General features: G+C 40.4%; 1 protein-coding gene across 3 annotated transcripts; it reads right to left on the bottom strand.

The window, feature by feature from the left end:
- Nucleotides 1-4115: 4115 nt before the first annotated feature.
- On the bottom strand, nt 4116-110313 carry ECPAS (Ecm29 proteasome adaptor and scaffold). 3 transcript variants are annotated; one of them, XM_070459296.1, is made up of 50 exons: nt 109305-109405; nt 100872-100975; nt 85265-85395; nt 76331-76447; nt 74709-74827; nt 73297-73446; nt 70412-70580; nt 67647-67786; nt 63043-63124; nt 60519-60638; nt 54699-54784; nt 54390-54468; nt 52499-52548; nt 51402-51468; nt 51185-51307; nt 48619-48722; nt 48107-48230; nt 46834-46914; nt 45617-45842; nt 45094-45185; nt 42258-42392; nt 41286-41448; nt 40670-40842; nt 39302-39403; nt 36179-36302; nt 34279-34424; nt 33796-33850; nt 32740-32854; nt 32125-32193; nt 31295-31412; nt 30885-31052; nt 26993-27072; nt 26201-26306; nt 25366-25413; nt 24141-24262; nt 22415-22565; nt 20623-20688; nt 19202-19291; nt 18375-18441; nt 17644-17735; nt 17498-17564; nt 17083-17274; nt 15996-16204; nt 15101-15144; nt 14811-15003; nt 13125-13263; nt 10423-10528; nt 10101-10189; nt 7722-7793; nt 4116-4402 (listed from the first exon to the last, which is right to left on the bottom strand). In XM_070459296.1, the coding sequence occupies exons 2-50, from the start codon at nt 100891-100893 to the stop codon at nt 4263-4265; spliced, it is 5523 nt and encodes a 1840-aa protein (XP_070315397.1). In that variant the 5' UTR covers nt 100894-100975; nt 109305-109405; the 3' UTR covers nt 4116-4262. The 3 variants fall into 3 exon arrangements, with proteins under 3 accessions (XP_070315397.1, XP_070315398.1, XP_070315396.1); XM_070459297.1 differs by lacking the exons at nt 100872-100975; nt 109305-109405 and adding an exon at nt 109950-110313; XM_070459295.1 differs by lacking the exon at nt 100872-100975 and having other exon boundaries at nt 109305-109831.
- Nucleotides 110314-117615: the final 7302 nt, after the last annotated feature.

Genomic DNA, 117615 nt, shown 5'->3' with positions numbered 1-117615 from the left:
ATTCCACTGCATAAATCACAATGGTTTATTCAGTTGATAGACATTTGGATTGTCTTCGTTTTGAGCTCTTATGAATATTTCAGCTATTCACTTACAAGTCTTGTTTTTGTATCCAGCCACTTTTATTGTCTTCTGACTGGAGCATTTAGTCCATTTAAAGTAATTATTGATGGGTATGTACTTACTGGTATTTTGTTGTTTTGTAGCTCGCTCTTGTCTCCTTTTTCTTTAGCTCTGTTTCCTTGTGATTTGATGACTATCTTTAGTACTGTTTGGATTTCTTTTTTCTGTATGGGTGTCTATTACTTTTTGGTTTGTGGTTATTATGTTTATATATAGCACTCTATACAAATATATGATTAAACTGCAGATCCCTTAAGTTTGAATGCATTTTAACAACTCTGCATTTTTACCTGTTCCACATTTACTACTTACATATTTTACATTTTGCTTTGTGTATCCCTTAACTACTTATTGTGGATTTAGATGTTACTACTTCTTTTAACCTTCCTACTAGCTTTACAAAGTGTTGCTTTACTACCTTCGCTGTATGTTTGCCTTTAACAATGAGATTTTTCCTTTAGTGATTTTTCATATCTCTAGTTGTGAACGGTCCACTTAAAAAAAAAAAAACCCAGTTGTTATTCTAATCAATTCATCTGGAACTACCTTGACTGGAAAAAGAAAGAAAAGCATAATGAAAAGGGAGCATCTAAAGCTTGTTATCTATGAGAGAAAGAGCAAGTTATCTCTCACCTTCAAGCCTATCTTCCACAGCCTAAAATTTTGGTGTCCGTTTACAATATTGGATGAAACTAGATCTCTGATATTTTATGTATATAGTCAGGTATGTTAACCTTGATCAAAAGCAGAACTGCATCAGGCATTACTTTTATCAAAAGATCCAATCTTTCAATGATTGCATTTCTCCAAGTATTTGACAGCAATTATTCAGGTGTCTTGCCTGTTTCTATTTTGCCTTGAAATTCCCAGACACCTAAGCCAACAATTTCTGCTTGATTAGAAGTAGCTCAGAATATGGCAGGCAGTAGGACCTTTTTTGGTCTTTAAAGAATAATTAAGTAATGTCTTGGAAGCTGAACTCTTTTCCAAGAGAACCAGTAAAAATTAATAGACCACTTCAAAGAACTGATCATGCAGCTTTTATTTACCACTTAATACCTCCTTGGGCATTGGAAAAGATTTTCCTTTCAAGACTATCACATGCTTTGCTAGCTCAGTACATATTGCAGAGGATTCTATGAAGACTTTGCATATAAAATACAAAAATCTGTTACATATACATCCATTAACAACAGTTTGTACATTACAATGGGTGCCAGTGTCGAAACAACTCCCTGTACTTCACAAGCAGCATGAATATATTGTGGCAGCAGCAGATGGGAACTTCCCCCAATGGGCAGACAGTGTTCACACAGCGCAATTGCTCCTAGAGCACAGACCGACAGTCACATCTTTTTTTCTTCGCTTTTCTCATCAGTGAATACACAAGTAAAAGGCGGGAGGGTAAAGCAGTGGGGATTTGGTGGCAATCAGCTTTTACTGTGCAGGTACACTGGATTACAGGCAGACACACTGGCAATTGTAAACTGGACACAAACATTAAAGAAATGGCTGCTCTTTATCACCAAAAAGAGAGTTTTATACTTTGTTTTGATTTCCAATTGCCAAATTTCAGGTACCTTCTTTTCACATTATCAATTAAATTTGTGATGATATGTATTCCAGGAATAAGGAATTCAGTAGGCCCTCTAAATCAGTTGCTTATGTGATGAGAAGCACTGAATATTCCTAGGGAAAAAACAATAAAGATGTTTCAGATAGCTTTGGAAAGTGAAGGCCAAAGATACAGATGTTCACAGGTCCTTTTGCCATTTGTTCACCAGTATCACCATTCCACAATTACAAACTTTCAGTTATTAACTCTTTTAAATAAGTTTGTGTGTGCATATGCACACCAACACAAGCTGCATCGGGAGACCACGAATAATGTTACTAGCTGTGCAAATGACTTGGCTGGTCAAGATGAAGGCAGTAAGTGTAAAACTTAGAAATGTGCTTAGAAAACTAAAACAAATTAATTCAATAGCACTAAGCACTAAGGTTCAAGTATCTTAGCACCTCTCTCAGCACCATGGGAAATTCCCATTATTGAGTAACAAAAAGTTTAAAAAGCATAAAATCTGATGAGGTTTTAAACTTGATACGAGCCAAGAGCACAGTTCTTGCCCTTACACTCTTACTTTCTCATAATACCTGATCTACACCGCATTCTTGCCTAGGAAGAATATCCCAGGTACTGAAAATTAAAGTCAGAGGGCACTTAGTGGAAGGGGAAATACTGATCTGAAAAACACCCAAGTCCCATGAGGACATAAGCTTTCTAAAAAACGGGGTTGATTTTTTTCTTCCCCAAACAAACACCACTCTCAAGCGGAAATCCATGATAGTTTACTTAAAATTCATGATGCTAAAACTCACAATTATATTTAGTATCAGCTAACAGGATATTTTGGTAATAAACACTTAAATTTTCATTTGTAAACTCTTTTTCCAATCAGAAGCAACCCCAGAACATAGCATATACAGTTAGGCTTAGGTACTATCTAGGGCAGTGTTTTTCAAACTATAAATAACAACCCACTTATGAGTCAGAAAATGAATTTAGTGGGTCTGAAGGGCATTCAGAATGGTGGCGGGGAGCTGGTAGGGAGAGATCAAAGCAGATCACGCTTACAGTGTATCATTTCACAAAACATTTTATTTAAATTAAAGATTTTCTATTCATCCTCTCTCTGTCTCTCTCTCACACACACAAACACACAGAGTTCTGGGTCATGATGTAAAAAGTTACTTTGACTATGGGTCACAGTCAAGAAAATTCATTTCCTACTCCAGGGGATCTTCCCAGCCCAGGGGGAAGATGTGTCTCTAGATGTGTCTCTAGCATCTCCTGCATTGGCAGATGGATTCTTTACCATAAGCACCACCCGAGAAGCTCCACTCTGGATAACAGAGGACACCAAAAATAACAACATGGAGTTTCCATCCTGCTGTTAACGTCAGTAAGGGGTCAGAATTGAATGAAAGTCAATTTTGTGCTTGGAATCCAAGGTGAGCTAGAGAGTTCTCCATTCACCCTGATAAACACTTATTTAAACTTTCCTTCCCCCTTATCTGACATCCCTGGGCAGGAGTATGAGCAGTACAAGGAAATAAAGAATCCCTAGCTGCAATTACTTACTTGGAATGATATCATGTTATTCCCAGATGGCTAATTAAAATGCTTCTCTTTCTGTCCCACAGTCATACTGTTAGCATAGAAGTGGGTAGAAAATTTTAATTTGCCTTTACTTTTGAGATTATAAATGATCTAAACCAAAGCACTTACGATATTATTGTTGGTTGGAGTTTTGCAAAATACACACCACAGACAGAATGAACAATCTTGTCCTAATCTACCTTCATTTGCTTGTAAAAGGAGGACGATTAGAATTATCACATAGAAACTGAATTTCCCCTCCCTCTCAATCTGTAAGGTTGGTAGATAACCACTAAAAGCCAACCATTTAAATAAATGATAAGACAGATGTTCAGCTTCTGAACTTCAAGAATCCAAGAGTGCTTACAAAACGGGTCAGTTCAGATCTGGTGCCAGGACTGCTGTACCTTCTCATCTTGGAATTTCTCAGGTAGGTGAAGATTAGCACTGATTGGCAGCAGGGTGTAAAAGAAAAGTATCCTGGGTAGGCCATCAAACATGCAGGTTCCAGCCTCGGCACAGGCCACCGAAAGGAAACTACATCATCTCACAGCCTATTTCTTCAGGCTACAGAAGGGGGTGTTAAACTAAGTGATTTACAGACCCCCTTCCTGAAAGGACTTTTTAAAATCTGGATACAGTTCTAAGACTTTTACGCAGGTTCCTTTGTAACTTGGTCTATTCCTTTAATGACAGCTCTAATTCTTTCAACAGCTATTTCTGTCAGTTTCACCTACAACCACCTCTCAAATATCATCCAAGCTTCCATTTACCTTATCCAGTCCAGATACTTTTAAAACATTGAGTAAAATAAAGCTAATAAGGAACAAAATTTAAGGCATTTTTTTTTTTTTATTTCAGCCAAGGAATGATGCATGCTACAGATTAATCTTTACTTTCCCCACTTGGTTTTTCAAAGAATACCACCGTTTCAAACCCCAATGAACATGGCACTTGTTTTGTTTCTTCCCCTTCTAATTTATTCCAGATTTTCAAGTGTTTTCTTCAGTAACGATGCTTTCTCCTGCAGCTCAGGTCTGCTGTCTGTCTCCATGGTTCCTAAAGACTCAATCAGGACCACTCTGCACTCAGGTGTCAAACTTTCCCACTGTTTCGATTCTGAATGGAAAGAAGAAACACAAAAGAATCCTTATAGAAGAAGAAGCAAGCAGAAAACCCAAAACTATTCTTTCTGCTTTTATGCCACACATCCTACCCCTGAAGTAAATGCAAGAACTGTTCTGCATATAATGATCACAGGTTTAATAGCTGTCTCAGAATCTAATTATTGACAATAACCTGCGGGCCTATCAGCAGGTTTCATCCTCTGCCTCCAGAGCTGCTGGGACAAAGAGAATGAAGGGACGCTGAAGCCACACAGGAGACAGGGCACACGTGACAAAAAGCCACTGCAGGGACTGAGCTGAATATATCTTCGTACAATAAGCTCAGTAAAAAAAAAAATCCTCAATACATCTGAAAATTGTAGAGACAGTTTGAACAGATGATACTTTATTACACTTTTAAGAGAGGCATAGGAGAACTACATGTATGCTCAAAGTTTTAGCAATTCAGAAGGTATGTCAGATCCTAAATCTTGTTTATGAGGTTCTGATACGTTCTGGTGATGGAGTTTCAAGCAAGACATTTCACTGTTTAGCCTCATTTTCCTCATCTAGAACGTACTCATACATATGTGGCAAACGTGAAAAGCCAGGGATATCTCTTAAGTTCCTAGCTTTCGTTTCAACAAGGAAAATGGGATTATGAGGTGTGCAATGCTACTGAATCTCAACAGCCTATTTTATGGAGCCTTGAGAGGTGTTTTAATTGCTAGGCAAGGACAGAGCCAGAATGAGAAACAGCAAATACATAAGGCTCTACAGAAAACTGTTTCATCTTCCTCATTCTTTATTCGTACGGCTAAAGTAATAAAAAACAGGAAACAGAAAAAAAAAGAAAAGAGGCCTCCTTTTGAAGTCAGTAGCAGATACACTACTGGAGAAATGCTACCAGTCTTCTGTTACCAGCAATAGAACAAACCATTAGATAAAATTGCGTCTGTATAAGACAGCTTTTAAAAAGGAAAATAGAAAAAAAAAATCAACTAAGAATCAAATTTGATGACTCAGGAAGTTAACTGTTAAATGTTTTCCTAACTTCACTTTTCAGGGAGTCATTCTGTTTACTGACATGTGTGCAGTGAGCTCTGCCCTGCCACTGTCAGCCGCATGCTGTAATTAACCAAGATTAACTAAAGATTCAGTATGGAAACTAAACTTTTTTTTAATTAACTTTAGTTCAGTTCAGTTCAGCAGCTCAGTCGTGTCCGACTCTTTGCGACCCCATGGACTGCAGCAGGCCAGGCTTCCCTGTCCATCACCAACTCCTGGAGTTTACTCAAACTCATGTCCATTGAGTCGGTGATGCCATCCAACCATCTCATCCTCTGTCATCCCTTTCTCCTCCCGTCTTCATCTTTCCCAGCATCAGGGTCTTTTCAAATGAGTCAGTTCTTCATATCACGTGGCCAAAGTACTGGAGTTTCAGCTTTAGCATCAGTCCTTCCAATGAATATTCAGGAGGAGGGTAATTACTTTACAATACTGTGGTGGTTTTTGCCATACATTGACATGAATCAGCCACAGGGGTAGTGTACATGTTTCCCCCCATCCCTCCCACCTCCCTCTCCACCCCATCCTTCTGAGTTGTCCCAGGGTACCAGCTTTGAGTGCCCTGCTTCATGCATTGAACTTGGACTGGTCATCTATTTCACATATGGTAATATACATGGTTCAATGCTATTCTCTCAAATCATCCCACCCTTGCCTTTTCCCACAGAGTCCAAAAGTCTGTTCTTTACATCTGTGTCTCTTTTGCTGTCTTGCATGTAGGGTCGTCATTACCATCTTTCTAAATTCCATACATATGCATTAATATACTGTACTGGTGTTTTTCTTTCTGACCTGCTTCACTCCAGTTTCATCCACCTCATTAGAACTAACTCAAATGTGTTTTTTTTTTTAATAGCTGAGTGATATTCCATTGTGTATATGTACCATGACTTTCTTATCCATTCATCTATCGATGGACATCTAGGTTGCTTCCATGTCCTGGCTATTGTAAACAGTGCTGCAAAGAATACTGGGATACACGTGTCTCTTTCAATTCTGGTTTCCTCGGTGTGTATGCCCAGCAGTAGGATTGTGGGGCATATGGCGGTTCTATTTCCAGTTTTTTAAGGAATCTCCACACTCTTCTCCATAGTGGCTGTACTAGTTTGCATTCCCACCAACAGTGTAAGAGGATTCCCTTTTCTCCACACCCTCTCCAGCATTTATTGTTTATAGACTTTTGGATAGCAGTCATTCTGACTGGTGTGAGATGGTTCCTCATTGTGGTTTTGATTTGCATTTCTCTGATAATGAGTGATGTTGAGCATCTTTTCATGTGTTTTTTGGCCATTTCTATGTCTTCTTAGGAGAGATGTCTGTTTAGTTCTCTGGCCCATTTTTTGATTGGGTCGTTTATCTTTCTGGTATTAAGCTGCATGAGCTGCTTGCATATTTTGGAGATTAATTCTTTGTCAGTTATTTCATTTGCTATTATTTTCTCCCATTCCAAAGGCTGCCTTTTCACCTTGCTTATAGTTTCCTTCGTTGTGCAAAAGCTTTTAGGTTTAATTAAGTCCCATTTGTTTATTTTTGCTTTTATTTCCATTACTCTGGGAGGTGGGTCATAGAGGATGTTGCTGTGATTTATGTCAGAGAGTGTTCTGCCTATGTTTTCCTCTAGGAGTTCTATAGTTTCTAATCTTACATTTACATCTTTAATCCATTTTGAGTTTATTTTTGTGTATGGTGTAAGAAAGTGTTCCAGTTTCACTCTTTTACAGGTGGTTGACCAGTTTTCCCAGCACCACTTGTGAAAGAGATTGTCTTTTCTCTACTGTATATTTTTGCCTCCTTTATCAAAGATAAGGTATCCATAGGTATGTGGATTTATCTCTTGGCTTTCTAGTTTGTTCCACTGACCTATATTTCTGTCTTTGTGCCAGTACCATACTGTCTTGGTGACTGTATCTTTGTAGTAGAATCTGAAGTCAGGCAGGTTGATTCCTCCAGTTCCATTCTTCTTTCTCAAGATTGCTTTGGCTATTTGAGGGTTTTTGTGTTGGAAAATAAAACTTTATTGAGATAATCATAGTTCATAGTGCATTAAAAGTATATAAAATAGAAGTGTACCGAATATAACACTTCATAAAGTTTGAAGGTTTTAGCTATGTATATTCAACTTTCATGTATGAATATATTAATTTACATTTTGGAGTATATGCTTCATTCAAAAGAAAAACAGAAAATAAAAAAAATTCCTAAAACATCTGCCATAAAGTCTCCTTGGCTTTCTGGTCCTCCAATCAGAAGAATCAAGAACTCACCTTCAAGTTTTTTAAGCAGCAATTCTATCACAGATAAAGCTTCTGTTCTCACAGATGAGTAGGTCTTATTTTCTAAGAAGGAAATCATATAGTTCACATTATGTTTTATATGCCTTACAAACAGTACTTTTAAGATTAAGTTAATGTTACCAAAAAAAAGACATTCAGAAATTATAAATTCAAGAAAAGATATACCTGTTCTTAAGTGTCCCTTTGACAATTATCATCAAATACTAGAAATGTGCTACAAGTCCATATTCCTTACTTCAAAAAAAAAAAAGTCATCAGTCAAATATACTAATCTCCACAACAAATGGCAATATTTAAAGGACCCATTTTAGAAGCTGGAAATCAAAACACACTATCTCAAACACACTGACTTCACAGGATACCTAAGAAAAGTCTTAAGGTTTTCACGACTCTTCATTTTAGCAAAGAACACGACACAACCCAGGGCTAAAGAGCCAACTCAGGGACACCTGGCCGGGACCAGACCTCAGGAAGACTAGTTTCTTAGCTGCCAGTTCTTTATCCAAAACCATGTGGCTACCTCCAAGGATCACCACTGAAATATGCTTCCCTGGTGTCTACTCTACACGAAGCATCTAGCTCACAGTAAAACTGTCTAGAGAAAAAAACTAACACATAACCAGACCTGAGTCAAAGAAAGAACAAAATGAGGTTATAACAGGTTGCTATGCTAAGAAGTACACAGGTGCTTAAAAAATGGTGGTGAGCTGACAACCAGACCAGGAGTCAGCTCAAAGGGGCTCCCACTGGCCAAATCTGGGACAATTTGAAAAACAAATTAATTCAGGAAAGTAATCATAAGCCAATAGGGAAATAAAGGAATGCATGAAACAATGTGGATAATAGATTAATCGAGTTCAGGAGAGGGACCTGGCTTATGAGAGGATACCTGCTGTCAAAGGGTAAATGTAGAGGATGTGCTAGAGTTGGAAAATTCTCTTAGTAAAATAAAAGCTGGCTCAGGAAAACCTATCAATGCATGCCGAATCTAGAGGAGCTATTTTGAAAACCAGCAGTACATGTACATGGTCTTAAAGTGTCTTTTCCCAGACTGGTTAGAAGATACAGTTCTGAGGAGGAGCAGGTTACTCAAATGGTCTTAAAATATGTTCTCCTGCAGGCTGCTTACCAGACAGAATGGGAAAAAACAGTAACCATACAGCAGAGAAAACTGAGTAATACCTTGGCCGGGTCATCACAATTAACCTCGCCAATGAGGGCAGATGGACACTGTGTGCCTCTTGATGGGAGAGGACACGACATCACTTACAGAGAAGCACAACTGTGAATTCATAACCCGGATCTGATCACAAGGAAACACCAGACAAGTGGCAAATGAGAAACATTCTAGTTTTAAAGCGGGGGAAGCCAAGGCCTCTGTTCAAAATTGTCAATGTCATATAAGATGGAAAAAGGCCAAGGAGACTAAAAAGATATGACAACTATCAATAAATTCACTAAATGACTCCGAGCCAGATTCCTTGAGGAGGAAAAAATTATATAAAAAACATTACTGAGTCAACTGAAAACCTAGAATATGAATGGTTAAAAATACTGCATCATTACACTATCTAAAGTTGGTAACTATGATTATGTAAAAGCAGGCACATGGAAGAACTTAGGAGAAAAGGGGCAGGATGTAAGCAATATACTTTCAAATGTTCAGGGAAAAGTATTATATGTGTACAGAAGGCAAGCCAAAGTAACTGGCACAAAATGTTAACAGGTAACCTTAGGTAAAGCGTATACAAGTATCATATGCACTATTACTGTACTTTTCTCTTAAGTTTGAAATTATTTCCAAATACAAGGTTTTAAAAAATACTGATCACAAAGGTTTTTCTAATCTAGGTGTTGAAATCCTAATTAGTTTCAGGTTAATACATTCCAGTTTGGGGGCACATATTGAGTCTATTAAATAGGAGAGTTCAGTAGTTGGTTCCATGAATTTAGTTCCCAGCACAAGGTAGGAAATATTTGAACTTTAACTCCTTGAACTTTAAAATGAAAACCCCCTTATCCATGTCAGTTTGAAAGTGAAAGTGAAAGCTGCTCAGTCATGTCCAACTCTTTGGGACCCCATGGACTATACAGTCCATGGAATTCTCCAGGCCAAGAATACTGGTGTGGGTAGCCTTTCCCTTCTCCAGGGGATCTTCCCAACCCAGGGATCAAACCTAGGTCTCCTGCATTGCAGGCGGATTCTTTACTAGCTGAGCCACAAGGGAAGCCCAAGAATACTGGAGTGGGCAGCCTATCCCTTCTCCAGGGGATCTTCCCGACCCAGGAATCAAACCAGGGTCACCTGCAGGGCAGGCAGACTCTTTACCATATCAGTTTACTACTCACCTAAAGAATATGTAATTGATTTACAAGTTTCAAGGAGAATTTCAGCCAGAGCCTCAGGATCTGCATGTTCTTCTTCTAAAAGCATTAATCTGTACAATCAGAAAGCAAGATCCAAATACTAGTTATTTCAGAAACATTAAAACCTTTCTGGCACAAATAATTCCTATCTGTATGTACTACTTTATGATGTCACTTTAGCTTTTAGTTTTTTTTTTTTTTTTTAACTTTTAGTTTTGAAATTTAAAAGAATTCCACTGATTATACATAAATGCTAAGGGGGAGGGGAAAGTAAAATAAATGACTGAACTATGAAGTGAATTACCGCTGAAAAAAGGCATTCATTGCCTGTAGGACTCCCAGCTGCACTTTCCACGTGCTGAGTTTCAGCCGTTCACACATCAGCTTGCACAGTTCCTGACGATAACAACCTGGGAAAACAGACAGATTGGGACAGAGCAGGACAGAGAGTATGAAGAAGCGAGAGAGAGAGCAAGTAAGAAAAACAAAGAACAGAGAGAGGGAGGGACAGACAGAGCGAGCCGGATTGGGGGGTGAGCGGAAGAGAGAGGGAGAGAGGAAAAAGTAAAAAAAATAAAGGCCTTTAATTAAAGCCACGAAATTTCAAAAACACTTCAGTGTGACTCTGCTCAATTCCCACAAACTTCCCTGATAAGAAATACGCCCCGCCCCCCCTCAAATCCTATGTAACTGTTCAAAAGTGATAATTATTCACTGTCAAGGCAATATCCTTCTCTACAGAACTGACGGAGAGTCAACCCCACTGGTTTCCCCTGTAAAATACCCCGGATGCCAGCCAAAGAAAGCGGGACTCTGGAGGCCTGGGGCTCCCTGCTGGACACTCACAAGCTTCTGCATGTTGCAGACTTAACTAGAGTCAATGGTGCTTTATCCCAAACCTGTTATGCCAACTGCACTCTTATTATAATTATGTAATTAATATTTTGCTAAGTGATGAAACAGGAGCATAAAACTCAACAAAGTAGTTATTTTTTAAATGCTTCAGAATTTAGTAAGGTTCACAAATGTAAAGATGAATAGGGGTTAAGAATCTAGATTCTGCATTTGAACTGCTTCCTAAGAAACTGATTTCTTTCTCCATTATAAATAAATAAAACCAAAAAAAAAGGGAAATAAAACCAGAAAATGAAGAAGCTACATTATGAGTAAGATGTATATGAGAAGCCAGTGTGGAACAAATTCTCAAAGGCCTTTGCCCTTCCCCTGTAACTGGTACATGAATGTACATCTCTTATTCCTCACACTAAGACTGCCGTGTATGTGTATCATCTTTTTATATAACTCCCTATTTGAATTTTTTCTACCTATCAAGCAAAAGCTAATGAAATCAAATAAGTGGGTTTCCACTGCAGTCTAAACATAACACCAAGAAATAAAACCTCTTACAAATCTGTATCTCTGGGAAAACCCATCCTATACATAGCAATATACTTTTTGAAGTTCACACAAAGGATGGCAAGTCTCAATGACACTCTTAAGTGTGATTTTAGATACATCCAAAATATTAAAAAACAGACATTACTTTGCCGACAAAGGTCTGTCTAGTCAAAGCTATGGTTTTTCCAGTGGTCATGTATGGATGTGAGAGTTGGACTAGAAAGAAAGCTGAGCGCAGAAGAATTGATGCTTTTGAACTGTGGTGTTGGAGAAGACTCTTGAGAGTCCCTTGGAGTTGGTGACAGACAGGGAAGCCTGGTGTGCTGCAGTCCATGGGGCTGCAAAGAGTCAGAACTGAGCGACTGAAGCAAACTGAATCACAGAAAGTCAACCATGCTTTTCATAAGATTCAGGAATATTCAGATGTAGGATGCACTGCAAGGACCAACACAAGGCAAACTCCCACTAACTACAACCTGACCCGCGAGTAAAGGTTTACTGTTTATTTAAACCGTGGGCTTCCCTGGTAGCTCAGCTGGTGAAGGATCCACCTGCAGTGTAGGAGACCCCAGCTCGATTCCTGGGTCAGGAAGATGCCCTGGAGAAGGGATCGGTTACCCACTCCAGTATTCTTGGGTTTCCCTCGTGGCTCAGCTAGTGAATAATCCGCCTGCAATGCAGGAGACCTGGGTTTGATCCCTGGGTTGGGAAGATCCCCTGGAGAAGGGAAAGGCTACCCACTCCAGTATTCTGGCCTGGAGAATTCCATGGTCTGTATAGTCTACGGGGTCACAAAGTCAGACATGATTGAGAAACTTTCACTTTCACTTTTCACTTGGAAAGATAATGCTCAATTCTGCAAATCTCTCAGAAAGTTATGAGTTTCTCAGGCAGACAGATTTCATTTGCTTATTGAAGGTTGAGCAACAATTCCATTAATTTTGAGACAAAGAGACCCCACTAGTAAGTTCCATGGATCTCTCAGAATACAGTGCCATAAACAAGACCAACAGAATTCTTTTTATAGTCAAATTATCTACATAAAATGTATCACAGTTGTTATGGTTGTTTAGTCACCAAGTCATGTCTGACAGGCTCCTCTGTCTATGGGATTCTCCAGGCCGGAACACTGGAGTGGCTTGCCATTTCCCACAAATTCACATGCTGAAGTCCTAACAACCCTAAGTATTTCAGAATGTGACTGTGCTGGGAGATGGTTTTCACAGAGACTATTAGGGCCCTAATCCAAGATGACTGGTATATAAGATATAAGAACATTAGGACATAGAGACATGGAATGCCATTTACAAGCCAAGGAAAAAGAGCCCAAAAGAAACCTCAACACTGTTGACACCTTGGTCTCAGACTTCTAGTCTCCAGCCTTTGAGAAAAGAAGCCGCCCAGTGTGCAGGACCACGTTACAGCACCCACACCAAACCAACGCGGCCGTCAGTGAGATCCTCTGCCAGCACAGGGCTTCTCTGGATAATGCTCTCCAGTCACCTACAGGAAACCGCAGCTGTGAATCAGCACACAGAACGCCTCTGCGCTCGTGAAGGGACTCCTGCCCACAGCGGCACTTCTCGAGACGCAGGTTCTGCCACTTACGCTGGGTCTCTGCACTTCGGGGCCAGGCTTTGCCCAGGCTCTCAAAGGCTCCCAGCAGAGATTCCAGCTGGAGCTCCTTTTCCTTCTCATTCTCATCTTCATTTTTGGTTGTCCGGACTCCAATGCTTTCAGGTGAGTTCTAGGACATGGCAAAGAAAAAGCAAGCAGATTAAAAAATTTTTTTTCTTTCAAGTTCCAAGTATACTATTAAAATATTCAGGGTAGCAGAGTATGAGATGTTCACCAGGAATTAAATGCTAAATTCTCTACCATGGGTCGTCCTATTCATTAAAAGAATTTCAAACAGGAAGACTACATCTCTCCAATAAACTTGGGCGATCCTGTAGAGGAACCTGTGGGCAAAGGTGAAAACACCTATCGCATATATGGTATTTTGAGCACAACACAGAAAGGGTGGCATTACAATCATGGAATTAAAGGAGAAAGAACTCTATAACGATCTAAATCCAAACTCCATCTTTTTAAGACAAGCAAATAAGCTGAGAAGTGACTTGTCCAGCTGGCTGGTGAAATAATCCATTTAAAATATAGGTCTCCCAAATCCATACACTACCATTATGTATGTAACAGAAATTAAACAATTTTTTTACAACTGCAAAATGGCATCAACACAAGAAACCGAATAAAAATGTTATTTAAAATATTTCGTGTTTCACCAAAAAAAACAAAACAAAACAAAACAAAAAACTGGTTAACCATACCCTTCTTTCTCTGAATCAGGGTTCAACCTTTAAAAACAAGAACTTCATTATCCAAAAGAAATCAAAGTCCATTTTTGATCAAAGTCCCCCGATTTGTTAGCAATGGCAGTCAACAGCAGCAAACTGCGCCCCCTGTCTTCACCCTGGGAGGCCTGGGCTGGCTGCTGCACAGACTTCAGCACAGAGCTCGTTACCACCCTAAGAGAGACTGTTCGTCCACTCCAACACCAGACTCAGGAACTCACTGGTCCCACAGCCCTAGTTTCCTGGCTCTCAGGATGAAATCCCTGCAGTAAACTCATCATTCTGCTTTGTTTTTTCTTTTTTTTTTTTTTTTTTTGGCCATGTCACATGGCATGTGGGATCTCAGTCCCCTGATCAGGGATCAAACCTGCACTCCCTGCAATGGAAGTGCAGAGTCTTAACCACTGGACTTCCAGAGAAGTCCTCTGCTTTGTTTTAAAAAAAAAAAAAAAAAATCCACCATTCTCCCATGGAGGGGAAATGGATACCTAAAATGAAGATTGCTGTTCACAGCCTCATTTGCAGCCAGGTATGGCCATCTGGCTAAGCAGTGACCAATGGGAGAAGTGAAAATGCCCTGCTGCAGTTTCCAGGACCTCCCCTTAAGAGAGATCTGATGTGCCGAGTTTGACCTTTCATTTTTTCTCCATTTCCCCTGCCATCACCTGCTTGGAACACAGACACACAGTGGACTGTGAAGACAGTGGCCACCCCCCAGGGATAGCAGAGCTGGGAGCTGTGAAGAGCCAGACTCCCAAAACTAGTACGTGAGAGACAAACATCTATCTTGCTTGAAGCCATGATGTTTTGGGATCTTCTGCAATTTGCAGCAACATGAATCCTAACAAAATGTGCAAAGAGGACACAGGAAAATCTTTTCTTTCTTTTAAAAATTTTTTTAAAGTATAAACAAGACCGGAAAGAAGATGGCAGTCATTACCTTCTTGATGAGAGGTATGACAATGTCGGCAAACTCCTGGAACCTATCTTCTTTGGTGGCCTGTAAGACATCCCCTGCACAACTGATTGCTACAATCTTGTACTTGGGGTTCTCTTTGCCACACTCCTTCAGAACAGCCTGGAGGATTTCATTTGTGCTGGGCTGACCGGGCACAGGCTTCTCCAGCTCTGCACTGTAAGACCCACACGAAAGCATCAAACGATTAATAAAGGCTGCGGCTTTCCGGCTCAGTTTAAGAAACGGCCTCTGATTCACTGAAGAACACTCACCTGCACGCTGTCACCACACAGGCAACGGCTTTCAGAAGTTCTTCCTGAAGGGTTGGAAGAGGAAAAGATAGGCACCCACGTGTCATTTACATTCTCTGCACGTGACTACAACTACCTCGGAATATCTAAAAAGTATGGCACCAAAAATGAACCAGTCACCACATCTTTAACACACTTTGCCATTTAACGAGCACATCCAGAGTTTTGCTCCAGACCATGGAAGCAGGATAACTGTCCTCATCTCCACTGCATGAAGCCTGGAGAACCGACTTGCCCAAGGGCATAGAGGCAGAAGCATCAACAATGGAATCAGAACTGGCTCTGCCTCTGAGGCCCCCACTTCATCTACAGCTCTGCACGGGACACCAAGGCATCTACCGTGTCAAGCAGACTATATATGATGCTACAGTCTCATGCTCCCCACTACACAGTCATTGTGCGTAACCTACCATCAACCGTCTATAAAAAATGACCAATTCACAGGCCCCAGAGACGTGCATCCTGAACTCGGGGGTTTAGACACACTGGCCTGGCCACTCAATTTCACATATGCCCAATCCTGATGGTCTGCTCATGAAGTCAACAGGGACAAAAAGATGATCACTTGGTTTAAGACTTGTCTTGGAAAGTTGAACAGGATAAATAAAAATCAACCCCCAGCATTACTGTGCACTATTCAAGGACACATGGGTTATACGCTGATGAAATATCACATTTAATCAAAGTTTACCCAAGGCTTCCCACTGCCTAGGAAATCTATCTGGTTCACAAAAACAATCCATCTTTTGACCCACAAAACAACATTTTAATTTTTATAGAAAATGAAAAGTGAAGGATGAAGTCATAACCCTTTAAGGATAACTTAAGATTAACTGGGCATGAGTGGCTCCTTTACCTTTCCTGCCCATGTCCTTCCAGTTAGGCCTTGGAGCAATGCGGTCAGTATCATTCCCAGATACGGAGGTGCCAGGGAGCTGGTCTGCTTTGCAAGTGACGCCATGGCAGCTGCACCCTGCGCTTTCATTTTCCAGGACTGAGACTGCAAAGCCTTCTGGGCAATGGTGATCAACTCCTGAAGGTACAGCCGAATGCCACCAAAGGAACCTAGATTATGAAAAGCAAAATTAAAGCAGCTTTTAAGTGACCAAAACAACCCCCAAAGCTAATGGATTTTTGTCCCCCTAGGTCTAGAATAAAAGTCAGTGACCATCATTGACTCTCAACAGTGACACTGCATCACATTGCTCTCTGAAAGGGAGAGAGACGGAGCAGGGGTGTGGGCAGTCTTCACAGCAGCAGGACTTTACGAACTTGGACACACACACAGCGGGGCGTCACCCGTGAATGTGTGTCCAGGTGAAAAGCAGAGTGGAGAAGCACTATCCCAAAATATTTCTCAGAGCAACAGAAAAATCACTGTTCACTCTCAACTGAAATAAGCCAAGTCCTGCTGCGTTAGGGCGGTTTCTGTTCTCACGCACGGGCAGCAATGAGAGAGGAAAGAAAAGCGCTCTGAGCGCCAGCCTGAGAACTCAGCAGTTTGGACAGGCTGAGAACCCAACGGGACACACGCTGTTAAGGTCCCGGGAAAAGTAACTACGGAAGTTTGTGAATAAAAAGTGAGCTAGGAATTCCAACAGTGGGATTCCAACAAACTTATGGTTACTGGAGGGATACGGCAGGAGGATTAATTGGGAGATTGGGACTGACATATATATACTGCTATATATAAACAAATGACTAATGAGAACCCACTGTATCGCTCAGAGAACTCTATTCAACACCCTGTAATGACCTATATGGGGAAAGAATATAAAATAGAGGGGGTACATGTATAACTGATTCACTTCACTGTACAGCAGAAATTAACACAATATTTTATTTCAACTATACTCCAGTAAAAGTTTTTTTTAAAAAGAGAAAAATAAATTTCAACGGTGGTTCTTAAGAACAGGTTTAACTCACAGGCACTGTTCACTCACCAGGGACATTCTCCTGCCACACTTCAGTCCATACGTTACATTCTTCTTTTTCTGCTTTCTCCTCATCAGCAATTTCATGCATGCCTAGGAATGCCAAAGGCAGAACTTCTTTGGCATGGTTCTTCAGTACATCGGGGCTGTATCGTCCAATAGCATGAATAGTCAGAGCACAAGAGGTCTTGTAGATGGGTTCTAAAGAGAAGCAGAAAAGCCCACAATCTTCATGACATGTACTGTCTGTAAGAGTAGCTGGCCGCTGCAGGACTTGCACCACAACGAAACAAATCACTAAAATCAATCAGCAATGTTCCTTGCAAAGCACATAAAATCAGAAAGGTTGAGACCTGATTTGTCCTGCTTCATTAGGCTGTTTACATCTACATTAACAGTAACTGAAACAGGAAAAGGAAGGTACCTTCTTTTTCCATATACCAGCCATTGAGCTTCTGCAGGAGTTTCTCAGTGCTGCTATCCCGTGAGGTCTGGAAGAGAAGCGATCCCAGTCATTTCTCTGTAATTATGCCACTATGCTTACTAAACTAAGTAAGAAATTCAACTCACCCGAACTAAATGGCCCATGGCAAATGCACAGGACTTCTGAATTACACTGTTCCGATCAGTCAGGCCAGTAAGCAAAGCACTCATGAGTTTACCTAGTGCAAACAAAGGAGGAGAATCTTGACACCTGTTGACCGAACGCTCTGCTCTGTTCCCAGGACCCAAACTGAAACCTGTAGTTAGGATCTGATTTATTCCATGGTAGCCTAGAGCCCTTGCACATTACGTTTGTACTATCCATTTGCTTCTCTTTGCTTGGTGTAAAATTAAACTACATCAGGACTTCCCTGGCAGTCCAGTGGTTAAGAATCTGTGCTTCCAATGCAGGGGGCACCAGGGGGAACCAAGATCCTGCATATGGCACAGTGTGTCCAAGAAATACATAAGTAAAAAAATAATAATCTGTGTCTAGAATACCAGGGGGAAAGCTGCAAAAATGAAAGCAACGTACTTATATAAAAGTACTTACATAAAATTACAAATCCTACAGAAGAGAAGATACTTTCACCTCCTTATACCAGCAAGAAATAAAATCTGTAAACCAGTGAAAACCTGCTAAACTTGGTCATCTTGTACCTCTTGCAAAAAGAGATAAAGGTAGGGGCAGGGGAGCTTGAGGGAAGAATACACAGTATCTCAAGCATGGTTCAATGACTTATTTTTCCTTTTAAAACCTTGTCACACAAGACATGGCCATACCAAAACATCACCCCACATGGTTTGGACAAACTCACCTGAGTAAGGTGTTAGGTCCTGGGGACACTGAGTAGTTAATGATACAATGACACTGGCACAGCCTCCCTACAGGGTTACAAAGGCAAAGGTCTAAATTTGATGGTCACAGTGTTCTATCAAACTTTGTTTTAGGAGTCAAAGATTTAAAGAAATACGCAAAGCCTAATAGCCCCTCCAAGAGACCATCTAGAAAAACTCTTATTTTAAATTACTAACATGAAGATTTTCTTCAAGACGTCCAGCAGGAACCTTTGCTGCACAAATGTACACTGCGCTCATACATTGCAAGTGAGAAGGAGACTCATACAATCTTTTGGGAGGGCAGCCTGCCATCCTGTCCATTCTTGTTTTAGAATTTCCAGTTCTAGGAATTTAACCAAAGGAAGTAGCTTCAGATGTGTCCAAGGACATTCATCACAGTGCTTTGTGGAGAATCAAAAGAACTGAAAACCAATCAGATGTTCCCTGATGGGTTAAAATAAGTGATGTTCCAGCCACACAAGAGTATAAGTAGCATGTGGCCATTAAAGAGGGCAGTGTGTAAGACACGCACAGAGAGACCAGAAGGCAACCCACTCCAGTATTCTTGCCTGGAGAAGTCCCACGGACGGAGGAGACAGTATTTACTGAGTAAGTCACACGCTTTATATCCTGAATGAGCTACATGTTTTAAGTTACTAATGCAGTCACAGAAACAAAATAGTTAATGTAAAATAGTATTAGGTTTTAAGAAAAAAAATGTATTTCACACATGACGTCTATTCTATGTTTGTGGCCCAAACTAATGAAGATGCAAATTTCTCTGGTAAAAAATACACTTGCTTACCTTGGTTCCAAGACCTACACCACTTCTGATCAGTTCACATAATCTAGGAACTAGCTCACCCAGCACTGACACATCAAGATATTGCAGGCACTTTGGGAAGAGAATAAATATAAAGTTAACTTAAGGAAATAATTAAGTAAGTCAGTACCACATCTTCAATTAAAAACTGCCACGGGAAAAAAAAAAAAAAATGCCCGGGACTTCCCTGGTGGTCCAGTGGTGAGGACTTTGAGCATCCACTGCAGAGGGAGCAGGTTTGATCCCCGGTTGGGGAACCAGCCACACTCCTCCCCCCCAGAAAACTGCCCATGTCAACTACGCACCCAACTGGTTTTGACATGAAATTGAAAAACTACTGGTTTGATTTTTGCTCTAATTTCAATTGTAAAACCACCATTATACTACACACAAGAAAGTCATTTATCAGTAGTTCAACATTAGAAACAAAAAATAATAAAAAGCACTAATTTATAAATGAGAAAATAAAAAATGAGCACCCAAGAAGAAAGGATCTCTCTGGGTCTACTTCCTTTTTATCAATCCAAATTAAAACTGACCTTCTTCAGGAGGCCTGCCCTACCAAGCCATCTTATTAAAGTTGACTTCTTAGGCTGAATTTGTGATACTGTTTTTTGAAAGTGTAACCACTATATTCTATTACTGATGAATATATCTATAAGAAGTTTGCTAACTATTTCTATTTCTTTAAGCTTTCTTCCCCCATCTTCCAACTAAAATATAACATCTTTAGACCAAATTTTGGTAATAATTCCCCAGTTAGCACTAGAAAAATTTCTTCTTCTCTTGTCTAATCTTGTGATCTGCCTAGCACAATTTCCAGTAGCTCATGAGTTCTCGTTAACCACTCCAGGGCAGCCACAGGAGAGTCGGCTTTTGTGACCTTAGAGACTCTTAATCTGCGACTCCACAAACACTGGAACTTTGAAACTTGTGCCAAGCAGCTCTTTTCTGCAAACCCCCTTCCTTTAACCGAACAACCTATCGACGGTGCGCAGTTCTCCCTCCCCACCTTTTCTGCTGTCTACTCTCTGAACTACTCCAGCTTACACCTTCCTAGGTCCCCAAGACCGTGCTCAGGTGGAGACAAACACCTGAGCCTTTCTTTAGACAGGCAGGCCAGAAGATATACAGATACGGATTTACAGGGAAATCTTTTAATATATTGTTTCCCTGCATAACACAAATCTGGACTGATGGAGTCTAGTATTGGGGAAAGTAAGTGTTCCTTTAGCAATACAGGAGAAGAAAAAAGAACTCTTAAGAAAAAGTGAGAGTCACAACAGATGCTTGAGTCGTCCTTTAAATCTCTAATTCATTTAATGCACTGTAACCTGAATACTTTGAACATTACACTCTGAAGTAAGCCAACAAATAAGGTTCTCATTACAGGACGCACTGACCATGTTGATTGTTTCCATCATGGGAGAGGATTTGGCAGCACTGAGTCGGGCGCTATCCATCGCAGCCTGAGAACACAAATGCAAGGACATTCGATCAATTAAGAAGAACCTCCGCAGACTCCCATTGGGTGAGACTGCCAAATTAAGAAATATTTTTAAAAAGAATATATAGATACAGCAAATTAAAACACAAGTCTAAATAATTTCCTCGGTCCTGCATTCAACCATAGATATGTAGAGGCAGCATCTCACCACAGGTTAGAAATGCAGATGACAGTTCAATATTAATGACAGCTAGAAAACACCCCAGTATGGCTCTGAGCAAGTTATCCAGCCTTCCGGAGCCTCGGGTTCTCCATCCAATAAATACACAGATTAAATAATTTTCCATCTAAGACATGATTTTTAATTTTCATACATGTTTCCCTTTAACTATGCAATGGACCCTCACATGGTATTTTAGTCCAAGAACTAGAGAGCAGGAGAGGCTGACACTATCCAGACATAATAAACAAGAAAAATTAGGCATAGAGAAGTGACTTGCCTACGGCTGCGAAGTTTGAGCTATAATTTACGTTTCTTCATTCTCAACACCTATTAGGTGGGAACACAGGAAAGGGAAAGATTACTGCTGAAAGAGGGAAGAATGACTGAAGAAGAAAGAGCAGTATCAGAGGCAAAGGGAATGAGAAGAGAACAGTGTAGGTGAATTAAAAAGCAAACACTGAACTGAGAGAAAGCTTCTACAATCACATGACAGTAGCGTGACAGTTCTAATAAAGACAGATGCAAAAATATAAACAAGTGAAGAATAAACATAGAAAAGAAACAGTACAACTCACAAAATAAATACAGATGGCTAACACAATATGAAAAGACAATGGACAACACTAATAACAGGAAACTGTAAATTAGAATGAGATTCTTATCAGACTGATATTCAGTGCTGGCACAGATGTGGAGGAAAACAGAACATTCATTAACTTTTGATATAAAATCTCTCACACAAAAGTTCAAAATAACCTCACTGCAGAATACTACACATGCACTAAAAAGAACGAACCAGATGGACATGCACACGTGGTATTTTGTTAAAAACACAAATCAAGTTGCAGAACAACATCCGTAGTTTGATTCTATTTCAAAATTAATGTGTTTGTTGATTTTGTAGCCTATGACTACAAAAGAACTTGAAAGAAGACACAGGAAACTGCTGATAGCATGTACTCCTCAGGAATGACACTGCGCTGCCAGAGAAGAGGGGACTCGTAGGGGAATACTTTCTACACTTCTCTGTTGTTTTAATTTTTCACAACAAATATATTTCATCTGTAATTTAAAGGAAAAAATAGAGCCCACAACTCTGATTAAGAGACTAGGGAACTACAGTATACTTAAAAAGCAAACTACTTTTGAACCATGCCGAAGTCTAGCTAGAAATCCTCTTGACTCGTAGGACAAGAATGGTTCATAGAAAAAAGACTCTGAGGGTGTAGACTTAACCCCTACAAAATAAAGAAACATATACCAAAAACTCTGTTAAACAAATGCACTGATACGTTTTTTTGGCTAGAAGTATCATTTTTCACTCACTTCACAGTGTATGAGTCCTCTCCCTGCCCACCCCACTACTAAAAAAAAACACCGCATGTGGTTATAGGAGTCAAGCTGTTTCGAGAGCGCTGAAAGTATCATTTGAGTCGTGGAGTTTGACCAAGGACCCTGGAGGACCTATTCAGTACCTTAACAAGGCTCGCAAAGAATTGTCAATACGCTTTTGCTGTCAACTCACCTTTTCTTGGTCTGTAGCCCGGAGGCTCAAATAATTGAGAACTTGGGGCTCCAATACACTCAGGGACTCCAGCAGGGCTGGGATGAGTTTTGGCGCATGTGGCTTCAACATGGCTCCTGCACTTTTGCTGATCTTCACCAGGGTGTTGATACTATAGACACGCAAAACACAACTCTTGAGTCCTTTTAACAAAAGGAAGCAGCCCTACAAGTCTAGTCATGAGGATATTCTGCAGTTTCCTGCATTAAGGAGCACACTCCCTTGGGTTCAGAGCCTGGTCTTAGCTCTGTGTTATTCTTCTGGGTTTTGCTTCTACTTTTGATTAAAGAAAATTTCACACATGTATGAAAGCAGAGAGGATCATAAATGAAATTCTATTATGTTCTCCACCCAGTTCAACAATTAGCAACCTTTGGCCAATTCTGTCTCACTTATACATCCACCACACATACAGATCATACATAATCTTTTTACCCCTGCCATCACAGTATTTTGAAGCATGATCCCTGACTTAACTTCAGTATGTGTCACCAAGAGAGCAGGACTCATCATCATCAAAATACCATTTCGCACTTAAAAAATATTAAGAATTCTTTTCATATCATCTAATATCCAAATATCCCTGATTGTTTCACAAACCAGCCTAAGAGCTGGTTTGATGGAATTCAACCCGCAGTCCATCCACACATTGCAATTTACTGCATTTCTTAAATCTTTTTTCACAGTGCCCTCCTCCCTCTTTTCTTCTTATAATTTATTTGTCCTCACTTATCATATTCCAGTGGTATCACTTAACATGTTCCTCTGTAGCTTATACAGATCTGCAGGCTAAATCAAGTTTAGTTCAAATCTTTTTTTAATAAGAATCTTTTATAGACGGTCTGTCATGTCCTATCCCATCACATCAGGATACTATCTTTTTCTGTGCCCTTAAGAGTGATCAGAGAGTTCAAGGTTGGTCAGCACAAACCAACCATCCACTGTACCTCTCCCCATCAGCCTTTCACCAGTGGACTTGGAGCCACTTACGATCATTACCTGGGTCATCTTACTGAGGACAGCAAAATGGTGGTATCCTAATTTTATCACGCCTCTGCATTTGTTAGCTGAATCCTTCTAAAAAGGACTTTCCCAAATCAACTACTTGATTACCACAAAATGGTGTTGATACTACTAATTTGATCTAATATAAAAAGTGAAATAAAAATGGAATTCATGAAGTTTCTAGATAGTATTCTAGTTTAAAAAAAAAAAATGAAACTAGAATCTCCCACTACTGACTTTAACTTAGAAGAGCCATACAGATCTAAATATGGGTTTCTTGGATATTTCACAGGTAGTAAACAGCTTATTTTAAATGTAATAATTGGTGAAATGTTACTAAGTAGTATAATCAACAAGCAAGCTTCCTAAGACCTTGCTTAACAGAGGCATAACAAGATGTGCCTGCTGGGGGCAGAGGGAATGACAAGAAAAGAAGACACTTCACTCATGGCTGAGGCAGAGCGGCAGAACGCTGGACAGAAGCAAGGTTCCCAAGAGAATGTCTCTGCAGCTATGTTCTGACTCGCCACTTTTCACACAGGCTCTTGGGTCACCCCAATGGATTCTCCTCAACTCCCTTCTCCACATGTTCCAGAATCTTAACCTTTGAAGAAATCCAATTTCTACTGGATGGCTAAGAACTAAATGAATCCAGCAATTCATCTCATGGGCTGATTCAAACCTGAGGGCTCGAACTTCTGTCACTGGACTCATCATCCCTTTGTCCAGAAGGCAGGGCAGGAGGACAGCAATGGTTCTCTGGCCAGCTGCTCCTTTGGCGGGGTCACACATTTTCACACAGACCTCACAGACAAAAGAGCACAGAAATTAGTGGACCTGACCCCTCATCCTATGAAGCGTTCATCTGACAAAACGCTTCCTACTTCCTACAGCCACAGAAAAGAGTAAGCGATGCTACACTGTCTACCATTCCACAGAGAGAAAAAGGAAGACCTTGTGATCTGGGGTTGAGTCCTCGGGCTGCCAATACCGAAACAGAAAATCTGGTAACACATTCTACTTTCTAAGCTTTGGTCTTCTAATTCGTCAAACAGGCAACAGCTGAAGATGAAATGAGTAACCATTTAAGAAAGCACTCTAAACAGGCTTAAGGTATTGTTACCATGATGATCACCAATAACTTTGGAGGGCAGCGTAGCACAGAGGTCAAGAACACAAATATGGAAAAAGAAACACCTGGGTTTAAAACCCAGTTTTACTACGTACTAATAATGTGACTTACAGCAAGGCGTATACAGCTAGAACACATTAGAAGGCCCTGATACACCACAAAACAAAATGCAAATGGGAAACTAGTTTCAAAAATGCTGCCAATCTCATAATTATGAAAGGCAAGTTAACACATAAACAGAGCAATAATGAAGAGAATAGATGTTGCTTGATCAAAATGTAATGTGTGCTTCAGAGTCAAGAGAAAATCTTATCTTACATAAAGGCCCAGAAGAGCCGACCATTTAAAGAGCCCAGAGATAAACTTTGTTAAAAATACTCATATTCTATCTAATATAATAGCACCCAGTTTCTCATTCACTGGGTTTCCCTTGTGTCTCAGATGGTAAAGAATCCGCCTGCAATGCGGGAGACCTGGGTTCGATCCCTGGGTTGGAAAGATCCCCTGGAGAAGGGAAAGGCTACCCCACTCCAGTATTCTGGCCTGGAGAATTCCATGGACTACAGTCCATGGGTTCGCAAAGAGTCAGGACATGACTGAGTGACTTTCACTTTCTTTCACTTCGCCATTCATTGTTAAGAACAGTAGGTTGTAATATGAAGTCAATTACAATGCAACTAAATGTCACTTTATATGACAGAAAATTGTTATTATTTTCATTGTCACATAGAATCCTGCCCCACTTCACCCCCAGTAAAAGATTAAGAGTTTTCACCTTGCTCAGCGTTTTCAGAGCTAGTTCTGCTGCTTTTCGTACAGATTCCTAAAAAAAAAAAAAGAGAAGTCTGATATCATACAAGTCAGAGTTTCCATCTCATCTACCCCCAAACATGCATTTAAAATGCCTCCAAATCTACACAAACTGATGAAAAACCCCACTTTCATTAACAAGTAAAAACAGTCTTTCACTAGGCTCTGTGCCCATCAAGGAGCATATTACCATGACGGACTATTATTTTTTAAATTAGATACAGCCTATCTTAACCATACAAAAATATGGATATTAAGTATAACAGCTTAGGAACTAAATTGATTATAAAAGCAACTGTGTGAAGATGTATGTGAAGATTCTCAAAGACCTAAAAAATCTCTGATGAATAAAGAAAAAAAAAGCATCTAATTTTAATTCTAAGATTGAAAAATCTAAAATTGAGATTGCCAAGGCAAAATTCAGAGAAAAACTGGACATTATTTGGGAATGACTGATCCAACTTATGAAACTGATCAAAGTAGAGTTATACTGGATTATTTCTAAACTATTATTTGTCCTTCATCAATAGCATCACAAGATCTCTACTGAAAGAAAATCAAGCATTAGCTACTCTTTATTTTAAAAAAAGGGGGGGGGGGTAATTAAATTTAGACCTAAAGATACTTAACCTTACCACTTCACAGACAGATCAAGACTGAAACTCTGGAGGAAAATGTGGAAAATTCTGGTCTTCTAAAAAGTTGTCTGGATACTGAATTTTGAAATATGTAACATACATATCTTAACAACTCCAATTTATGCTAGCCTACAAATAAATGCAGGTTTATTTATACAGTACCTTTATATCATCTTGTACTCTAAAGAGGGTTTCCCAAATTTCTGGAAGTTTATCAATGATGTCATCTAGGGGTCTTCCTCTTAATAAATCATTCAGAGCTAAGCAGCTGAAAATAAACAATTTGGTTTCGGATATATGATCAAAAAAGCTCAGTCTTTTACTATAAAATATTCATACCAGATAAGAATACGGTTCCTGCCTGTGCCTGTAGTCTTAACCCCTTTACTCCAAGATAGGTATGAGTACTCTCTCCTTGATGCCTGAGATACACCGCAGGCATACGGCATTTACAGCCATCAAATGTCTGTGTCCCACAACTATAATATAATCTCTTTCAGATGACACATCATCATTTTTTACTTAGCGATCTACTTCCAGGGCCTAGCACACTACGAAGCACATAGCAGACGCTGAGTAGACCTAAATTATTTATATATAAATAAATGCTACCCTACAAAGTTATGAGACTATATAAATGCATCCTGATGTCTAAGTTAACAAGTGAGCTGCTATTTTAATCAGGCTGGCCAAAAAGTTTGTTCAGGTTTTTTAGTGCGGTGGCATGGGAAAATCTGAACAAACTTTGGCCAACCCAATAAATCATACTTAGAAAAACTAAGACAACTTAGGAAAAACACTGGCTATAGCTTAAATGCTATTGATGGTCTAACCCAACCAGAAATATGCTTTTTAGTGGTTTTAACTCATTCTTTTTGCACAAGGTATAAAATTTGGAAATTTCAAGGGGAAAAAAAATGCAGTTTTGACTAGTTATATTTCCAAAAATGATACCTGGATTCTCGAACTCGCCACATATTGCTGGTTAGATTCTTAACCAAATCTTGAAGAATTTCCTTCAAATACTTATCCACCTAATGAGAGTAAAAGGATAAAATTAAAAATGCAAAATCCATCAATAATCAAATGATGCATCTCTACCGCACTGTGTTTCTATATGTAACAGCCTAAGTATCTCTCTAGGCCTTTCAGCCCACAACTCTCTCCCCACTTTGGTTGCTAAAAGCTGCCCAACCGATCACCTTAAAATGCAAGCATGACCTCTTATTTTCCTCAGTGTGTGATAACAAAGTCCAATCGCCCCAGTATGCATATGAAGACCTCCTCCAACTCTGTGGCTCCCACGGCCTCACGTCCTGTCTCGCCTCCACTCACCTCCGCTTCCTGGCACACGTTACCTCGAGGTCTTCTATCACGTACTTTCCTGGCTAACTTCTATTTGTCCGAGATTCAGATCAGGCATCACCTTCACAGACAAGAACCCTCTATCCTGCCCTGGTGCCCACGGCGCCTGCTTCAGTGCCTCATACCGGACGGCACAGTGACAGTCCTGCCCTCCACACTGAGACCTCAAGGGCAGGGGCAGCATCTCACTTGTCTTTGCCTCCCTGCTACCCTGCACAGTGTCTGGCACATGAAGAAGGATCTGACTGTTCAGAATGAAGATGAATTTAACCTTTCAGTTTTGCTATACACTTCTCCATTTGATGATAACAACACCCTGATAGCAGATTCACTCTGACTGATTCAAAACTGGGAATGGCATACAAGGCTGTATATCGTCACCCTGCCTGTTTAACTTACATGCAGAGGACATCATGCAAAACGCTGGGCTGGATGAATCACAAGCTGGAATCAAGACTGCTGGGAGAAATATCAATAACCTCAGATATGCAGATGACACCACCCTAATGGCAGTAAGTGAAGAGGAACTAAAGAGCCTCTTGATGAAAGTGAAGGAGGAGAGTGAAAACTCTGGCTTGAAACTCAACATTCAGAAAACTAAGATCATGGCAACCAGTCCTCTCACTTCACGGCAAAAAAGAAGAGGGAAAAAGCAGAAGCAATGACAGATTTTATTTTCCTAAACTCCAAAGTCACTGTGGAGGGTGAATGAGCCATGAAATTAAGACACTTGCTCCTTGGAAGGAAAGCTATGACAAATCTAGACAGCATACTAAAAAGCAGAGATATCACTTTGCAAACATCAGTCAGTATAGTCAAAGCTATGGTTTTTCCAGTAGTCATGTAGAGAAGTGAGAGTTGGACCATATAGAAGGCAAACCACCCAAGAATTGATGCTTTCAAATTGTGCTGCTGGAGAAGACTCTTGAGAGTCCCTGGGACAGCAAGGAAACCAAACCAGTCAATCCTAAAGGATATCAACCCTGAATATTCATTGGAACGACTGGTGAAGCTGAAGCTGAAGCTCCAGTACTTTGGCCACCTGATGTGAAGAGCTGATTCATTGAAAAAGACCCTGATGCTGGGAAAGCAGAAAGAGAAGGAGGACAGCAGAGGATGAGATGGTTAGACAGCATCACCGACTCAATGGACACAAATTTGAGCAAACTCTGGAAGATAGTAGAGGAGTGAGGAGCCTGGCATGCTGCAGTCCGTGGGGTCGCAAACAGTCGGGCAGGACTTAGCAACTAAACAACAATAACAGAACTTCAAAACTTATGGCTTTTCCACTTTTACTCTCCTAGGTAAGAGAGGTTTTGCTATCCTCACTGATATGCAAGAAAACCAAGAGAGGAAGGGAATAACTCATCTAAAATTAAAGAAACTGATGTCTTTCTAAGCCCATGTCTCCAGACAGTCTCCACAGTGGTCTCATCCACACCTGTGGCTTTACCTTCCATGCAGAGAGATGACACTCACATCTCAAGAGCCTAGGCCTGGGCCCTGAACTCAGCCAACGAGATCTCGGCTAACTCATTTGTACCAAGTACTCTCCTACAGCAAACAGAACTCATCGAACCCTCAAAGTGAAACCCTCCAATGCCTTCCGGCATCAGACTGGAGAGAGAGGAACGGGCCGCATCATGCCTAGGGATGGAAAGACACCGTAAGGGTCATGGGGTTTATTTATCTGAACTAGGATTTGCTGTGTGACACAGGGAGCTCAAGTCGGTGCTCCGTGACAACCTAGGGAGGTGGGATGGGAAGGGAGGGAGGAGGAAGCTCCAAGAGGGAGGGCACATATGTGTACCTATGGCTGATTTATGCTGCTGACAGGAGAAACTAATACAATCTTGTTACCCTCCAACTGAAAATAAATTTTTAAAAATTTTTAAAGAAATACAAAACAGAAAAAAAAAAAGTAGAACAACTAGACAGGAGATCAACACCATGATAAACTACCTAGATCCAAAAGACATTTATAAAACATATTTTTCAATAATAGCAGAATGCAAATTCTTCTAAAGGACACATGGAACATTCTCCAGGGTCACTATATGCAAGGTCATAAAATGTTTCAAAACATTTAAAAGGACTGAAATCATACAAAATGTGTTTGATCATAATGGAATAACAATAAATCATAATACATTAATAATAACAGAAGGAAACTATATCATTTAATCCATGATATTTTCATGTTTTTCACCATGGAAATGCTCCCTGACCTACTCCTTGGGAAAACAGCAGCTAAAATAAAATATTATCCACTTGAAAAGATAAATCAATAAAAAATAAAGTGATCTAGGAAGCCACCAAAGGATTTCAACCCAAAACACAATCCAATTTGCATTTTTAAAAATCACTTTTACTGCTGGTAAGTAAATGAAGGAGGGCAAATAGAAAAGAAAGATGACAATGTATTCATCATGGAAGAATTAGGAAAAAAAAGAGAGTAGATTCAAGAAACATTTTGCAGGGAATTCTATCCATGGCAGTCCAGTGGTTAAGACTCAGTGCTTTCACTGCCACGGGCTCAAGTTCGATTTCTGGTCAGGGAGCTAAGAGCCTGAAAACCACACCGTGCAGTCAAAAAGAAAAGGAAAGAAAGAAGTACCTTGGAAGAAGAATCAACAGAATTTGCTACTAGATTCAACTGAGGGTGGGATGAGACAGACAATAGTCAAGATGATGCCCAGTTTTGCAGCTTGGGTAAATGGATGGACATACAAGAAGAGAGCGGGAAGGCTGTGATGGTTTTTGTTTTTGGCCACATGACATGTGGGATCTTGGTTCCCAGAACAGGGATCAAACCTACATCTCCTACAGTGGAAGCACAGTGTCTTAACCACTGGACCTCCAGGGAAGTCCCAGGGGAAGGCTGTTTTTCTTAAGTACTGTTCTGAACGTGTTATGTCTAACACTATCTTGAAATGACATCCAAGTGACAATGTCAAGCAGGCAGTGAGATATATCAATACAAGTCAGGAACACAAGTCGTGCCTGGGTCAGAAGAATAAGACTGGGAACCATCACAATCAAGGTGACATTTACAAGCCCTGGGACTGAGAGCTCATCTCAAAGGAGAAAGTAGAGAGAGAAAAAGGTACTCAGAGGCAAGTCCTGAGAAATCCTAATCTAACAATGCGAGAGAATATGAGAAGCAGCCAAACATGGTAACTGCCTGCTTCCTCATCTACCTCCAGTTCTCCACTGCATCAGTGCTATTGACACAGTTTTCCACTGGTGTGGATAATACTGACATTTCCTTAACCATCTACCCACTAGACATTTCATTACTTCCATTTTTGAGGTTTCAGTAAATGATGCCATGAGCAACTATGGTACCTTGAAAGGAGGAAGAAAGCAAGAAGATAAAAGAAAGTTTATTTGTTTAAACAAACAGGTATACAGAGAAAGGAAGGTAAGCCTGGGTTTACATCCCGCCTGTGATCTGGGACAAGGGTTCACGGATACTTGCCATTGACTTGTCAGTGACCAGTGCATTCCAAATACTTGTCATGGCCTGTCGAATGCCAAGGTTGGGATCAAACTGGTAACGATAAAGACGTGGAACCAGCTGAGGCAGGAAAGGAGCCAACTGTTCTCCAGCTCTGGTAGCAATCACATTAAAACCAAATGCAGCGCCCTAAAAACAGTAACAAGATGAAGCGGCTCAGACACACCTACTGCAATAAAACATTAACACATTAAATACCACAAAATTTTCCCTCCTAACCTTGTCCCTGAAGACAGCCTCATTTACGGCATGTTCAGTATCAATACTATACCAGCTCTATCAGACTGCGTTACCAATTGTCACCGTCTGCCAATGAGGCAGGTTTGATTTGAAGGGAAGAAAAAAAAATAAAACTGGCAACAGCCACTTACCTTCCTAGAGTTCCACATTGCATGATGGTTAGCTAGATTCATAAATTTATACACCAGATCCGGCTGACTAAGATCACTTGCCAGAGAACAGAGCTCCTTGTAAGTAGAGAGGCCCTGGCTTGAAAACAAGAACCAAAAAGTATGCAGTAATGCATTTCTCTACTTCCAGACTAATAAAAAGTACACTACGAATATCATTAGGACATTTTAAAATTACGTTTTCACTAAATTTCCAATACTGAGTTATCTCATTACCATAGAGGCAGAGAACCAGAGTGAGGAGCATGTAAGAAGTCGCCTAATTCAGTTCTCAGCAATAGCTGGTGAATGACCTACGCACTTAACGATGCCCGAGAGTGGAGCCCTCGTCACCTCCAAGGCAGCGATAATTCTTCAGTACACTGTGCACCAAAGTCTGTGGACCCTGACAGAGCCATCTGAAGACAACTTCTGTCTTCCCTACGTCTTTGCTAAGCTAGAGTGATGAGAACTTTTTTGAATCACCCTCCCAGTCCAGTCCCGGGCTCCTTGATGGGTCAGGACCTCGTAAATGTGGCCAGCAGTTCAGCTCTTTCTTGGCTCCTGGCCGTGTCCTGCCCCCTCACTCCCCGGGTGAGGACCCTGGGGTCCCCTTCAATCAAATTCCAGTACATAGAGTTCCATCTCAGTCTGGTTTCCAGGAAACTGAATCTAAAAACCTATGCTTTTTCTTTGAAGGTTCTTCGTCCACTAACATACAACACTTCCCATGAGGCTGTAAATCAACTGGAGAGTGTTCTCCCCACCGGACGGAAGGCATCTCCAATGATGGCTGGATTTGGTGCACTTACCCATCGGGGGTTTTGCCAAGGCTTCCTCCCTGAAACACCACCGTCTCTCCGGAAACTTCATGTTTAGCTCTAAACAAAAACAACAGCAAGAATTTACATGAGCCTCAGAATTTTCATACTGCCATTCAACTAATGTATACATTTCAGCTGTAAACTGATAAAATCAAATTCCCTATTAAGTATCTACAGGGAGCAAGATGTAAAGCCAACTCGCCCCTCCCATTAGCCTGAGAATTTTGTAAAATGAAGTCTAGGAAGAACAAAAGGATTCTCTTCTCAGATCAGACTGTGCGGGACAGGCAAGTCCTCTCTCCTGTCTTCATTTCCATTTAGCCAATCCTAATCATGGTACTTCTGTAATCCAATGCTTTACCTGTCCCCAGATCATTCATTCAGTTCTCAAAGCCTGACTTATTGGCATTGTTTACTTTCTAAACAGTATACACTGGATAATTAAACTGCTGTCCACAGCATAGCAGTTGATGACTTGCAATTTAGAAAAGGCTTAATAAACAGGAAAATCAAAAGCTGAACTTTCCCTCTTTCACTGCATATTCCTGGTATCTGCAAAACTTGCCCTTCGTGTTCAATCTGAAGTTTTCAAGTTCACTGTACCTTTTGCCAGTCATCAGTGTTTCTACAAGAGTAGAAACCAATTCCTGTTGATCTTGTTCATTGCCCAATTCATACACCAACCCAAGGCCTTTCGAGGCAACATCCTGGCTCAGTTCTACACAAAAGTCAGACAAAACAATATTCTTTTAAGAAAAATTTGTTCTCTAGCCATCAAGTGAAAAAAACTTTAAACTTGTAACATTAACCAAAAATGATATCAAAGCAAAGATATGAAAACACCATCAACTTATTTTGTTTAAAAAAAATGTATTAAATCATCTGAGTGGACAGAACACCAGCCAAGTCCCTGTAAATGAGAACTGCATTCACACAATATCCACCTCGCACATCAAGCCAACACTGAGGGGCCTTAGTGTGCAGTGCACAGTGACAGGCGGTCAGTGGAGGCACGGCGCACACGTGAGAGCTAATCAATTTCAGGAGGACCCACGGGTAATTTTTAAATGGAAAGTCAATATTATATCACATGTTTAAAACAATTTATAAAACAAAGCTACTATTTAAATATCTAACACATAGACTTGCACCCTCTCCTAAGCTTAAATCACAAAGGGGAAAAACGAATCCTAAGTAGAAGAAAGCTATTATTTAGTAGAAGCTACAAATGTTAAAGATAGTCTCGGCTCCACTTTCAAATGCAAAACTGATCTAATGAATAAATGATTCATTAATGAATAAAATTAACGGGCTTCTCAGGTGGCGCTATAGTAAAGAACCCGCCTGCCAATGCAGGAGACATAAGAGATGCAAGCGATGTGGGTTTGATCCCTGGGTCAGGAAAATACGCTGGAGGAGGGCATAGCAACCCACTCCAGTATTCTTGCCTGGAGAATACCATAAGCAGGGGAGTTTGGCAGGCTACAATACATGGACTTGCAAAGACTGGACACAACGGAGCAATTAACACACACAATGAATAAGTACATAAGAATCAAGTTGCCTGTAGCCTTCTCTTATGGTCATAAACCAGATTTTTCAAAATTTAAGACACAAGTTTAAAGAAGTTTGGAAATCAAATATTTACCAATAACTTACCATCATTTTCTGACAGAACAGAAACAAATGCACTCTGGATTTCTTTAAGATGAGACTGAAATAAGAAAAAGGACATTCATAACAATGAAACTCTACCACCTTGGGAGACTGAGAATCTTGCTCTCGGGGTACACACCACCTGGGAAGTCTCACAATCTGAGGCAGTCACAAACCCTGCTGTATTCTCATCTCTGAAGGTGGCCAAGTTACCTGAAGGCTGTACCGCTAACGGGCAGTCCATTCACACAGTCCAAACCTCCCCATCCTCACCACTTCCTCTGACTTTATACCTTCAGGTTAAGAGTCATCCTCCAGTTCATATGTATCAGGTATCAGCCTTCATTCTGTCATGCGTAGCTTATTTTGAAGTATGTGTTGCTGGTTAATGGCCCTTACCCCCACACATTTTCCTTCCGACTGCCTATCATAAATATCTCATAAACAGACTGCAATAGAGATGGATCACATGTATAGATGGCCTACCTTCACTTCATTATGGGTACTCAGCTTCCTCACAAGAGAAAGGAGCCAGATGCACGCTGCTTGCCTCACATGTGGGTTGGGACTGACGATGTGTTTATTTAAAATCACATCCAGCACCCAGGGGACCACATCATTAACTTTGGCTCCTAGGGAAAAGCAAAGAATGACAAGAAGCAAATTAAAATAACTGAATAGAACTTCCTGAAAAAAAAATTAAATTTTAATCAACATTTACTCAACAGAACAATTCTACTACATATTAATATCTAAATGAATAAAGTATTTAAATAAATTGCTGAAGGAACTGATAATCATTCACTTCAGAGCCTAGCATAAACTAAGTAACCTTTCAAAGGTACTCAGACACCTTTAGTTTCCTAGAATGAAAAATTATCACCAACATGGGGAAAGTTAGACATGTGCAGTGGTGGTGGTTGTGGAAAACCTCGGCACCTTCCTCTTCATTTTGCTCTGAGCCTAAAACTTCTCTAAGACACTGTCTTAATTTTTTTAATATCCATATGATTAATGTAATTTTACTCATTTAAATCGTGACTGTAGGGGGAAAAAATTATTTCCCCTCCTTCATATTCCCTTTGAACCTTAAATGCACATGAACTTTTTAAAATAAATGATTTTCATTTGTTTTTAAATTTTTATTGGGGTACAGTTAATTTACAATGTGGTGCTAATTTTGTCTTAATTTTCATTATCCCCATCTTCTCTGGTGTCAGCGGTTTTTCTTTCTCTGCTGTACCTTTCCCATCTCCCATCTAAAAACTAACATGTAAACCAGCCTCTATTATTAACCTCCCTTTCCTCCTCCAGCTCCTACACCACCGTTCTCCTTCCTCTGCTCCTCCAGAGTTCCCCAACCTCAGCACGACTGAGGCCGGCAGGATTAGCCTCGGCAGGACACCCTGCTACGGAGAGCCATCCTGTGCCCTGGAGGTTGTTCACAGCATACGAGAGGGGTGAGGTCACTGTATCTCTAACGTGTAGTCAGAAAGTGCACGTTCCTTCACCCACACGGTCACTACAAGCCAGACACTTAGGTCACTACAGACGTCCCTGCAGCATGACTGGCACTGTGTGATAAAGAATCAGGGGTGGGCTTCCCTGGTGGTAAACAATCTGCCTGCCAATGAAGGAGACACAGGCTCGACCCCTGGTCTGAGAAGACTCCCCTCCTTGAGGAACACAAAGCCCAGGCGCCTTCTGTGCTCTAGAGCTCACGCCCCGACTCCTGAGCCCAAGTACCCTGGAGCCCGTGCTCCACAACTAGAGAAGCCGCCGCGCCCAGAAGCCCCACACTGCGACTGCAGAAGAGCCCACACGCAGCAACGAAGACCCGGCGCAGCCAAGAAGAAATAAACAAAATTACTGACGCAGGGGGCGGGGTGCGGGAGGGGAGTAAGGCTCCAGAGGGCGGGATGCATGTCTAATTACGGCTGATTCCCGTTGCTATATGGCAGAAACCAACACAACATCATAAAGCAGTTTTCATCCAATTAAAAAATGATTTAAAAAAAAAGGAAAATTACAAAGAACAAAAAAGAATCGGGGCACACAAAACTTGGGAGATTGCTAGACTTTGACCTCTGACACTGGCTAAACACCCCAAGGAATCCTCAGGGACAGAACACAGGTCTGAAGGGGATCGACAGCTGACTCCTCGGCCTCCTTGCCAGAGGACTAAAGGAACGGTTCCTGCCCATTTTGAGCTCCGTCTCCTTTAACCAGCTATCTTTCCTGATGAGCCAAACTCAGAAGACATATATAATTGTTGGAAAAAGACTCAAAATGGAATGTACATAGTTTTTCTTTGGCTTCAGAGGTGGTAGCAAGAACAGAAGAGGGTACACGGTGGGAATAAACCGATTAGTTGACTGTAAGGTACCGGCGGGGGGCGTATACTCCTCCTCGGTTACGAGCCAGGCATCCCGGGCGGCCACGGAACTAGTTCCTATCGCAGCACTGGTGATGGCCTCACCGATGGTGAACTGAAGTTCTATCTGCTTGGCCTGCAATGAAGGGGACAAGAGCCAGGGTCAGAGGGAACATTTTCCAAAAGCATGCATTTCCATACAAAGGCTCGTACTGGTCTTGGTTCTTGGCGTGCTGTTTCCACTCTTTTGCCGGGAATGCTCTAACAGGATGGTTGGAAAGTAGGCAGGGTGAGGGGACAGAGCGCCCAAGAATGACTTCAAGATCTTTCCCCAAGTCCGCGCTGCACTTTTCACCTAAGCAGAGAACCACTAAGCAGTGATTTTTAATCTTTGGAAGACTGGAATCATTCACTTGGGGAGAAGGGCACGGACTGTGAAGCCACACACATCTCAATGGAAATTCTGTCTCTCACCGGTTAAGTTTAATATCATTAAACTCTGAGCCTCGACGTCATTTTTAACATGAGCATAAATAATACCATCACCCACCTCGTTCAGGTCATAGGGATTAAACAAGGTTAACGTACAAACGGTGACTAGGAGACACCTGATTGGTAATAACTGCACAATAACATTGGCCTCTATCACTGACAGACATCTCCTCTCTGTATACCTAAGTTACATGACATCTGCAAGCTCCTCTCAAACGGTTGTAGGGCTTCCCTGGTAGCTCAGTCAGTAAAGAATCTGCCCGCAGTGCAGGGGACCTGGGTTAGACCCCTGGATCCAGAAGATCCCCTGGAGAAGGAAATGGCAAACCACTCCAGTATTCTTGCCTGGAAAATCCCACGGACAGAGTAACCTAGCAAGATATAATCCATGGGCTCGCAAGAGTCAGACACAACTTAGTGACTAAATCACCACTGCAAATGGTTTAGGAAAAAACCCAAAGAACCAAAAAGCAAATGTGGTAAAATATAATTTAGTGAATTTGGATGAAGGATATAGAGGAGTCCTTTAAATTATTCATGTAGCTTCACTTTAAATTTGAAATTATTTCAAAAATCAAAACTATGTATATTTTATACATATATCCAAATTTTTAAAATCAGATTTGGAAATTGACACATCTCACAATTGTGAATCACAACTGATATGGAATTGGGCCAGTCTTTGGCATTTCTCTCTCATGTTTGCTAGGAACTGGGAGAGACTTAAGGATAGGAGAATAAGAAGAGAATGAAGAACAGAGAGCATGAGGGCTATGAGAATACCGTCCTTTGGAAGAATTCTACAAAGGGAGACAGATGATAGTTTAGCTAATCCAAGCTCAATCTCTGATGGCGCAGATGGTAAAGAATCCCCCTGCAATGCAGGAGACCCGGGTTCGATCCCTGGGTCAGGAAGATCCCCTTGAGAAGGGAATGGCATCCCACTTCAGTATTTTTGCCTGCCATGGACAGAGGAGCCTCGTGGGCTACAGTCCTCGGGGCCGCGAAGAGTCGGAAACGGCTGAGAGACTAACACACACACACACCCTATCACACACAGACACAGACACAGACACACACACACACACACACAGACACAGACAGACACACCCTATCACACACAGACACACACGCACACACACATGCACACACATGCAGACACAGACACACAGACACACCCTATCACACACAGACACACACACACACACACACACACACACGTCCTATCAGCCAAGGGCTTTAGGCTTGCTGAGGCATCAAGTGCTAACACTTCACACCTCCTTCTCTGAGGAAAAATGATTCAAGGGCTCTGGTCCTTACAGCTTTCCTGGTCAAAAGCTGCTGTTGGCAACTCGAAACTGAGAAAAGCTATCTCAACACAGAGGATCTCATAATAAGGATTCATTTTACGTGCCTGTTTTTACACGGTCACATGTTAATAACAATGTAGTTGGCATTACAAACAAAACAAAACTCCCTAACTCCATCTGTGAAAATGATATCTAGACTTTAATGATTCTAGAAATAAAAGTGGCTGAATAGAGATCATTACATTATTATTCTCTCTACTTCTGTGCATGTCTGAAGTTTTCCATAATAAAAAGTCAAAAACAACAACAAAAACCTTTAGAACTCTGTCCTAGCTGACTGTGAAGAAATTTTGCTTCTGATTCTTGCTCTTTTTTTTAATATCTTTTAATCTCTGTAGCATGTTTCGAGCTCTTCATATTTCTAAATTTCTAAACTCTTATAATGTCTTCAGTAGCAAGTTAAGAATCGAGGCAAACCTTCATTTATTTATATAAAACTGGAAGAAACCCATGTCTATCACAGATTTAAAAAAAGAAAAAGGATGAGAAACCAGACATCACAAACTTTCCCCCAAGAGGTTACAACGTCAGTGACATCCAGGGAAAATCTGACATGAGTTTAATTCCTTGTCCAAAAATTTCACCTCAAAAATACTTCATTGAGACTCTAACAATCACACCGCCAGGCCCCAGTTTTATGGGCTGCAGGGTTACAAAACAAACTCTGCCTTCAGTCTAGTGGGCAATGAGAAGCTGTGATAAATGCTGTCAGGAAAAATACGGAGAGGACGAAAGCACAAAGAACAAACGAGTCTACCCTAAGGTAGATGCAACCACCTGAGAAAGAAGGAAGTAAATAAGGGTCTTTCAAAAGCCCAGAACAGAGATGGACAAAGAGGCTGGTGAAGAAAAACGTAAGTGAAAACAACCGAAGCCCAACTGGGGCCAGATCAGGCTGTGTTGAGTCACTGATCATGCTGGCGGGCAGCTGTCGACTTGGAGGTCTTCTCCACCACACTGGACGTTTATCGAGAGGACATCAGGCTCAAGAGCAGCCAGAACACCAGCATGTGCCCCCCGCAGCCAGCGGACAGGGTATATTTCCCTCCTACTCACCCCGCACCATACTTCACTGACAATCATGAGAGAGGACTTCTCCACACAGGCGCCTCAATCAATCCTATCATTAGCACAGCCCACAGCTTGTACTCAGTAAGCACTTGGTGAATGAACGAATGAAAGTTTCATTTTAAAACCTCACGACACGCAAAATTCCAACAACAAAAAAAGTCTTTTGTCCAAATGACCAACAATCAGATAGCAATATAAATACCTCCACAGAATCCATCAGACCTTGCAAGAGGAGCTTCTGGTGAGGAAAATCTCCATCCCCAACTGGAAAATACCCCAGTGTTTGGATAGCTCTTTCTTTCATCTGCAAGAACAGAGAATTTTTTTTTTTAATGAAGTATATAACAGCTTGGTCCCAGAGAAATGTTTTCTGGGAGAAAAATGAGAAGGCAGGGAGGAGGAATCTGTCTAACTAACTGCATCAGTACAAGTTTGTTTGTTTGTTTAAAGCATCCAGTTGTACAGAGTTACGTCTATAAGACACTGGAGGTTGAAAGACATGAAACTAAGTTTATTAAGGGTCCACCATTACAAAAGAAGGAAGCACAAAGTCTTTAACTAGCTCAGTACCCTACAAACCATAACAGTTATAAATGGAGATTCTGGGTCCAGAAGAACCTAAGATCGAGTCACAGCTAGACCATTTTTAGTAGCTTTTGTGGCTGTGTGACTTCAGACAAGTTACTTCACTTTGTTGTTATTTCCTCCTCTGGGAAAACAGAGATGACAAGCATACCTACTTCAACAGACCTTCTGAGAATTCAGTTAACTAAACCATGTGAAGCGCTCAGCATATGCTTGGATGGTAATAACTAGCTAATAACAGCTAATAAAAATTATACTGCCATCTTCTCGGTAAGTTTTAAAAAACAGCTAGATTGAGAGTAAGATTACATATTTATTAAACTTGCAGTAAACTGATTTTTTCTGTTCATTAAATCATCTTACATTTCAACACTGAGGTACTCTTATCCCAAAGAAAAATTTTAAAGTCTGTGAAGGTTTTTATCTAAAATTAAAATACTATAAAGGTCCTCTGAGCTTCCCTGGTAGCTCAGACAGTGAAGAAAGTGCCCGAAATGTAGGAGACCTGGGTTCGAGCCCTTGGCTGGGAAGATCCCCTGGAGAAGGCAATGGCACCCACTCCAGGACTCCTGCCTGGAGAATCCCATGGACAGAGGAGCCTGGCGGGCTCCAGTCCAGGGGGTTGCAGAGTCGGACACGACTGAGCGACTTTCACGTTCACATTCAAAGGTCCTTTCCCCAGAGGTGACTTATGCTGCTTACTAATGCCCGAACTTCTTAAAACCCACCTGGTTATAGGAGGTGAAGATTTACATCTGGCCTGAAATTATAAAAATCATATACATATTTAACACTTTATTACCTACCTCTTGCATGACAGAAGAATAAACTTGATGCATTTCATTTTTACCCAAATCTTAACAAGTTACGGGCCTTCATTAGAGTAACTGGGTCAAAAGGGCACACACACAAGACTATATACAAATCACCCACAACTCAAAATTAAACAGGTTTTAGAAGAGAAGGGTAAAAGGAAGGGACATGCCTTATTTGTTTCTTTACTGGAGGGTATTCTGTTTAGCAGGCTTTCCACAAGATGCAGCTTGGTGAAGCCCGATCCCTCACTGGGGATTGGGAGGGGACCATTTCTGCCAATTTCCCCCAGGGCTGTACAGGCAGCAATTGCCAGGAGAGGGGAGGTACTGTCCAGAAATGAGCCTGTGAACACATTTACACAAAAGAGGATTATACTTTACTACCCTTAGAATCCAAAGCAACCAGAAACGTAACTGAGATTTTCTTAAAGATAGCAAATGAAAATCAAAGTCTACAATTTACTTTCTAGTTGATCATTTGTTATCATTTCTTTAGTAATAAAACACCATGGAGTGGGGTCCTTTCTTAACATTTAAATTTTTTCCCATAATGGAATCTTCTCTGTTAAACAGAAACAAATAGAAAAAATATATAGAAAAACGAGAATACCTTCAGTGTTATTAAAAACAGAATTTACTTAGCATCAAGATTTTGTGAAAAAGCTTGTGTGTTTAGAGTGCAATGCTATAAAAAGAAATTAAAATGTTACAGTAGATTTTAACCTCATTCAAAATCTTGTAACCTATTTATGCTGACATCCATATCAGCATAAACACATTAATTACCAATAGTTTCTGTGGCACTCTGAATGAGTTCCTCTTGTTCGGGCAGGAAATCAGCATGTGTCTCCACGTTTGGCTGCTCTGCCATTTTCATCTTCTTCTTAGCCAAATATCTTCCTACTGTGAATCCCAGTGCAAGCAAGGATCCGTGCTGTATCTCGGGGCTCTGGATTTAACAACACAACAGCATATGTCTGCCTCCCTCTCACACATGTGTGAATGCGCTGCAATAACTGTTTATCATAGTCATCTCCCCCATAAAACACAAGGCCAAAGAATAAAGTGATCATGCGAGGCTCCACGGGATATTAATACATCAGCTAGCGAAAAAGAGAAACCTTGAGTTTCAAATACAGAGAATTCTGAGGAATTGAGTTGAGTGACATATTTGCATTCCCTAGCCCCATACCCACTCCAATTTCAGTGAGGTGACTCCCTCAATGCTCTGATAAGCACATATGCTTTCTTCTCACTTATAACACTTGTATAACTATACCATCATAATTTCCAAGCATGATTTTCCCCTACTGCCAACAAAATACAATGAACTAGAGCCAATTTCTAATTGCAAAAACCTCCAAACATGGGCAGGCAACAGAATATTTGAAAGCACATGACTTCAATAGTGTTTCCTGATGGGACAGGTACAAAGAGAAGTGGCAGGAGATGGGGAAGAAAAAAGGAACCAGCATTTCTGAGCACCAAACACTACTAGAGCGTCTCATGTATCTACTCCCCATTGTCGTCCCGGCACCTCAAACAGTGCCTGTGAGACACAGGGCACTCAAACTTGCTGACTGAACTGACTGAATCATGTGCTATCTATCTCATTTCATCTTTGCCATCACAAAAGCAAGCAATTTATGCGTTCATTTTACAAATGAGAACATAGAAAAAATATATTAGATGTTTTTGTAAAACTTCTATTTCACACACACACACGCACAAAAGATAAAGGCAAAACTGATAACATACATGATTGTCTTTTGTAGTCTTTATCAGCTGTTCTATCATTGACTTCAGCTCATTTCCCGACACTGTAGATACCACCACGGAATAAAACAAGGCTGCCAGTTCACGCATCTCTTCTTTACTGCTATTCATCAGACTCTGAGTGGTATAGAAAGAAATATGTGCATGATATAGGATCATCTCCCTGCTGACAACTTCTAACATTTAAAGTTAAAAAGAATACATAATACATTACAATTTATTCAATGTTCAAGTTATTGGTATTTTGGAGAAAAGAACACAATCTATTATTTCAAAACAAAGCCAAGCTACCCAAATGAGCATTTTAGCTTTGAGCCATCTGATGGACGCGGCCCACGGGAATGAACAGGTGGTCGCAGGTGGCACCTCTGGTCAGGTGGGGGCGCCCTTGCACTATCCCTGCCCTCTGGACCACAAGGACATTCTCTCTCCCTCCTGGCAGGGTCCTGCACTTCCCAGGTCCTTAGTACAGAGGACCACAACCCCCCCACCCCAATCTGTTTTTTGGGAACTTCTTCCTCTTCGGAGAAAGAAAGGGACCTGCACGTGCCCGAATGTCACTGCAGGATAAGGGCCAGCAGACTTCTGATGTCACCATTTCTGAATAACAGTGAGTCACTGCAGGCCTGAGCCAGGCACGTCCTGTTCTGAGAGGAGTGCCTTGCCTCAAAATGCACCTTCATCTTTGGAGAGCCTGTGCATGGGCCAGGAAGGGGCAGGAAGTGCCAGGATTTCCTTCCCAGGATTAAATGCTTTTTTTTCTTTTTTGGATGGAAGATGCTAGTGCTAAAGAACCTGCCTAGGCAGGAGACATAAGGGCTGTGGGTTTGATGCCGAGTCATGAAGACCTCCTGGAGTAGGGTATGACACCCCACTCCAGAGGGCTTCCCCGGAGAACCCCATGGACAGAGGAGCCTGGCGGGCGACAGTCCACAAAGTCACAAAGAGTCGGACACAACTGACCACACACTGAGTAGACCAAAATCTATGCGCATTTTCATCAAAGATACAAAATATAAAACAGGTGGAATTAATAAACAGCTGATCCAAAACAGAGGTTTACATGCTTTCTACAGAGAGCCAAATGATGCCGCAGTTCTACTCTGCCACCGTATTAATAAAAGCAATCACAAACAACACATGGGGGTGGCTGGATTCCAGTGCAATTTTATGGACGCTGTAATTTCCACACGTTAGGAAATTTTACTCATCTTTCGATTTTTTCTTCAACCCTTAAGAAACGTAAACACTAATCTTAGCTGGCAGGAGGCCTCAACGAACAGGAGGCAGGACGGATTTGGCACACAGACCACAGGTTAATGACCCCTGATCTACGAGACCAAGGTCTAAAACCATTTTAAAAGCAACAAATCTCCACAGAGTAAAAAATCTTTTTGAACTAGATGCAATTTCATGAGACTAGATTTTTTGGAAAAGGGCAAAACTCACTCCTCTTGGTAAATTACATTCATGCATTCACACTTAAAAGAATCTGTACATTTTACCATAATTCAAACTGTACCTTCCAAAAAGAACTGCATTATGTAGCACAAGAGGTACACAAAATTACATAAGCCAGACCTGCACTAAGAAAGATTATGCATTCTACTCATCTGAAATTCAAATTTAACTGAGTATCCCGCATTCCTATTTGCTAAACCTGGCAACTCTTTAGGTGTGACCATGGGAACAAAACACCCTCCAACATGGTTGGTGGAGTGTGAACTGGAACTACGCATGGCTCAGATGGTAAAGCGGTTGGGAAGATCTCCTGGAGAAGGAATTGGCAACCCATTCCAATACCCTTGCCTGGAAAATCCCATAGACAGAGGAGCCTGTAGCCCATGGACAGTAGGCTACAGTCCATGGCGTCGCAAAGAGTCAGACATGACTGAGCAAGACTTCACTTTCGCTTTCACTTTTTCATATGGAGGATGTGCACTATTAAAATTGCATCCGTGTGTCCTCAATTCCATTTCTGCAGAATCCAACTAAAAATACACCCACTCGTATTCAAAATAACAGACTGTTCATTGCGGTAGTCTGGAAGTATCCTAAATGACCATCAAAGGACCTAGGATAATTCCAACTCAATGGACATGAGTTTGAGCAAGCTCCAGGAGATGATGGACAAGGAAGCCTGGCGTGCTGCAGTCCATGGGGTTGCAGAGTTGGACACGACTGAGCGACTGAACAACAAGAATAATTCCACAGCCACAGAGTAGAAAATAAAGACGTTGTTAAAACAAAGAGGATGTTCTCTCTACAGTCATGCAGGAATAACTCCATGTTCTAAAGCTAAGTGAAAGAAGTACGGTACAAAACAGTGTGAAAAAGTATTGTGCAACACCTTCTGTGTGAAAAAAGGAAGAAAAATTAAAAATGCTGATTTCAACTGCGTGTATATGTGTAACTAAACTCTAGAAGGGACATCGTATACAAATTAAGCGATAACCTATATGTCTGTCAGGTGAGAGAGGAGAGGCAGGAAATTGAAGGAATCTGGGCAGGTGAGAGACAGAGAAAGATGTTTCACATAATGTTTTATTTAAACTATACAAAATGATTACTTTTTTACTTTTAAAGCAGAAAAACACTTCTTTATTTATATGACTCTCAATTCATCTCCCCCTCTCACCTAAATAGATCACTGCCGCACAATGATCTACAAGCTTCCTAGTAAATGTCTGATGATCAGAGTTTTCAAAGTGACCTAAAGGCAGAAAAGGTCATAGGAACCCTGATAGGAAGGCGAAATCACGACACTAAAGTTTAAAACACAGAGAATCAAAAAGAAAGACACAGGCAAAGGATATACCTTTATCCATTCAGCTTTGTCTACGAATTTGGTGGCCAACTTTTCTGGATACACTGATACAGCTTCTAACAGACAGTACATGACTGGCAAACCTAAATAAGAAGGAATTCAGAAGCATTTCAATTTCAAGAAAAGTGAGACACATACAGGGATCACTAAATTCCTTCAAAGCATAAGGTTACATCTTTAGGAGGCATTTCCCAGTTTTACGAAACAAACATTAACCTGAACACAGTATGTGACTCAATACAGCAAACTTACAGCCTTACTGTCTATAAAAAGATGCCCTGTTCTTCACACCCACTTTCAAAGCAAAAATATATTATCTATTGTTAGCATATCTTTCTGCAAAGAGAAATAGTATATCAAAGCTGAAATTAGACAAGTTTAGAAAAGAAAGATTCACGTTCGGTTATAGGTGAGAGGAGAGAAAATGATTTTGATGAAAACTGTCAGCTGAGTTTAAAATTAAGATTTGTGCTTAAGGGCTTTAGCACCCGCGCTCGGCATCATGGCCTCCTACCTCCAACACCCGCTAACAGCTGCTGAAGCAGGCCGATGTAGATCTGCACGGCGTTGGGTTCCCCACTCTTGGAAGATGACGAGGAGGGCGTCGCCTGGCTGCCTGACATTAAAGTCCGTATGTAGCGGCCAATGGCTGGGGCGTGGTCTTGCATATCAGCTAAACTCTGCGAGGTGGGCACCACCCCCGCGCTGTGAGCCAGGCACATGCGCAAGTACAGGACGATCTATGGGTGGAAGGAAGAAGGACAACAGGTAAGTAAGCTTCTCAAAAAAAAACCAAGGTGGGAGATGTTCTTCAAAGTGACAGTTCCCAGCTTTGATGCCCCCACCCTCCTTCACAAAGCTATTCAATAATCCTCACCTTAGCTGGAAAACATGACTCAATATGTGAACTGAAAAAACTATAATTTTACATAACCAGCTTTTATAATCCAAAGAGTGCTTTTTAGTAGAGTTTAATGGAGTTAAAATGCACACTCAACTTTTAAAGTCTAAAACAGGTATAACGAAAATCATTTTTTTTCTAGAGATGTGTGCGTGTATATGACAAAGAGACAGACAATAGACAGAAACCTAGGGCTGATGATCTATTCCTGTGGAACTCCAGTTGAATTTAATCTCCAGTGGCACAAGAATTTGAGAAAATGGGCTCAAATCATCTACAGAAGAGTAGCTACGATGTCACTAAAAATCTCTGACACAAATTAGCTACTCAGGAGTTCTCCGGAAGCGCTTTTCCTTGACAGCTAGAACAGGACTGGCAGCAATTGCATCATAAGTATTCTCACTCCCTGTGAACAAGATTATCTCTTGCTATTTAATTAGTGCAGGAAACAATAGAATTTTCCTTAGTAAATAAGGTAAATTAATCTAACCCTCCAACCTTCAAAGCTGGATAATCCAAATAACCTCAATATATAGTTGGCTTTAAAATTCAAATCTAATTTGCTGTGAATTCCCAATAGCAATCAATGTCAAGTACCTCGGTCTCTCATGAAGAGAATCTCACTGAGATAAATATATTTATTGACTTCGCTGTGAACTAAAACAATGATCAAGCACTGTTTTTCCTAATAAACAATCTGATATAAAACAATGACATCACTGTATGGGTTTTTACCTAGAACACAAAAAATTCATGGACATCTCTTTGACTGTGATATTATCTTTAAGAACGTTCTGCAAAAGCGAAATAGAAACACACGCCAGTCCTACCTCTCCAAAGGCTGCTGGGTTAAACGGAAGGACAGTGGTTCCAGTCATGTACTTGGCTGGCGTTTTCATTCGATGGGAAGCCTAATAAAAAGAAACCCCCCAAAATCAATTACTGAAAAACAAACAGATGTACCTTTTCTTGACTCAAAAATAACTATTTCTAGCTACGTTATTGACTGCTACTGTTTTTTTCTAGTCAAACATTTTTACGTTATTCATGCTTGATCGTGCACAGACCTCAAACCCTAACTGACAGGCGTGTTGCCTTTTGACCGGCTTCTTAAAAAAGAAGAAACCTACAAATTAACTACACTTTAGTAAAACGAAAGGAAAAAAGGAGAAAGTTCCAAAGAAGACACAGGAGGAAGTAACAAAAGAATAAACCTACTCCGGGCATCTACTGACACAGTCGCACCAGGGCACTGAATGCCAGTTATTTTCATTAATAATGGAGGTAGAAGAAAAATACTAGCATGAAAGCACCCTCTGCCCCCAATTATGACAGTGCTACAGAGAAGAGAACCATGGTTGCCACAAACTGCCCTCCGACACCTGTAAGATGTCTGTCCACGCAAAGAGCTAAGACCATCAGTAGAGATGAAAGCAGTAAGCTGTTCCCCAGCACACTTACAGAGACATTCATGTAAAAAGTAGGACAGGTCTGGACTGTGACTGCCAATCCTCTGTCTGATCTACCAGTAAAATAGGAGACTTGCAAAAAGCAGGTATGATGTTCTCTCATGAACACAGGGGGAAAAATCTGCACTGCTCCCTAAAGTGTTCTTAAATTTACCCTGCCCTAAATAATGCCCTTAAAAATAAAAAAATATATTTGGGGGAATTCCCTGGCAATCCAGTGCTTAGGATTCCATGCTCCCACTGTTGAGGGCCCAGGTTCAATCCCTGGTAGGGGAACCAAGATCCCACATCCCACAGGCTGCATGGCATGACTAAAAAAATAAACACAAAAATAATGAGTTAATATTTTTAAGCATGTCTTGCCAAAGGGAAAAATTTTAATAACAGCCAAAATGTTGAAGAGCATAAAAAAAACTGTAAGTAATTTAGATTTGGGCAGATTAATTACATTTGAGATTTATATTTTTCTCATTTTGTACCTCCCTCTTATTGTAAATATTAACATTGTTAGAAACTTTACTACTATTCAGCATTTAGTGATTAGCATTTTACACAGTGTCACCAAAAAAAGGTATGTTTATTTTCATCATTCACTATGCGACTCAAACTAATAATATGAAAGTAAATACCATACCTTTTCTTGGATATAGTATACCATTTCTGGGAAAGATGGCATCTGCTTAGAAGCACTGTCTTTCCTGTTCCTACCAGGAAGACACCTTAAAACTCGTTGTGCCTCTCCATGAACTTCTTCCCGCCTTACAGAAAGATAGGAAAGATAAATAAATTTCACTAACCAGAGAATGATCATATGAAGACTAAGAACAGCAATATTATCTGGCATCTGTCTTAAGCATATTCTTGGCTGCATGCAAAGAGTCATAAAATACATGAGAAGCAATCACTTCTTTTTCGAAATTTCATTAGTCATGGAGAGTCACAGGCTTGCATCTTCAAATGTTACTCGCAGGAAATAACAAGATGGTATGACTACAGGTCTGTATGCTGTCAAGGGGGCCATATTTTTAACTCTAATACATTGCTTCTAAATTCCACAGACTAATACTACAAACAACATAAATTATATCCAATTTTCAACTGAATTTGAAATAAACCCAAGTTCATATCAACACCTTTGAAACTTACGGGTCTCCTGCAGCTAACAGCAGCAAATATCTGGAAGGAATATGGTCTGAGGGAAACACGGTGCTGGCGAATTTCACAGCCACTTGTCGAACTTGAACTTCAGGCTATTTGACACATAAACACACACACACACAGACACATAACACACAGATTAAAAAAAAAAAAATTCAAGTAACAAGTCATTACAAGTCAAGGTAAGTCGTTTTAACTGCAAGCAATCAAAATTTAAGTTGATATTTCAATAAATATATCTAAATAAATAAAAATCTTTTTAGTCGAGATCCTTAACCATGTTGTTTAAAAGTCTCTGGACAAACGCATTATTTAAAAAGTGCTTTTATGACCTAAGGGAATCCTCCAAGTAAAGCAGGAAACCCCACCAAGACCGCTGTCAAGAGAATCTCTCTGTAGATGCCCATAGGCAGCCTGACCATGCGACCAAGGTCACGGGGCAGCTTCCGGCCCCCACCGCTGCTTCCTCAACTCTCAAGCTCTCAGTCACATGAGTGAAATTCATACAGTTCGCAGAGAACACAAACAGAGCCTACTTGGAGTCACTACAAATTTAAAGTAAAATACCATCAACACTTTCAGGTTAGCTCTAAAATTAAAAATGACTCCAAAGCAAAATCTCAGCTGCATACATATATCCAACTGGGGCTTCCCTGATAGCTCCATTGGTAAAGAATTCGCCTGCAATGCAGGAGAACCCGGTTCCATTCCTGGGTCGGGAAGACCCGCTGGAGAAGAGACAGGCTGCCCACTCCAGTGTTCGTGGGCTTCCCTGGTGGCTCAGCTGGTAGAGAATCCACCTGCAGTGCGGGAGACCTGGGTTCCATCCCTGGGTTGGGAAGATCCCCTGCAGAAGGGCAAGGCTACCCACTTCAGTATTCTGGCCTAAAGAATTTCATGAACTGTACAGTCCATGGGGTTGCAAACAGACACAACTGAGCAGCTTTTCCATATACCCAATTAACTTAAACAGACTGAGACTGCATCTATTAATACAAAGTTCGACAAGAAAAAGCAGCTGTAGAGTCTAACGATGCTGAAGCTTTATTCTCATGTACCTTCCCCTTGGGTCAATCCTCCAGTCACAACATATGTGAGATGAGAGGTGCTTAGAAACATGTGCTACCTCATTCATTCAGGTGTTCTTCCTCTTCAGCATTCCCTTTATAGGGCAATATACTAAGGACTAGTCTGTATGATTTAGTCCTCAGTCTGGCTGCTATACATGTAGTCTGAGAAAACAAACCAAATCACCTATGACTTGGTAATATTGTTACATGAGTATAACTAGTACCCATGTGCACTATACAAGCATTCCATTTTCTTATGAGGTTACCGATGAAGAGTTTTAAGTATTTGATTCTAATGAGCTTCTAAATAAGCCTATGCTACTTTGCTCATGTTATATGACCATGAACCAGGTACACTGGATGGCAAGAGCATCTGACAATGGGACTCTATGTATAATAAGATTTCTGAATGTTCATAATTATCCTCTTCTATTTCAACAGAAGCCAGACACGTTTCTAAAGCTTTAATAATTCCCTCAATATAAATATGGAAGCCAAATTCAATGAGACACAAATCATATTAATCTCACCAATATTTGCCATTGTTCCCTCTTTAATCTCCCCCTCTTTCTATTCCTAGAAATACAGGTAAAAAAACTCACTGAAGCAATACATATTATTTTATACTGTATATCATATATCATATATACACATGCATATATGTATATTGGGCTTCCCTGGTGGCTCAGAAGGCAAAAAGTCTGCCTGCGATGTGGGAGATCTGGGTTTGACCCCTGGGTCGGGAAGATCCTCGGAAGAAGGACACGGCAACCCACTCCATTATTCTTGCTTGGAGAATCCCATGGTCTGAGGAGCTTGATGGGCTACAGTCCGTGGGGTCACAAAGAGTTGGATACAACTAAGCAACTAACACTATGTGTGTATAACCATAAATATTAAAAATTCTCTTACAAACTTCCACAGTAGGCAGATGAAGAGGGCTAAAAGAAAGAAGAGTATGTATGACAGTACTGGCTTATTTCCTACAGGCTCATTTTGATACATAAAATGTGTCTTTCCTTCTGCTCTTCTCCCCAGTGTTACCTACAGAACTCCACTCCAAGGGACTGTAGGGCTCAGCTACCAGTTAAGCAAAACACTTCCAACCAGGAGAATGTGACATTAAGAACAGTTCTCCAACAAGGAAGGCTTTAATACAATAAGGCCTCTGCATATCACTACTCCTTCTCTAAAATCATATTTCCATAATGAAGAATTAAAAACACATCACATTAGAATTTTCCATTCAAACAGCTATTTTCTATGCCTAGTTTGTGCCTAGAAATCTTGGTTTGAAAGGCAAGACTGACAATAAAACACTTTACAGGGGCCAAAAAAAAAAAAAAACCCAAATCATAAATCACAGTCCAAGGGAAAGCAAATACTCCTCTTCATTATTAAGAAGAAAAGCAATTCAAATTTTGATCACAAAAATATAAAATGTGTACACTATCCGCCACTGTGGTTCACACAGTTGGACCCACCTTTATTAAATACGAGGCCACAAGTGCCTCCATGAGAGTCCGCTGTGCGCCTTCCAAAGCACTGTAAGCTCCAACCATCATGGATAATGCTTCTTGGATAGCGAGTCGCGTCTCGGGCTCTTCCTGTGAACGACGATAAAAATAGTGTTTCCTTCACCGCTGAGTTTCCGGCTGAGCACCCAAACAGAAAACACACACTTGCCAGGTGTTTCCCTACCTTACACAGGGCTTCAAAAAGCTGCTGCACGAGCGCTATATCCTTAGTGAATAAATGTGGCATTCGACTGCAAGAGAACGTGAGACCCTCATTACTATCAAAACTTTCCATAAGGCAGGAAAAAATGAAACTAAACACACCCTTCCCTAAACTTGCACTTTCACCTCTGGGTACCATGTGAGCATCACTGGGTCACCTCCCCAAAGAACCAAATATTTTTTAAAGTCAGTTTTTAATTCTACCATCTAATCCAAGTAACTCTAGATTAATATATGTGTTATCCAGATAGTCTCACTAGAATTTTCCATGCATTCAGTTAACATTTCTGATTTTGAAATAAAGAAAAGAGATGAGACTAAATGCTATTTAAACTAAAGACTATGGTGACAAGAAGCTCTGTCAACTGCATGCCAGCACACAAGGGACAAGGTCTGTTGACAATGCTGTGCTCTATCAGCTGATCTGAAATGACTGTCTTCTGAGCCCCCAAACTCCTTCCCTACACAGTACAGAAGAGCCCGACCTCATCTCCACAGGCCAACACAGAACCTGTGCAGGGGTGCAGGCAGCGGTTAGGGCCACTGAAGATGCTGCTCCTCTCACCCCCTGCTCTGAAATATGTGAAGAAAGAGGAACCCATGAAGAAGTGGCTGCAGGAAACCATACTAAACAGAGGAGAGGAAATAAAAAAATCCACCTTTGGAAACTCAAGAATCGTAGCACTATCAGAAAACAGAATCACTAGAAAAACTCTTGATTATTGATATTATAAACACTAGTAGAAAGTCGTAACAAGAACACTTAAAATCAATCAAATGTCTCTATGCAGGGTACAAGAAACCTAACACGTTAGGACACAATCCAGCTTAAAATCTCATTTCAAGACTGCCATTTAATACGGTAACATATCTTCAAGTGTAAATTAAGACATCTCACATCATTATCCTTCTACAAGGAAGACATTTCTAAACAACCTATGGCCATTAAATAATTTCCTTTCAGAATCATAACAAATTTATTATCCATCCATTATTAAATGCCACAATTTTTCTTAGTTTACCAACAAGGTATCTCTCACTGAAAAGGAGTTTACTCACCTGGAGAGTTTTCCAACAGCTGAATATGCCATAGACAGTAGCTTAGGGTCCTTGAAATTAAGGAAAAAAAAAAAAAGAACAAAAAAGCAGACAGAACAAAAACACAGTAAACGGCAAAACCTTTTTGCTGCAATGAAATGCATTAATTTACTCCTTGTTAAACCTAGGTCTCACTGTGCCTAACTACATGATACCAGAATCTGAACAAAACAAATAAAAATGTCCAAACCCAGGATGCATCAGACTACTAAAAGAAAAAACAAAACAAAACCTTCCATGCCCCACTCACTCCAAAAGGAAAATGCAGAGGTCATACAATAGAAAAGTTTCTCTCCACTAATGCTAACTTCAGGATCCTTTCAATACTATGTAACCTGCAAATACCAAAATTCACCACCAACATACTAAGAAGACAGCTTAACTTATTAGAAAATTCATCACTGCCCAACAGACTAGGATCCACCCTCTCTCACCCCAAATTTCAGGATGCAGGAGAGCAATTGTCTAAAAATCTGCACTATAGTAAACTGCTTCTTCTCATATCTTTCACCTTAAAAAGTTAAAGGGATCACAGTATTTGGGTGAGTTAGTGAGGGTTACACTGGAGATACTGATTGAATTTTACATTGCTTTATGAAAATCAGGAGTCTGACATTACTCAGCACACAGCAGCACTTCTGTGAGCTGAAGTTTATACACTTCACAAAGGATTCACACATCTACATGGCCACTCTTATGGGCTCATCTGTTGGGAAGACATGCAGGTGTCATCTGGAGGTTAAGATAATTACAGCCCTGTAGATTATCTGGCCACTCTAATCTAGTCTCAAATATATAGTTCCCCCCCCCCAAAACCCCAAAGCATCTTTATTTCTACCAGCCATCCAAAGCACTTATCTATGCCATAAAAATAATCTGAAAGGTTCCCAAGGCCTTAAGCACCATGCGAGCTCTGGTCACACAATAGAAGAAGACAGGAGAGTCAGGCTGAGGACTGCCCCAAAGCACAGCTGCACAGCAAGTGAACAGTTTTCAATAATAATAATAATATCTACTAACATGCCTTCACTGTGCTAAACCATCTCATTTAATCTTCACAATCATCTATAATCATTTAATCTTCACCATAATCCAATGAAATGATACTATTAGCCTCATTCTTCTAATAAAGAACAGAGGTCGGAAGAATTTAAGTTACTCACGAAGGAACCAAGCTAGGGTTCAACCTCAATTCTAACTCCAAATGGCAAAATACGGGTCACTATCCTACTGCAAACATGCATTCATATTTAGCTAAGACTTAGGAAAAGAATAGTAACTAGCATTCTTAAAACTTTACCTTTTTTTTTAGGAAATTCCCTTGAAATACTAGAAATGGTTAAGAGTGATACAGCAAGAAAAAACAGGATTTGAAAAACTACAATCCAAGGAATCCTCATCCCACTGAGCTTAACGAATCAAAAATTTACTGAATGCATGTTTTGACAGTTTTGAATCATATAAAATCTCAGTCTCTGAGAATTAACACTGTTTCTCAATATAAGCAAATCCAAATAGACCTACATGGAAATAAATCATAAAATAAAATCTAATTATTTTCATTCCATTTTTGCAGTTTCTAAAATAAAATGTACCAGTTTTTTAAAATGTCACATAAAGAAATGATAAGACCACCTCAAGATCCATAACAATTTTTAATGCTTATTTCCCAAAAAAGGGGCAAAAGATGGTGGTAATTTCTGAAATTTGCACCACCTTAATTAAAAAATGCTAAGAAATGATGGAACAATAGCAAACTTTAACTCTATCAACATACAGACCAGGAAAGTTTATAACAGAATTTAAAAATTAAAATATTAACAAAAATTTTTTAAAAAACCAAGTCACTTACTTCTTTATATTCATTGATTAGCTTGGTGAGACCATTCAAAAGCATTGGACCTAATGGCTTAATCTTGATTTCTGGACAGCTTGTTAAAAAACAACACATACACAAAGCAAGATGTAAGAATCTCATAATTACGTATTGTTTCAGATTATTACTTAAAACAGAGACATAACTGACATAAGTTTAAATAATCTATCAAAATGTGACATATTTTAAGGTGAGCAAACACACTGTCTTCTAGGTAAGATACTCTTGCATCCCTTCATCACTCCAAACGACTTGAAAACTTTACAAACAGTTCAAAAAACTTACGTTACACAAATGTGATGCACAAATTGCAGGGATAATGTTCTTAATTTTGAATTTGTATTTGTACCAAAGAGTCCGTCATACACCACCTACGAAAACAGAACATCAAGAATACCAATTAAGAAGAACAGCAATTTATTATTTTCAAATACAACTGAGGATTCAACAGCAGGTCTTTTGTACTACACTTTGTTCTTCAAAATTAATGCAGTTCTCTTTCACGAAGTATTTTAGCTGATGGCTGTAGGAAGCCAACAAGTAGCTTCAGTTAACAGTCTGGGTAACAAACACAATGGCTGATGGTTCAAGCCTGCGTTATTTGCGGGGCTAACACTCGGAAGCAGCACAGAGTTCATGCTGCAGTGGGCCACCCCTCTCACGCAGAGAACGTTTCCAAAATAAGTTCACATGCAATTAAGAAACCTAACACCCCCCAAGTGATTTAATTTGCTGATGTCCGTGGCCTGACAGTGCTGGCCCACTGCAGCATGAACTGTGCTGCTTCCGAGTGTTGGTAGCCCCACAAACAGTGCAGGCTTGAACCATCAACCAGTGTGGTTGTTACCCAGACTGTTTATTGAAGCTACTTGGCTTCCGACAGCCATCAGCTAGAATACTTGTGTGAAAGAGAACTGCATTAATTTTGAAGAACAAAGTGTAGTACAAAAGATCACAAACTGATCGCATGGACCACAGCCTTGTCTAACTCAATGAAATTATGAGCCATGCCATGTAGGGCCACCCAAGACAGATGGGTCATGGTGGAGAGTTCTGACAAAATGTGGTTCATTGGAGAAGGGAATGACAAACCACTTCAGTATTCTTGCCTTGAGAACCCTAAACAGTATGAAAAGGCAAAAAGACAGAATATTGGAAGATGAACTCCCCAGGTTGGTAGGTGCCCACTATGCTACTGGAGATCAGTGGAGAAATAACTCCAGAAAGAATAAAGGGATGGAGCCAAAGCAAAAACAACACCCAGTGTGGATGTGACTGGTGAGGGAAGTAAAGCTCAATGCTACAAAGAACAATACTGCACAGGAACCTGAAATGTTAGATCCATAAATCAAGGCAAATCGGAAGTGGTCAAACAGGACATGGGAAGAGAGAGCATCGACATTTTAGCGATCACTGAGCTAAAATGGACTAAAATGGGTGAATTTAACTCAGATGACCATTATATCTACCACTATGGACAGGAATCCCTTAGAAGAAATAGAGTAGCCCTCATAGGCAACTAGAGAGTCCGAAATGCAGTACTTGGATGCAATCTCAAAAACAACAGAATGATCTCTGTTCATTTCCAAGGCAAACCATTCAATATCACAATAATCCAAGCCTATGCCCCAACCAGTAATGGTGAAGAAGCTGAAGTTGAATGGTTCTAGGAAGACCTACTAGACCTTCTAGAACCAACACCCAAAAAAGATGTCCTTTTCATTATAGGTGACTGGAATGCAAAAGTAGGAAGTCAAGAGATGCCTGAAGCAACAAGTAAATTTGGCCCTGGAGTACAAAACAAAGCAGGTCAAAGGCTAACAGAGTTCTGCCGAGAAAACGCACCGGTCACAGCAAATCCCCTCTTCCAACAACACAGGAGAAGACTCTATGGACACCACCAGACGGTCAGCACCGAAATCAGACTGATTATATTCTCTGAAGCCGAAAATGGAGACGCTCTACACAGTCAGCAAAAACAAGACTGGGAGCTGACTGTGGCTCAGATCATGAACTCCTTATTGCCAGATTCAGACTTAAATTGAAGAGTAGGGAAAACCAGTAGACCATTCAGGTATGTTCTAAATCAAATCCCTTAGGATTACACAGTGGAAGTGAGAAATAGATTCAAGGGATTAGATCTGATAGACAGAGTGCCTGAAGAACTATGGACAGAGGTTTGTGACACTGTACAGGATGCAGTGATCAAGATCATCCCCAAGAAAGAAATGCAAAAAGGCTAAATGGTTGTCTGAGGAGGCCTTACAAATAGCTGTGAAAAGACAAGACGCAAAAGGCAAAGGAGAAAAAGAAAGATATACCCATTTGAATGCAGAGTTCCAAAGAATAGCAAGGAGAGATAAGAAAGCCTTCCTCAATGATCAATGGAAAGAAATAGAGGAAAACAATAGAATGGGAAAGACTCGAGATCTCTTCAAGAAAATCAGAGATACAAAGGGACCATTCCATGCAAAAATGGGCACAATAAAGGACAAAAATGGTATGGACCTAACAGAAGCAGAAGATATTAAGAAGAGGTGGCAAGAATACACAGAAGAACTATACAAAAAGATCTTCATGACCCAGATAATCACAGGACTAGAAAAGGTCAGTTTCATTCCAATCCCAAAGAAAGGCAATGCCAAAGAATGTTCAAACTACTGCACAATTGTACTCATCTCACACGCTAGCAAAGTAATGCTCAAAGTTTTCCAAGCCAGGCTTCCAACAATACATGAACCGTGAAATTCCAGATGTTTAAGCTGGATTTAGAAAAGTCAGAGGAACCAGAGATCAAATTGCTAACATCCGTTGGATCATCGAAAAAGCAAGAGAATTCCAAAAAAACATCTACTTCTGCTTTATGGACTATACCAAAGCCTTTGACTAACCCTAACTGGATCACAACAAACTGGAAAATTCTTCAAGAGATGGGAATACCAGAACACTAGACCTGCCTCCTGAGAAATCTGTAGGCAGATCAAGAAGCAATAGTTAGAACTAAACATGGAATAATAGGCTGGTTCTAAACTGGGAAAGGAGTACATCAAGGCTGTATATTGTCATCCTGCTAATTTACCTTCTATGCAGAGTACATCATGTGAAATGCTGGGCTGGATGAAGCACAAGCTGGTTCAAGATTTTTGGAAGAAGTATCAATAACCTCAGATATGCAGATGACACCACTCTTACAGTAGAAAGCAAAGAACTAAAGAGCCTCTTAATGAAAGTGAAAGAGGAGAGTGAAAAATTTGGCCTAAAACTCAATATTGAGAAAACTAAAAATATTAGAAATATTTTTATTTCTAAAATATTAGAAAACTAAAATTATGGCATCCGGTCATGGGGAAACAATGGAAACAGTGAGAGACTTTATTTTTGGGGTCTCCAAAAATCACTGGAGATGGTGACTGCAGCCATAAAGACACTTGCTCCTTGGAAGAAAAGTTATGACCAACCAAGACAGCATATTAAAAAGCAGAGACATTACTTTGCCAACAAAGGTCCGTTTATTCAAAGCTATGGTTTTTCCAGTAGTCATGTATGGATGTGAAAGTTGGACGAGAAAGAAAGCTGAGCACCAAAGAACTGGTGCTTTTGAACTGTGATGTTGGAGAAGACCCTTGGACTGCAAGGAGATCCAACCAGTCCATCCTAAAGGAAATCAGTCCTGAATATTCATTGGAAGGACTGATGCTGAAGCTGAAACTCCAATACTTTGGCCACCAGATGTGAAGAACTGACTCTTTTGAAGAGACCCTTGATGCTGGGAAAGATTGAAGGCAGGAGGAGAAGGGGACAACAGAGGATGAGATGGTTGGATGGCATCACTGACTCGCGTTTGAGCAAGCTCCGGGAGCTGGTGATGGAGAGGGAAGCCTGGCGTGCTGCAGTCCCTGGGCTCACAAAGAGTCAGACACGACTGAGCGACTGAACTGAACTGACTGACAAAGTGTACACCTACAAGAGGTCTATGAATATTCCACCACATAATTCTAGTTGCCTATTAGATAATGTAGCATTACTACCACCACCATTTCTGAACCAAAATTATTAAGCCACTATCAGGAAAAACAGTGCCTAGTAAGCAAAACGGAAGAAGCTCTGTGATTATTTTATGTTTATGGAAACACAAAACACAGTATTTGCAATCAGTCAAGGACTTCCCTATAGCTCAAATGGTAAAGAATCTGCCTGCAATGCAAAAGACCCAGGTTCAATCCCTGGGTCAGGAAGATCCCTTGGAGAAGGAAATATCAACCCAGTCCAGTATTCTTGCCTTAGAGAATTCCATGGACAGAGGAGCCTGGTGGGCTACAGTCCATGGGGTCACAAAGAGTTAGACACAACTGAGTGACTAACACTACTCCTACTAAATATTGGAGAGCAGATACTGGGAATAAAAGTTTTACCACCTAGAAGGAGGAAGTAGAACAAACAAGACTTAAGAAGGAAAGATATGAAGACAGAAGTTAGGAAGAGGAAGCAGCCACTTAAATAAGTCTTAAGAGGGAGAGACGTGAAGACAGAAGTCAATGTCCACCATACACATACAGTGAGCAAGACTAGTGTGTGCTTACTTTGGGACTGACAGGGAAGACAGGCAGGAAATAAGAACATTCTAGATAGGAGGGGGCACACAAGAGAAAATCCTGAAACCAGAGTTGATGTTTACCAGGCTACAGGGGGAGGGGCCCTACACCAGGAGCCATGAAACAGAGCCACGAAAACAGCACACTTAGGAGCAATGATCTTTGCTGATACATAAGGTGCAGGGCAAGGGGTGCTGAGATATGAGACCAGGTGGGAAATAACTGCTGCCTTTCCACCATTTACTGAGGATTTTCTCACTGCATGACTGCTAGCAGCATGCTCTAAATCTTCTATCAGCTATCCCACTCACGTCTTTACAACACTGCTATGAGGTATCTGCTATCATTACACCCATTCTACAGATTTTTTCAAAAAGTTTAAAGAAGAACAGGGAAAAAACCCTAAGGTTTATTTGGTTTATTTAAGATGAAAAGTTGTACTTGTTATTGTTTATAGACACTAAGTCATGTTTGACTCTTTGTAACCCGAAGGATGTAGCCAGCCAGGCTCCTCTATCCATGGGATTTCCCAGGCAAGAACACTGAAATGGGTTGCCGTTTCCTTCTCCAAGGGATCTTCCCAACCCAGGAATCGAACCCGCCTCTCCTACATTGGTAGGTGGGTTCTTTACCACTGAGCCACCAGGGAAGCCCTATTTAAGATCAAAAGCAAGTAACTAATGACAAAATCATGCTCAAATAAATTGTCTCTAGAGCTGGACTGGTCATCACTTGGATGAAAGGCAAGGACTTTTGCAGAGGGGCTCATATCCCATACTAACAGAGTACAAAGATTTCCAAGTGCAAACATAACTCTGGTGGCAACACAGAAAACAGACTGCCTGTGGGCAAGAGGGGGCAACAAGGAAGACAACAGTGACAAGCAAAACAAGAAGTGACGATCTCCACTGATGCCAGCACCTGCCCTAGGGAGATGAAGATACTGAGGCCGCAGAGCTCAGAGGCTGTGGCCAGTGCCTACCTGTGGGGCTCCAATCAAGGATGACCCATTTCTCCACTTCAGTGAACAAGTTTCTGCTGCTACCATTTCTGGAAAAACACCACTCAGAAAAGAACTAGTTTGAAAGGGATTCTCACCATACATTCAGAGTGCATGGTAACCATATAGAGTACATATTCTATAATCAAAAAATTTTAATATTTTTATATGTGGACCATTTTTTAAAAGTCTTTACTGCTTTTGTTACAATACTGCTTCTGTTTATGTTTTGGTTTTTCGGCTCCAAGGCATGTGGCTCCCCGACCAGGGATGGAACCTGCACCCCCTGTACTGGAAAACAAAGTCTTAACCACTGGACCACCAGGGAAGCCTCTATAATAAAGATTTTTAAGTATTTTCTATAGCTAAACTTGAGAGAGAAAAAAGAACCTCATTAATCTTATTACACACATCAACCTACCTCCTGAATATTCATTAATGCAGTTCGTTCTCTAGTTACATAGACATAAAAGTTGTAAACAGGTCGCATTTCCCTCGAAAAAAATCAGTTACCTGAATGTTAGCTGGGAACGTTTCGGCAGCTTGTCTAGAACGAAGAAGGTGGGGGACAATCTTTAACTTCACCCTTGTGCTGACTGGGTCCCTTTTTAGCTCTGGCTTCAGAACCGCTCCCTGTTGAAAACATTATAATTCAGCACTTCAAAATTATTATCAATTGAAAAAAATCATGAGAGATCATCTAAATTAATGGTCTCTAAAACTTCTGTTTCAAGATCCCTTTATACTCTTAAAAACTACTGAAGCTTCCAAATATCTTTCTTTTATACTGGAATATCTATGCATGTTTACGATATTAGAAATTAAAACTGAAAAAATTTTAAGTACTTATTTACTTAAAAATAGTATTAAACCCATGATATATTTTCATAAATAAACATACTTTTAAGAAAAATTAAAAACTACACTTTTCAAAACAAAAAGCTGCACTGAGAGAGTTGTACTGTTTTTCTGTAAATCTCTTCTCTATCCACTTTCACAGAAGAAAGCTGGATTCCTGTATCTTTTTCAGCATTTAATCTGTTGTGATATGTTATTTTCGTTTAAGTATATTAAAAAAAAATAAAACCAGCTTCACACAGATATGTGACTGGAAAAATGGTGATGATTTTATTAGGTTTTTCAGGTAATTACAGATATTCTAAATACAGATACCACCCACAAACTTGATATATAATAGCTTCTTAAAGGTTGCCACGTGGGTTTGAAAATGTATCAATGGAACCTCCGCATACTCTGTTGCGGTATACTAAATCCCACCACTCTATTAATATTGAGTGGCTCCCTTACCCTTGTATGCTTCTGTAACAACCCTGGTCATTTGGAAAATATTAGCTCACTGAGTTACGCAAATATTTCATTATTAAACATCCACACACACACACAAATCACATGCTAACATCATGACCAGTCTTATCAGAAAACTCTGTAAATACTGACAAGCTGTCATGCTCAACACAATAAGTACAAATTTCCCAAAATTCTAACTTTTGCTTAAAAGCGCAACTTTCACCACTGCCAACAGAGCTTGTTAACTGTTTTTTCTTGAAACCTCATTTTTTTTTTTCATTTTAAAAGAGAAAATTCATGCCAAATACCCATCTTAATAACCAGAGTTTGTCTCCCTACTCTTAATATAATTTTTTCTGTTTCATCAAGGATATTTGTAAGCTGAGTTTTATTCCCTCTTTCCTTGTTAACCAAGAGTGAGGAACAGAATGATTCCTAATAATTATTTAGTGACACAGCTCTGATTCATGCTAAGGTCCCAGCAGTGACACGCATCACTGCTTTTGCACCATCAGTGCAGAATTCAACACAGGGGAAAAAAAAAAAAAGGCAAAAACTGTCTTGGCTTTGTGAACCTCTAAAAGACCCTCTGTGACCCATGGACCACACTCTGAGAACCAATGACCTAGTTCAACCTCTTCATTTTCTACATGAAGAACATGATGCCCAGAAAAGTTGTGCAATTAGCCAGATCTCTCCTCTCCAAGACATTTATGTGCATCCATTCAGGAGGAGAATCAGGGTGGGGTGAGTATTCCCAACTCACTGTTCTTTCTGCTACATCGCACACAACTGTTTCTTCTTGGGAGGGTGGGAGAGGCCTGTGTCACAGCTTGAGGGATCTCAGTTCACTAATCAGGGATCACACCCCTGCCCCCTGCAGTGGAAGCAGGGAGTCTTAACCACTGGACAGCCAGGAAAGTCCCTATCACACTCAATTTACTCTAACAGGAGTTAATATGATTTTTAAAACAACTATTTATGGTTTAGAAAGCAAACAAATAATTTTGTATGTCTAGGCTTAGACTTGGAATACTTCTAAACACAGTGAACTAAAAAGGACTTATGTTATCAAGCAACATGTTACTTTGAAAATTCACAATAACCCACCCTAGTCCTAGGACCCACCCTAGTCCTAGATTCTAGACCAGGAGTCAACAAAACTATAGTCCTAGGACCCACCCTGGTCCTAGATTCTAGACCAGGAGTCAACAAACTATAGCCCATGGGCCAAATCCAGCCTATTATCTGTCTTGGTAAGGTCTGTGAGTTAAAAGAAGTTTTTACATTTTTGAACGATTTTTTAAAAATCAAAGCAATATTCTGTAAAATTGTATTTCACAAAAATAGTAAGAAATTCACATTTCAGTATCAATAAAGTCTTAGTGGAGCATGGCCATGCTCATTCAGTTATGTTCTAAGGCTACTTTCACGTTATGGCAGAACTGAGTAGCCGCAGCCTCACAACTGTAAAGCCATTAAAGTCTAAAATAGCTACAGAAAATGATTACTGAGGCCTAAGCTAGGGCAGCTGAATGGAAAACACCACATCAGGTAAACTAACCTACTTCAGGAGATTTTAATCTACCTACACTAGTATGGTCTAAAACTAGTACTTCCTATAGCATATGTTCAGCCTAAATCAAAATAACCTGGAGAAAATGTTCACGTATCACCATGTCAATAAAATGCTTTTATGATGATGTACGAATAAGCCAAAACAACCTACCTCTTTTGTTTTCAGTGGTATATCTCCAAGGTATACCTTGTACATCTTATTAATGATGGCAGGATTATTCCAGTCAATCAAGCTACAGAAAGTTTCAACAAAGCTTGTTAAAATTATTATTTTTCTCTCCCAATTCAATAATTTCAAAATATCATAACCTCAATACATTACTAAAGAAAAATGTTATAAATACACAAATGAAGAGAAGACCATTGACACTGCAGAAGAGAAGGAAAGAGATTAATTTCTATCAAAGTTAGTTTTCAAACAGAAAAAAAAAGTCCCTTATCCCACCATGGTTCAATGTAACATAGATCATTGTAGCCAGTGGCCCGATTTGGTACCACTCAAGAAATCTGGACTGTATTCCACTCTCAGGGTCAACGACACAGAAAAGGTCCAACACAGCAGAGTCAAACTTCAGTTCAGTTCAGTCGCTCAGTTGCGTCTGACTCTTTGTGACCCCATGAACCGCAGCGCTACACTTGTTCAAAGAGCCCTGAGGCACCGTTCTTCTATTTTAGCCACTTGGAAATTCAAAAGTGATGTGGAAAGTGACCAAAAAAAAACCAACCACATTTTTTACCCATTAAAGCCACCACCCTAGGAAGCTTGCAGCCCATGGTATTTCCCAAATGCTGTGTCACTGTCACCTCCAGCATCCCCTCTTACCTCCCAGCACACACTTGTAGTCTAAACACCTAATTCTACAGAGCAACCTTGCTGCCATTTAGTCGTTAAGACTTATTCCTAATTGGGCCCCACAATAAGGTGACTTAGAACACTACTCCCAACCTTCTGGGCACCAGGGACTGATTTTGTGGAAGACAGTTTTTCCACAGACCATGGGTCGGCAGAGGGAAGGATGGTTTGGGAATGATTCAAGTGCAATACATTTATTGTACAGTTTATTTCTAATCTAATGCCATTGCTGATCTGAGAGCAGGTACTGGTCCATGATGTGGAGGTTGGGGACCCCTGACTTAGAAATATAATGTGGCTGGTGATGTACACCCACCCTCTGCAGCAGCCCCCTGCCAGTCATTCTATAAACCGAGTAATTATGCAATTCTGTATTTCACTTGAAATAGTAAGATTTAACCACACTATTTTCTCTCTTTTCACCTTGATTCTGCTTTCAAACTATGTTGTATCTGTGTAACGTAAGTTACCACGGTGCTTAGACTGTTTTCCTAATCCATCTCTTCTTTCATCTCTTATCAAACTACCTCATTCGGATATCCACAATTCTACTATCCTCAAAGACAGTCTACAATCCTACTTATATTTACCTATATCTTTCCTCAGCTGGTTTCTACTATTACTTGAGTTCCACTTTTGTTTCTCATCTATAAACACTTCAAGTTTACAGATTTTTGACAAAACACACACACTTTGGTAAAACAAACAAAAAACCTAACAATGGTTAGCTAATAAGGATAACTTTCACTGTTCCTTCTACTTTTCCTCTTGTCACCTTTCTAGCTTTACTTTTCTGATTACAGACTTCTGAAAACTCAAAAATTATTAATATAGAGAATACAATTCCTTATACTCTGCCCCCTAACCCTCTCTATTTCTTTTCAATAACCACTAACTTTGGTATATCTTTTTCTAGACTTCTTTCCTATGCACATAAAATAGCTAGATGGGTATGGCAGGTAGATAGAAACAGATCAATATAGAGAAGGATCACTTGAAGAGATACTCTGGGATTTCTATTTAATAAAATGGGATATCTACATATTGTTCTCAACTCACTTTTTACCTCTTAACAATATTATGCTATTTTTTTTTGGAAAATACACTTGTTTTAATGAACAAAACCAAAACTAATTAGAATACTTCAGCACCACATTTATATCTCCAACAATCCAATCTATTGCATGGTGTAAAGAATGCAGCCAGTCCAAACACAATGAAATTTTGAAGGAAGTTTTTTTTTGGAAAACAGTTTGGAGGGTCCTCAAAAGGAAAAAAAAAAAAAGACTTGCCAGTGGGACCTGGCAATCCCACTCCTGCGTATACATCCTGATGAAGCAATAATACACGCATGCCTATGTTCACAGCAGCATTATTCACAGTAGCCAAGACATGAAGACATGGAAACAATCTAAATGTCCATCAACAGATGAATAGATAAAGAAGATGTGGCACATACATACAATGGACTATTACTCAGCTACAAAAAAGAATGAAATAATGCCATTTGCAGCAACACGGATGGGCCTAGAGAGATTATCATATTGAGTGAAGTAAGACAGAAAGAGAAAGACAAATACCACATGATATATCACTTGTATGTGGACTCTAAATATGACACAAATTAACTTATCTATGAAACAGTCACAGACACAAAGAAGACTTGCAGTTGCCAAGGGGAGGAGGGAGGAGTTTGGGATGAAGAGATGCAACTATTACACACGGGATGGAGAAACAAGGAGGTCCTACTGCACAGCGTGGGGAGTTATACTCAGTGCCCCGTGAAAAAACCATAGTGGTAAGGAATATGACAAAGAATATGTGTATAACTGAGTCACTTGGCTGTACAGCAGAAAATACACACAGCACTATAATCAACTATACTTAAATTTTTAAAATATAAATACATAAAACTATTATATATAGAAAGGATAAATAACAAGGTCCTACTGTATGGTACAGTGAACTATCTTAAATATCCTGTGGTCGACCATAATGGAGAAGAATATAAAAAGTATATATATGTGCATATATATAAAATATATTTTATATTTTTATAAAGACTATAAGATATACATATAATTGAATCATTTTGCTGCATACCAGAAATTAACACTGTAAATCAACTATACTTGAATAAAATTTTTAAAAAGGTTTTTTGACACTTCAAAACCAAATAAATTTCTTGAAGGAGATACCAGAAAGACACAGTCATAGCAGCATGAAAGAATTTTAGACTTGGTGGGGAATGATAAGTACAATCTGGTCCAAATTTCTCATTTTACAGAGTCCAAGGCCTAGTGAAGTTAAGTGAGCCTTCCAAATTCAGACAATCAGCAAGAGGCAGGAGCAGAATTAATTCCATGACAGACATGCATTCCCAACCACCACCACACAGACACAGCTCACTTATATTTTAACAAGCAAACTAAGACACAATGAAGTTAATTTCATTATCCTGTGACACCTACTTATATTTCTTTGGAGAGGGAAAACTATGATATATACCTTTATAAACTTTTATCATCTTACCCACATTCCATGGTCTTTTTATTACATTAAACATTAAATTCAAAAACAAAGTATTGCATAATCTGATTTTTTTAACAAAGTATCTTCTATTTTTCATGTATTTTCCAATCTTTGCACATGTCATTTATTAAAAATCAGTACATATATCATAGTATGTGTTATTCATTTGCCATTATGTTGGGGCAACTTACATGTTGCTGTATTACTTTTATAATTATTTGGAAAGATAATAATACCTATATAGATATAATACTCTATTCAGGTCACATACTTAATTTCACTATTTACCTACTGTAGAAATCTGATTTTGTTTCCTTTTTTAACAATTATAGGAAATAATACAATTAATGAATCTATAACATTTTTCTAAATATAATATTTCTCTTCTTTTGAATGATTCTCTTAGGATAAAGTCCCAGAAGATTCAGATAAAAAAAGACTCTAAATATTTTTATGATTCATTATCTACTACAAACTGCTTTCCAAAAATTATTTCAATTTACTGTGTCAATCAACAGGGTATAAGCACAGCAGTTTCAACAGAAACTTAAATGGAGTAATCAACTGTTACACAATTTTATTTACCAGCTGGCATACTACTGTTTTATTGTGCATGATTTGATTTCTTTTTTTTTTTTATGATTTGATTTCTTTCTTTTTTTTTTTTTTTTTTGCAGAACTCAGTCATAATTTTTTTTTTTCTTTTTTTTTTTTATGTATTCCCCATCCCAGTCCCCCCTCCCACCTCCCTCTCCACCCGATCCCTCTGGGTCTTCCCAGTGCACCAGGCCCGGGCACTTGTCTCATGCACCCAACCTGGGCTGGTGATCTGTTTCACCCTAGATAATATACATGTTTCAATGCTGCTCTCTTGAAACATCCCACCCTTGCCTTCTCCCAGAGTCCATATCTACAATTTTTTCCATGAGTCTATTTATTATACGTATTTCCTCCAGTGTATATTAAGACCTATTCAGTATTTCTTTTCACGGGACCTGATTTTCATATTAACCATAATATCTACATATCCTTTATTAAAAGCCATCTCAAAGAATTTTAGAGGAAGAATCAAAAATGAGTAACTTTTGGGTTTTGACATTTTTCTTAACACTAGTTTTTTAACCTAAACAAAGGTCTCAGTTCTTATGGTAATTATCCATTCCAATTTTAAACTGCTTCTCCAGCTTTTCCTCTTTGCCTTATATAGAATTCTGCTGCTCAGCAAACTGTCTTTCATACAAATTAGGTATATTTCACAATCTCATAACCTGAACGCCTCATTACGCAAAAGCGGGAAAGAACATGTGCCCAGCAAGCTTCTGGAGAGCCAGCATCCTCTGCACTTGAGCGTTTCAGGGGGCGGGGCTTACCTCTGCTTGCTCTTCAGCTCCAGGTCGGCGGCGGTGGCCACACTGTGGCGCGTGTCGCTGGAAGCGATCACCAGGTGGAGAACAGCTTCGAGCTCAGGCACCTGCTCAGCTTCTATGAATTTCACTATGCCCAATTTGCACTGTGGACAAACGAAGGGAGGGAAAAACACCGATCAGAGAGACAAAGACCACCACCGTGAAGTACCTGTTTAACATATTACTATGGTCACAAGCCAAAGATTAACACAACAGTAGCCACTCCTGTTTATCCTTACACTGTGCCAGGGACCACACTAAACCATACATATTCATGATTTCATTTAAACCTCACAATCTACGAAATGAGTATCATTATACCCATTTTTTTGATACGAAAACTGAGGCAAGGCTGAAGAGATTAAGACACTTAATAAATGATAAAGGCACAATCCAAACCCCAGTCTCTCAGACTCCAAGGCCACTGTGATACAAAGCCTTCCTATGTGGGTGAAAACCCTCTCTAGAATGGTGAAGCCTTGAACTGAAGTCCAAATCTGGAGCCTCTAGGTAGAGCATGGTACCTCAGGAGTGAAGTACTCCATGGATTCTTGTGACAGTTCAAAAAGAAATGACGCTCACAGTCTATGGAGTTCTATTCTACTGCTAACATACTAACTCTGCCCTCTATATTCTTACATTCTGAAAACAACATGATTTCAAACATATGCAAGAATTTCAAATGTCAGTAAAATTCTAATCAAACAGTATGCAATCTAACTGGCTAAAATGAAGCACAGACTGAAGAAGAGATTCTTAGATTCTGCTAAGAACTTCATGCAACATGAAGCAGCTATGAATTTCACTACAAATGACTGCATTTAGGATAAATACACCTGAAAAATGAAATGTTACCTTTAAAATCAGTTATATAATAGCTCTCATGTATATGAAATAGGACTGATAAAGTTTACAATTATTAATACTAAATGACAAAGGATGCAACTTTAAAAGGCAGACAAACGGACCATAAAAATGCCTGCCTTCCCTCGGTGTGTTCAATACGACTGACTTGCACCAAGAGCTACAACAGAGAAGATGCAAGCATTTACTGCAGCTATGAGAGTCACTACATAAAGATTCACAGAAAAAGGGTTCAAAGGAAACTGAGAACAATACTCAGGTCTAGGAACAGGAGACTAGTTTAAAACATACTATGTGATTTATGCATTATTTGATACAGACATTTAAAAAGACATTATTTTAAAACCTGACATATTGTTTAAAAAATGAAGGTCAAACAGTATATATATATAAAAATGTAATGTGTAAAATTACATTTGTGTACACACACATGTATATAGAGTAGGTGAAAGGTGAATGACAAACTAGGGTGGTGGGATTCCAAGTAATTTTTAATTTCCTATTATAATGTTCTGTATTATTTGAGGATTTACACTAACACTATCATTTGAAAAAAAAGAAAAGCTGTTTTATCTGAAAGAAAAAATGTAAAAAACAAAAGGGATATTTAAAAATTAGAGGAAAACAGCTTTCATCCTTGAAACCAAACTCTTCAAGGCTCAACCAAGAAATGGACAAAAGGCATACAGAAGCCCTTAAGAATTAGCAAATAATGACCAATGTAAGATTACCATTTAATGTTAACAGTGATTTTCCAGCACTGAGAGCTTTAGCGCTCAGAGAGACCTAGATGAAAGCCTCCTACTAGGAGTGAGACTGGTGAATCTCCAAACTCAGTTCTTTTTACAAAGTGGAACCAATAATTTCTATGCCTTGTCAGTTCTGCTGTGAGGATTAAATGAGATAATGTATTCAAAGTACTCAGTATAGTGCCTGTCACATAGATCACACTTAAAAGAGGAGCTTCTGCTAGTATTTACCTTTCTTTCTTTCTTACATCACAGTTTAAGAAGAAAAAAGATCTATAAAATATGAAGATTTAATCTATCACATAGAACCTTTGCTGAACAAATCATACTATAAATTTGTGAGTGGCAAGAATGCCCACTTGAATTCTTCCCTTTCCTGGGAACACTATTTTGATCAGTGATCACTTACATTGCCAGAAAGAAAAGGACCAAATCATTTAGACTGCCATGGAGAGATAAAGGAAGGATTGGAAGACTAACCCATGTTGCTTGAATTCCAAAATAATTACATACTGATCTCATCTGTTCTTCCCTGAGGTGCCTGATGACACAGACACAGTGAGGCACCTTCTCTGTAGAGCACCAGTCTTTTTTAAAAGCTGCTCAGAGAACATCTGTGTCCTGTTTAAATCCAGAACAAAATTCTTAATGCCAATTTTTCAATTCCCAGGAAGAAATATAAAAGGGCGTCATGCTTTCTCCCCCACATGGTCACTTGTTCCTCACTTTACACAAAATGTACAGCCCTAAAAAGCTGAATAACATAAGACAAATTGTATTTTAACTGCACCAAAGCAGCTAAACATTAAACCTATAATTAAAAACTAAAATGAAAGAAGTTAAAGACATTCAATCTGTAAATGGGCTGTATTTTATACGTGAAATATGAAAGCAACATTTGAAAAACTGAAGAGTTTTTCCCACTCCTCCCTCTCCCTGGGGCTTTAACCAATAAATGACATGATGATGTGAGCACATTATATCAATCGCTCCTCTCAAATGTATTTCATTAGACAGCCTGAATAACTGGATTCTCTGACACATGCTTCCACGGACTGACTTCACAGGGGCCAGTGTGCAGGGTTAAGCTTCATACGAACACACAGTGTGTGATACCTGTTCCAACTGTTCAGGTGTCCAAGGGTTATCTCCAATAACTCGTTTAGCTGCATAAAAGCTCATTCCTGGGGGAGGCTGTGGTATTCCAGAACCTCCCCCACTATTTGAAGAAGAACCCTGTGCTGAAGATGAATTTTGGCGACTCTGGGATTCATTTAACACATATCTGGAAAGGAAATGGGAATTTAACCCCTCTATAAAAACACATACAAACACATGCATATTAATACATTCAATTACATACTTTCCTCTCACAGAACTTTTGTTGAAGAATAAACACTTGAAATTAAATTTTCATCATAAAGGAGAATTTTAAAGACAGGTATCTTCAGCAAATTAACCATTAGAGTATATCTGCTCAATATGACTACAAATGAACTGTGACAGTTACCAATAATGAATATGAGCATTCTGTTCACTCTCAATCCATAAATTATTGTTTTAAAATTCACTATGAACCCACTAGATTTTGTTGACTGCAATGGAAGTTTTAAAAAAAAAAGCTATTGTTTTATACCCAAAGTAGAGAATAATTTTATATTCATTCCCATTTCCGCTCAATTCTACTTAAACTTCTTGTATCTCTCCATCAAAAAACCCAATGAAACCTCCAAACCACTTACCACACAAGCATATAATGCCCCCAAAATGAAAAAATTCAAAAGGACCCAAAGAAGAAAAATCATAACAAGGACCAGCTTTTTCCATTGTATGTTCAAAGCATACAGCTTCACAGATATTTATTGATTTACCATCCTATTTCATTTTTAGCTTCTATAGATTAAAAATAAGATTTCTGGTAAATTCATTTTGAACCTATTAAACTGGTTAAACATTTAAACCTATTAAACATTTCTCATCTATAAAATGAAAATTTTGATATAAATAATGATTCAAGTCCATTTGAAATCTAAAATTCTAAGCTGACAAATTCCCAGACTTGATATTAAAATATCCGTTATAATAAAAATTAAACACTAGGAGCCTAACAGCATAGTAAACTATTCCACATTACTATATATCATATTCATTTCATTCCTAAATTCATATAATTTTTTAAAAACTTGTTGAAGAACACTTTAATATCTGTATATCAACAATGCAAATTCTCACTGGGAAGAAAAATGTGGGGGACCATTGGCTTGGGGACATTGTGTGCCTAAGTTAAATCTGGACGTCGAAGTTAAATTACCAAAGCCATCATCACCTGCCAATTCTGGCTGCCTCCTGATTTAACGACTATAAAAGGAGATTTTCATTTATTTCTAAGCTACAGCAAGACTGGCAGTGCACAGGAAGTAAACCAATCAATTACTGAACAGCTAATATTGTACAGACTACCATCCCAAACACGAGAGAGGAACAATAGGAGGTGTAAGACTGAGTGTCTGCCAGCTGGAGCAAGCTGAGAAAATAACACAACACAGGATGTTAGCAGATGACAAAGAAAGTGCAGGGAAATAAGAGACGGTGTGACACAAGTTCCACGGAGCTGCCCTGGCGGCTCAGCTGGTAGAGAACACGCCTGCCAATGCAGGAGACACAAGAGATGTGGGTTTGATCCCTGGGCCGGGAAGATTCCCTGGAGAGGAAATGGCAACCCGCTCCAGCATTCTTGCCTGTAAAACTCCACGGACTGAAGAGCCTGGTGGGCTACGGTCCATGGGGTCACAAAGAGTCAGACACAACTGATCACACGCATTACAGAGGCAGTGGAAGGTCCAGAAAATAAAACCGCCAAATCAGGAGGGGAGGAGGAGAACAAATGGGAGAGAAGAGAACGTGAACAGCGTCAACTCTCTTGTGGCCGAGGGAGGGACAGACGATGGGGAGCCCCACATGCCACGTTCATGGTGTAGATTACCAAAGAACCACAATGGAAGCCGTATATTAGAAAAGTTGTCTGGCAGCAGGACAACCTAGAAAACGAGCAGCCTGGAAGCAAATCACAATGTGGGCACTGTACCAGGAAGCTGAGCCGGAGCAAACAGCTCCTGACTTCAAAGAGCTCCCAGTCTAGTAGGAGAGAGGGACACGTCAACACCGCACTAGGAACTCCAGTGCACCAGAGATGGTGCTCAGTGTGATGCGGACAAGGAAGAGTGTCCTGTGCCTGGGGCAAGGGGTTTACGTCCGAGACAACAGAGCTGACGTCTAAGCTCCTCTCTGAGGCTGTTTCAAAGTGACTTTTTTGGCTGTCGTTTCTGCTGTTGTCTTTCTTTCCTTCTTCCTTTCTTTTGTGATGGGGAGGCATTCTAAGCAGAGGGAACTGTATGCTCTTAAAACAAAGACAGGCCATGAAATGCACAAGTGCATGAAATGACTGGAAAATATCAGCCCCAGGATTTTGAGGTGTAACCTGATAAGATCTATGTTTGAAAAATCTGGGAACTGCGGCAGTGTAGACAGTAATGAAGAAGCGCAGCTGGTGAGAAAGACGTGAAAAGAGGTTAAAAGAGCCAGAACTAGAAGGTAGCAATGGGAATGATTCCAGGGCACATGGAGGCGGTGGTAGGGGGTTTTATGGAACTGACATGGAAGCAACCAGGAAGAGAAAGCTGGAGGCAACTTATAATTGTATGCCTACATGGCTAAGAGAATCATCACAGCACTGATGTAATTAAAGGAAAGAAACTACGTTTACTGGGAAAGATTGATTTCAGCGTGGATGGGTCAAGTCTGAAAGCACCAAAGCAGCTCCAGGCCGTTAAGATCAGTAAGCAGTGGGGCTGGAGTTTAGGAGAGGTCAGGGCTGCACCAAAGCGAATCTGAGACACTCATTTTCACGTGAAAGTTGAATCACTGAAAAGAGTACTGAACTCTACACAGTAAAAGCAGTCAAGAACAAGGTCACTTGTTTTGTTTTGCTTTGTTTTACTTACCCATAAGGCATCAAAAGGACATCTAGCATGAAGTCCAAAAGCAGCTGCACAGTCTTTGGTTTCTCAGCAAGATTAAACGGAGAAGCTGATTTTGATGATTCAACAGGGTATTTCATGTGAAAAAGGGTTGGTATTAAAAGATGCATTAAGCTGAAAAAACAATTACATTTATTGCAACTATTTAAAAATAAGGGTTTTTTATACATGCAAATAACAGACAAAACAAAAAATCACATGACAAAAAACAGCAATCGCAGCAAGGACCATTCATCTTCAAAATTACTCAAAGTCTAGGGACTGGCCTAGATTTCATTCTTATTTCTTTCTTATTGAAAGCTCAGTATATTGAGTGATAAGTGACATTTTAGCCAACCTGACTCATCACAAAAACACCCTGAGAAAAATGTATATAATATGAGCTCAATATTAGTATCTATTACCACAAGAGATTTAATATGAAACCTTAGGTAAAGTTCAACTGACAACATGTCCTGTCAATCATTGTTTTCCCTTTCCATGTTTAATTAAAAATAAAGTCATTCTAAAGCTAAAAAAATTAAACATGAATCATGTCAATATTTGGAATATAATATTAAATTTCCACTGTGTGAATTTAAGTAACACAGCTTCAGTAATTCCTTCTTTCACTATACCTGTTGCTATGAAAACAATTTCAAACAGTGCTTACAATGTCTATTAATTTTACTTGTAGGAAGGCTTTCTGCACCAGCCACCACAAGAACACAGCCCTCCGCACCCTGTTATCCTGCTACACACGTGCCCAGTCATTAAAGGGATCCTACACACGCTCCCCTAAGAAAAATGTTGTTTACTTGTAAATGTGAGCATTAAGATTTTTAAAAACTGTTTATGCTCTAAAAAGAGAACTGAAAACATAATTTAACTCTTTCCTCCATAGCTTCTCTTCATGTTTCTCACCACCACAAGACTAGGATACAGAACTTTCGGGCTAAACTGAGAAGCTAAGGATGATAGTCTAAACCTTTTCATCTCTTCAATTCCCACATGAATACAAACGAATAATCAGTTTCTTAAGAAAACTGCCCTGAAGCTTTATGTCCTCCAAGAGAGAAACATTTGACGAAAAGCATATTAGAGCTCTAATTTTTGCAATCAAGAAAATCAGTTGCTTCAAAATAACTGACCAAACTGAAAATGCATTTAGATTGAAAAAAACGTTAACAGTTCTGTACAGTTTCCCATATGCTCACAAGACATTTTATAATTTACAAAATTAACCAAACAGTCATGTTGAGGTAACGCAGCAATGTCGGCTGAAAGAGTTCAACTCAAGCCTTTGTATCTGGCCGGGTGAAACCAGACGCGTGGATCTGTGTTTGAACGGCCGCTGATTCTCAGAGGTGGGAACCAGCTAACCGGGGACAGCATACCTGTCCTGCTGGGGCTGAGGCTTTCCTTCCATGGCAGTAAGAAGCGTAGGAGCCAGCTCACACTGTTTCTCCACCGGGAGCCGAGGATAGCCCATCTTAACATAAATTATAGTAAAATTCTGGCACAATGAGAGAAAGGCAAGTTAGTATAAAAGAAATATTCAAGATTTCAACAAAAACGGATGGCTGATAACCTAGGTAGTTATCTTATAATGAAGAAACTGAATCCTTCTTCCTCATGCTTATCACCTGTTTATTACAACCTGGCCAACCAGTCTGTCTCAGGAAGCACTCCAGCCCCACTTACTCCAAATGCTTACTTTAAGATGGGCTTCATAGGAGGGAGGATGACCTAGTCTACAGCATTTAAACATACATCAAATCATCATGCTGTACGCCCTAAACACATACAACTCTATTTGTCGGTTATGTTTCAATAAACGTGGGGGCAGGGGGGGAATTAGGTACTCACACTGTGCAGTAACTTTTCATTGAAAAGAAAAAAGTAATCCTTTGACCTACCTACACTGACATACCACACACCAGTATCAGATCTCCCAGTTTGTTACATTAATCCTTTCAAGCTAAGAGGAGGCCCTTTCAAGCTAAGAGGAGGTTCCAGGCTGTCATTCATTTCCCAGCTGGTCAATTACTAAAATAACCTCAGTCCATTGTGGCGCTGTGGTTCCTCACTTCAACATCTGACCAATGGATGATGAAGCAAGTGGGAAGTGTGCGAGCATCACTATAAACCATGTAAATGCCTCATTGTAAGCAAACTCATAAATGCATATCCAGATTTACACATAAGATAGAAATTTGCTTTTCTGAAGGACTTTAGAACGGCCTTCGTAAAATTGTTCCTTTAAAGACATCCTATTTGGCAGTTGTACTGACACACACTGTTCCTATTTGCTTAAAGGAAGACACAGGTATAAGGGAGCTGTGTGCCCACAGCAGGAACAGACAAGATGTCTGGGCTGGTAAGTGGCTCCAAAGGTTTGGAATCCAGATGTTAGATAAGACCTAATAGCTTCTGCCCCAATGCCAGGAACCACAAGGACCAGGAACAGAACATCATCTGCCATTACATAGCATCAATATTTTTTACATTTCATTTTCATGAGAGAACATTTAATAGGAATATTTCTTACCAGCCCCAGCTTACTCACTTTTAAAAAGAGTATCTTTCTAAATATATAATATATATATCAAATATATTATTTTTAGTTCAGCCTTCCTACCTCTTCCTGTTTTTTTACCTTTTTTTCCTTCTTCTATCATCCTTTACTTATTCTATGCTACATAACCCTTCTCTTTCTATTCATACCAACATCTCATAATCTTTTACTAAGAATCAATCATTCTTTTATATACCAACATACCTGACACATCACTACACCAACATTCCTTCGCCCTATGTAAAACGGCCATGCATTAACCTATTCCTACCATTTCCTCCAGGTGAATATTCAATGGAAAAACAGTGTGTTCATTTGAAGAAAAACATCTCATGTTTTATTTAGAAATAGTCTAAGATGAAATTCTAGGCTGGCCAATATACTGATAACATCTACAAAACATTATGAAAGAAAACTTACTGTAAGTCAGACAATACTCACTGTGACAAAGGAGACTGCAGCAGGGTCCTGGTACTGAACCAACAGTGTCTCTACTGGGAGCTGTATCTTGGGGCGGCTTTTTATGCGCTTATTCAGATGGACCAACAGTTCCATTACCTAAAATAGAGGAAGGCATGAACTGAAATTCTTGATCCTATTTTAAAAACAAATTCATTTCTCAACTATTACCTATTTTACTTTTTTTCTTGTAAAGGATGTAAATTTGGCATCCCAGAAAGGGAGTATAGAATATCGGAATCTTGTTCCAAAATGCTATCCCCAAGAATCCATATACCAGAATTTTACTAGGCAATGCATTTCACAATAGCCTTTAAGTTAACTAAAGCTGAGATTCCACAGAGGCCTGTACTGAGGCACAGTCCCCCAGAAGACGGTGAGCAAATGACTGCAACACACCATGCTACAGACTGAATATCCGTGTCTCCCAAAATTCGTAGAGCAAAGCCCTAATCCCCACTGTGATTTGGAGGTAATTAGGTTTGGATGAGGTCATGAGGGTAGAGGTCCCATGATGGGATGGATGCCCTTATAAGGAGATGAAGATATCAGAGTTCTTCCTTTCTCTGTCATGTGAGGATAAAGCAAGAAGACAGCCCTGTGTAAACCATGAAAAGTTCCTGCTGAAGAAGCTGAGCATGCTGGCTCTCTGATCATGGACTTCCAGCCTCCAAAACTGTTTGGAGAAAATAAATAAAACAGAAATAAATGCTGTTTATGTCATACAGTCGGTGGTATACTGTTACAGCAGCCCCTATAGACTAACTAAAAGTACTACAGAAAGAGAAACATTCAAGGTACTGTGACTTTCAAGAAGAAAACTTGTCTGCCAAGATCAAGGAGGACTTCAAGAAGAAAGTGACAGGAAACAAAGTCATAAAGAGCAGATGAAATTCCAAGCAGAAGGTCAGTTATAGGTAGGAATAAGAGGTCTAAACGAACACGGTGCGCTCTATCTGACTGAAACATAGATTGGTAAGAGATAAAAGTGGGGCTTAGATTTGGATAAAATGCTGAGAAGTTTTTACTTTATTCTGAAGATCAACTGATTCTATTAAGAGTTTAAAGTAAGTAACACCAAGCCTCCTCTCCTTTACGTGGGAAAAAGACGGCAGAGACGGAGGTCAACAAGCAACAATTCTCATGGGAAGAAAGGAAGCTACAGAGGCTCATGTCAAACGACCCCAGTCTTACTGTGAAAGTGGGATAACACCACTTTATCTAACTAAGAAAAGAGCATTGAGATATAAGATTTTTACAAAGCCTTAACTAAAGACTCAAGAATTTAAAGTGAGACTATTCCAGAGGGCCCAGCTTACACTATTCATCATTTCTGGAATCTGAGCTCTAGCTTCAAAGCAAGTATTAAGGAGAGCTTATAGGGATGTTCACAGCAAAAGTTCAGTTATTTACAGTAATCATGAAATAAGTGCATTTAAGAATAACAAATCTAATAATATTCATTAAACAAGTGATAATAATAATCATAAAATAGCTGACATTTATCAAGCAGTTTCCATGCAGAACAGCACTTTGCCTTCCTTGTCTCATCTGAGTCTCAAAACCACTGGGAGAGGTGCTATTATCACTCCCATTTGGTCGAGGAGACAGCAAGTGGCACAGTCAAGATCTGACTCCAGGATCCGTATTTTTAACCTAACAGTTGAGCTCAATTCATCTAAAGTGTCTGTCACTGTGCGACACTCTCAGGACCCTGGGACTTTGCAAAGACTGAGAATTCTACATTACCATGCTTACCTCACCCAACCTCCTGCCCATCCAGATCTGTGATTCAGCTGGATGACAGAGGGAAAAATCAGGAGGAGACAGGCCAAAGGAAACAGACCTCCTCCGACAATCTAAGCTAGGCTGATTCCTATAAGGACCCAATGGAAAATCATCACTGATGGAGATAAACAATCGTCTCCAGAATTACATACTCTCTTATTTATCACAGTTTTAAAATTTTAAGTCAATTAATTACTTAATTTTCTTCTAGCAATATTATCACCTTAAATATTGATTCACTTTCCAAATTTGACTATCTACTGCCTGGAATCCTTTATAAACTCATAAAAATCAAGACACCCACTGAACCAGTCCTTCCCCCAGCTAAAATCAACAACAGTTAACCTCTGTCAGTAAGCCTCCAGAATTATTAGTCATGGTGTATAATATTTTGTCTCTGTCAGTTCTTATTACTCATTCAGTTAAATTCATTTGTTCATTAGTAAATTTTTTAATGGAAGTATAACATATAGCTGAAAAGCAAAGTTAAGAATGTGTACGGCTTAATAAATTTTCACAAAGGAAACACATTTTTGTAATACCAGAAGTACAAAGTTCCTGCACCCAACTCACTAGCGCCTCTTCCTGACTTCTAATTTCTAATACCAGATTTAAATTTATATCAACAGAATAGGATGAACTCATGTGTTTTTCATTCTATATTATATCTGATTTTCATCCATGTTGTTGCTCACAGTAATGGTTCACTTTCACTGCTCTTCTAGGAAGAAAACCAGAATGTATCCATTCTCCTCCATCATGATAGATATTAGATTATTTCCAGTTTGGACCATTAGGAATAATTACAATGAACATTCTTAGTTATGTCTTTTGGTGCACAAGTATAAACATTTTTATTGTACATAAACCCAGGACTAGAAATGCTTGGTTATGACGTATACATATGACAAACCTTAGAATATTTCCAAGCAGTTTTCCAAAGTGGTTATACTAATTTACACTCCCACCAGCAGTGGTCAGTTTTAATTTTATGTAAAATAGAATTCTACATAACATATCTCATTTTCCTTAAAACAGGAAATGTACTCTAATGATATGTCAGTAGAAATCTAAAACTTATTTCTCTTGTGAATTCCCTGCTGGTCCAGTGATTAAGACTAGGAGCTTTCACTGAGATGCCCCAAATCCAATCCCTGGTCGGGAACTAACTCCTAGTTTCATTGACTATAAACCTTTACATGCATGAAACTATTTATACATAAGTTTTCACTAAAAAATACTCTGCTTTTATATGAGTCTTATTTTTATGATTAAAAAAAAGGTATAATGTTTGTAACTGCATTCTAGATTTGTGACAAATATCTATATCTTTTATTTACAATTACATAATAACCAAAAGTCCAATTATTATGTTGGTTCTATTTGCAAAAGGTATTAGTATAAGTACAGGACTGTACAAATCATGAAAGTCTGACCAGATAGCCATATTTCAGAATAATTAAAAATCTGACCTAGTATCTAATACTTCAAAACAAATAAAAGGGAAACACATCAAGCCTCCACCGCCTGGAGTCAAAATAAAGTGAAAGTCATCAGTCGTGTCCGACTGTTCGCAGCCCCATGGACTATACAGCGCATGGAATTCTCCAGGTCAGAATCCTGGAGTGGCTAGCCTTTTCCTTCTCCAGGATATCTTTCCGCCCCAGGGATGGAACCCAGGTCTGTCGCACTGAAGGCGGACTCTGCACCAGCTGAGCCACCAGGGGAGCCCAGAGTCAAAACAAGGCGCAGGCAAGTCCGGCTGCCGCTCTCAGCCGCTCCTTCACCCCACCTCTCCCTCACTGCCCCGCACGCACTGCATTTACCTTCACACCTGAGCCAAAGAAGGAACACGTTTGCCGTCAAATGCAGCCAAAGACTGGCAGAAATGACTTAGTTTGGGATTCTCTCTCATGTGTCACAAAGCTAAGTATTCAGCTTCTCTGAGCCTCAGCTTTTTCCTCGATAAAATGGGAATAACGTGAGCTTCTATACCCTGCAGAGCCGTTAAGTAAGTTGTAATGAATTGAGAGACAATAACCACATAGGCATGTAATGCTTTGCATTATTATCATTTCAGAACCACTTTTCCTCATTTGCAGATATCAAATGATAACACTTCACAGGCCATTGTGAGGATTAAATGAAAATATATGTCAGAGTCTAGCACACTGCTTAGAATGTAAACAGGTATTTCAGCTGTTAAATCTCTTTTCCCTTAGGCCAGAAGTTTCCACACTTACTTAACAGCAAAACCTCTGTATCAACAGAAATGATATGCAAAAAGAGCAAATAAAATCAATATTTTATAATATAAAACAAAGTTCACAATAATTATATCTTTAATACTTTATTCTATTTTGCTGCTTTTTAAAATTATAATAGAAAAACCCATTTATTACAATAGATCAAAAAAAGTCATAATCATCCCTTTTCCCTCGTCCACTCACAGCCACTCGAAGACACCAGTGTTAACAGTCCACTGTTCTTCCTCACACCTTTCTCTGCAGTCACATAAACTTTTACAAACATATTTACATCTTTAGATTTTACTTCTTTACTTTTTACAAAAATGACCTATATATCATTAACATCAGCAGAGTCCGCTTTGTTTCCAGTTAAAAATATATAAGCTTCTTAATTTAGACCTAACCCATTCTTTGTTAATAGCTGCACAATATTCCACAGAATTCAAAGTTGTTTTCAAAAAATCACGTGTACTACTCATCACTCAAAGTAAATACATGTTCACATATCTCCTTCAAGCTTTTTGTAAAAAGGTTAGAAAAAGTCACCAACAGATCAAAGTCAGCATTATTTGGAATATGAGAAGAAAATCAAAGGCAAACTTCTAGGAAAGAAGCTCCAAAGGTCTTTTTTCAAATTAGCAAGTTTCTAAAAACCTGACATGCTACACAATGAAATATAAAAATGAAATATTTTTTCCTGAATTCCACAGCTTGAAAAACAAAGAAAGCTATGCCTTCTTTGGAAAAGGTCTTTAACATACATATATTTATTGACAAATATCTTGGAGAACACACAGGAGGCAGTGAGAGAACAAGTGTAAAAAGTAAACTGAGGGAAAAAGGCAGATATTGCTTAGAATTCTAACAATAGTAAGTGATTCAAAGTTTCAGACAGGATCCAACCACAAAACAGCTCACCAGATCCTCAGTGCTTTCTAAAGAAGTAAGAAATAGAAGGGTAGACGGAGAGGGAAGAAATCTGATCAAGATAAAATAATTTATTTGCTGGTAACTGAGTAAAACATTTTGTTTATGCAGATACAAAGTAATGATTGAAAGGTTAAGAATGTGGATACATTGGCCTGATTAATCATTATATTAAAACAATACAGGTGATCAAAGGCCTACACAGAAAATGTGTGGCAGGATGAGAAGGTAAGGAGAAGAGGGAGAGATGGAGAGACTGAGAACAGATCAAGTGATGAGCAAGGTTAATAAACCAGAACAACCAATCTAAAATGCCCTTAATCCAAACCTCAAAAAAAAAAGAGAAAGTGACATGTCAACTATATTGATGAAGAGATGCAGCCAAAGTAAATAAAGTTGATGAGCTGAGTCAAAGATTCACCAATCAAACCTACATGGAAGGAAAACACTGGTTACAATACTCATCTCAGAGGAGAGGTACTGGGGTAAGAAAAAAATCTTAAATGGCATTTAAAAGATAAGAAACGTATGTAACATATTATAAATTACTAAGAAAGACAAGATCTTCAATTTGTGCACCAAAAGCCATCCAGGTGAAATTATTAAAAAGAAAATCAGAATAACTACAACAGCAGCAGGAGACTGTAACTCACTATCTGTTTACAACAGGACTAGAAGACAGGCTTCTCAGGAAACGAGAGCACAGTGCTGAGTGGCCTCTCCACACACTGAGCTCCCATATTCTACACAAAGGAACTATTTTTTTTAATCTTATGAATAGTTTTTATGAACATCAGAAATTACATACTTTAAAAGATCAGAGCATTTGCTCACTTTGGTTCCCAATCAGAATGCAATAAAACCATGCAAATTTTACACAGTTTTGAAACTAAAAACAATATTCTTATAAACTGTCAAGTCAAAAATAACCTAAAACTGCTCATCAGTATAACAATGGGGTGTAAGTGAAAGTCAAAGTCGCTCATTGTGTCTGACTCTTTGCGACCCCATGGACTAGAGCCTGCCAGCCTACTATGGCCATGAAATTCTCCAGGCCAGAATACTGGAGTGGGTAGTCTTTCCCTTCTGCAGGGGCTCCTCCCAACCTAGATATCGAACCCAGGTCTCCCACAAAGCAGGCAGATAGATTCTTTACCACCTGAACCACCAGGGAAGCCCAAGAAAACTGGAGTGGGTAGCCTATTCCCATCTCCAGGGGATCTTCTTGACCCAGCAATCGAACCGGGGTCTTCTGCATTGCAAGCAAATTCCTTACCAGCTTAGCGACAAGGGAAGCCCAAGGAGTATAACCAAAATAGTAATCAAAAAGAAATCCTCAAGCTGAAGCCATTTTTGGTTCTGTTTCTTTTTTTTTTTTTGTTTATCTGACTTTAAACAAGTGACAAGTATGCCAAGTTTCACTTTCGTCTATAAAATGAAAATCATATTTATATCTCACGTGATCTTGTGAGGATTTAAGTTATTAGCATTTTTCCTGGCACATAATAACCTTTATCATTACTGTATAAACTGAAATCTTATGTGAGAAAAATATACTAAAGGAAAACAAAAAAAGGAATAATCTGAATATAAACAGAAGAAAAATACACTTTTAAAAAAATCTAAAAGCTGTTTTTTGAGACTCCCCTGGCAGTCCTTGGTTAAAAATCTGCCTTACAATGCAGAGGACGAGGGTTCAATTCCTGGTCAGGGAACTAAGATCCTGCATCCCCCAGAGCAACTTAGGCTCAGGTACCACAGCTAGAGAGAGCCTGCCTGCAGCAGCACTGAGTCTGTGCGCCACAACGAAAGATCCGGCATGATGCCAACGAAGGTCCGATGCAGTCAAACAAACAAACAAGTACTTTTTTAAAAAAAGACTGCAAATTCTTTTAAAAAAAAGGTGTTCTCTTAAAAAAAAAAAAAATGCTAGGAACAAAAAAAGTAGAAACAAGAATGGAATTTCTCCACTTGAATGGTAAAAGAATATTAAGAGAAACAGTATGATAGAGGTGAACAATATACAACTGAACACATAGATGGTTAGAGATAAATGATTTTCTATAAAAGATAAAAACACAAGGAAACGTAAAAATCCTAAGTAAATAAGTTAAAAAAAAAAAACCACCTTACTGAAAACTCTCAGCCTAGAAGCCTAGCCTGACACAAAAACTTCCTCCTTTCCTCTCCTGTCTCCCCTGCAAGTCTTTCTCCACCCCACAGCCAGAGCGATGGTGTCACTGTCACCAGCACCCTTGGCAAACTGCCGCTGGACTCCCCACGCCTGACCTCCCACCCCCTTCCTCTGATGCGCTGGGGGCAGCCCTGTGGCCCTCTTCAGCTCCCTGCCAGCCTTACACTCAGTTCCAGCTCCAAATCTCTGCACAGGGCCTTCTCTGCCCTTACTGGTCTCCCATTTCTGCGCCTGGCTATTTTCTACACATCGCAGAGGCCTCCCTTACACCCTACATTTAACTTAAATCAAGTCCCCAAATATATTCTTTCATAGGATCCTTTTCCATCTTAGCACCGACTGCAATTTTAACTCTATACTATTTGCCTGATGGTTTAATACTGTTCTCCCTAACTAGACATTTCTTTCCTTCACCAAGGTACTCCTAACACCTGGCATATATAAGGTACTCAGCAAATATTTGCCAAATGAATGATGAGACTAAATAAGGAAACAGAAACCAATGTATGAAGGCCTTTTATATCTTGCTATTCTGAGGGTAAGAAAAGGCCATAGGAGAGTTTTAAATAGGAAAATGACATAAACACATATCTATCTCAGCAAAGCAGTTATTAACAACGGGCATGTCAAATATTAATACGTGACAAGAATGTCCTGTTCTTTCCTGTAAACAGAACAAACATTCTTAAAAGATACTCTTTCTCCACTGAACTCAAACTGGGCCTCAAAATCCCTCTCAGGGCAGACCTCCAGGAAGGTCACTGCCAATCAATTAGAGTGGCCCAAGGGATGAAATCTGATGATAGCTCAAAAACCCAAAAGTCTAGTATAAATACACGGGAAGACTAATGAACTATTTTAAACTGAAGTGTCCAAATGTTCCCTGTAGAACATTAGGTTAAAAAAGAACATCTTGATGTCACAGTTATGCAACTTTTAGTATAGTTTTTTACAAAAATCCTAAAACAGGAGCTATGCAAGAGTGCCTTGCTTTTAAGAACATCTCTTTTGCTTACCCTAAATTAAGTTCATATTCATCGTCATGCTTAGCTGCTCAGGTATGTCTGATTCTTTGTGACCCCATGGACGCCATGACTGCCCATGGGATTCTCCAGGCAGGAATACTGGAGTGGGTTGCCATTCCCTTCAGGGAATCCCTGGCGGCTCGGTAATCCCTTTAAATTAAGTTCATATTCACAGCCAATGATTAAAGAAGATTTCTGCACCCCTGATGCAAAGAGCTGACTCACTGGAAAAGACCCTGGTGCTGGGAAAGATTGAAGGCAAAAGGAGAAGGGGGGGCAGCAGAGGATGAGATGGTTAGAGCGCATCACCAGCTCAATGGACATGAATTTGAATAAACTCCAGGAGATAGTGAAGGACAGAGGAGCCTAGCGTGTTGCAGTTCATGTGGTCGCAGAGTTGGACACAACTTAGCAACTGAACAACCACCACTTTTCATAATGGACTCAAGAGCATGGATTTTAGATCAGGCCTCCATACATTCCAGAACAATTATCTCAACTATTATCATCTAGTACTGATGCCAAGTTTATTGGAGCTAAAAGTAGCTGTGCTAAGCATTCCAAAGGTACTCTGAAATCATGGAAGGAGGTTATGGACTTACTGTCCATTTGTGAAAGGCCTTAACTGGGTTCATGAAGCTAGATTTCGATAATGGAAACAGAAAACTCACTTCATAAAATACATCCATGTATTCCCCATTTAATTCCCCCGCAACAGCCCCAGCACGCTTACCTTTTTGCGCACGCCTTCTTGGGTGCTGGACAGCTTGAGCAAAACAGGAGGAAGGAATTTAGATATGATATTCTGTAACTGCTCATCTGTTTCAGCATGTCCAAGTCGTAAAAAGACTCGTTCAAGCTGATCTATAATATAAAAAGAAAAAAGGAGAACTTAGCAAATCAAACAGGATCAAGACTAATCACTTTTCTTGCCTAATCCTTTTTTCTAGATGCAGATCCTTCAGTTAGAACTTTAACCATAGCTAGTCCTGTATACAGATGATTTTGGCCCCACTGTGAAACAACACCAAAAAGGTTTACTAGCTAATTATACTGTCTCAGAACTGTCCTGGTCATTTAACCTCTAGAAGGGAAGAAAACAAAGCTAAATTTCTCTGCTACTCACAAAACTATTCAGTGTTTCTAAAGGATGTGGATACCAGAAAAGATACAAAGGTTTTTAAGAAATCTTTTAGATAAGAGAGCCAGGAAAGAGAACTTTAATCAGATACCAGTGATCTGGTCTTTGGTGAAACCATCTTACTGATGAAATTTCTGCAAAGACAGAATCACTGCCCACTACTACTGGAATTAGCCAAACAGACTGTGAAAGATAAATTTCCACCAAGAAAGCCACTGAGAAAGAAACATCTTAACACCATAGGGATGCTTTCAGCAAAACCCAGTCTGTGATAAACTACAGGATAAATAACTAACACACTCAAAGTTTCCATCTGTTCAATCAATACACTGCAGGGGAGGGAAGAGGTAAAAGGGGAATTTACCAATGGCAAATGACTGGATATTTGACTTTTGTTAATTAGTGTTCATTTTTTAGATGTTATAACTGTATTGCGGTTATGTTTAATTTTTTAGAGGTTCTTATAAAAATGATCAGTAGTGATTAGGGAGCCTTCTAAGGGGCTGAAAATGTCCTACATCTCACATTCTGAGTGGTGATTACAAAGATATATATTATAAAAAGTCACAAGCTCTACACTTTCATACTTTCTACTGTATCTACTATACCTCAACTTTAAAATTTATTTTAAAAATTTAAAAGAGTTCTTTCCTTCCAGAGATAAAGACTGAAATATCTACAAGTGAAATAACATAGCAACTTAGATTTACATCAAATAATTGAGGATGTACTGGAAATCTGCTGAAAGAGTAAATTTCAGATGTTCACCTCACCAAAAATAGAAGGCAACTGTGAGAAAGATATTTTAATTGGCTTGACGGAACTATTCATTTCATTATGTATATGTGTATCAAATTATCATGCTGTACACCTTAAATATATATAATTATTTCAAAAAGTAAAAATAAATCAAAATAGTCATGGCTTCAGTCAGGTCCTCATTGTAAAATAAATAAATAATTGGGGGTGCTGGGGTGAGCTATAGGGAGAAGCCACACAAATGACACCAAGATTGGTCATTAGTTGATAACTGTATAAGCTATGGGATAGATACTGAGAATTTGTGCTTTAGTGTATACTTGAAATTTCCATAATAATTTTCAGAGAAAGATTTATATATATATATACATGCACACACACATAAAGACGTAGATACATAAATATAGATATGTAGACGTGTATCTCCATGGGGAGCCTAGAGGCAATGACAACCTGGCACAATCTAGTAGCAACAAGCACCCCCAGTACCCAGACCTTAGTTTTTAAAACCATTCTCCAAGCAAAGGAGCCCGATTCCAGGGCCAGGGTGAGGAAAAAACCAGGTGGGGCTGAAGCAACCTGCAGAAAGGAAAGGGGGCCAGATAGGAAAGGGGGCCTGGAATGGGGCAGAAGGATGCTGGAACCATCCTGAAAGAGCTCCATCACAGTCAAGGCTGGAACAAATTGAGGAACTAATAACACAGTATTGGATTCTAACCCAAAGTATAAAAGAAATCTACATGACCCAGTGATATAAAGAAATGATTGAATGGCTAAATGCATGGAGGAAAAGAGATGTCTTTCTTACAGAATTTCAATGAATATATGTGTAAATACTTCCCCCTACACAAGACAGACCTTAATTCTGGCCTCTACCCATCACCCCTGCAGGGTAGACTAGATTTAGCGACTTGCTTCCAAAGAATAGAAGAGAGAATGAGGAAGACGTTAACTTCAATGTGGTACAACTGGATAAACACTATTTTAACCAGTGATGCCATGGTGGGTACCAGGCTCCCAAATGTGACAAGAAGGGCGTTTCACCTCTGGGGTATTCCTTCCAAAAACTCATGACCTCTATCTAGACAAGGAATAACACAAACAAACCAACAACACCAAGTCAAAATACATCTCACAGGACACATGGCCAGTACCGCCCAAGATTTTCAAGATCGGGAAAGAGAAAGACTAAGAAACTGTCACAGACCAGAGGAGTCTGGGGAGACGGACAGCTAAGTGCAGTGTGGCAACCTGGACTGGGTCCCAGAGCAGAGAGAGGACGTTAGTGGAAAAACTGGTGACATCCAAATAAAGTCTCAAGTTCAGCTTTTAACACAGTCAAGGAAGGAATGGGGGAGAGGTGCGGATGCTGACTGAGGTTAGCAGGCCGAAGGCTCCTCTTTGCTAGCAGCTGAAACACTGCTCTCAAAGTAGCTCTTAAAGACAGTGGATTCAATGTGCGAGTCAGAGGTCAGGGGTCTCCGCCCTGCCTCAGCGCCTCAGAGATCTCAGGCCGCCGAAACTACAGATTTCAGCTACAGAAACTTAGAACTGTTCTGCGGAAGAAGGCAGAGCTGGATTCTTCACCAGAAACTGGTCTGCAGAATCTGTGCCAAAGGCTTAAAAAAAATCAAGTGACATCTGGTCCCTCTCATTTTTCATACAATCAGTTGGGTGCTGCTTCTGTACGCCCAAGACTTCCCTGGTGGCTCAGATGATAAAGCGTCTGTCTACAATGCGGGAGACCCGGGTTCGATCCCTGGGTGGGGAAGATCTCCTAGAGAAGGAAATGGCAACTCACTCCAGTATCCTTGCCTGGAAAATCCCATGGACAGAAGAGCCTGGTAGGCTACAGTCCATGGGGTCACAAAGAGTCGGACACGACTGAGCGACTTCACTTTCACTTTCTGTATGCCCAGCACAGCACTGAACAGTTTCTCGCTCACTAGAAAGGAAAAGATAACATCCCCACACAGTAAAAGTGCTGTTGATGGGAATGTGGGAATGGAAAGAGAGGGCACTGGACATCACATGGGGGCCTTTTCAGAGAAGTCGAGTGCTCTCAAGGAGCAGCCAGCGCCTCTGCACCCTTGGAGGAGGTCAGGGTCACACTGCTGCATCATTCTGAGTAACAGCAGTACTTTCAATAAACCACCATCAGTCGTGTTCAACTTTATGAAAAGGAAAGTAAATAAAAATGCAGATATAATCGACCACTGACCTTTTCAGCCTACAACGTCAACAAAACCAGAGGAAAACATCTGGCAACAGGATGGTGGCTGAATCCTGTTGTCAGAGGCACAAGAGCAGGAGAACCTGTGCCTTTCCCCTCGACCCTGGACGCTGAGCCCCAGGAGAGGGACACCCGCATCAGGCCTCTAACCCCAGACGTGTCCATTCAGAAACAGGTAGTGTAACCGAACGTTCCGAAAATTCAAGAGGAATCGAACATTCAAGTTCACCCTTCGCAAGGATTTAGTGTTCGGTTGTAGGAACTGAGATCCTCTGGGTCATCACCAAAGCATCCGAGGTATGACAGACATTATTCTAGAGTCAAGAGCAAGTTCCATCAACGGTGATGTTATTCCTCTTATTCAAACCCATGCTGAGTTAATTTCACTTAGGAGTAAATTAAAGACATCACCATACCCTCAGATCACCACTGTTCAATGTGGGGAATATATTCTGAACTATGATCTTTTCCTGTTCATACACTAATATTATTTTAACCCAAAAACTGGAATATAACATATACTATTTTACAATTTGCCCTTTCCTTTTAATTAACACAAACACATGGAGTAATGCATGTTTCAGGACATTTCAGATTTTTTAATTAAAATAAAGTATATACGCTTTGTATTTCAAATAACCCTAACCACATTGTGTGTTCTAGGGCAGTTCCTATAATTAGATACATTCAGATTTCTGCAGTAAGACAGATGGATATGTCTTACTATGTGGGGTAGTCAATTATAAAGAACTTCACATCCATTCAGGTCAGGTTTTAATATCAAAAGAATTACACTAGGGAAAAAAAAACACTTGAGATATGTATAAAATTTTAAGTATCTTTCCATCAGTCCAGTTCAGTCACTCAGCACTAAAGAAAGATCAAACTGATAATAGCAACTTTAGAAGTAGTATGATTTATTCAACTATGTGTGCTATTACCAGATTTACAGTACCACAAACAATGCTCCAAAGAACATCTTTATCCTGTGCATTCGAATGGGTTTCTGTTAAGCTAAAACCCTAGAGATGGGACTATGGGGGCAAAGTGTAGGAGTGTCAAGTTTAAGAGATTTTGGGAAAATGCCCTTCCAAAGGTTATGATCCTCTATACCACTAGCAGTACATGTAAATACCAATTTCCCTATATTCCCGCCTACACTGAGTAATCTAATCAATCTAACCAAGATTGTAAGTAATCCATCTTAGCTGAATATGATAGATGAGAAAGAACCATACTATTGTTTCACATATATTTTACTACTGAGGTAAAGTATCTTTTCAAATATTTATTGGTCATTCGAAATATCTTCTTCAGTGAATTTCCTTATTCTTTTGACCTGCTAAGTTCTAAAAGCTTTTATGTAATATTGAAAAAATTTCTGCCTGTTCCCCCATACATTAAAATGCTTTTTTCCCAGTATGCCTAGTGACTTTTCTCTTGTCATATCTAAGTTTTTCAAATATCAATGTACCGTCCCTTCATTTTATGGCTTCTGAGTTTCTAGCCATGCTTAGAAATGCCTTTTTAACTCTAAGATTATAAAAATACTATATTCTACAGGAAAGAGTTAACACAGCGGGCCTGAGACTGCTGTCCTTATACGGTTTTGTCAGTCAAGGCCAGTCCTTGGCCGCCACAGGAAAGCTTGGATTTCAGGAGGGCTCCCACCACTGCCAGGGCTGATGAAGACTGACTCGCAGTGTCTGAACTGTTTGTGCAAACAATATGCTGTATGCTCAACACATGCTTTCCTCCTGAGAACCTGGAATTTTGCAATGTGTTAGGCAGAAGGTGCCAATGTGAAGAGCACCAAATGAAAGCCTTCAGTAATGAGTCTCTAACGAACTTTCCCTGCAGACAACACTTCACACGTGTTGTCATAACTTGTGTGAGTTCTCCTAACTCACTGCTAAAGAATTACTCATGTCCCACGTGCCTCAACTGGGAGAGGACTCTCAGGAGCATGCACCTGGTTTCCTCCAGACTGCTGCTTTTTATCCTTTCATGGTAGTAAGTATTAACCATGAGCACAAGTAAGTGTGTAGTCCTGTGAATCCCAGGCAAGTCACGGAGCCTTGGGGTGGTCCTGGAAACTCTGACACACACACACTTATCTGTGTTTTCTTCTAGCTCTTACGATTTCCCTTTCTATATCCAAGTCTTTAATTCAACTTGAATTTTTTTTGACTCATGAGGGATGTAAAGAAGCCCTTTTTTTTTTTTTTGTCTTTTGTGGGTTTTTAAAATCTCCTTCATTGTGAAATAAAACATTTAGAAATGTGTGCAAGATGTAAGTGTAATTTAATGAGTTATTATAAACACCTATGTAACTACTGCCCAAGTCAAGAAGAAAAATTTTGAAACTTGCACAAAGAAAGGTTTCTACTCGGCTTGGAGAGGACTGAAAGACTGTTGAACACTCCAAAGCACCGTGAATTTTAAGGTCACCTAAGATCACAGAAGTAATTACAGCCATGTATGAACTAGAACAGGGTCTTTTGACATTCAGTCTAAAAACCTTTGCCTACCTATGAGGAGAAGGGGGCAACTGAGGATGAGCTAGTTGGATGGCATCACCAACTCGATGGACATGAGTTTGATCAAACTCCAGGAGATAGTGAAGGACAGGGAAGCCTGGCATGCTGCAGTCCATGGGGGTCACAGAATCAGACACAGCTGAGCAACTGAACAACCACCACCCATGCAACTGTCTACCACGATGACCTGTATTTTACTGGGCAGGATCCCCGTACACCACACCTTCTACAAGGAGCCCTGTTTGAGAGAATCACCAGAAGGTCATAAGAATTTGCCAGAATCAGGTGGAATCCGTGACAATGGGAAAATGTACAAATTCAAAGGTCAGAAAACAATACCAGAGAAAGCTCATTACTATGAATAAGAAGCTAAGACCAAACGTGTCAACCTATAAGTGACCTCCTCCTGCCTGCTCCTCCAGATTCCCTCCTCCTCCCAGGCCCAGCACCCTGCTACCTTCACCCTGTGAAGCAGGCTCCCTGTCTAGCTCACTCATTCACTCACGCACTCATTCCAGCATGAATCAAAACCCTACTGTGTGCCACAGCTTGGTGGGCATGGGTACAGAGTAGAGAAGAAAGGTGAGGCTGGTGTTCATGCTTAGCACACGTGTATGCTATCTGCAGGAGAAAAAAAAAAAACAAAAGGCCTGGGATGGACTGCTCAAGACAGAGCATTTAAGGATGGAAGGAGAGTCTGAGAAACGGAAGGACAGGCACCACACAAAAACCGGAAGAAAACTGGTATGAGGTCATAAGAATGAAGCAAAGAAAAAATGGACTAGTCAGGAAGAACTGGAAAGATTTGCTTGCCCATATTAAAAACAAAAAATTTTAAAACTCCACGCAGGTAAATAAATGATACAAGTGTAAGGAGCAAGATTTTAAAGCTTTTAAGAGAAAACTGAAAAGGGAATGCTAAAGCTCAAGTACAAAGCACCAAAGGCTAACAGATTAAGATTTTAAAATATCATAAAACACACCATAAAGTAAAAGGATAAGCTATAAATAGGTGCAATGTTTTTAAATGAAAAGAATTTGAGCACAGAACATACCTTAAAAACTCCTACAAATCAAGGAAAAGCAAATTAATTCAAGCTTTTTAAATGGACAAAATATAAGCAGGCAATTCAGAGATGAGAGTCATATATTTAACAACACATAAAAAGATGCTCAATCACACTGATCTGGAATACGCAAAATTAACACAAAATGAGATACAATTTCACACCTTTTACATTAGAAAAATGGGCTTCCCTGGTGGCTCAGCTGGTAAAGAATCTGCCTGCAATGCGGGAGACCTGGGTTCAATCCCTGGGTTGGGAAGATCCCCTGGAGAAGGGAAAGGCTACCCACTCCAGGATTCTGGCCTGGAGAATTCCATGAACTGTATAGTCCATGGGGTTACAAAGAGTTGGACACGACTGAGCAACTTTCACTTCACATTAGAAAAAATCTTCAAATGTTGGCAAGGACTGGAAACCAACCAAGAGGAACTGAGGCTCACTGTTCACGCGGTGTACACTGATACAATCTCCGAGCAACAAGTCTCTAGTGAAGCAGTCTCCACTGCAGCTCAACGGGCACATCCCTTCAACCTGGCAACCCTACTCCGGGGGAATATACTCTAGAGCAGGGCTAGTCAAACTAGCCCACCAGCCCTCTAAGAGAGAAGGAACACTTCTTCCTTCATTGGGAAAGTCTTACCAGCATAAGAAATGTTAAATAAAATAACAGTGACAGTTGATTTACGTTCTGCCAAGAGTGCCCTATTTGCAAGACATAATTCCCCAGGCCTCAGACCACACCCTGTGTATCACTGTCCTGGAGAAAAACTCCCAGGCAGAGACAAGCACTAGGACACCTCCGAGAAACTGCTCCGGGACTTCACTGGTGTCAGTGGCTAGGAACCCACCTCACCTGCCAACGCAGGCCACATGACACGGGTTGGATCCCTGGTGCAGGAAGGCTTCACGTGCTGCACCACGACTGAAACCTGTGTGCCGAGAGCCCAGGCGCTGCCACGAGAGAAGCCACTGCGCTGAGGCCGGCGCACCACAATGAGAGACAATGCCCGCCTGCCACAGCTAGAGAAAGCCTGCGCAAAGCAGCAAGCACCCAACACAGCCAAAAATAAAGAAATACAGAAAAACTTTTAAAAGAGAGAAACTGTTCATTGCCACGGGGTCAGTAAATGAAAGAAAGAACAGAAACAATCTAAATGTCAGTAAACAGGAAAATAGAGAAAATGTGGCAGGCTCATACAACAATGAGAATAAGCAAGAGTCACATGTCACATGGACCAGCACAACAATATCTTAAAAACTAAGATCAAACAAAGCAAGCAAATTACAGGATATGTACACTGTAATTCCACTTATGTCAAGTTTTTAAGTGTGTGTGTGTGTGTCTGTGTGTATATCGCTTATGATATACATTGCACAGGAATGACAAGCCCCAGGTAAAAGAGAAGGGAAGGGGAGAGAAGAGAAAAAAAGGAAAACAAAGGAAAATTTGTATGGGGTAACACAGGGAGTTTGAATCTTATCAGTAATGTTTAGTCTTATTAAAAAATAAAAGACCTGAAGCTAACAGCAAAAAATGTATAGATCTGACAAAGATGAGTGGGGATATAACTAAGATTATTCTAAATATTCTTCTTCATACTTGAAATATTTCATTATGTTAAAAAATAATATACATACATTCCATAATTGTTTTATGATACTATATAAAAAGAAAATGTATCCATAATTTTTCTTTATATTTTCATGTACTTTTCAAATATTCTTCAGGAAAAATATATTTCTTTCAGGAAAAATAACATACAGAGCAAATTTTTAAATTTAAACTACAGAATTTTAAAACTTGAAAGGAGCCTTAAAAGAATATGGGAGAACAAAAATAAGAACATTTACTGTTAGAAATGCAAACTGACACAGCCACTTTGGGAAACTAAACACTCTAACCATATAATCCGCCAATTGCCTTCCCTGGTGTTTACCCAAAGGAGCTGAAAACGTGTGTCCACAGAGGAACCTGCACACGGATGTTGACAGCAGCTTTATTCACTCAGCCTCACTGCCAACGCTCGGAAGCAACCAAGAGGTCGCTCAGCAAGTGAATGCATAAACCAGGAGACACAGACAATGAAATATTCCTCAACACTAAACAAAAATGAGCTGTCAAACCATGAAAAGACATGGAAGAACCTTAAAGGCATATTACTAGGTGAAAGAAGCGATCTGAAAACATACACACTATGATTCTAACTATACGACATTCTGCAAAAAGAGACAGTAAAAAGACCAGCAGCTGCCAGGGAGGAAGAGGGGAGGAGGAACGAATATGACAAGCACAGAGGATCGAAGAGCAGTGAAAACACTCTGTGATGTTACAATGATGGATATGTATCATTATACATCTGTCCAAACCCACTGAATACACAACACCAACAGTCAACCACGGTGTAAACTTCAGAAGAGGGGTAATTATGAAATGTCAGTGTAGCTTCATCCTTGTGCACAGGGCAAGGGCATATGGGAAACCTCTGTGCCTTCCTGTCAGTCTTGCTGTAAAAACTAAAACTGTCCTAAAAAAAGTCTTTAAAAAACACTTAGTATCAAAGGAAACATATCAGAAACACTGAGATTCTTAAATCCCCAAATAAACAATTTTCAGTTTAGCTTATATCAGCTATAATATTCATGTAAGAAAAAAAATCTACTAAGAATAAATATATTCGTTCACTTTTCATTAAGTAATTCTCTGGTTCTTATTATTCACCTGTCTTTAATTTCTCCAGCTAAAGGGAAAGAAAGGATCTTCCTTCCTCCTAACCCTCAAGGAAGAAATAACCAGGAAAAGTTTAAGGGCTTCATTTCACTGTTATCTACCATAAGTCACGGATACTTATGAAAATATATCATTATCCTTGAGAAATAAAACTGTCTAGATAAATCATTCATTCTTCCTATCTCTCCATAAAATATAACTTTGGCCTCTGAGTCAGGGAAAAGACGCTGTTTTCTAATAGAATTATAAAAGGTGGCTTTCACTCATATCATCACTTAAGGAAAAAATATTTTTAAAAAATGAGAAAGAGAGAAGAAAAGAAAAAGCAATAACTCACTTTCCTTAGATGAATCACCTCTTCATGACAACTTGCACATCAAAACATTCCTTAGAAAGTGTGCAAGAAAAGCATTACTGTCAAAAGGACCAGGGCAAGACTATATTTAAGGTAGTAGTTATCTCTATGTGGTGGAATTTCAGAGGATTCTTTTCAGAGGATTCTTTTCTTTCTATGTCATTACTAATTTATCAGTATTTCATGAGCATGAATTATTTGTGTGACTTAAGAAGAGAAAAATGGTTATTCCAGGGGGACAGGTTTCAGATTTCTTTACATTTGTTTAAATTCTCTATAAACAACATTATTTTTTTTTCTGAATGTGAAAGCAAATTTTAAATTATAAATAAGGTTGAGAAGCCTGAAGTGGAAGCTCAGATTGAAAGGGAAAGCTGAGAATACGTGGCCCACTGTTCACAGCATCATTAATCAATTAATAATCCAACACTACTGGAGATTTTGAGAAAGATCTGTCAAGTTACCACTGAAATACACTAGACTATAATAGAATAATTTCACAAGGAAACAGACAGACTCCCTAAAAGTATTCAATTTCTTCTGCTTCACATATATGTGAATATATTACAGTCAAAAAGCAGTTTTACGTGGCCGTCTGAGCCTCAGAAAAACCCTGTGAGGTGAGCGGCTATTGTCTTCATTTGTAGATGAAAAATGGGCTCAGGATCCTGACTAACTTGCCAAAGGTCAAAGCTAATGACAGAGTCACAAGTTGAACCAAGGTCTTTAACATCCAAGTGCACAAGAGAACACAGTTACCTCCCTCTAAAGTATTAATACTGTTTACTGAAGTAGGTAATATTCGTTTCAACTTACAGATGAGGAAACAGAACCTAGAATTCATTGAGAATGTTGACCAAGATTACAAAGGTAGGAAGTGGCAGGGCTAGGATTCAAACTCCTGGTCCAACTGCAAACCCAATGCTCCTTCTGATATGCTAAACTACAACAAGGCTGAGGTGGAGAAAGTGGGCGGGGATGACGCTAAGCCTTGCTAGACAACAATGTACAACATGACTGTGTACCCTGACCCCAGCCAGTGTGACAGGAATGGCCCCTGACTCATCCATCTCTTCCTCAGGGGCACAGGGAAGCTGGAAGACTAGATGACCTTTAATTCTTAGTCCAAACCCCTCCTGAGAGCCCCTCTTATATCCACAAGACTCCCTGATTCCTTACAGTAAATATCCCATTTTTGCTTACACCATCTTACCACCCGGTAAGTAAGTGAAAGTTGCTCAGCTGTGTCTGACTCTTTGAGACCCCACGGACCATACAGTCCGTGGAATTCTTCTCCAGGCCAGGATACTGGAGTGGGTCGCCATTCCCTTCTCCAGGGGATCTTCCCAACCCAGGAATCAAACCCAGGCCTCCCGCACTGCAGGTGGATTCTTTACTGACTGAGTCACCAGGGGAGCCTTCAGGGAAACTCACCTTACCACTGGGTCCAAATGCAAATGGACAGTCTTTGCCAAGAGGGGAAAAAAACAGATCTACTTCTGTTAAAGTACATTAAAAGGGACTTCCCTAGTGGTCCAGTGGTTAAGACCTGGCCTTCCACTGCAGTGGAGGCGGGTTCAATCCCTGGTCAAGGAACCAAGATCCCACAGGACTTGCAGCCAGAAAACCAAAACATAAAATAGAAGCAATATTGTTAACAGATTAAAAGGCTTTAAAACTGGTCTGCATCCAAAAAAAAAAAAATCTTAGGGAAAAAAGGACATTAAAAAAGTAAGTAGCAGCTAGAACAAGTAGCATACACCTGGGGTGAATCTCAAAGGAGACAGGAAGTCCTTCCTAAGAGTGGACCAGTCCAGCCACAAAGGACCTTCTCGACCGTGCATCACATTCCTCCCCACCAGCCGTCCACACTCCAAGAGCTGCTTAGGTGTGCCCCGTGTTCTTTCTGCCCAACTCTTCTTATCGACCAAGTCCCTCACACAGGAATACTCTCCCAACCTCTCCTGACCATCTCTCCATCTCCACATACCTAACTCTTCTCCATTTGAGGTCCAGCTCAAATACTACATGCTTCACACGTACACATCCCATTCTGGCTCAACAAACTCTCAAAGCCCTTTTCTCCATCTCCCCTGGCACTTGTTATTCTTTTGCTGTACATTTTGCCAATCTTCCTTCCCAAGACCGTACAGCTCTGTGAGGTGCGCTTCCATATGACAGTACTCATTTGCTCATCCATCTCCAGAACTCTGCAGGCTGAGACACTGTGACTTAGCCTCTTGGTATCTCAGCATTTAACTAAGTGCCTCACAGAAAGAAGCTCCTCAAATAGCTGTTGGGTGTATGCAATATTAATTCCTCATGCATTGGAAAAGCTATTTAGGTTGATACATCTGCAGTAAAGGAAAGGAGGGGATTGGGAACAATTCATAACACATGACATCAGAATCTCTTGGGAAAGAGACTGTATGTTTTTAATATCATGACAAGTGCTTAAGGCTTTTTTAAAAAAAGAAGAGGTGGAGAGAAATCCAGAAGGTTTGAAGGTGACAGATCTGTTCTGCTCCAAATAAGGAGGGGTACAGTTATCACAAAGAGAAGGATAGGAGAAAAAAAGAAAGATGGAAGGGGAGAACAGACCAGGAAAGGGCAGAAAGTCAAGGCCTTTCCCCATGACTCACTACATCTGAGAGTTAAGAGCTGCTCTACAGCTAAGTGAATTCCTGAAATGCTTGGGGAAAAGGGGTGTGTGTATGTGTCTGTGCGTACCTGTGTGTGTGTGTGTGGGTGTCACCAGTGAAACACGGAGGTTTCATGTCCAAACTGACAACGGTGTGTATGTGTCTGTGCCTGTGTGCGTGTGTGTATCATCAGTGAGACACATGGGTTTCATGTCCAAACTGACAAGGGTGGAACCAAAACACCTTTTTTCAGAAATAGGGCCTGGAAACTAAGAAAAGCATTAAGTTAAATTAAACTAAGAAATTCACAAAAACTGGATACGATAAGAGTGCAGGGGGGTAGTGCAGTGGGTCCCTCTGGACTTTGACAATCTCTGCAATTAGGAGATAAAGGCTAAAACTACAAAGAATAAGGACGCCTTAGCTGGAATATAGATTTTGTATGTAATACTCAATCTCTTCTGGTAGATCAATCTACCAGAATTAAAAAATCTAACCAAATACTAACTGGTAGTTACAGTCCACATCATCTATTGAAATTCCCTGGTGGCTCAGATGCTAAAGCGTCTGCCTGAAATGTGGGAGACCTGGGTTTGATCCCTGGGTCAGGAAGGTACTCTGGAGAAAGAAATGGCAACCCACTCCAGCACTCTTGCCTGAAAAAGTCCATGGACGGAGGGGCCTGCAGTGGGCTGCAGTCCATGGGATCGCTAACAGTCGGCCACGACTGAATAAGTTCACATCTATTGACTTCTATATACCATTCTGGTTCACCAAATGTCACTCTAATACTTAGCAAAATCTAAATGAGGTCAGTAGGATACTTCTTTGGGAATTAATCCTTAGAACTGTGATGTCATTCTATGTTTTTAAAGACAGGCTTGTCCCCCCATTTCCCACTTTTCTTTTTTAAGGAACTCATTAAACACAAATGTATTAAAAGGAAAATGTCGAGGAGTCCAGCAGTAAATACAAATATAGTAAGATGGGCGAGGGGTGGTGGTGTGGAATCCATTCCCAGAAGGAGATAATCCACCAAGATGCCTGTGGCAGTCGCCTCCCTCCAGCCAGGGCAGCCCAAGAACCCAGCTGGCAGTAGATAAGAACCTCCTCAGGCAACGATGTCCTGAGCAGGAGGTTCCAGCTGACAAAGTCCCTGCTGAGACGCCTTCACCCCAGAACCAAGGCAATCAGACAAGCCATCTTCCTGTTCCCCAACCCACCAGTCTTAAATACCCCCAGGGCCCAAGCAGATACTCCCATGTGGAAAGCCCTGCATCGGGATGACTTTCCAGGGAAGCGAAAAGGGGCCTTTCTTCTTCAGCTACTTCGGAAGTCCTAGCCATCTGTGTATTTCAGGCTACTTTAAGCCCACTACCAAGCCACGGTAGCCCAGAGCAATGCCATCCCCTCCCTGCTCACACACACAGCCCCTCACTGCCCCCTGAGCAACCCCTGGAACACCACACACAGAGAGGGGGGGAAGCAATCAGCTGGCCTGGCAGGCCTGGGTCAAGTGAAGAAACAGCAGTGCTTAGCTGTACCCTAGATTTAACGGACGTGCGCCAAACTCCAGATGCACTGAGGCCCACAAACGCTCCCAACCCCCACAGAGGCCCTTTCCCCCAGAGACAGTCGCTGGCAGAGCCCCAGTCAGAAATCAGTATTAGTAAACTGATGAGCAGAAAGATTAGCTCAGATTATGAAAGTCAGCTTAAAGGAGATGATACATACTATGCAAGAGGTCAGACTGCATAAAAGTCAAATGTGTGCTGGTTAAGATCCGCCCAAAGCAGTTAATTACTTAAGACAATGCTCTCTTGGATGTGTAAACTCTGGAAAGCTTTTTATTTAAATCATTATTTAAATCCCAGCATTTGTGGTTTGACCTGCTTGCCTTCAGTCTATTGTAATTAACACACCTATCCATGTAGGCCCAAAAGCGCGAAGAAAGAATCTAGGTGCAAATAATGTCCTCATTTCTCTCATAAACCCTTTCCCCAACCTTTCAATTTTCCACTTCTCTGTTATGGAACAAAAATATGTGAAATAGCAAAAATAAACTCAAGTTTATTCTAAAGTTGAACTTCGGTTTATAAAATATTCCATTCATTCCATCACTCAAAATTCCACCTAAATGAATCAAGGCATTATACACCAAAAGCAGCAACGAACACACCAAGAAACAGTGGAATGAACTGGGCGAAGAGGGATCCAGTAGTTCAACTGAAAGAGAGCAACAAAACGTGCCTTTGGACTGAAGCTACAGTATCTCAGGTGCTCATGGATACTGAATTCATGATATCGGAGAATTACAATCTGAATTTAGAATTTCAATCACAGGACTATCCAATGTCACCCAAGAGTGAACCTGACACCATATTCTTGTTCAGCCTCAGAATGAAGTAGAATTAATGGCTTTTCCATCACAGGGCATGTCAAATTGGCAGAATTAGGAATACCCAATTACCATGATGATGCCTTTCTCAATACCTCTTTTCATAAATCAATTAAACCCAGGATGACACTTCTGGAGCACATAAAATCATACTTTTTTCGGTTGTGGTATACAATACTACTTGTGAACTAACACCCATACCCTTTTCCTTGCACACACTGCTAAGTAACACCTTTAAGCTTTGTCTTTTTCTTGCTAATTTTTTAAATGTTAATGTTTATGTGATGACAGAGAATAGAAGCTTCACATAAATAAAACACATAAATAAAAACTAACATGAACTTCACTCGTTCTCTCAGGACAGTCAGAGGAGAAAAACCCATGAAGATCTTGTGGGAGAAAGCTACTTGATAATCTATGCATTTTTAAATGCTACTACAAAAAATGCACACATCCTAAGGAACTAAATCTACTAACCTCTACAATCAATGTGATACATGGTTTATCCAGTCTTGACAAAAATCCTCTGGATCACCAATGGTATGTTCATCCACTCGTACATATGCAATTGTATAAAGAATCTATTATTTAGAACACCAGGAAAAAAAAAAAACAATTAAAAGATTTATACTTATAGCTACCATTTAAAAGAACAAAATAAGCAATTTTCATTTTTATGCTAAGATCTCCTAATTTGATGCATGCTCTGCTTTTGCAAATTCAGAATGAGGGGGTAAGTTATAGTCATTACCAAATTGGAGAAATAGTAAGGAACATGTCCATAAATAAAATTTGGTGTGTAGAAATAAGGTCCTACTGTATGGGACAGGGAACTATAGTCAATATCCTGTAATAAACCGCATTGTAAAATAACATGAAAAGGAATAAATATGTATAACAAGCACTTTGCTATACACCAGACACAACATTGTAAATCAAGTATGCTAAGTTAAAGAAAAATTGAGTGTGTAGAAGTAATATGCTAATACTTTATATATTATATATATATACACACACACATACTGGTAGTTTTTCACTGAAGGCTAAAAAACTCCAATAAACATACATATTGTGCATGTACATATATGTCATAAACATAGAAAACTTTACATTAAAATTAGAACAAAGTGTCTGATTTATACCATACTTTTCTAAGAGCATTAGTGGATGGGCACACATGTTATTAACACATTACAACAGCTGAGAAGGCAAATGGCTGATAGTCTTTACCCTGGGAAACCTCTGCCCTCTTTTGACACTTTTGATCCCCTTCCCTAGTTCTTTCTGACTTCCTCTCATCCTTATCTACGCAGAGCTCCCAGACAGCTGTCTTCTGGACAGTCTATCCACATCACCCCGCATTCTCCCAAGCCTCAGAATCAAAGTTCCCACACACCTGCAATTTATGTGCCCAGCACTATACCAAAGTCCTTAGCATGTATCATCTCTTTCCACTCTTAGAACAACCCTGTAAAATAGCTCTGTTATCCCATTTTACAAATGAGAAATCCAGGCCCAAAAGTTAGGTCCTTTGACATTAAAACTTAAAAGTGGCAGGGATTTCCCGGGTGGTCCGGTGGTTAAGAATCTACCTTTCAATGGAGGGGATGCAGGTTGGATCCCTGGTTTGGGAACTGAGATCCCGCCTGCTGCAGGCCAACCAAGCCTGTGCATCGCTAGCAGAGAGAAGCTTGCAAGCCGCAACGAAGACCTGACGCAACCAAATAAATATTTAAAAAAATAAAATGTGCCAAGGTCAGGATTCAAAACTCGTTCTGACTTCAAGGCTAGAGGTTTTAGTCACTATTCAAAACAACCTCCCTAGACAACTCAACATGGCTGCCTCAATAATTTAACCCATGCATTCAATAAATGATTTACTATTTCTTGAACACAAACCTGTTCTCTCTTATCTCTGCTCTTACCTCCCGAAATCTGTCCAGAGGCTACACTCTCTCTCCTTGTAATCTCTCAGGTAGATTCTTGGAATCATCTCTAACTCCTCCAATGAATAACTCCCTACTGTTCAGCCAACAGTTTCTCCCTATTTTCAGGATTTTAGATTATATTACCGGTCAAATCCACTTCTACTATCCCAGTTCAGACCTCAAGCTTCTGCTAACTTGGCTACTGTAATATTTACCTTCCTTTGAGGCTTGCTGCTCTTGGTCTCTGGACCCTTGCAATCAATGGTAACATCACTGCCACCTGTTAAACTTATAAAAGGATCCACTCATGTTACATCCCTGCTTAAAAGCCTTTGATGGTCCCCTACTGTCTACAGAACAAAGTTCAGACTAGTTGTGCTGGCATTCCTGTGCAAGCCAGTCCCAACCCATCTTCCCGGCTGTACTTCCTACCACCATCCCTCACCAAGAATAATAATTTATATAGAATTAAACTGTCTGTACAGTGCATTAACATGTATATTAAGCCTAACAACACTAAATTTCTTATGGGAAAGAAAGGGAGACTTAGTAAGGTAGTGTAATTTGCTCAAGATCTCAAATTGTAAAAGGCAGAAAGGGTCAAGTCTCTTAACTCCAATCTTTAACTCCTTTCCCAGAACTTCATGCAGCCATCGTATATCAGACTCATTTGAACCTTCCCTAAAAATACATATTTTTCAATCTCTATGTCTTAGCTCAAGTAATGTTCCGTTAACCAGGACTACTATTTCTCACTCCTTGACATTTCTAAAGAATTGTGTTAGACATTTTTCTTCTTTTCATTTTTTTTGACATTTCTCATATCATACTTTCAATCAGTTATTTACATTTATATATAAACCTGCCTCTACACTGGGGTTTCCCTAGTGGCTCGGAGGGTATAGACTCTGCCTGCAATGTAGGAGTCCAGGGTTTGATCCCTGGGTCGGGAAGATCCCCTGAAGGGAACGGCCACCCACTCCAGTATATTTGCCTGGAGAATTCCATGGACAGAGGAACCTGACAGGCTACAATCCATAGTGTTGCAAAGAGTCAGACATGACTGAGAAACTAACAAAAAAAACTACACTGAATGATAAGCTCTGTGGGGCCAGGACCATAAACTAGTCACTCCATTTTTAAAGTCTGCTTATTGAACTGGAAAATGTGTGGGGAAAACAAGGCATGTAAGACAGCAAGCATCACAGCAGAGACTGGCCAGGACTGAAACCAGAGACCAGCAACTTGGATCAAACCATCTGAGCACACTGGCAGTGCCCGCAGTTTTAACATCTATCTTCTGAACAAGGTCGAACGCCCCAGTGCCGATTATTCTCGCCTACACTGGCCCTTATGAAATATTACAAGTTACTGCAAGCAGCATTTAAAACAAGATGAGGTAGAAGTGAAAAACGACAAGTTATAAAAAGCAGAAATACCATCGCTATTTTCCATTCTAACCTTCCTTTTTGGCTAAGTAACCAAAACGGAGATGACACAGGCTTGATTTAGCCTGTTTACACAGCTCAGCTCAGCTGCATGCATGGCTGCCATGAAAACAGCCATCTCTCGGGGGCTGTGACTCATGTTCACCGACACAGCTACACATACAGCCTCCCCGTCTCATTCCCTAAAAGAGCCACCAAGATGCCTGGCACGGGCAGAGACTCTCTCAGAAGACATATGACATGATGACTATCTAGCCAACATTTGAGAACTAAGGCGGCTGTGTCAAGTGGTCAAGTTGAGTAGCATCAATGTGTTTGAGAGTCCACGCTGTTGCTCCTTCCTGAGTTGCCTTTACCCCAGTGAAGATCAGGTTCTAAGGATGCCTTAGAATTATACAGCCCAAAATATGAAACCATTGAACAGCTGACCAGGTGAAACGTCTCAAACGCTCCCTCCCCTCAGTCAGAAATCTCCCTACCCACTGCTAAAATATAACTACAATGCCAACATTTCCATGCACTGGCAGAGGATAATATTAGAAGAAAAGCTAGTCCACATGCCTTGCACTGAATTTCATCCCATTCCAAACAGTTACATTACCCTAAATATAAAGAAAGAAAACTACAGACTGTGACCTTAAGTAATTTGCAAACTAGATTTCAGAACTGCCTTTAACAGTCAGAAATAATCATTCTCTATTTCAGCATCTTCCCCAAAAATCTATTATGTCCTATTCAACGAACATCAGAATCTTATAACATTTTATACACTGTAAGAGGTTTCTTCTGGAGGCTTAGCAAGACATCGGGAAAAGAGCCATGCTGATCTTCTTATAAACTGTATTTTCCCTTTCAGACACAGTAGCGCAGCAGCAGCGTGGGATCAACATCAACTCTGGAACCAAAGAATGTGAGCTCAAGCCCCAGCTCTGTACTTGGAGGACAGCCCCACCAGACAATAACAGTACCAAAGTCACAAGGTTGTAAGGATTCAATCAATTAATCTGTACAAAGCGATCAGAACACAACAGTAAGCTCTCAATAAACATTAGCTTTACCATTGTTCTATTACAATCACCTGATTCAAAGTGACAATGACAGGATGTTTGTGAAAGGATAAAAAATTTTAACAAATTCCAACCCAAGATTATCCTGCTTACCTTCCGGCAACCTTCATACATGATACCACTCCATTGACACTACTCGGAAAAAAAGAAAGAGAGGGAGAAAAGAGAAGAGAAGAGAAAGAGAAGCGTAAAAGACAAGCCTACCCATCAGTTCTCCTCCTCAGGAGCTCCTAGGGTGTGGTAGCAGATAACGACTGACAGCAGCTACAGATTCCATTTAAATTTTTAACATGCATATCACTTCAAGTGCAATGGTAAAACGCAATGATTTAAAATCTATAGAAAGGCAGTGTTACCAGCTACACATCTCAAAATAACAGACCTGGGGACCAAAGCTGTTAATATTACTCTAGCAGAGTCTGTAACAACACATACAGTTTGCTCCTGACATATCTCTTTACATGCACTCTTCCTCTTTCTTTTCAACAGTATTTTAATTCCATCAGTGGACTTCCGTGTTTCTTTAGTCGCCCATAGCAGCGTTAAAAAGCAGTCAGATAACTGGATTAAAGTAACGTGTAGCTAGGTATTTAGGAATGCATCTGACTTCGTCTCTTCATCGGCATGAACACTCTATGACAGGGGTCCCCAACCTCCAGTTTCCCATTAGGAAGCCAGCCACACAGCAGGAGGTGAACTGCAGGCAGGCGGGCCTTCCACCGGATTGACAGCCACTCCCCATCGCTCACACTACCACCTGAGCTCCGCCTTCTGTCGGCTCAGCACTGGATTGTCCAAGAAGTGCAAATCCTACTGTGAACTGTGCACAAGGCAAGGAATTTAGTTTGCTCCTTCCTTATGAGAATCATCCCCAAACCACTCCCCACCTCCAGTCCATGGAAAAACTGTCTTCCACAAACCCGGTCCCTGGTGCCCAAAAGGTGGCAGCTTGCTGCTCTATAGCACACCGAGGAACAAAGCCTAAAGGCTGGTTACCAATGCCCATGGCCATCTGCGATCCAACTCTAACTCTACCACTTACTAGCTATGGGATGCTGGGAATCTAAAATGCCTGTTTTCCATGCCATAAAACAGCAGGAATAACTTTACCTACCTCTTAGGATATACTGACGAATAAAACAATATATACAAAGCACTTAAATCAATGCTAGTGCTGAAATACTGAAGTGTACTGTTGTCTCCAATTCACTTTGAAATGCATCAAAATAAGATGGGTTGAGTATTTAATGCCACTGAACTGTACACTTAAAAATGGTTAAGATGGTAAATTTTGTTACGTATGTGTATCTTACCACAATCCTTTTTTAAACAAAAATAATAAAATAATTAAAAGAACATTTTAAAATGTGGCTTGAAAATGGACAGATATGTGATAAAGCCAGTAGTGAAATATCATATGTAGAATCTAGGTAGTGGGATATGAAGGTTCATTTTCAACTTTTCTGTAAGTTTGGGAAGATTTTCATAATAAAACATCGGGGGGAGGGACAATGTGGGCATCTGGTAGTTTGCTTTTATTATCTACTGGGGCTTCCCTGGTGGCTCAGATGGTAAAGAACCCGTGTGCCAATGCAGGAGATGTGCCGTTCGATCCCGGGGTCGGAAAGACTCCCTGAAGAAGAAAACAGCAACCCACTCCAGTATTCCTGCCTGGGAAATCCCATGGACACAAGACCCTGGTGGGCTAGTCCACAGGGTCACACAGAGTCAGATACAACTAAGCATACAGCATACACATCATCTACTAGTCATAAATAACAGCCAGCAAATATTCATATACTTAGCTCCTTTTTTTTTTTACAGCCATCTCTCCTTTTATTATAGCCTTTCTGAAACTGAAAGTGATTTAAGTTCCTAATATATATGTTCAGTATATATGACTGTGATTTCAAGTTAAATTATTTTAAGGTATCAACTACCAAGTATTTAATCTCTCCTTAAATATAGAAACCAAGTCAACAGACATCTGTGGTCAATGACTGGGGATCTGACCAAACAGAACAATGAAAAGGCAAGGACTGGAATAACTTCCTCCTAACTTTTCCAGTAGCTGCTAAAGCCAGTAAATTCCTCAACCAGAAGAACTACAAACATCTTAACAGGTACCTGAGGTACAGGAGTACACTATCTGTATACAAATACATCAGCCACTTAAGAATGAAATCCAATTCTCCCTCAAGTTTTGTTCCCTATTCCAACTAGTAATTAATAGTTTAATGTGTTTAGTGGTATAACATGAATTCAGGTATCTTGCAGTGGAACAATTTAAAAAGTCAGACCACCTCACACTCCTTGGGATAGCTGCTATCAAAAGTACAGAAAATAACGAAGTGTTGGCAAGGTTCTATAAAAAAACTGGAGCCCTTTGTTTACTGCTGGTGGGAACATAAAATGATATAGCCACTGTGGAAAACAGGATGGCAGTTCCTAAAAAAATTAAAAATAGAATTATCATATCATACAACAATCCCACTTCTGGGTAAACGTACAAAAGAATTGGAAGCACAATCTCAAAGAGATACATGCACATTCATATTCATAGCAGCAATAATCACAACAGATAAAACATACCACCATGTCCATCAACAGACAGATGAGTGGATGAGAAAATATGATATATACATACAATGGAATATTAGCCTTAAAAAGGAAGAAAATCCTGTCACACGGTACAGCATGGATGAACCCTAAGGATATTATGCCAGATGAAATAAGCCAGTCACAAAAAGACAAATCTTGTATGAGTCCACTTACATGAGATATCTAGAGACATCAAAATCATAGAGACAGAGAGTAGAATGGAGGCTGTCAGAGGCTGGGAGGAGGAGTAGGAGGGACTTAGCAGTGAACTTCAGTTTTGCAAGATGAAAAGTATTCTCAAGGTAAATGGTGGTGATGGTTGCACAACAATATAAATGTCCTTAAGACCACTGGCCTGTACAGTTAAAAATGGTTATGGTGGTAAATTTCATGGTACATTTATTTTACCACAATAACAAAAAATGGAAGAAAAAAGATCAGGGAGCTGACCTCCCCAGAAGGCCTGGTGGTGCTCCAGCTTGGCAATAAACAGGCAAGCGATCAACTCTGACTATCAGCCCCTGTCTATCTCTAACCACCGCAAGAGGCCTTATCTACCCAGACTCTGCATCCTACCCAGGGTCACACCAATTCTTTATTTCAGCTTCAAAATGACCAAACACCACTGCTGCTACACCAGTTTTGTGTCAAAGCAGCAAGGAGATTTAACTCTCTAAACTCGCCTCCTCTTTAAAACAAGGATAATTTCTACCTACCTGCTTTAGTAGGCTGTTACGAGGGGAAAAGTGAGATCATGCATATTAAAGTAGCTTTAAACAGTCAAAGACCAAAGAAACAGAAATTATTATGTGTACAGCTACTCTCATATGGAAATTGAGAGAGGGGGCTGTAACAACAGAAACTTCCCAAGGCTTGCGACACCTGTCCCAGGTTTCATTCCATTTAAAACTCACAGCATCCCTAAATAATACCTTTCTTGTTTTTGGTCATAAACTGAAGGGCAGCACGGAGAAACCCAACGCTTCAACTTAAAGCTTTACATCCAAACACCCCCCAAACGCAATCAGAAATTATCTTACAGGTCCTAGGAAAATTCGATTTTTTCTGACCCCCAGCCTGGGCCTGCGGCGCCCGGGAACTACACTTCCCACAAAGCACCGAGGCGAACCCGGGCGGCGGGCGGAGCGGCCTGCGATTCAGGGTGACCACCGCTCTCCCCGAACGTGGATCGCCGTCCCCCGGAAAACTGCAACGTTTAAGGTCAAGTGTGCACTGGCTCTCCTTTCCCAGAGCGCTGTCACCCCGAGGCTTCCCCTGCAGCGAGCGCCGCGACCCTCTCTGCCCTCCCGTCCTTCCTGCTCCACCTGAGGGTCACCGCCTATTCTTGACCTTTCCGCTGATTTCCAGAGTGTCACAACACGGCACCTTCTCCCCCTCCCCGAAAGCGCTATTTCCAGGACTCGCCCCACAGTTAGGACCGGAGGAGTCCACGGAGGGGTCAGACGGGACAGTGGGCAAAGCCCGCCACCCTGGGGCTGCGGCCGCTCCGCCAGCCCAGCCTCCGCAGGCAAGGGGGCTAGGCTCCCCCCATACACACCGAGCCGAGGCGGATCGCACACAGAGGGCTCCTCCCGGGGCTCCGGTTTCAATTTCGCAACGTGACGGTGCAAAGCTGAGGCCTACAAACGCCAGCGGTGGCGGCGGCGGCCCGCCTGCCCACCAGGCCCGAGCGCCCCAGCCCCCCACACGCCGCAGCCGCCGCCCGCCCGTCCGTCCGGTGCCGCCCGGCGACCCGACCCTCCAGTCCGGCCCCAGCCGCCGCCCCCCCACCCCACCCCCCGGCCCGGCGCGGCGCGGCGCGGCGCTGGCTCCGGCTTGCGGCCGCAGGCTTGCCGTGGCACTTACTCAGCTCGTCCTGGGAGGCGGAGGCGGCGGCCGCAGCCATGTTGCGCCGGGGAGGGAGGGAGGGGCCGGAGGGGGAGGGCGCGGACGGGCGGCGCGGGGGGCTCGCCGCTCGCGGTGCGGCGGGGGCCGGGAGCCGCCTCCGGTCGCTCGGCGTGGGCCGCGCTGCGCCCGCGAGGCCCGCCCGCCCGCCGCCGCCGCCTGCGTCCTCCTCGCTGCACGCGTCGCTCTCGCCGTCCCCCGCGAGCTCGCGGCTGGGGCGCTCCCGCAGCCCAGCGCCTCTGCGGAGCCGCCGCCGTCCGTCGGCCGAGTCCCCCGTGCGCCCGGCCCGCGCGGCGGCTCTGCGGCTCCGCGCCGCGCTCGCCCGACTCACGCCGGTTTTATATTTAGAAAGAGCTGAGCCATCCTCCCAGCGGCCCCCCCGCCGGGCCCCTCGCGCGCCCGCCTGCCCGCCCTCGCTCGCTCGCTCGCTCGCGGCTCGTCCTGCCCACCTGCCGCCGCCCGCCTCGCGCGCGGGAGCCGGCCCCGCGTGCGCTCCCCGCGCGGACTCGGCGCGCGGCGGCCTGCGCGGGCGGCCCGGCCTAGCCGCTTCCGCGCCCGCGCAGCCTGCGGCGGCCCCGGAGCGGAGCAAACGCGCGGGCCTCTGACCTGAGTCCGAGCCGGTCTCCATGCCGGGGATGCTGCGCTCGGCGCCGCGACGCGGGCGCCAAGAAGTGAGGCGAGCGGCGGGCTCGGCCCCCGGGGAGCCGCACGCCGCCGTCCGTGAGGGGCTTGGCCGAGCTGGCCTGGGCTGCCCCGGCCGGGGGAAATCCTCGAGGCCGGGCCGGAGCTCTTTCTGTAAAGGTCTGTGGCTGTCACGTTGGCTGGTCCCGACCTGGAGAAACACGCCCGTCCAAAGGAAGAGACGTGGACTCGGAAAAGTAGAGCTGGGTTCGGAGTCGGCGGGAGGAAGCCCCGCCCCGCGCCTCCCGCCGAACTTCTCAGCCCTGCGCTGACTCAGTCCGGGGCGAGCCCCGGCGCGGCGATCGGCCCCGACCCTGGTCGCTGGGCTTCTTTTATACTTAAAGGCGGTCAGAGAGTGTAGGTTTCTGATGCTCTTAGGAACTAGAACTACCCAGTGAGGGAAGATCACGACTCCAACTAAAAGTTCAATAAACTAGGATTTTTAAAGTTCAAATGCAAGTTTGTATCCTTACAGGAGCTGTTTTCTTACATTTTTGTTGTAATCCCTACGTTCTTTTTGGTAACCCGCGTGATTGAATTTGAATATAGTGATTTAAAGTTTACGCCTTGTTTGTCCGTGACGTCACTTAAGGCGTTTGCATAATTGCTTTACTTCAAGTGATAGTACTGGCACAACAAATTAGGTACACTATCAGGTACATTTTTTGTGTGTATAAAAAGAAATTAAGATCCTAAGTGAGTTGAAATTGTGTTTAAAAGAAATCTATAAAGACCTAGTTAATGTCTTCAAAAATGAATACGTACCATTCCAGATGTAACTTGTGCAAGTACAAAATACACAACAGTAAAGACGTGTATGTCCTTTATTGCTTTTATTATAGAAATTATATACGATCTTTGCAAAAATTGAAAATATTCAGAATTTAAAATTGAGAGTGAAAGAAAGCCCTTGCGCCCTCCCACCATCCCACTCCCCAGAGAAAACTACCAGTTAACGGGTACACTTGCGTGTGCATCCTCCAAGGCCTTGTGTCTGTGTACACATGTATAAAGCCCCCAAAATAAATAAGTGGGGAGGGGGTTCAGATTCATGATAAAAGTTCTGTATCACTGTTTTTCCCCCGTAAACATTGTGCCACGTTAACGCAAAAAACTCTACACCACCACCACTGTTTTTGTTGATGACTTCATCATATGTTAAGTTAACCAATCCCTTTTTTTGAGGACGTTTTGCTTCTTTTGTTTGATGGTGACACGAAAAGTGATAAACTATTTGCAAACAACACAATACCAAAGATATAAAGTAGTTTGTCCGCCACCTCCCTGCTCACCATCTTACCCACTGGAGATAATTCCTGTTAACAGCTTGGTGTATACAACTTTTTTGATCATTTCTATGAATGTATAGTATGACTACCAAGGACTAGTATGGGGAAATGTTCATTTCCCAAAACCTCCAATAGATCCTTTTAAAGCTACCCCTCCTCCAAAGTATACGTGTGTGTGCTCAATCACTTCAGCGTCTCTGACTCTGGGACCTCCAAAGTATAGAATCTAAGTTAAAAAAAAAAAAAAAAAAAACTCGTTTGTAATTTTGACTTCCAAACAAGGCCAGTTAGCAACTTATAAATTCCTCCTATGTAGATATTCCATATTCCCACATGTGCAAATCACATATAGGTTTGTTCATTCTCACAAAAATGGAATCCTACAATGTGTGTTCTGTAACTTTACCTTTCAAACAATATATCACAGGTATCCTTTATCAGCAATAATAGCTAATACTAATTGTGCCAGACACTACTTAAAGTGCTTTACTTGGATGAGTTCGTTTAATCCTTACAACGATCTTATGAAGTAGGAATTTTTATGAGATAGAGTGATTGAGGAGCAACTCTAAAGTGCCAGAAACTAGTAAGTGGTTAAGGAGGAATTTGAACGCAAATAGCATGGCTCTAGAATTTGCACTTAACCACTCTGACCTGTATGTGGAGAACTACCTTATTCATTTAAATGACTGCATGATAGTCTTCTTTACAAAGACTTGCAAAAAAAAAAAACCAACAAACAAACCTTCATGATAAGTACATGACAAAATTTAGTGATTCCCCTATTGATAAGCATTTAGGTTTCTGCAAAATTACTACTGTAAAAAATTCCTATATCTTTATGAAGTCACATATTTCTGTATGTAGACTTGGAATTGTCAGGGGGGGGAAATGGCTCTAACATTTCATTATATACAGTACTTTATAGCAGTTTATAATGCTGCTTCTAAGCTTTTTTTTAATAGTTGCTTCTCCCTTCAAACTATTAATAGTACATTTTCCCCACTAAATAGTATCATCATCTTACTAGGCACTTTGGTTTTGAATAGTAGCCTTGAGATACTTCCTGTCTAGAATTTACTTCAATTTTAAAAAACAGACAAGAAAGACCCTCATGGACTGTTGGTGGGAATGAAAATTGGTGCAGCCACTGTGGAAAATAGTATGGAGTTTCCTCAAAAAATTGAAAATTGGGGAATTCTCTCGAGGTCCAGTGGTTAGCACTCCATGTTGTCACTACTAGGGTTCAATCCCTGGTCACAGAATTAAAATCCTACAAGTGACACGGTGCAGCCAAAAAAACTTTTTTGAAAATAGAACTACCATACAATCCAGCAACTTCACTTCTGGGTATTTACCTGAAAAAAACAAAAACACTGATTCAAAAAGATACATGCACCCGAATGTTCAAAGCATTACTTACAATACCCAAGATATGGAAGCAACCTAAGTGTCCATCAATAGATTAATGTGTAAATAAATGGTTATATGTATATAGGAATAGTATTCAGCCATTAAAAAAAATTTGCCATTGGCAACAACATGGATAAATATAGGTGGCTTTATGCTAAAGGTCCATTTAGTCAAAGCTATAGTTTTTCCAGTAGTCACGTATGGATGTGAGAGATGGACTAGAAGGAAAACTGAGCACTGAAGAATTGATGCTTTTGAACTGTGGTGTTGGAGAAGACTCTTGAGAGTCCCTTGGACTGCAAGGAGATCCAACCAGTCCATCCTAAAGGAAATCAGTCCTGAATATTCATTGGAAGGACTGATGCTGAAACTGAAACTCCAATACTTTGGCCACCTGATGCGAAGAACTGATTCATTGGCAAAGACCCTGATGCTGGGAAAGACTGAAGGCAGGAGGAGAAGGGGATAACAGGATGAGATGGTTGAATGGCATCACCGACTCGATGGACATGAGTTGAGCAAGCTCCAGCAGTTGCTGATGGACAGGGAAGCCTGGCATGCTGCAGTCCAAGGGTGACAAAGAGTCAGATACAACGGAGCGACTGAACTGAACTATGCTAAGTGAAATAAGACAGAGAAAGACAAATAACTGTATGATCTCACTTACATGTGTCTTCTAAAAGACAAAACACAGAAAAAAATGAAAGCTGACTCATAGATAGAATAAACAGGTGATGCCAGAGGGGAGGAGAACAGACAGTAAAATGGGTGAGGGGGATTAAGAGGTACAAACCTCCAGTTATAAAATAAGTAAGCACAGGGATATAATATACAGCACAAGGAATATGGTCAATAATAGAATAATTTTGCATGAGAACAGATAGTTACTAGACCTATTTTGGTGATCATTTACTTTGTAATATATGCACATGTCAAATCACTGTTTAGTACACTTGAAACTAAGATAATATTACACATCAACTATACTTTAAAAACCAGATAAGTAATTGGAGGAGATTAAGAAGGGGGCCAGGAAAAGGCCACTAAAAAATATAACAAGACGTCACTAAATCCAAGAACTGAAAATGTATGTCTTTTATAACTTAGAAGTCATTCTTCCCTCTGCTAGGTCCTACTCACACTAAATGTATGCACAGTTATGACACAGTAAACATAAACAATCTTGCTTCCATAGTCAGTCAAAGTAGATAAGAAGCAGAATATTAGAGGGCAGTCTTCTGGGCAGGTACATGGATGACAAAAGTTTTAATGTACACCCTAAAAACAAGGGAAGATACAGGAAAACTATGAAAAGAAGCTGTAAGAACTTGAAAAGCAAAGCACATTGGGGTTATTTATAAAGCACCAAAAGCACTACCCACCCCATAAACCTGAAATCATTTCACTTGAATAAGTAATGTTCATGGTGCTAATCCTGACATCAAGAAATAGTGCAATAGGGAATTCCCTGGCGGTCTGTGGTTAGGGGAACTTCCCAGGTGGCGCTAGTGGTAAAGAACCTTCCTGCCGATGCTGGAGGCATAAAAGACACAGGTTAGTTCCCTGCCTTGGGAAGATCCCCTAGAGGACGGACCACATGGCAACCCACTTCAGTATTCGTGCTTGGAGAATCCCATGGACAGAGGAACCCAGCGGGCTATGGTCCATAGGGTCGCAAAGAGTCGACACAAGTGAAATGACTTTGCATGCACACACAAGTGGTTAGGACTCCGTGCGTTCACTGCTGAGGGCTTAGATTCAATCTCGGGTCAGGAAACTAAGATCTCACAAGCCTCATGGCATGACCGAAAAAAAAAAGATGAAATGATGTCTAATTTCATGCATCAAAAATCAAGGAATCAGAATAGTTTACAAAGCTTTTCATCTGAAATGATTTTAATAAGTAAGCAATTTTAGTGCCTTAAAGGTTTAATTCTAAACTATCTAGAAAATCCAACTACCCTAAAAGATTCAGTTATCCATTCCCAAAGTCCCAGACAAACCAAAATTCTATGTAAAGAAATAAGACTCATCTGGTATTCGTTTCAGTTGCTGAAAAATGATTCAGGGACTGGATCCAATCTGCCAAGAGAGGCACAACATTAATGATCTTCATCTTTGCTCTTTTCAGCCGGTTATTGACTGAAGACGTATTTCACTGCACATAAAACCATGTCATGATTCAAAACACTCCACTTTCTAAAACTCAAGCTCAGAAACATCAATCTCTAACCACCATATAGAATCTTTCCTCTGTTTTACTAATTCCTATAGATTTGCAGTACATTTTTTTAGTCATTGAAAATTTTATTTTTCATTTCAATAACTGAGAAAACAGTAGGCTTGACCCAGCAAACTAGAGAAGTAGCAAATTAAGAGACAGAGGAATGCTAAAAGTGTGTCTTTCAGAAGGATTAAGAGGAAAAAACACACAAACAAATGAATTTGAAAATATAGAAGCCTCAAACTTCTTTATTAGAAGACTAGGTGGAAAGAACATAGAAAATTGTGGAAAAGCAATTTTTGAAGCAATTCCAATTGTGGAACGGCTGAATGCATCTCGAAACTAATGCAGTAGCTGTAATTTGTTTAGAAAGGTCTGAATCAACAGATAATGTCATTTTTGCTTCCTGTCCTTTCTGTTAATTCCTGCCTTTTCAGTTAATTTAGACACGGAGGGAGCTCCAGCCACCATGTTGTGAATACGACGTACCTACCACTGAAGGCCACTGAAGCAGAACCGTAGCAGGAGGCCAGGTCCCTGAAGACTGTGGGAGCTGCCGTACAACCTATGGTCAGCCTGATTCCAATTTTGTTATTGAACGAGAAAGAGAAAATCCTAATTAGTTTAAGCCTTTACTTTTAGGGACATAGAGCATGTTTTAGATCCTCATTCTCACCTCGGCTGTTTTCACCCCTTTCTGTTTACGGCAATGAATTCTTATTAGCACCTTCAAGTCTTTCTTTCCTTGATTTCTATCTTACAGAAGGTGACAATCAATCCCAACCTTGGGCAAGCCCCACCATTCACTTTATTTTTCCCTCCCAGATATCACTGGAAAAAGGCAAAAAGTTGACCTGGTCCAGTAGAATACCATACCTTGCATTCTAGAGAATGAGGCAACCTATTTTCTAGGGATAGGATTTATCCCTATACCAGATGATTCTATCTCCTCTTATTTCCTTAAAACAGTGACTTCATAGTTTTTTATTCACATTCTCCCACTCCCCCCAAAATTTTGGAAAACAGTGTAACCTATTTACATATTTTTTGGTTGGCATCTAAAACTTTCTCTCATAACTTAAAGAATTGAGAAGAAAGAATTTTAACAATGGATTCTATTTTAAATAATCGCATTTGAAAATAAAAGCTCTTCTATCACTTAAAAAAATATAGATTCTAAATAAGATGTTTTTCTAAATAAGATATTGATTTGATGTTCACCATCATATATTCCTAGTAATAAGAAAATTTTACATAATTGCATTTCCTCATGGAACTTGTACTTTATTTACTTTAAAAGCTCACTGTACTCTTGAATAACTTTGTTATTCTTAGCAATTTTTTTTGGCCTCATGACACAGGGGATCTTAGATCCCTGACCAAGATCGAACCCACATCCCCTACATTGGAAGCAATTTATAATTTATACTAATGCAATATAGTTTTAATCTTGAAAATCTTATTGTTTTATTTTGTCATCCTTTTCTTCAACAAAAATATATATATAAATTTGAATAAAGTTTTTTCTATGTTTTTTAAAAAATTATTATGACCAAGTAATCATAATTAATAGTACACAATTTATGAAAACAACATGAATACATTACAAACATTTTTAAGGCTTCAACTATTACTGATTAACATATTTTTAATATTACAACTATTGAGTTATTAAATATAAAAAGTAAAATATTATTGAAAATGTATCTCAATGAAAAAGCAGGAGCTTTTGACAGAAAAAAAAAAAAAGATTCCCAGTTGCCTTCATTCACTTCCTTATTACCTAATTTGATATATCCAATTATCCCTTTGATGATAGTAATGGAGTTGTTCCCCTCTGAATGCAAACAAGCCTAGTTAGCTTCGAGATGGCTAAGAGGCATGACTTGCTTTTGTAAAGTGAGAGAAGGGCCGTTGTGAAATAGAAACCTTGATTTTAGAGGCATTCTTAGGCAAGAATTGAAGGAAGAATGTATATCATCTAGAGATTGATTCTCTTAAAACTATCCATGCTTCTATATCCTAAGAAAATCATGTTCTCCCAGAGGACCCTTATTCCAGAACAGTGCCCTTCAGTGTTCTTCCTTCTTATCCTAGTCTGTCTCCAAGTCTCTCCTTAAAAAAAATGACCTACCCCAATACTTTTCTTTCCGTTCTCATACCCAGGCTTCACCTTATTCTTTCCTCAACCACCCGGACTTCCCTGAAACTGATCTCTTGAAGACCAGCCAACTGCAAACTCCAGTTTTCATTCCAACCTCAGTAAGTACTATTGACTCCATCATCCCTTTCAAAACTCTCCTCTGTTGATTTTCCTTCACCACTTTCTCCTGATTCTTTTCTACTTATCAGTTACCTTCATTGTCTTCTTTCTCTGCCACCCTCTCAAAATCATCATTTCTTTGGATTTTAACCACAGACCTCTTCTCACGCCACCTGCTCTTCTTTGCAATCCCTACTCCCTCATCTTCAATTACTAAATATCCTTGATGTCCTTCTCCAGTTAAGTCATCTCTACCTAGATGTCCTACATGTCTGTCAGTATTAAAAGGTGAATTTTCATCTCCCTTCTCAAATCTTCCTCTGGTATCCCTTAGACTGTGTGGATCCAGCATCCAGTTGACCAAACCAGAGACCTGGGAGTAGCCGATAATCCTATCTTCTC

This window comes from Odocoileus virginianus, chromosome 31 (genome assembly GCF_023699985.2).
Source record: "Odocoileus virginianus isolate 20LAN1187 ecotype Illinois chromosome 31, Ovbor_1.2, whole genome shotgun sequence".
NCBI lineage: Eukaryota > Metazoa > Chordata > Mammalia > Artiodactyla > Cervidae > Odocoileus > Odocoileus virginianus.
The sequence above is the reverse complement of the archived record's forward strand: the minus strand, read 5'-3'. Positions and strand labels throughout refer to the sequence as shown.

Bases quoted from the DNA above. Each gene is read 5' to 3' on its own strand.
- ECPAS (XM_070459295.1), bottom strand. From the start codon at position 109,344: ATGGCTGCGGCCGCCGCCTCCGCCTCCCAGGACGAGCTGA. The intron at 36,303-39,301 runs GTATTTATATTG...CCTTCATTGCAG, and splicing joins GTCTGATGGATTCTGTGGAG to GCCAAGCAGATAGAACTTCA. The intron at 27,073-30,884 runs GCAAGTATCCGT...TACTCTCATTAG, and splicing joins TGGTCACTGACAAGTCAATG to GTGGATAAGTATTTGAAGGA.